The sequence below is a fragment of the Nomascus leucogenys genome, chromosome 14, assembly GCF_006542625.1.
Source record: "Nomascus leucogenys isolate Asia chromosome 14, Asia_NLE_v1, whole genome shotgun sequence".
Classification (NCBI taxonomy): Eukaryota; Metazoa; Chordata; class Mammalia; order Primates; family Hylobatidae; genus Nomascus; species Nomascus leucogenys.
This window is the reverse complement of record NC_044394.1, coordinates 58,294,140-58,438,318: the sequence shown is the minus strand read 5'-3', so window position 1 is coordinate 58,438,318 and position 144,179 is coordinate 58,294,140. Positions and strand designations below refer to the sequence as shown.

The window sequence follows — 144,179 nt, the reverse complement described above, 5'->3', positions numbered from 1 at the left end:
TAATCCATATGACAACCTTGTGAGGTAGGTACTATCATCAAACCCATTTTATGGATAAGAAAACAGATTAAATAACTTGCCCAAGATCGCTCGGCTAGTAACTTGTGGACTTTCAGAGGAGCCCAGCAGCCATCCTCTTGTATTCTGTCTGGGTAAATGGCACCAGCAAGTCACTGTGTCATTTACTCTTCGCCAGCAATCTATGAGAGGGTCAATTCATAAAGCCCTCTCGTTTAGGTGACTGGGTGAATGAATGCTGGTGCCATTCACTGTGACAAAATGCAGAAGGAAGGATGCCTGGGGATGGAGACATTCGTGTGAAAGTGAGTGTGCAACTGAGGGGGTGAGGCCTGGGCTTGAGATTTGGGCCCCATCAGTGAGCAGACAGCAAGGCCTCAGGTGTGGAGGAGCTCATCGGGGTGGATATGGAGAGTGAGCGGAAAAGGCTGCCAGAAAAGAGCCCCAGGGAATACCAGCCCATGAGGGACAGGAGCTGAGAAGGGGCCACCAGAGAGGTTGGAGGGAACCCTGCCAGGCTAGAGAGCTGCCTGTCATATCTTCCCGGCCTCTGGAACCTTACACTTCGGCAGTTCTGTTGCTCATTCCTTCTGCCTGGGGAAAACCCTTCCCACCCCACCCCTTCTCAGCTACCCCTTGTACCTGCCAAATTCCCACTCATCCTGCAAGTCATAAGTGCCAGTTCCATGAAACCTTCTCCAGCTGCTCAGATGATTCCAGAGCCCCACCCACTCTCCCTCCACAGAAGTTTGACTCTCCCTGCCTAGGAACAGTTATCTCATCGGCGCTGGGCACTGGACTGGTTTGCATGTTTCCTTCCCAGTTACTACAAACTCCTGGAAGGCTAGCACGCAGTCTTTCACCTCATAACCCTAGACCTAGCAACCAACCACTGTGTTGAATGAAGAGATGAGGTGAGTAGAACGTGATGAATGACAGACTCCAGTAACACTGAAGACCCATAGGCTTCTTTCTTGCTTGCTTTACGACTTGCACAAACTGGTCAGGGGCGCCCAAGATAAAACCGCCTAAACTCCTCAGGTCCTGCCTTCTGGTTCTCCAGCCTCCTGGGCTGCTGCGGCTATTCCCATTCACACTGCGCTCAGGGCAGGAGAGCAGCGGGGGTGGGCGTAGGATGGGGCGAGCCCCTCCTGGGGCTGCGTTAGCCTAGACGCAGTGGTTCCGCCAACAGAGCCCCGGCACCAGCAGCATCACCATCTCCTGGGAACTGGCTAGAAATGCAAGCTCTTGGCCCTATCCTAACCCCACTGAATCAGAAACTCTGGGGGCGGGCCCAGCAATCTGTTTTAATTAGCCCGTCAGTTGATGTCAAGTTAGAGCAGCACTGGACTACAGCAAGCTGGGGAAAAGCAAGTTCAGCACCCAGGCAGAGACCGCGATTAGGCCCCCGAGGCGCTTAGAGTAGACAGAGGGAGAGAGGCTCCTTTTAGGAGCGGGTTTGGCGGGCGCCACCCCAAGCGGCCAAGGGCGGAGCCTCTTTTAGGCGACTGCTCCCGCGAGGTCAGAGCCGGGCTGCGCTGCTGCCCCCGGGACTAGAAAGGGAAATCTCCTTGCTAGAAGAGGAAGCCCTAAGGACTCAAGGGACGATAGGGATGTCAGGGGCATTTCCCTGGATGCCTGGAGCATGGAGGGTGCGAGATAAGGAGGCTTTCCTACCCCATTGATCAGCTGAAGTTGATTCCGCACGGGGAAGGAAAGGGACAGGAAGCATAATTGGATGTGCAAGACTGTGGTTCTTCAGGAAGTTAACACGTGGAACTAACACTGTTGGATGCTGCTGAACTCTCAGATGATTGATGTGACTAACCCTCTGAGGTACTTGACCTCTCTCCTCTTCAGCTAATAAGTAATTTGTCCTTATTTAAGAATGAGATTTGTGTATGGGGACCTTTTGCAGAAATGTAAATACATCCCGATATCCATACCTGGGCTTGGTTTTAAAGACTGAAGGTATTGGGAGGTTTATTTGATTTTGGGTGTGTTACTTCTTTGGTCATATATTGGCTAAAAATATTATCAACTAATATTTGCATAGATCTTTCCCTTTACAAAGCACTTCCACACACATTATCCTTCTGTCTGCACAGAGTGGCAAATACAACAAATGTGCAAATGTTAACGACATAGTTTTTATTATCATCACCATTTTACAGATAAGAGAACTGGCGCTCAGTGAGGTAATTTGTCCAAGGTCATTCACCACTACATGGCAGAATCCAGGACCTACAATCCAGGACCTCTGAAATTAGCCCACGAATGCTAGAGCCGATACCGGGCAGAAGCTGGCATTTTGCCCTCAGGGAAAGGGAGGTTCATTAGTGGGTTGCTTGTGGACCTGCATTGGTGAGTGTGACACGTGTAGGATATCTATGCTATGCGTTTTTGGGTTTTTTTGTTTTCTTTTGTTTTTTGGGTTTTTTTTTTCTTTGAGATGGAGTCTCACTCTTGTCACCCAGGCTGAAGTGCAGTGGCGCGATCTGTGCTCACTCTAACCTCTGCCGCCCAGGTTCAAATGATTCTCCTGCCTCAGCCTCTCGAGTAGCTGGGATTACAGGCACCTGCCACCGCACCCAGCTAATTTTTGTAGTTTTAGTAGAGATGGGGTTTCACCATCTTGGCCAGGCTGGTCTTGAACTCCTGACCTCATGATCCACCCACCTCGACCTCCCAAACTGCTGGGATTACATGCGTGAGCCACCGCGCCCGGCTACTATGTTTTTAAATAGTCCTGTAAATGTCCTCATGTTTTATAACTAGTTTTGTGACTGCATTTTGAATTTAAGTTGAATCAAATAGGCTTCATTACTTGCAAGGAGAATGCAAGGGTACCCATCATAATGGAAGGAATACCCAACAGGGATAAAGGCCTTGGTGCCCCTGAGCCTTGGTTGACAGGGTGTATCAGTCAGGATCAGTTAGACTGTGCTGGACTAATAGACAATCCCCAAATCACAGTGGCTTTACATAACAAAAGTGTATTTCTCAATCACAAAACGTGTCCATTATGAGTCATTAGGAGCTCTGTTTCCCGTAGTCACTCGGGCATCCAGGCTGCTGCAACTGGACATGCATCTCCTCAACCCTGAAGGCAGGAAACAAGAATGGGGCAAATCTAGCACTGGCTCTTATTTATTTATTTTTTATTTTTTTTTTATTTTTATTTTATTTTATTTTTTTTTTTGAGACGGAGTCTCGCTCTGTCGCCCAGGCTGGAGTGCAGTGGCGCAATCTCGGCTCACTACAAGCTCCGCCTCCCGGGTTCACGCCATTCTCCTGCCTCAGCCTCTCCGAGTAGCTGGGACTACAGGCGCCCGCCACCACGCCCGGCTAATTTTTTTTTTTTTGTATTTTTTAGTAGAGACGGGGTTTCACCGTGGTCTCGATCTCCTGACCTCGTGATCCGCCCGCCTCGGCCTCCCAAAGTGCTGGGATTACAAGCGTGAGCCACCGCGCCCGGCCCTAGCACTGGCTCTTAAAGCTTTTACCTGGAAGTGACACACATCACTCCTGCTGTCATCTCACTGGCCAAAGAAAGTTACAAGGGGGCAGGGAAGTGCGATAAATACAATCCTGCTATGTGCAGGAAGGATAAGCGGAAGTATTTGGTTAACAGCACTAACACACAGGGAGTGTGTGTGAGTGTGTGTTGAATGTATATGTGTGTATTTGAGGTATGTGCAATTACACATACTGCCCATTTCCAGAGCATTCCTCCCTCCTGGCAACACATATTAGAGATTCCTACTGTAAAGGACTGTCATTCCTTGCACCAGAGCAGGTTCAGAGATTTAAACTAAAGTAAAAAAAAATAGGAATTGAAGGAAACATAGTAGAAGAGGTGAGTGGCTGTGGGACAAACTCAGTAGAAATTCGTTTGTAGAGAAAGAAATCCAGTAAAGGAAGGTACTCAGGGTGTATGACACAAGGAGCCTGCCTACTAAAGGAAACTTCTAAAACAGCATAGCTTTAGCAGAGGCGTTTCCTGCTGCCTTGCCATTAACTCCCACTCATCCTTCCTGGTTAAACTCAGGTGACACTTCAGGAAGCCTTTGATGATCTCTTGAGATTGGGTAAGGGGCCCACCAATCAGATCACAGGCATTCCTGGGTCTGTCCCATCACCTCAGCTGTGGACAAGGACCACATCTTACTGCCAGCTGCTATATAGAGAATGCATTAGAGGAGGGTGTCAGAATAGAGGCAGAGAGAGCAGCTAGAAGGCTGTTGCAGAAACCTAAGTGAGAAAACAAAAATGATGGTCTCCATTAGGGTAGTGGTGGTGGGGAGGGAGAGAGGCATCAAGAAAGATTTACGAAGTCAAACCCATAGGATGAGGGCATAGGAAGGGAGGTTTCTGGAAGAACAACAGGGTAGATGGTAGTGCCAGGGGGCCCAGAGAAGGTGGAAGTTGATGAATGAGGTCAGCAAGAACACATCCCATTTGAGGTCCATTTTGACAGTGCCCACAGAGAGACCCAGGAGCAGCCCCTGTCACAGCCTGAGATTCCGGTGGGGAAAACCAGGTCCTATGAACCGCCTCTTGGTTAAACTCTAACATCAAATCAAGGTTAGTATTTTCTTGTTTAAAAAAGTATCAAGCCGGGCCTGGTGGCTCACGCCTATAATCCCAGCACTTTGAGAGGCCAAGGCAGTCGAATCACTTGAGCTCAGGAGTTCAAAACCAGCTTGGACAACATAGTGAGACCTCAACTTTCCAAAAAAATTAGCCGGGTGCAGTGGTGCACACTCTGAGGTGAGAGGATCACTTGAGCCCGGGAGGTTGAGGCTTCAGTGAGCCAAAATTGTGCCATTGCACTCCAGCCTGGGCAATGGAGTGAGATCCTGTCTCAAAATAAATAAATAAATAAATAAATAAATAAATAAAAAGTATGTGTGTTAGGGGAGGGGGAAACACAGAAAATACATACAGTATAAAAATGGTGAAATTCCTGAACTACACGTCATAGGAATCCATTCAGAACAGTGCTTTATAGAAAGAGCTGAGCATCCCTGAAAGATTGGTTCAACTTCAATTGGCTTGTCCCCTGATCTTGTTTTCATGTGTTGTTTCTGTCCCATCTCCTGCTAAGTAGGAGCCTGCTTGTCCCATTTGAGACTTGAAGATGATATCAACCCCTTTCATCTTCGAGGCTTCCCTTCCTCATAGCCTTTTGTGGGTGAGGATTGAGTCCCATTTGTAGGTACTTGACAGTGCTGGGGCACCCATCCTGAGAGACCCTGTTCTTCCCACTTGGATGTTGTACTCCCCTATCCCCCACGATATTTTCCCCCTTCCCCATGCACTGAGATGCTCCCACTGGTTCCTTGAGTTCCATTTGCAGCTCCTCCGTGTACCAGTTTTTGACTGCAGGCGAGGTAATTCCCCTCTCCTGGCCTCCTTCCAATCTCTAAAGATGGGACTTAGGATACCTCCTAAGCAGACTCCTTTGCAGAGGACCGAATGAAGCCAACCTATGGCAAAGTCCCGCCTCAGACCTTGGTGGACGGTAGGCACTCAAACTGTCCTTTACTTTCATTTCCATTGAGTCCCCTGATTCTTCCTCTCACTTATCAGAGAAATGGTCTTACCCTAGTCTAGCCATATGTAACCATGACACCTAGAATTAAACTATATACAATAATCAATGCAGACATTATGTATTACAGAGGGTCATCAGATATAATGGCATTCAGGTGCCCAGGATGAGGTTTGATATTAAGTAGGAGCCCCTATCCAGCCTCCCCAGGTGGAGACAGTTTGCCAAGTGCCTCCCTTATTCTCTCTCTCCCTCCATATTCAATCAACACTAGGTCCCACTGGCTCCAGACTAAACTGTCCTGAACTGGTGCTCTTTCTCAGGCTTCCTGCCCTCCCCTTTTCAGCCTGCCTCCCTTCCCCTCACTCTGTAGTCTCCCCTCTCACAGACACGGATTTCGTTGCCGTTGATTCAGACCTCCTGGGCGTGGGCAGGCAGGGTCCTGGAATTGAGATGACGAGGTGTCTGGGCCATCCTGTAGCCAGTCAGGAATATAAGTTTCAAACTCCTGCTACTCGAAGTGTGGTTGGTCTGTGGGTTTGCAGCAGCGGTACCACGGAGAGTTTCTAGAAGTGCACTATCTCAACAGGCATCAGAGCTACTCTTTTTGTTTGTTTTTGTTTTTTTCCCTCAAGAGACAGGGTCTTACTCTGTTGCCCGGGCTGGAGTGCAGTGGCCTGATCATAGTTCACTGCAGGCTTCAACTCCTGGGCTCAATTGATCCTCCTGCCTCAGCCTCCTCAGTAGCTGGGACTACAAGTGTGTGCTACCCACCCTGGACTAATTTTTAATTTTTTTGTAGAGACAGGGTCTCACTATGTTGCCCACACCAGTCTCAAACTCCTGGCCGCAAACCATCCTCCCACATCAGCATCCCCAACTGTTGGGATTATAGGCATGAGCCACTGCACCTGGCCAAAATCTGCATTTTGACAAGACTTTCAGGTGATTCCTAGGCACCATAATAATTAAGAAGCTCTGCTTTAAAATCCCTCAGAAGGTAGGGTTAGTTAGGGTAGAGATAAAAAGGACACAGGCATCCCTTGTAGAGCTGGGAGAGGCCTTCTTGGAAATGCCTGCACTAACGGATCGAGTCATATGGTGTTACACCAGCATCATTCTGGGGAGATACACTGTATTCTCAACATTGTACTATTTATCTGCTAAACCAGGGAGGGATGTGATTAGCAGATGTCTCAGTCTTCTTGCCATTCTTTAGGACATCCACATGACACTCAGCCATCTCAAAGCATGTTAAAATTGAATTTTAACATCCAGCCTCTAGGAAACAATCTATTTATAGTGAACTAAAAATCTGTAAGATAGGCCAGGTGCAGTGGCTCACGCCTGTAATCCCAGCACTTTGGGAAGCCGAGGCGGGCAGATCGCTTGAGGTCAGGTCGAGACCATCCTGGCCAACATGGTGAAACTCCGTCTCTACTAAAAATGCCAAAAATTAGCTGGGCGTGGTGGTACGTGCCTGTAGTCCCAGCTACTCGGGAGACTGAGGCACGAGAATCGCTTGAACCCGGGAGGCAGAAGTTGCAATGAGCCCAGATCGCACCAGTGCACTCTAGCCTGGGCGACTGAACGAGACTGTCTCAAAGAAACCCAAACAAAACAACAATAACAATAACAAAAAAACCTGTAAGATAGAAAATAGGGTATTAAAAGCCGAAAGAGGCCAAAGGGGAACTGACAGATTGGCCACTCGAACAGGAGCATGCAGTGGACCAAAGGCATGTGAGCGATGTGATGGTGGCCACTCAGATCCATAGACCTGTGAGCAGCTTCATGGCTGCTAGAAAAAAAGAGGAAGAAGGACAATGAAGTGCAGGAAGCCTGGAAGCAACCCATGAAGTCTGGGTGAAGAACTTAGGTTTATAAGCACATGGCTGATCTGTGTAGAAAAGGTAAATGCAGTGTTTTTTTGTTGTTGTTGTTTTGTTTTTGTTTTTCAATGTCTCGGGGGCACAAGGGAGAGGCTGCCCCTTGGCCATGAGAACCCTCTTTGAAGGTAAACAGGTAAATTCCTTTATGCAGCATGATGCCAGGTCTGCTGCTTCCTGTGGGCACTCCTGGGGCAAGGGCACCAACATTAAGACTGAGAGAAAAACCACAGGATTAGGATTGTCAGATTTAGCAAATAGAAACACAGGACTTCCAGTTGAATTTGAGTGTCAGATAAACAACAGATAATTTTTTAGTATACATATGTCCCAAATATTACATGCCAGAGTAACCCTACTCAAGAGCAGAGCCTGTCCCCAAAGCATTTGACCAGGAGAAACTTGAGCTAAAGGAAAGTTTCTCCCTAGGGCTGATAGAGCCCAGTGGTACTATCCTAAGACCCACCCTATTTTTCAAAACAGGATGGAAATGGGCTTTGTTAGTTTTGGGGTGGGGCAGTCTTTTGTGAGAGGCTATGCCATATTGTTTGCTTTGTAAATGTTTTGCCCTGCAAAATGTTTTTTACGTTATCCCGTATTGGGCAAGGTAGTTCAAGGAACATATACCATAAAAGTAGTGTAGTTTTGATAATTCCAAGTCAGATTCCTGTAGGAGATGGACAGTTTCTTTTTCTTTTTCTTTTTCTTTTTTTTGAGATGGAGTCTTGCTCTGTTGCCCAGGCTAGAGGGCAGTGGCGCAATCTCGGCTCACTACAAGCTCTGCCTTCTGGGTTCACACCATTCTCCTGCCTCAGCCTACCAAGTAGTTGGGACTACAGGCGCCTGCCACCATACCCGGCTAATTTTTTTGTATTTTTAGCAGAGACGGGGTTTCACCATGTTAGCCAGGATGGTCAGCCTCAATCTCCTGACCTCATGATCCGCCCTCCTCGGCCTTCCAAAGTGCTGATTACAGGCGTGAGCCACTGCGCCCAGCCAGGAGATGGACAGTTTCTTAGTCCAGAACAATAAAATCCCATGTAGCCAGATAAACTGCTTCTATATAACCAGGCATTTATTTATTGAGACTTGTAGAAGAAAATGTTGGTAACAATTTACCTCATCAAGGAACATTTCTAAGCATAAAATCAATAAATCCTGTTGTATGTCAACAAACCAAATTAAATGATAAACTGAGGAAAAATATTTACAAAACAAATGAACAGGAAAGGTGTTATATACTTAGTAGGTAAGAAAAGATGGACACTCAAAAGGGAACAAAAAGGCAAAGGATGTGAACATTCACAAAAGAAGGAATGCAAATGGCCAATAAAGACATAAAATGTCCAGGCCTGGCATGGTGGCTCACGCCTGTAATCCCAGCACTTTGGGAGGCCTGTAATCCTAGCACTTTGGGAGGCCGACGTGGGCAGATCACCTGAGGTCAGGAATTCGAGACCAGCCTGGCCAACATGGTGAAACCCTGTATCTACTAAAGAAAAATACAAAAATTAGCCAGGCATGGTGGTGCTCCCCTGTAATTCCAGCTACTCGGGAGGCTGAGGCTGGAGAACTGCCTGAGCCTGGGAGGTGGAGGTTGCAGTGAGCCAAGATTGCACCACTGCACTCCAGCCTGGGCCGCAGAGCAAGATTCCATCTGAAAAATAAAATAAAATAAAATAAAATAAAAACTTTATTAATTAATAACTATAGCAAACTGGCAGATCACAAAATAAAAATACTCAGTTTTGCAAAGACTGTAAGGATCTAAGTACAAGGATCTTCTTGGAGGACTTATTTATGACAGCAAAAAAAAAATTAAATTAAATTAAAATAAACTTAAATGTTCAACATTAAAGAATGATTAAGGCCAGGTCCATGGCTCACACCTGTAATCGCCACAGTTTGGGAGGTCAAGGAGTGAGGATCACTTAAGCCCAGGAGTTTGAGACCAATCTGGGCGACATAGGGAGACCCCATCTCTACAGAAAAAAAAAGAAAGAAAAAAAATTAGCTGGACATGGTGAGTGTGCCTGTGGTCCCAGCTGCTCTGGAGGCTGAGGCGAGAGGATTGCTTGAGCTCAGGAAATTGAGGCTACAGTGAGCCATGATTGTGCCATTGCCCTCCAGCCTGGGTGACAGAGCAAAATACTGTCTCAAAAAAATTACATAAAATATACACGAAGATTGGAAGCAAATATATCAAAATATAAACATTGGGTCTCTGAATTATTTTTGTTTTCTTCTTAATATCTTTTTTCTCTAAAATTTCTACAACAAAGAAGTAGTAGCATTCCTATCACTGAAAAATAGAAAATTATGTTTGAAAAAGAAGACAAGTGGACCATCAATGCCTTTAAGTAGGTCTTTGAGAGAGAAGGAAGCAAATTCTGATAATTCTCTAATAGAATGACCAAGACTTTTCATAGTGGAATCACCTGGAGAACTTGAGGAATACCAATGCCAAGGCCCCACTTCCAGAGATTCTGGTTGTATGGACCTGGTGCCCACCCCATGGGGTCTTTGGCAATGTCAGGTCATGCCCCGAGGTGTGGGGACTCCAATGTGAAGCCAGGCTGGGAACAACTGCTTGCAGGAGTGATCAGGAGTTTTGGAGTTTAGGTCCCTGTGGCCTGTTGGAGGAGCTACTGCAGGAGGAACGGCAAGACCTGGTTTCAAGCCCAGTAAGTGGTCCTTTAGGCACATAATTTAAGTGAATCTTTGTGTGTCTATCTGTAAAATGAAAATGTTTAATGTCTACCACAAGAGTTGTGGCTTCAAGGAGAAGATAAATGAGGAAGTACTGTGTGAAATAGCATATACAAATGTACTCTTGTTAGAACCTGGAAATTCAGACTATAGCAATGACCTTTGATCAATGGAATATCCTTGACAACACTGGGACAGATGCAAATAGGCAGTTTTATTTCAAAACTGTCCATCTTATAATTTGATTTGATTTGCAGATCTTTTAGGCAGGTGCTGTCAAACGTGGATGCCTGGGGCAGTCCTAGCCAGAGGGCTCATGAGCAGGGGACAGCAGCCAATAGATCTGGGTTGGTTCAGATCATTTGGTCTTTCCTACTTTGAAAAGTGGCTGGTCTCCACGAGTCAAAACCTTGTCCTCCTGACAATGTGCCTGTGCACGTTTAACAAACACACCAGAATGTCTACTTCCAAATAAATGTTCTTACCTAAATTGTTTCCTTGTGAGGTTGTATTACCATAGCCTAAAATGTCTTGGGAATTCCTCGTTTGAGATTGCCTTTGTCTAAGCTACATCTCTTTTTTCTGAGTATTTTCAATCAGTGAATTTATTCTCTATCCTCTGAAGAAGAGCTTAATTTTAGGAAGCAGCCAAAAATATCTTTCAGAACCAAACCTGGTGATTAAGATGGTAGTCTAACCTAGGTAAGATGTTTTATTTTTTAAGTAGAAAGGTCACTTGTAAGGTACGTGTGTATCTATCTTGCTACTCACTGTAATCAGTGCCTGACATACAGACACTCAGTGTGTTCTTGTTGAATGATGAACAGAGCCTGGCTCTAGTGGGACCCATAAACTGGCTCCAAAGGCAACTCCAAAGAGGTTTTTGAGCAACGCCAGCCTATTTGGCAATAATAATTTTTAGCCCGTATGTTGATTAGAAGTCAGTCTCTTTCCTTTATAAGTATTCTACATCTATACCTTATGCATTTGATCAAGGAGAAACTGTGGTAGTTCCTTCTACCTTACTGAGGCTAATGCTGGACTTAGTCTTCTAAAGCAACCACTAATCAGTGATGTTGGACAAATCTAGGCATTTTTAAAATTATTTTGCACGCCAACCCAAACCACAGAACATCTAAGCATGTGGTGGGTTAATAAGGACAATGCCTGAAACCCAAGTCACTTTTTTACACAATGATTTCAAGATGCTGACATTTGAGGTGTACAGAGTTAAGCAGCTCATAGGCAGGGCAGCAAGCACTGGCTTGAGTGTCAGGACACCCAGGCTATTCCAGCTCTGCTGCTAACTAGCTGTGTCTGCTTGGGAAAAATGTGTCTCACACACTCCCTTCTGTACAAACACACCCTTAGTCTTTATTTACGTACCTATACAATGATCTAGCACCATTAAAATCATCATTCTAAACTGAGAAAAGGCAGACAACAGTAGACACCCCACCGGCAAGGTCTGCCCAAGTACTGGGGAGATTTTTGGAGCTGCAAAAACCAGTTTGAGGCCGGGCTTCGTGGCTCACGCCTGTAATCCCAGCACTTTGGGAGGCTGAGGTGGGTGGATCGCTTAAGGTCAGGAGTGTGAGACCAGCCTGACCGACGTGGTGAAACCCCGTCTCTACTAAAACTACAAAATTAGCCAGGTGTTGTGGCACACACCTGTAATCCCAGCTACTCTGGAGGCTGAGGTGGGAGAATCACTTGAACCTGGGAGGAGGAGATTGCAGTGAGCTGAGATCGCACCACTGCACTCCAGCCTGGGTGAGAAAGCAAGACTCCATCTCAAAAAAAAAAAAGAAAAAAAGCCAACAACAACCACCACCACCACAAAAAAAAAAATAAAAAAAACCCAATTTGAGCAGAGAGAAAGTCTATGCTCTGAAGGAGAAAAAAAGCCAAAGATGAAGCTCACTGCTCCTGGCACTGGAACTGAAGGGAACACGCAGGTCATCTGAGGTCAAGTTCAGGGCATGCAGCCAGCCACCAGGCGGGAAGGAAGCAGAGTGAATGTCTGCCTGCTCTCCCAGCCGTCCACCTTCTGAGCAAAAGTCCCACACCGGTCCCCTTTGCTGGGTCTCCCAAGGGACCTCAGAGACTCCTTCCAGACCCGGGCATTTGGGCTCTGGCCTCAAAGACACAGCCTACGGTAGAAATGCTGAAAGAAACAGGTAAGAGAACAGTGTGAGCAACGGAGGCTTTGCTGGCTTGGCTTGGCTTTGCCAAGCACTCTATTTAAAACATTTGAGCATTTCTTGCCTGCTATTGCCCTCTACTCTAGCCTTGCGGTCTCCCTGCCCAACCCCACCCCCTCACAGGCTCTTTTCTTAGCTCCCTGCCTTTGCTTATGGTGTTTACTCCAAATCACCCTCAACCCAGTCTTGCTCTAAAAATCCTACTTCACTTAATGCCCAGCTCGAATGCCATGTAATCCAGGAATCTCCTTAGCTGGAAGCAGCACTCATTTTGGTCCACAGTGGTATCACGCTTAGGGGCATGAGGTCTGATCCCATCAGGACCTCGACACACCCCACCCTTCACCATCACATCCTGTGTGTCCCTTCCTTTGCCCATGCTGCTCCCCTGCTTGGACCATCCTTCCCGCCCTACCTGCCCAAATGGTCCTCACCTCACCCTTCAAGGCTCAGCTCAGCTGTACTCTGTGAAGCACTCTCCAGCTCTTTCTTTCTCTCCACTCACATGCACCTACCAGTTCCATTTACTGAGTGGCTACTCTGCCCAGACGTTTGTCTACAATATTTCTAATTCTTGGTACCACTTGAAAAATAATTGTAAAATTAGTTTCATTTTCAGATTTAAGGAAAACAGAAGCTCAGAGAGGCGAAGGAACTTGTCCAAGTTGCACTGCTGGTGAGTGGCCCAGCCAGGATTTGAACCCAGATTTGTGTGATGTCTAAACCCAAGTCCTCCATGTACTCCATGCTACTTATTCATTCGTAAGGTGGATATTTTAAGCAGAAGACTGTCAGGACCTTAAAGATTGTCTTCCTTGCTTTCAAAGCAAGGAATCTAAAATATAGAGATGTTCAGTGACTTGCCCAGGGTGATACAGTTTCTCCCAACCCCCTTCTCTGATTCCTCCCATGTGCCAGCGCTGGTGGCCAGCGAACTACCTATCACTGCAGAGGCTGTCCAGTACCAGGTAACGTTTGTCCGGGGTCCCCAGTCGTAAGCCGTGGGGCACATACCTGCACCACAAGCAGGGCCCCAAATTAGGCAAGAGAGAACGTTGCAACAAGCTCAGAGCCACAGGATGTATTAGCACAATTGTATGCAATGATAAAATCCTCAACAGTGGCTTCAAAGTTTATAGCTTTCTGGCCAGGCATGGTGGTGGCACATGCCTGTAATCCCAGCTACTCGGAAGGCTGAGGCAGTAGAATTGCTTGAACCCAGGAGGCGTAGGTTGCAGTGAGCCGAGATTGCACCACTGCACTCCAGCCTCGGTGACAGAGCAAGGTTCTGTCTCAAAAAAACAAAACAAAAAAGTAGTTTACAGCTTTCTCATGTAGAAGTCTGAGGAGGGAGTCCAGGGCTAAAGTTGCAGTTCTACAAAGTCAGGGCCTGAGGCCACTTCTGTCTTTTGCAATTCCCTCTTTATGAGGCACTTCATGATCCAAAGTGGCCCCCAGGATCATGGGGGAGGGGGTGGCTCTGAGGGCAGAATCAAAGGGCTTATCATCATCTTCTATTTCTACCATCCGTTCTAAGGATCTTACAGTCACATAATCTAGTCCAGAGTCAGAGAGGCTGCTCAGAGCCCACCTGCAGCTGGCCTGGGTCTTAGCAAGCATGTAACTAAGTATGTTAGCAAGTATGTTGCTAGCAGCATGGAGGGGTAACGGTGTGGGAGGTGTTTCATTGCTTAGTGCAAGGGGTCTTTCTCAGGCTCAGCCTGTGTCCCTTTTTCTTCTTTCTTCCTGCTTTCCATTTCTCCAGTATCTATTGAATTACTCACTCCCATGTGCCAGGCACTGGAGATACAAAGTGGGATAAGACATAAGCCATGCTCTAATAAAGAGACAAAGAGATGATTTTAGGCCGGGTGTGGTGGCTCACACCTGTAATCCTAGCACTTTGGGAGGCTGAGGCGAGTGGATCACCTGAGGTCAGGAGTTTGAGACCAGCCTGGCCAACATGGTGAAACCCCATCTCTACTAAAAATACAAAAATTAGCCGGGCATGGTGGCGGGCACCTGTAATCCCAGCTAGTCTGGAGGCTAAGGCAGGAGAATCACTTGAACCCAGGAGATGGAGGTTGCAGTGAGCCGAGATCACACCGCTTCACCACTCCAGCCTGGGCAACGAGTGAGATGCCGTCTCAAAAAAAAAAAAAAAAAAAAAAAGAGAGAGAGAGAGAGATGATTTTAATACTATGTGTAAGAGCAACAGTAAGATAAATGCAAAAGGCATTTGACAGGAGCTCAAAGGGAGGCACCTGACACAGCCAGGGTAGAGTCAGCAGAAGCTTCCTGAAGATGGCAATTGTGGATGCCGAGGGGCTTAGAGGTGAAGGGCACTCCAGGGAGAGCTCACAGCATGAGCAAAAGCAGTGAGAGTGTGGGGGTGTGGGGCAACCATGAGTTTAATGTAAACACAGAGGAGGGTTTGGAAGGATATGTGCTTGCTCAGGGCCCCTGGGGGGCCAAAGGCACATTCTGGAGGCACCTGGTGGCATTCGAGGCCCTCTGGCTCCTCTGTGGAGTAGGGATTTGGGAAAGCCATAGCAAGAGGTGGAGAGCCTGGGTGAGAGGGCTGGGTTAGGAGTGGAGGTGGGAGAGCAGGCAGATCTGAGAAATGTTAGTGGGACATTGGTAGCACCAGACATTTGCCTGGCTGTTGGAGATGAGTGACAGGGAGGAGTCAGAGGATCCCAGTTTTCTAGTTGGGTGGCTGGAAGGATGATGGGGCCACTGCTGATATAGAGAATACAGGATCTACTGTCATACCACCCTGAATGCGCCTGATCTCATCTGATCTTGGAAGCTAAGCAGGGTTGGGCCTGGTTAGTATTGGATAGGAGAATAATACAGGGTCTTCTCCCAGAAACCTTTCTTGCTTCAGAATACTCCCAGCTTCACAGTAGGATATAACCTTTCCTATGTTTCCTTTTGCATAGCTGATCTTAAAGACATGCACATGGGCTCTTTTCTTTCCTTCCTTCCTTCCTTCTTTTTTTTTTTTTTTTTTTTTTGACAGAGTTTTGCTCTTGTTGCCTAGCCTGGAGTGCAATAGCACGATCTCAGCTCACTGCAACCTCCACCTCCCAGGTTCAAGCGATTCTTCTGCCTCAGCCTCCCAAGTAGCTGGGATTACAGGTGCTTGCCACCACGCCCAGCTAATTGTTTTTGTATTTTTAGCAGAGACAGGGTTTCACCATGTTGGTCAGGCTGGTCTCAAACTCCTGACCTCAAATGATCCACCTGCCTTGGCCTCCTAAAGTGCCAAGAGATTACAGGCGTGAGCCACCATGCACGGCCGGGCTCTTTTCATTTGAAAGATTTTAATTCAAGTATCCTCAGGAGATGAAGTTCCCTTCACTCTGGTGTAGTGAATGAAATATAGGAACACAGTTTGTACCATGGAGTCTCCAGGCCAAACCAAGCTGGAGTTTCAGCTTAGGTAACAAATGTTACCTAAGCCCAGTGGTTCCTAATGGAAGCTTTGGTTCTAGAAAACCCACCTGTAGTAAACATCTGCCATTCTTTATGGAGAACTAGTAAATCATTCCCCTTCCTGTGTCTGAGGACTTATTCACCTTGGTTGGGGATAGACCCTACCTCTCACAATGAAGATGTGATGTCAGATACTGTATTTCTCAGACTCCCTTGCAGCTACTTGGCATGTCAAGGGCATGTGGTCTAGGCTCTGCAAGTCAGATGTACCTACCAGAGTCTTGGGTCCATGAGCATTCTGTGACAGCAGCATTAATGACAGGGAAATCACATTCTCATAACAGCCATGGTGGACCCTCCTGGGGACTTGCAAGTGATGCACCCTAAAACCTAAGCTTCCTTATGTTCACAGTAACTTCCTGCTATTTGTGATTAAGGACTGTGACTAGTTCTTTGGTGGCATATCAATCCAACAGGGTACGTGGCTAAGGCAAAAGCGGAGTCTAGGAGAGCACAGACATTGTTAAGTAAATGAAACCATTTAGCAAGAACAGGGGATTCTTTCACAGGGGTGGGGAAAGATAAGGTTGGAGGGCTCCAAAAGCCTGCTTAAGGAGCCTGGTCATCATCTTCTAAGAGGTATCAACATTGTTTTAATGATTTTTATTTTGGAATAATTTTAGATTTACAGAAAAATTGCAAAGACAACACAGAGTTTCCGTGTATCCCTCATCCAGATTCCCCTAATGCTAACATCTCACATGACATGGTACAGTTGTGAGAACTGACAAGTTACATCAATTAAACTCCAGACTTGATTTGGATTTCACTAGTATTTTCCACTAACGAACTTGATCTGTTCCAGGATCCAGTTCAGGATAGCACTGTGCATTTGGATACCAACATTTTTTTTTTTTTTTTTGAGATGGAGTTTCGCTTTTGTTGCCCAGGCTGGAGTGCAATGGCGCCATCTTTGCTCACCACAACCTCCGCCTCCTGAGTTCAAATGCTTCTCCTGCCTCAGTCTGCCAAGCAGCTGGGATTACAGGCATGTGCCACCACACCCAGCTAATTTTGTATTTTTAGTAGAGACGGGGTTTCTCCATGCAGGCTGGTCTGGAACTCCAGATCTCGTGATCTGCCCACCTCAGCCCCCCAGAGTGCTGGGATTACAGGTGTGAGCCACAATGCCCGGCCACCAACATTTTTAAAGAAGAATATTAACATGATTAAAGGTTTTTAGGCTGGGTGTGGTGGCTCACACCTGCAGTGCCAGCACTTCGGGAGGCTGAAGTGCATGGATCACTTGAGGTCAGGAGTTTGAGACCAGCCTAGCCAACATGGTGTTGTCTACTAAAAATACAAAAAAAAAAAAAAATTAGCCAGGCATGGTAGTGTGCACCTGCAGTCCCAGCTACGTGGGAAGCTGAGGCAGGAGAATCGCTTGAGCCCAGGAGGCGGAGGTTGCAGTGAGCCGAGATCATGCCACTGCACTCTGGCCTGGGCGACAGAGCAATGCTGTCTCAAAAAATAAAAATAAAAATAAATTTTTAAAAAAATAAAAATAAATTTTTAAGAAAATCATCTGACAGCAACATAAAAGGTGAGCTGGGAAGTGGAGTAGAAGGCATCTGTAAAGACATTTGAGAACCTTCATCAAGCTTCCACATACATTCTAATGGCTAGTGCCTGAAGGGCACTTTATGAAGGTGCAGTTGCTGAGAAGAGAAAATCTAGCCCCCCGGAAACATCTCTCTGCCTGTTCAGGGACCCAGGGGCCAAAGGCACAGTTAGGATGCACCTGGTGGCCTCCACCTAGCAGTGCTGGCAAACTAGGTTTTCCTGCCCAGGCTACAAAATTTGGCTGATAAATCCAGACAGGCAGCCAAGGAAATGCATGTTTGCCTTCTTTCCCGAAAATCTAGTCTTATCTCCCTTAGGTAATGGTTTGGTGTTATTCAGAGAAAAGGTCTGGAGTCAGGATGGACCTAGGTGTGAGTCCCAGCGCTGTCAGTTACTGTGGGACTCTAGTTGAGTTACTGAACTCTGAGCTTCAGTTTCCTCACTGGTAAAAACTGGCATCTTAAACCTCCTTCACGGGATTATTGAGAGGGTTAAATAACATTTAGAAAGTGTTCAGTAGGGTAGCTGGCACACAATAGGCATCTGATAATCATCAACTCCTTTGACAATTTAAGAGTAGAGTCCGGGCCCCAAATTTCTTGCATATTCAGTGCTTAGTACACGGAAGGAACTTCCTCAATTGATGATCATAATATACAGCTCACAAATAACCCAGGAAGCTGAGAAAGGGCGGAGCGTGTCTCCAGTCAATAATTTCTTTATTTAAAAGTCTATGTTAGGCACTCATGAAACAGCAATAAATAAATGCCAGGCATTGTACTAAATGACCAAGACATGGTCTGTGTCAAGAAGGTCAAGGCCAAGGACATCAAAGAGATGTCTCCAGACAACTTTCATTCAGGTATGACACATTTGACAGAAGTTTAATCAACAGGGTGCTCAAGGGCACAAAGACTGGCCATGGTGTAGGGTGAGGGAAGGGCTCCACAGAGAGAGGAATGGTGGGCTTGGGTCTGGCAGGGTGAGTAGTTCTTCCAGTGTAAAAGCTTGGGGTGGGGGGTGGGAGAGAGAGAGAGAGAGAGAGAGAGAGAAACATTTTGTCACGTGGGAAAACACGTCTGAAGCTATGAGTGGTCTCGTGGGGTTTATGGTAAGAGTGATGGGAGATAGGGTTATAAAAACATGGCAGCTCTCATACCTCCACACAGGAGGGGCTGAAGGGCAGCTCTCTGGTGGCAGGGGTGGGGCAGGTGACCTGACTTAGCAGCCACTGTTCTTTTTTATACATCATTTAGTTGATGTGGCTTGGGGAAGAAATGATTACTGGTAGTAGTAATTGGGGGGCAGGGGAGGGGCCATTCCTGCCATTCCTAGGCATGGCCACTGCTACAGTGGGGACCATATGACTGCTACGGAAGAGGAGGAGAGGTGGGATGAATGCTGGGGTGTCAACCACAATTTCCACTACACTTTCAACTAGAGAGACAGAAATGGGTGCAGAGAAGATTTGAAAGATTTCAGAGATGAATAGGCAGAATTTGTTGAGAATGAGTGTAAGTGGGGGGTCAAAGATAACACCAAGGTTTTTAATGTGGCCAATGGAGTGAATGGAGAAGCAGGGGAAATGGCTTTGCTGGCTGGGGTGGGGTAGGGTTGGTGGTAGGTATGCAGGTGGGGAGAACTGTTTTGTACCCATTGAGCATAAGGGATCCGGGTTGTGAAATCCATAATTTGATATAGCTCTAGCTTTAAAAGACATCCTCCTGTTTGGGATTTGCTTCAGAATAATGAGAGTGGGGATAGTCTGTAGGTGAAACCAGATTGGTTCTGAGTAGATAACTGAAGTGGGTGAGAAAGTCAAAATTGGCTCATGCTAAGAAGGTAAAAAGCTGCCCTGCGACTCAACAGGCTGGGAGGACATTACACAGCTAAAGCCAGTCACAAAAGTTACCATGAAACAGTATTTCTCCCACGAGCACGTTGTAGCTGTGAAGTGCCATAATGACCCCTTTCCTTGTGTGACTACTGCTTTTTGACTCATAGAGAAACCTTGTTCTTTAAAATCATGAACTATCAGAAACTTTGCTGTGTGAAATGTTAAATGTTATCAGTAAAAATGAAACATTCCTTTTTTTTTTTTTCTTTTTGGCCAGAAGATTCTAAGTGACTTTGACACAGAGAAGTTGTCTTGGTTTCCAAGCCAGGTTCAGAGTTTCACGTAAGGAGCTTCTGAACACAAATTCCATGTTTGTCTTAACTTTGTACTTTCTAGGGAAACAAACCTGAGTTCACTGAACAGTTCAGAATAGACTCCTTTATACACAGTGGACTCCTTTATGCAGAGTCCTGCTTTGCTTTGCACCTATCCAAACAATGCTTCATTCAATTTTACCTAAACTCTAGTTTTCCTTAAAATCCTGTAACGGTATATTTTCCTGTTTGGTGAGATGCCCCACAGTTCCTCTGGTATGTGGTCTTCCTTGTTGCAATTTGACCTTCTCAAACTCAAGGTTTGTTTCTGGTGATCTTAGGCTGATTGGGCTAGAATGTGAGTATGGGGGTACAGGGGTGCTTGATACCATTCCCTCTTGCATATGATTCACATTTTCCATAAAATTTCCAAGTTCATAAGAAGTCTTCACCCCATGAGAATAGTAGGAGCCATGATAGTGTTTGAGATCTGTGGAAAGCAGAATAATAGCTTCCCTCCCACCCCGCAGCTTAGATTTCCCAGAGGGGGCCAGTGTAATCACATGGGTCCTTGAAAGCAGAGAAGGGTTCCTGGCTGTGGTTAGAGATGCAATACGACTGGCTTTGAAGATGAAGGGGCCACAAGCCAAGGAATGTAGGCAGCTTCTAGAAGACAGAAAAGGTAAAGAAACGGAGTCTCCTCTAGAACTTCCAGAAAGAAAAGCAGCCCTGTTGATAACTTGATTTTGTCCCAGTGAGACCCATGTCAGAGTTCTGACCTCCAGAGCTGTAAGATAATAAATGTGTGCTGCTTTAAGCCATTACCTTTGTGGTAATTTGATAAAGGCAGTGATAGAAAACAAATCCAAGATCACGCAGAGGGAGTGGACAAAGACAGAAATGAGCCAAGGGTGCCTTGGGGACACCAACACTTCCAAGGAAAAGAGAAAAAGATGGCAGCCCAGGAGGCAGAAGGGGAGGCATCAAATGTAGGGGAGCCAGGAGAGACCCACGAAGGAGAAAGTGGTTCGGAAAATGTAAACTGCTATTTAAGCGAGGGCTGAAGAAGGTTAAATAGTATTAAAATTTTAAAGTGCATGTCATTTCGTTGCATCACTTCCTCTGTGATTCTGGTATTTGCATATAACAAACAGTCCCTTTTACTTGAAATTATCACCTTCTGAGAGTTTGAGAACTTTCACAACCTTGATCCTTGTTATAAACCCATCGAGGTAATATTCAGGTTCCAGAACAGAAGGTTTTACCACATCGTAAGCCAGAAAGAAATGCAGCTATTTTTTATGTGTTAATCCAAATTTTTTGACGCTGGGAGTTGGCCTAAACCAAGAATTACAGCCATCCAGACTGGCCTGACAGTGTAGAGTAGGGACCATTTTAGTGTGACCTCCACTCTCTAGCGTCTGCTTTAAAAACCCACGGTGCCCAAGGTTTCAGCCTGCCTTCCTGCGGTCCTAATCTGCACACTTACAGGCTCCACCCAGACCTACTTGTCCCCCCCAACAATTTAAGGTTCAAAATTACTGCTGCTCATTAATATGTTTACTCTCTACAGATGATCCCAGCTACAAATTTGGAAAATGACAAATTATATCACCTAGGTTACACTGTTGATGGCCCGCACTATCTTAGAGGATATTTATTTTTTTTTGAGACAGAGTCTCGCTCTGTCACCCAGGCTAGGGGGCAGTGGTGCAATCTCGGCTCACTGCAGCTTTTACCTCCCGGTTCAAGTGATTCTCGTGCCTCAGCCTCCCGAGTAGCTGGGACTATAGGCCTGCACTACCGTGCTCAGCTAATTTCTGATTTTTAGTAGAGATGGGGTTTCACCTTATTGGCCAGGCTGGTCTCGAACTCCTAGCTTCAAGTTATCCGCCCGCCTCGGCCTCCCTAAGTGCTGGGATTACAGGCTTAAGCCACTGTGCCCAGCCAACGTTTAACTTTCTAAAAGGCAATGTTTACCAATAGAGATGCTGAATTTGTACTTTCAGGCTTTAAAACTAGGTGAAGAGTGTGGTGGCTTACGCCTGTAATCCTAGTGCTTTGGAAGGCCAAGGCAGGAGAATCACTTGACACCAGAAGTTGGAGACCAGCCTGGGCAACACAGTGAGACAGTCTCTACTAAAAATAAAATAATTAGTGGGCGTGGTGGTGTGCACCTATAGTCTCAACTACTCAGGAGGCTGAAGTAGGAGGATGGCTTGAGCCCAGGAGTTCGAGGCCGCAGTGAGCTGTGACTGCACCACTGCACTCCAGCCTGGGCAACACAGTGAGACTGTTGAGGGGGAAAGAGGAACGAAGTACTGATACATGCTACCACTTGGATGAACCTTGAAAACATTATGCTCAGTTAAAAAAAAAAAGTTACAGGAGACAACATATTACGATTCTATTCATATGATATTGCAGAATAGGCAAATCTACAGAGACAGAAGTAGACTGGTTGTTGCCTAGGGCTGGGAGTTGGCGGCAGGGGAACTTGGGGGAGATGGGGTATGGGCTTTCTTTTTGGGGTGATGAAAATGTTCTGGAATTGTGATATTGGTTATACAACGCTATGACTACTATACTAAAAACCACTGAATTGTATACTTTATTTTTAATTTTTATTTATTTATTTATTTATTTAGATAGACTTTTGCACTTGTTGCCCAGGCTGGAGTGCAGTGGTGTGATCTCGGCTCACTGCAACCTCTGCCTCCTGGTTCAAGCGATCCTCCTGCTCTGCCTCCTGAGTAGCTGGGATTACAGGCATGCGCCACCACAGCCCACTAATTTTTTGTATTTTTAGTAGAGACGGGGTTTCACCGTGTTGGCCAGGCTGGTCTCAAACTCCTGACCTCAGTTGATCCACCTGCCTCAGCCTCCCAAAATGCTGGGATTACAGGCGTGAGCCACCACGCCTGGCCTGTACACTTTATTTTTAAGAGATAGAGTCTCACTCTGTCACCTACAAGTGCAGTGTGGCAGGATCATAGCTCACTGCAGCCTCCAACTCCTGGGTTCAAGCGATCCTCCCACCTCAGCCTCCCAAGTAGCTAGGACTACAGACTCACTCCACCACACCTGGCTTATTTTTTTAATTTTTACTTTTTTGGAGAGCTGGCCTCTCGTTACGTTACCCAGGCTGGTCTCAAACTCCTGGCCTCAAGCAATTCTCTTACTTTGGCCTCTCAAATCTCTGGGATTACAGGTGTGAGCCAGTGTGTGTGGCCTGAATCGTACAGTTTAAATGAGTGAATTGTATGGTATGTGAAGTATATATCAATAAAGCTATTAAAATGTTTTAAATAAGTAGGATAAGGAAATTGCCATACTTTTATATTAAAACATTACTTTTTTTTTTTTTTTTTGAGACAGAGTTTTGTTCTTGTCGCCCAGGCTGGAGTGCAGTGGTGTGATCTCGGCCCACTGCAACCTCCACCTCCTGGGTTCAAGTGATTCTCCTGCCTCAGCCTCTCAAGTAGCTAGGATTACAGGCATACACCACCACGCCTGGATAAATTTTGTATTTTTGGTAGAGATGGGGTTTCACCACGTTGGCCAGGCTGGTCTTGAACTCCTGACCTCAGGTGATCCACCTGCCTTGGTCTCCCAAAGTGCTGGGATTAGAGGTGTGAGCCACCTTGCCTGGACTATGTATTTGTTAGAAACCAATCTCACATTCATTTCCCCAAAGCATAAAGGACAGAAACACAGATTTCTGTTTTCTGGGACACTCTTACATCCCCAGATCATTCATCTTCCTGTGTACCTGCAGAACTGTCAAGGGCTCAGTGCAGATCTGCTCCTGTGAATCATGGACCTGCAGGCTTCAGGCAATGGAGCACTTCAATCCTATAGAGCCATGTATTTTTCTTCCCTTAACAATAAATTCTATTTGAAGGTTAAAGAGCACAACAGAAGATTCTTTTTTTTTTTTTTTCCTGCAGAGAGAGATCCACTCCATTAACATTATCTGAAAGTCATTGGGTAGGGTATTTAGACAAAGCTAGAGTGCCGGGCTGACCAATCTTAAATGTCAGATGCTTAACTTTTGGGTTCTTGCTGTTTTCTCCTTTTTTGGCCAGGTTCTTTAGCTCTAGGACAAGGGATTAAGTTCCCCACACCTGTCCCCTATATCAAGAGTGGCAGATGGGAAGAGATAAAGAAGCTTCCTGGAGTTCACGCTCCATTTCCTGCTCTGGGGGCTCACATTTAAGATCCCACCCACTCTTGAGTCACTTTATTTCCCTTCTTCATGCATGGCAGGTAGGGCTTGGGTTAGAGTTCTGGGAGCAATTTGAAAATTGCTAGTTGATATGGTTAAGCTTTGTGTCCCCAACCAAATCTCATCTTGAATTGTAATCCCCAGGTGTCAAGGGAGAGACCTGCTGGGAGGTGACTGTATCACCGGGACAGTTTCCCCCATGCTGTTCTCATGGCAGTGAGCTCTCACGAGATCTAATGGTTTTATAAGGCAGTTTTCCCTGCTCTTTCTTGCACTCCCTCATTCACCTGCCACCATGTAAGATGTGCCTGTTTCCCCTCTGCCATGATTGTAAGTTTCCTGAGGCCTCCCCAACCATGCGAAAACTGTGAATCAATTAAACCTCTTTCCTTTAGAAATTACCCAGCCTCGGGTAGTATCTTTATACAGTGTGAAAACGGACTAATACACGTCTAGAGGTGAATTTAGAGCAAGCACCAAGAGATACATGCTGAAATAAATGAGCAACTGAATTAGAAAAACAAGCAAAACTTAAGTAAACTTTTATTTTCAAAATGCTTCAGATCCAACAGAAAAAAATGGCAAAGTCTAACAATAATTAACAAACCAGCCCCTGAGCGGCAGAGTGCTCCAGGGATGAGAGGGGCTGGGTATGGAAAGGTGGTTGGGAGACACAACATTTTTCTAGCTTCAGAAAGTCAGCGAGCCCAGATCACAGCCTGAACATCATGGCATTGGTTACAGATTCTTTACAAAGGTGTTTACCTGTGGGAAGGAGAAAATCAGAAGTTTAATTTCACATTTTTAACAGAATTTTCAATAGTCCACCCCCAATGCATATGCAGCCAAGCCCATGAGGTTTTTGTGAGGAAAGGAAAATAGGCATGGAGAAGAAATGTGGGCAGGCCAGGGTTATATAGCATCAAGTGGTAGAACTGGGAATAGAATCCAGTAGTCTCATTTCCCTAGTTTTAGAACGCCTTAGAGAAGAAAGTCAGCTGGCAAGCACATGTTACAAGTCAATTATTTAACAATTATTAGTCCAGCATACTTTAGAGAATAGGGATTATATTTGTAATTTGCACAAGATTCAATAGGCCTTGGAGTGTGAAATGCAACGTGAGATGCAAAGCACAAGACCCATGATATTGAACTTTGAAGCAAAGGCCAGAAAGATAAAAGTACAACAAAGGAAACCACTGGAAAGCAGGAGTTAAAGTCCTTCCCACCTCTCTCATGAGGTCTTCTTGTTTGGTTACTTCCTCAGAAAAATCATCATTGACATCCAACACCAGCACTGGAATGTTCATCAGAGCCTCAAAGTGGAGCCTATAAGAAGCGTGAATGTTTGGGGGACAGAAAAAAAGAAAAGTAACTTGAGTCAAGTTTCACATACTCGCCAAGTCTTTCTTACTCAGAAAACAGATCTAAATTCAACATGACTTTTCAAAGAAACTGCATGTAAACTGCATTTAGAAAAATAAATTCAATAAAGTTGGCTGGAAACAGGTTGAGGTTTCTCTTCATTCTTGAGAGTGATACTAACGGTCAGAGCACCAAACATTTTAAGTGGACAACAAACCAAGCTTAAAGGGAGGACAGGCAGAAACTAGGAATGCCAACTTAGTAATATTGACAATTTCTCTAACATTTTCAGCCCTTCATGCTGAGCCAACTACCACCATTGATCACAATGTTCAGTCTAGGGAAATGTTAAGAAACAAAGAAAAAGCTGGAGAAATAGAATCTACTAAAAAGGCCCTTGGAATGTAAAGATTATATTCAATATTAAACTTCTTCTGGGCATCTCACTCTTTCGCCCAGGCTGGAGTACAAGTGGTGCGATCTCGGCTCACTGCAACCTTTGCCTCCCAGGTTCAAGTGATTCTCCTGCCTCAGCCTCCCGAGTAGCTGGGATTACAGGCACCTGACACCACACCTGGCTAATTTTTGTATTTTTAGTAGAGACAGGGTTTCACCATGTTGGCCAGGCTGGTCTTGAACTCCTGACCTCAGGTGACTGCCTCAGCCTCCCAAAGTGCTGGGATTACAGGTGTGAGCCACTGCATCCAGCAATATTAAACTTCTAAGTTGGAAAATGCTTGACATTTCCAACCATTTCCAGTATATTCTGAACCTTCCTACAGGGGGCTGCATGCTGAACTTGGTTTTAACTGGCTGTTGGGAGCCAGGTCTCTGTCTGATACATTCTTTTCTCCACTTACTTCGTTGTCTTGTGAATAAGCCAGGCTTCGTGTTGGCCATGCAGCTGCTCTAGATAGGCCAGCTCAATTCCTTTCTCCTCCTCCCTGGCCCTCTGGTACAGTCTCTTCAAACAAACCTAAAAGACAGTCCCCAAGCCCTGATGAGCTCTTTGCTGTTTTGGCTGCTACAATGCAGTCTTCGGGGGCTCTGAGGCTCACCCATAATGTCTATCTTGGGCATTACAAGCCATGCCTTTGCTTCTGCTGTCTTGTTTTCTTATGCAATCAGGGGATCTACACCATTCTTTTCCCATCCCCACCTTAAACCTGCTCTTCCTCTGAAGTATCCTAAGTTGGTTAATGGTGAACATCATCCATCCAGTCATCCAAGCCATGGACCTGGAATTTTCCTTCTCCCTACTATATCTGGGAAGTCACTCAATTCTCTTTCATCTCTCTAGATGGTTCTCTCCTTGCCTCTCCTCTCACCTCTGCCCTTGTCGGGTCCTCTTTACCTCTTACCTGGATTATGGCAAGAGCCTTCTGATTCTGCCTCCTGGAGGCAGGGAAGTATATGGACAGAGTACAGGCCTTAACGTCAGAAAGTCCAGGAGTAAATTCCTGCCTTCATCAGGTACTAGCAGTGCAATCCTTGTGGACTCCTATTTCCTCATTGTCTACCCATCCACAGCTCACTGAGTTAAGTCGTATTGAGCTCCTGGCAAAAGCTGTTCCCTCCTTCCAGTTTGTCCCCTTCACTCCACCCTTCTGTAGTACGGCAATATAATGACATGACTTTCCTTGCTGAAAATACTTCACAGGCTCTTTACCGCCTACAGCCATAGCCCCAGGGTTCAAAGCAGTATGTATGAATAGCATTGCATTTATAAAATGTTAGGTAATTTGAAATATCTCTTTCATGTCATACCAAACATTCACTCAGGAATAGAATGTAAAATTTGCACAGGTCAAAGATAAAACAAAGAAGTGGAAAAACAAGTGAGGCTTGAGACTAACTCTCCTCTCCCACTGCTTTGCAGAGTGTACATAATTCTATTCTGCATTCATCTGGTAGTGAAGTTTGATGCACACTGGCTCAGAAAATGACATCTTCTTTACCTGTCACACAAAGCTACCCCTCCTACTTCTCAACTGCCTTAGCTCTTCCCCTGGACTCACTGCTTTAGCTAGATTTGACCTCTTTCCTGGGGAACAGGCCAGGCTCTTTCACACCTCAAAATTTTTGCTGCAAATGTTTGTTTTGACTGAATTATCCTTAGTCCTCTCTCTGCTCGACAAGTATTTCATTATTCAATATCATCTGTCGTGGAAGAATAGATGGATTAACCCACTGATTTAGGACTTACCTTTTTTCTTGAGACAGAGTCTCGCTCTGTTGCCAGGCTGGAGTGCAGTGGCGTGATCTCAGCTCACTGCAACCTCTGCCTCCCAGGTTCAAGCCATTCTCTTGCCTCAGCCTCTCAAGTAGCTGGGACTACAGGCAGGAGCCACCACGCCCAACTAATTTTTTTGTATTTTTAGTAGAGATGGGGTTTCACCATGTCGGCCAGGATGGTCTCGATCTCTTGACATCGTGATCTGCCCACCTGGGCCTCTCGAAGTACTGGGATTACAGGTGTGAGCCACAGCGCCTGGCCAGGACTTCCCTCTTTCAGTAACTTAAGAAATGAAAACTTAATTTCCAAATGTAGTACACAATAATCCCAAAGACTTGGGAGTCTTTGCTGTTTCCCTCTTACCTTACCTTTTCTCTAAGGAAATAAAATTATAGAAACAAATTTCATTAATGGTCAAAAGGTATATGCACTTGCAATTATATACTGCCAGACTGCCTCCTTAGAGGTTAACCAATTTATATTCCCACCGGAAAGGTAGCTTTAGGGTTTCTAAGCATAGCAAAGCTATCTAATTTTTCTTTCCTAGAAAAAAAATGTCTGATTCGTGAAAATAAATTTTTTTAAAATGTGGCTTTATGTTTCCAAGTAGACACACAAAGGCAGAACAATTCTTTTTAGGAAAGTTATTTCTAATTATTCATTCACTGCTTGCAGACAAACATTGACACTAACATTGATCTATTAAAATAAGCTAACATATTTCTATTTACTATTAATTTCTTTAACAGAGCAAATGGATTTCCTGAGAAGTCTAACTCTTAACTGGTGGCAGTATTGAGGGGGGAAAAAAAAAGAAGTTGAAGTAAACTCCTACTATGAGCATTTGGCATAACTCTTGCTTTACTGATATGGTTATAACAAATTCTATTTAAAAAAATCCCGTGCAAACAGTGCTTTAGTCTGGCCCCTCTTCATCTCAGTCCTCATGAGGAAGACACACCTGAATGTGAACAGGAAAGATAGTGTAGCTACAAGTGGCAGGGGAGAGACCCTTTACTGGTCTTCTTAACCTGTCCCACCCAGGAAGAAGAACTGCTGCTCTGATTGCTTGGAGTCAGAGACAGAAAATGGAAAGTGACTGCTAGTGGGTCTTTTCAATATGCCTCTCAAGCCCAAACCCAGGTAGCATTTGTCCCATGCACCTCCTGCATGCTGTCCCCATGCTGTGCCAGTCCCAGGTAGGGCCTAGCTTTTTGATGTACACTGATCAGCTGCACTCTCTTCTTGATTCCATGGGGCTGGGTAGGAACACTGAGGCCTAGCCATTTCTCTTTTGAGTTTTAAAATTGTCAGCTTGCTTGTTTTTTTAAAAAAATTTTTAGAGATGGGGTCTCCCTATGTTGACCATGCTGGTCTTGAGCTCCTGGCCTCAAGCAATCCTCCCATCTCAGCCTCCCAAAGTGCTGGGATTACAGGCGTGAGTGAGTCACCGTGCCCGGCCTGACTTGCTTGCTTTAAAAAAAAAAAAAAAATCTATTTATTCATTTATTTGAGACAGGGTCTTGCTTTGTGGCCTAGGCTGAAATGCAGTGGTGTAATCCTGACTCACTGCAGCCTCAATCTCCCAGGCTCAAGTGATATCCCACCTCAGCCTGCTGAGTAGCTGGGAATACAGACACACCACCATGTTTGGCTAATTTTTAAATTTTTTGTAGAGGGCAGGGGGCTGTCACTATGTTGCCCAGATGGGTCTTAAACTCCTGGGCTCAAGCAGTCCTCCCACCTTGGTCTCCCAAAGTGCTGGCATTGTAGGCGTGAGCCACTGCACCTGCCTGGTCCAGTCTGGTCCGGCTTGCTTGCTTTTAGGAAGTTAGGGGGCCGGGTGCGGTGGCTCACGCCTGTAATCCCACCACTTTGGGAGGCTGAGGTGGGCGGATTACGTCAGGAGATCGAGACCATCCTGGCTAACATGGTGAAACCCCATCTCTACTAAAAATACAAAAAAAAATTAGCTGGGCGTGGTGGCAGGCGCCTGTAGTCCCAGCTACTCGGGAGGCTGAGGCAGGAGAATGGCGTGAACCCGGGAGGCGGAGCTTGCAGTGAGCAGAGATTGCGCCACTCTAGCCTGGGCAACAGAGCAAAACTCCGTCTCAAAAAAAAAAAAAAAAAGAAAAAAGAAAAAAAAAGAAGTTAGGGAAGAATAGGTAGAAAGGAGCAGAAGGACCTACGAAGTCCATTTGACATGCCTGAAACTCAGTATTTACGAGGGCTCTGAACTGGAAGATTGGGCACTTGCACAGCTTTTTACATAGTGACATGTCAACTTCTACTCTGCTCTTCCCTTGGGCACAGTTACCTCTGAATTTTTCTTTTCTGCCATTAAGTTGCAATAATCCTTCAACTCTTCTCATTCTACTCCAGCTGAAATATTTCAATTAGCCTCTCCAAAAGGGTGGATCTGCCCCCAAGTGATGACGATGATGATGATGATGATAATCATCATCATTATTATCATCACCATTTGCTACGGTTTGAGTGTATCCCCCAGAATTCATGTGTTGGAAATTTGGTCCTTAGTGTGGTAGTGCTGAGAGGTGGGGCCTTTAAGAGGTGATTAGGTTGTTAAGACAGATTAATGCCACTCTCTTGGGACTGAGTTAATTCTCGCTGGAGTGAGTTCTCACTCTCGTGGGATTGGACCACTTGCCATGACAGCAGGATGTTATAAAGCAAGGCTGCTCCTCCTGTCTTGCCTCTTTTGCACATGCCTGCTCCCTTCCACCTCATCATATGATGAGGCAGCAGGAGGTCCTCAATGGAAGTTAAGGCTGCCCAATTTGGACTTCCCAGTCTCCATAACTGTGAGCCAAAATAAGCCTCTTTATAAATTAACCAGTTTCAGGCATTCTGTTACAAGGTCATTCAGAGTGCACAAAGAAGAAAAGCAATTAAGACTTTCTTGTTCTCCTTGCTGGGTCCAACTTCTACTCCCCAGAAACAAGAGCCTCTTCAGCTGGCCCAAGTAGCCCCATTTTACTCCCAGGAATGAGTCAGCCCACTTCCTGTCTCACTCCTCCCCAATGCTGGCTTCATGGCACTGAGCTGAATGTGCTGAAGTTCCGTTCTCTTGGAAAAGGTTAAGTCAGCATTCTCACTTCTCCTAATGCTTAGCTCCTCCTGAGAACCTCCTGCTTCTTTCAGTCCAGCCATCCCAAAACTCCCATAGGAAACCTGTCACCTCTTCAAATTCTAACCAGCATCTTTACTCAATCCAACCTCACAGCACTCTCACTCCTCTCTGGCCCAGGCCACAAGCCTTCCTGGGGCTCAGGACTTCTCTCCCAACTTGAACCCTACACTTTGACACTTCAAACTGTCCTCTTTGAGAGGGGACTCCTCTCTCCACAATCGCTGACACTAATCTCTACCCCTAAAGTATAATCCCCTTCTTCTATTCCGGCTCTCAGGCAATGAAGACTATTGAAAGAAGTCACATAAACATGACCCACCTGGTCAACTTGCAATCAATGCATCTAACTTTAGTGTGGTTCTTTCCATGGAAGATTATTAGCCCTCTGGCCTCACTGAATCTTTAGTTCAGTTTTATTTTATTTTAGAAACAAGTTCTCACTCTGTCACCTGGGCTGGAGTATAGTGGCATGATCACAGCTCACTGTAGCCTCGAGCTCCTGGACTTAGGTGACCCTCCTGTCTCACCTCCCCAATAGCTAAAACCACAGGCACACATAACCACACTCGGCTAATTTTTAAACTTTTTTGTAGAGATGGAGTCACACTATATTGCCCAGGCTGGTCTTGAACTCCTGGCCTCAAGTGATCCTCCCACGCCAGCCTCCCAAAGTGCTGGGATTGTAGGCATAAGCCACCGCACTGGCCCAGTTTCATTTTCAACTTTAACCCTTATTTATTTCTGTAGAATCTCTTATTCCCTCCTACAATCTAGCTTTTGCCTCAAAATGTCCAGAAACTCTCAACACAAAGATCCCCAATATCTGGTCCCAGTCTCATTCAAGGGCCTTTTTTCCTGGTTGCCACCTTCTTAAGGCAAGACCCTTCTTTCCAGTCCTCTCCTCGTTGGCTGGTGTGAGGCTCTGTGATGGGAGCTCTCCCACTCATCCTCTGGTTCTGCTCAGTCTGTTCTCGGCTCCTTTCTGCCCACAAGTCTCAGTTCCATCTCTAAAAAGCATAGCCTCTAGCTTGGAGACAGCTTTCCTTCCTTCTAACAGTATGTGGTATATCTGGCATTTGACTATATATTGGATGTATGTCTCAAAAGCTGAGAGCGGTACATCTCTAAAAAAAAAAAACTCACCTTGACTCAGAATCCCACTCCAGAAGAGCCCTTAGAGATCATCTAGATTGAGCCAGTGGATTTTACAGGCAAGGATCTCTCCAGTGGAAAGGTCTCCAGGGGCTGCCCAAGGTCACTACCAGTCAGCAGAAGCCACAGCTCACTTCTGTCTCCAGAGACTCTGGTGCTCCTGCCATGACATCATCCTACTGCATGTAGGATGGCACCAGCCAGAGAGTCACAGAATGGAACTACTATAGTCCATCCTGCCTTCCCAATGGCATCACGGTTCAAAAAAGGGCTATAAATTAGGGCAGTATTATGATGAGGTGAGAAAATTCTCCTTCTCTTCCTCCTCACATCTTATTAAGGAAACCATTGAGACTACACACTCTGATGACCCAGTCAGAGTGAAGGAGCTGAAGCAAGTGGCTACAGGTCAGAGCGTCCCACCTGCAAACCCTAAGCGTCATCATAAAGATGACATTCGATTTGCTCTGTTGTTGCTACATCAACAGCGATCCTTTTATGCATAGTCAATGGCTTTAGCACTCTGCTACACGAAGCCAGTGGGGAACAGGGTGCTCAACGCTGGGACAGGAGGGTGTCCCCCACTGCTCTCTGTGCTGCAGGTAATGTCTACGCTCTAATCTCTCCAACCAGAAAATCAGGGGCTTGGAGAATGTCACTTCTTAGGTTTCATATGGCCCTAAAGTCTAAGGCTTTAGGTTCAGTGTTACCTGGGGAGAAGCCTGGAGGTAGATGAAGCCATGTAATGTGATCCGGTTGGCAAACTCCCACAGGAGAAAAGAATGCCAGTCCTGATAGATATGCCACTCGATGTCACTGAGGGAACCATTTTCAAAAAGATTCTTTGCAAAGATATACCTGGTTGGAAGTGGGATGGGAATGGGGAGGGCAGGAGAATGGGAAATGGAATGAAAGGTACGAGAGAGAGAGAGAAGCAGAAAAATCAATAACCAACTTGTTCCATGTCTGTTCAAACCACATAACCTTTCTAGCTCCTCATCAATCCTTAAGAAATCTGAATTCTTAACCCATATATCCCTCCCTGCTCAATACTAAGATGGGAAATAGGATCTAGACTTTGGAGGCTGAAATCACAGCTTTCCAGATGGATTGATTCACTGGAAGAAAAGAGACAGAAGATAGTATCATTGGTCCCTAACAATTTTCTCTGCTAGAAACCAGTCAGAACATACAGCAAATATATGTAAACTTGAACTTTTGAGATTTCCTTATTATTATTATAGCAAGGCCCAAAACAAATAAACAAGTGAATCCAGTATAAATCCACCCACTAAATTTCATACAAGGACTGAGAGCTTCTAAGTCTCTCGGCTACTGAGCCATCCTTTTGTTTAGTTGAGACATGCAGAAGAAATAGTATTTATGTGGTGTCCTCTATGGAGCAGAAAATGCATTTCCTACTAATTTCAGTATTACTAAGAAAGCAGACTCTCCTGCAAAATGCATTATGAGCTCCTGCTTGCTTGCTTCCTCTGCTGCTGAGTTTCTAGTTCAGATAAAAGAAAGCTAAAGCTAAAAATCAAACCAGCTTTGCCCCCTGCTTATTTCTACAACCAAAAGAGCATCTGGTAAACAGGAAATCAGAGCTAAACATAAACCATGGCTTCAGACAAACCAGGGGTCAATTCTGCTTTCAAACCTCAGGCATTTTAATACAAAACACAATTTGCATCCTAAACAAGGGACTCCAGTTTTCAAGGCAATGCTCAGCAACTGGCCACTTCGGAGAAAATAAAATTCAGAACCCTTGTGTATGATGGCTCAGGAAAGTACAGACTGCAAGGCTGTGAGTGTCACCATTAAGAGAATACCTTCCAGAATAACATTCCAGGGTCTGATACTGGCTGAAACATTCACTAGCTATGTAACCTCAGGCAAGTCACCTAAATCCTCTCAGCCCGTTATGATGATGTCTTGTAATAATCCTCACAAAGTGCTTAGAAGAGTGACTGGCACATAGTATTCTAGATATCTTAGTTATTATTATAACTGCTTTTTGTTAGGCTATGAAGAAGCTAACTTAGAAACTCCAAAAGTAAACTTTCCCAGTCTGGAATGGTTTAGCCAGTCTAGTTGATGAGAACAAATAAAAGGGTAACATTTTAAACTCAAAATGTTTTTGAGTTCTTCACAGATAACTAGAAGATGAAATTAAGATCCTATAAAGTGGCCACGCACTGTGGCTCACACCTGTAATCCCAGCACTTTTGGAGGCTGAGGCGGGCGGATCACCTGAGGCCGGGAGTTGAGACCAGCCTGGCCAACATGGTGAAACCCTGTCTCTACTAAAAACACAAAAATTAGCCAGGCATTATGGCGTGTCCCTGTAATCCCAGCTACTCAGGAGACTGAGGCACAAGAATTGCTTGAACCCAGGAGGCAGAGGTTGCACTGAGCCGAGATTATACCACTGCACTCCAGCCCGGGCGACAGAGTGAGACTCTGTCTTAAAACAAAAAGGATCTTATATAGAGAAATTAAAGATTTGCTAATAAGCCCTATGAAAGGGGTTCTTGGCTTTCTTGAGAAAGAGCACTTCCTTTATTTCTTCAAAGCTTGTGGTGGTGATGGGGTGAGGGGTAGAAGGGTGTGGTGCTGAGTGGGAGGAAAGTACTGCAGACTGAATGCAGGGGCTGCAGGACAGAACAGGGCATAAGGATCTAGGAGTCAGGGCCTCTGCTCTAAAACCATATGCTAATGTTTCCTTTAACTCAAACAGAAAAGACTAAGATTTCTTCCTCCCTATAATCAACTCTCCCAGATAACCCGTGTTCCTCCTTTGGAACACGTATCACACATGTGAGCATGTGTTCAGTCCCTGTTAGGCAGGGACTGGGTCTGCCTTATTCACTGCTACAGCCCCAGGGCCAGCCTTGGTGCTTCAACACAGGAGGCATCCAATAAATCTGTGCGAGTGAACAAAGTCTAAATTACCCTCGGGATTAGAACTTGTGATTAGTTTTCCTTTCTGTCTCAAAAATGCCCTCACTGAAGATAGCACCTGGAATGTTGTATGCCCATAGTGTAATCAATTCTTACCTCTTCCTTTACAAGCAAAGGTTAAGATCCATGCAGCTTCTTAATGCATTTCTAATTAACAAAGTGTTTCTACTTCTCTATTTTCCTCTGAGGGTCTTACACACCTACTTCATGAAGGGGCTAGAAATAAAGACTGTCTATGTTCCCAAGCAACCCATGTGGTTAATGTAATTCAACTTCTGAGTCCAAGAGGCATGGCTTGGGAGAGAACAGAGGAAAACAGGCAGGTGGCATACCCAACAGCTGAAAAAGAAGTAAAACCTATAGCCCAGCCATTTGTAATTCACATATTTAGCTTTTATAAAAAGTAGGCTCTCTCGGGGTACGTAAACAAGGAACGGATAGCCTATAGGGTTTGTTTTACATATCTTCCATGCTTTTAGGGTAAAGTCAGAAAAATCACTTGTCATTCACAAATGTATCCTTATTTTTTTTCTTCTAGGAGGCTTTCTGGAAGTACTAAGAAATAGAACTAGTTTGTCTAATTTGGAATTAAAAGAGTAACCAACTGAGTGTCTTCAGCAGTGACGATGAAAATGTACCACTTCCCATTTTGATAATTCAAAGAGCCTTAAGAAAGATCGTTTTGCTTGAAAGCACCATTTCATACTGACACTGGTCATTCATAGGCTTCAGATAAGAAAAACTCCAGCAGGGTCCAGATCAAGCCATCCTGACTTTGTCTCTAGGCGGCTTAACCTTAAGTCACAGCCTGGTCTCTGCAGCAGAGCCAGGCATTCCGGAGCCTGCATGGCCTAGCTCTTCTGGAGCAGATGGGCTCACTTCCCAGGGTGCTGCTAGCTTGCATTCAAAGTGACTTCACATCTCACTCCCTCAGGTGGTCAGGTGGTCAGGATGATGCCCATCCCTGATCTGACACAGGCACTGATGTCCACTAGACTCTGGCCAGCAAGAAGCCCTCTCACAGAAGAAGGGGTCAAAAAGGGCTAAATCTGAGACAGAAGCCAGTTTCTCAGATGTGCTATTTCTGCCTAAGTATCCTTTCTTGAAGAATAAAAAAAAAAAAGGCTGAAAATATCTCTTACATCATTTTTAGGAACACAAATTTTAATTTAGTCTGCTTTTTTCTTAAAGGGGATAACCAACCACTGAATCATTTGATTTCTTAGAATATACACTGCTACTTAAGTGTCTATTCTGTGCCTTTTAGCATGTGATGGTTACATTAGGTGGCTACCAGCTTGCTCCATGCCAGAGAATAAGGAAACATAAGGTAATCAGTAGCAATGTAAGAAATTCAAAGCATTCAGTTGATGAAAAACCCAATTTGCTTTTTTGACATAGATGACAATCTGGTAGAAGTACAACTCTGGACAAATGTGTATAGTGTTGTCTTTAAAAAAGAAGACAATTTTTCGAAGTATAATTATCAGTGACCATAGCAGTGCAGGATCTGTGCAAGATCAAACAGGCAGCGCTGGGCATGGGGCTTGTGACTGGTGGAGGGCTTGGCATTTTACCTGTCACTGTACACAGACCTCTCAAAGATCTGTACTGGCTTCCTGGCCTGTAAGAGTTTCTCAGGGAAGGGCTCCAGCTGTACTTTCAGGCGGCTCAAAAAGGAAAATGTCTGGAATGTGTAGGACCATCGTGCTGGCTCCCGGTACATCATATCCAGCAAGTTTCCAAGACTTTGGGCAGTGCAGGCCTAGAGGGAGATGAAAAAAAGAAGAAAATTTCCTAGAAAGCATATTTAATCCATGGGGTACACCCCTTCACACACACCCCTACCTCCCCAAACAGGTTTAATAATAATGAAAGAAGGAATTACAAAAGTTTCCTTCCACCAAAAAGGTAGAATCAGATCCCCAGCTTAGTCAAAATTTCATAATCAGGGATGAGATTTTCCTACCTGTTAAACAAGACTCTCTAAAGGGAGATGACATGCCACTTCAATATAACAAAAGCAGAGGAAGAACCATATATAGAATTAACACGATCACTGATTGAGGGATTTGTGAAGTCTGTCTGGGGAGCAGTTAACGTCAACAACCATCTAAAATTTAACTCTGAATCAAATCTTTCCACTATAACACTATGTTGCCTCTCTTTTGAGCTTCCATCTGTAGTTATTTGTCTATAAAATGTCAAGGCAAACCAGAAAGCAACTGCTTATTTGAAAATCCAACCAATCAACCACGAAATAGAATTTTATCTTTCATATAAGGAGTACAATTTGTTTGTTAAAACAAAACCCTACTTAATTCTAGAGACTTTATGAAACATAATTAAAATGTTTCACTTACTCGGCATGTGCAAGTGGGCACAAGTGTGGGATGTTCAGCAGCCCCGGATTCTTTTTTTTTTTTTTTTTTTTTTTTGAGACAGAGTCTCACTCTGCCACGCAGGCTGGAGTGCAGTGGCGCGATCTCAGCTCATTGCAACCTCCCGGCTCACTGCAACCTCCGCCCTCTTCCCCACCCCAGCCGAGTTCAAGTGATTCTCCTGCCTCAGCCTCCTGAGTGGCTGGGATCACAGGCGCCCGTCACCACGACAAGCTAATTTTTGTATTTTTAGTAGAGATGGGGTTTCACCATGTTGGCCAGGCTGGTCTCGAACTCCTGCCCTCCCAAAGTGCTGGAATTACAGGTGTGAGCCACCATGCCCAGCCCCAGATTCTTTTCTGGATCTGCCATTGACTCAACAATGCAAAAGTGAGTTTTGTGTACAGAAGCACTTTGGATCTGTATTTTTCATTCAATCGCCATTAACTGAAGGCCTGTGTGGATGAGGCGCTACATGGACAGGGTACCGTAAGGGTACAGAAAAAGGAATTAACATTTATTTCAACCTTTACTGTGGTATGTTACCTCATTTAATCTTCAAAACAGCTTCATGAGGTAGGTACTGTTGTAATGCCCATTTTCCAGAGGGGAAAATCCACTCAGAGGTTAAGTAACTTACTTGTGCAAGGTTTCATGGCAAGTAAATGTTGAAGGGACTCAAACCTGGCTTCTTCTAACCTCATCATTCCAACACCCTCCATCTAAAGGTGAACAAGACAGTTCCTGAACTCAAAGAGCTCACAATGCAAAAAGGAAGAGGGTGACAAGGATATACGAAGCTGGAATGTAAGGCAGAACGTGATGAAGGGACAATTACTGATGGTGGAAGGAATCTCAGGGAGTTTCTGAAAGAAAGTGGCATTAAGCTGGGAAGTAATTGATGAGTAGAATTCTCACAGATGGAAATGGAGATTAAGAAGACTGTACTTCAGGTAGAGACAACAGTACAGAAGGAGAAAAAAGATTAAACAACAGTAAGAAGTCCAATTTGGCTAAACAGCACTATTAGATTCCAAAGAAGGGTCTTAGCCCTTTGAAAGGCTTCAGCAGGAACAACACATATAGAGCAGAGTGGACCAAAAAAACATTTAACTCGGAGGTGTTTTCGGGATTTCCCTCCTTCTGACCCCCCAAGCCCACACATACCAGCATCACACATGGCCCCTGACTAAGAGCTGGAGGTAGAAGTAGGAGGACAAATTTGAGTCTCCTATAGTCTCTGTGGTGTCACTAGAGATGGCAGGGAGCAGCCCTGGGCCTGTAGCACAATTCACACACTGTATGTGGAGCGGAGTGCTGTGCTGGCAGATGCAGTAGTTTGACTGGTGGGTTCTATTGCACCCAGTGGGCTTTGGGCTATCAAAGAGAGACTCTTCTGGAGCGAAAAATGTAAAAGAAGCCAACACAATTTTTGAAAGAACCCATCTCAGCTACAGAACAAATGCAAACATCCTTCCAAAAATATAAGCAAACAGAAGAACAATAACTGGACACAAACATACTTAGCAATTCAAAAGGAGAGGACTAGTCTCTGTGCTCAGACAGGGCTGTTGTCAGAAACAAGAGAAAACAAAAGATACTGCCTTGCTGATAAAACAAGAATAGGCTATCATAAAAAGGAGCAATAAGAAAATAACTTTCTTAGAGGTGAAAAATGCAATTGCCAAAGTAAAACACCCAATGAAGATAATGAAGACGGTAACTAGCAGGCTGTATAATGCAGTAAACCTAATAGTGAATTAGAAGATCCTTACAGAGTATCAGTTTAAGGGCTAGGTATGGGGGCTCGCACCTATAACCCAAGCACTTTGGGAGGCCAAGGCAGGAGGACTGCTTGAGGCCAAGAGTTCAAGACCAACTTGGGCAACACAGCGACACTCTGTCTCTACAAAAAAATTTAAAAGTTACCTGGGCATAGTGGTGCATGCCTGTAGTCCCAGCTACTCTGGAGGCTGAGATGGGAAGATCTGCTTGAACCCAGGAGTTCAGTGCTACAGTGAGCTATACACTTGATCTTAGCCAAAAGGCTGAGAAGCAATGCTGCAGTGAGCTATAATAGGGCCACTGCATTCCAGCCTGGGTGACAGAGTGAGACTCTCTAAAAAAAAAGAAAAGAGTATCAGCTTAAGAAATTCTCCCTAGGGGCTGGACATGGTGGCTCATGCCTGTAATCCCAGCACTTTGGGAGGCCAAGGCGGGTGAATCGCCTGAGGTCAAGAGTTCGAGACCAGTCTGGCCAACATGGTGAAAGCCTGTCTATAAAAATACAAAATTAGCCGGGCATGGTGGCATGCCTGTAATCCCAGTTACTTGGGAGGCTGAGGCAGGAGAATTGCTTGAACCTGGGAGGCGGAGGTTACAGTGAGCTGAGATCATACCATTGCACTCCAGCCTGGGCAACAGGAGCGAAACTCCATCTTTAAAAAAAAAAAAAAACCTGAATAACTGAGGCAGAAAACAGTTGTCCAATAATGATTCCCCTCAAACAGCACTGAATCCATATAATCTTAAAGATGATTTCTATCATACCTTCAAGGAATAGATCATTTCTATGCTAGAAAAGATGCAAAATTTTTCATTTTCATAACATTGACGGTAAAACGTGTCACAAACTACACATGGGCCAGGCATCACAGCTCACACCTGTGATCCCAACACCTTGGGAGTCTGAGGTGGAAGGGTCGCTTGAGCCCAGAAGTTCGAGACCAGCCTGGGGAGCAAAGTGAGACCCTACCTCTACAAAAAAAAAAAAAATTTTTTTTTAAGTAGATGGGGACAGTGGTATGCACCTATAGTCCCAACTCACCAAGAGACTGAGGTGGGAAGATACCTGAGTCCAGGACTTCAAGGCTGCAGTGAGCTATGATCATGCCACTGCACTCCAGCCTGGGTGACAGAGGAAGACCCTGCCTAAAAAGAACCCAAAAGTCAAAACAAACAAAAATCACCATACACATAAATAATAATACCAACCAACTGTATAAATAAATATACATGCAAAATTCCAAACAACACATTACCAAATTAATGGAATAGTACATCATGACCAAAAAAAAGTTCATTCTAGAAATGTGAGGATGGTACCATTATTAAATCTATGACTAATACTAAGAGATTAAAAAAGAAAAACCCCTTGTTTATCTCACTAGATGCTAAAGTGGTTTTTGATGGAAATTCAACATTTGATCGTGATAAAAACAGTTACTATTCTAGTAACAAAAGGGTACATCTACCACATGGTCTATTGAAATGAATAACAAACACTAAACTTAACTGATATATTAGAGGCAGTTTCATTAATGACAGAACAAGATAAGGAAACTACCCTCACTGCTATTAGTTTATATGGCTTTGGAAGTTCTACCCAATGAAAGAAAACAAGAAAATAGAAATGTTTTCTAATATCTGATATTAGAAAACTCTTCCAAATGATTACTATTTAGAGACAACTATTATTTTCCAAAACTCCAAGCAAATAAAAAAATAATATGAGAAATTAAGTCATATAAGATAAATATAACAATCAACTGTTTTCCATTAAAACAGCAATAACTAGTTTCAGAAGACGATGTGGAAAAAAGATCCCAGTCACAATAAAAACAAAATATATATTCTGCTCAGGAATAAACAAGAATACTACTGGATAAGTAGATAACCATTTGTGAAAAAATTAAAGTCCTATAACTTGTAAAGCCACATAAAACATAAAACCACAAAAGCAACACAAAGAAATAGATTATTTTTATACTCTTGGGCTACAATTTTAACATCAAAGGTGCTAACTATGAGGAAAAAGAAGGACAGGTTAGACTACATAAAAACTGAAATGTATTATATTGTAAAAATATATTATATACCAAGATAAAAGAAAAATGACATGGCCGGGCGCAGTGGCTCACGCCTCTTATCTCAGCACTTTGGGAGGCCAATTCAGGCAGATTACCTGAGGTCAGGAGCTCCAGACCAGCCTGGCCAACATGGTGAAACCCCATCTCTACTAAATATACAATAATTAGCTGGGTGTGGTGGCAGGCACCTGTAATCCCAGCTACTCAGGAGGCTGAGGGAGGGAGAACTGCTTGAACTCGGGAGGCAGAGGTTGTGCTGAGCCAAGATCACACCACTGGACTACAGCCTGGGCGACAGGGCGAGACTCTGTCTCAAAAAAAAAAAAAAAAAAAAAGAAAAGAAAAATGACAAACAAATATATGACAGAGTTAATATACTTAACATACAATGAGATTTTATGAAGCCATTACACAAAGATGAAGATCTCAATAGAAAAAAACAAGGCAAGGGGTTTGGACAGGCAATTCACTAAAAAATAAAAAGATACACAAAGCATGGCTTTATATTAAAAAACAAACAGTATAGCTACAATGATATTCATCATTGCAACACTGCTTATAATAGGAAGAAATTAGAAAACTAAATATTCAAAATAGAGGACTGGATAACTAAATGATAATATTCATATTATGCAGTACACTACAACCATTAAAATGACATTACTGTGAAAGGGAGATCTTGTCTATTAAGTGACATACAGGTGGCAATCAAAATTTTTGTTTCAAAAAGCAAATGTATATATGTTTTATACATTTATGTAAGTATATGTAAATCTATACATTTTTTCTGTAGAAAAATGTCCATTTTACTTCTGAATAATGGGATTACAGGATGATTAGTTATCTATTGCTGCCTAACAAATTATGCCAAAATTCAGTGGCTTAAACAAAAACATTCCTTATCTCAGTTTCTATGGGGCAGGAATTTGGGAAGGAGCTTAGCAGGGTGGCTGGGCTTCAGGGTTTCTCATGAAGTTTCAGTCAAGATGTTGGCTGAGGCTACAGTTGTATGAAGGCTTGACTGTGGCTGAAAGATCCAATTTCAAAAAGACATGTACCTGTTCACAAGAGGCCTCAGTTCCTTCCGTGTGGCCCCCTTGAAAAGGCTGCTTCCTGACATGGCAGCTGGCTTCCCCCAGAACAAGATGGAAGCTACAGTGTCTCTTATGACCTACCCTAGAAAGGTATTTCTTATTTTTGCTACTTTCTATTTACTAGAAACAAATCACAAAGTCCAGCTGCATTCAAGGCAAGAATTACGCTCTACTTCTAGAAGGGAGGAACATCAAACAATTGTGAACATGCAATCATGTGCCACTTAACAACAGGAATATGTTCTGAGAAATTGTTGTTAGACAATTTTGTCACTGTGTGACCATCAGAGAATGTACTCACACACACCTAGATGGGATAGCCTGCTACACACCTAGGCTATATGATACACCCTATTGCTCCTAGGCTACAAAGCTGTATCACATGCTACTGTATTGAATACTGTAGGCAATTGTAACACAATGGTAAGTATTTGTGTATCTAAACATAGAAAAGGTACAGTAAAAATGTTGTTATAATCTTATGGGGCCACCACTGTATACAAGGTCTATCATTGACAGAAACATCATTATGCAGCCCATGACTGTATTTTGAAATACACACAGGTGACCTGTGGCATACTCAGAAAAAGATACATAATTTATTCCTGCATAGGAAAGTTAATTTCACAAATACACACACAGGCACACATACAGACATATAAACAGACAACTTAAGAAGCAAAAATCCTCAATAGGCATGATATGCCAGCCACAAAAGGTAACACAATTCTGGGTTGGAATAAAAAAAAATGGCACCTAGAACAAGTTCCATGATACTCTGTCCCACTTAGGTTACATCCAGAATGTCCTGTTCACCTCCAAGTAGCACTCTTAGTAAATCCAAAGTGGAAAGTGAACAAACTAGGACTCATCACTTAGGTAAAGTTACTTCAGAGTAAAGAATAGCCTGGAGGAAAACTGGAGGTGTTTGGCTTGAAAGAGAGAAGACTTGACCAGGCGTGGTGGCTCATGCCTATAATCCCAGCACTTTGGAGGCCAAGGTGGGTGGATCGATTGAGCCCAGGAGTTTGAGACTAGCCTGGCCAACGTGGCGAAACCCTGTCTCTACTAAAGATACAAAAAGTATCCCAGCATGGTGGCATGCACCCATAGTCCCAGCTACTCAGGAGGCTGAGGCATGAGAATTGCTTGAACCCAGGAGGTGGAGGTTACAGTGGGCCGAGATCACACCACTGCACCCCAGCCTGGGTGACAGAATGAGACTGTCAAAAAAAAAAAAAAAAAGAAAAGAAAAGAAAAAAGGAGAGAGACTTGAGGGAGAGAAAGAACAGGAAAATCATTACCTTCAACTATATATAGGGCTGTTACGGGGAAAAGTTAAAAGACTTAGGAGGTAGAACTTGAACCAATGAGTCAGAGTCACAGGGGTGCAACATGGCTCACTAAAAGGCAGAATTGTTTAGTAATTAGAGTTAAGAACCAGAATGTGCCACTCAGTGAATATTCCAGGTGGCGGCAGGAGCAGTTCATGGTGCCTGAGGAGGCACGGTGCTTCTGCTCCCTCTGAGGGTCATGTCCAAACAGGTCCTTCCTTACTCAGACTGATGTGGCTGGAAACCAACCCTATGGCCTCTGCCAAAGCCATGGTCTTGACACCAGGGCCTAAGCCATGAGGGATAAGTGAAATGTACTGTGCTTGGCACACAGTACACGCTCATAAATGTTAGCTGCTACCTCTCCCATTGACTCAAAAGTGTGACTGGAACCTCTCTAATATCCCTTCCAATTTCTAAGACTTTATTTAAAAAGTTAAAATCACTATAATTAGCTATTAATCCTAGTGGTTAGCTTAAGTAATAATATAAATACTTAAGTGTAAGAATGACAAAATTCATCTTCAAAGCCATCCATGATGGTTGGACATGCTTTGGGAAACCACAAACAACAGAGGCAGTCACTTAGATAGACATATAAAAACCACAAAAATCAAAACTACACATATTCAAACAAGTCATATCCTCTCTGATCTATGTGGCCTGCTTTCTGGAATGAAGCTATTTTAAAAAGGACACTCAAACTGGGCTACTTTACTCACCGAGAGTAAATTAAATTATGACAATTAGATTATTCACCCATGCCTGCCAACTACCCACCACAACTAAAAACTTACTTTTTGGGTGCCAGCAGCCTGGATATCCTGCCATGTTGCTACAGGTTCTGTAGCTGTGTGCCATTCTGGGTAAGTTTTCGTGAGTAACTTCACAAACGTGGACTTTCCCACAGCTGCAATGCAAACAGCATGTATTGGGATGTTTCCCAAATCAGGGTGGAAGGAGAAGGCTGCTACTAAACTCTGCCACAAATGCCCAAACTCAAGGGAACAAGTATTAGTTTTCTGAATTTCAAACTCAGCAGCCATACCATTGTCAGAGTGATAACAGATCAATCCATGCTAACCAGAGCCACCGTAATGAATACAGCCAATAGTGAGGAAAAATTCCTTTAAGATTTAATTTGCAATTTCCATGTCTCAACCTTCCAGAGGCAGAGCATTTAATAACAGTTGAAAATGTAAAAGTAGATGAAATCAGCTCCGTAAATTCTATCACTTGAGTCACCATTCTATTTGTACTGTGACGGTGTAAAATTTCTAAGTTTTTCAAGATAAAAAATAAAAATGATTATAATCTCATTCATTCAACAAATCTAAAAAATATTCATGGAGTGCTGACTATGTGCTCAGGACTGTCAGGCACTGTGGGTACAATGGTAAACAAAACACAGAATGGATTTTGCCCTCACAGAGCTTGTATGGGTGATAGATAGTAGACAAACACACAATTAACTACTAACAAATTGTGTTAGGTGCTAGGAAAAAATGCAGGATGGCACTAACATAGCCCAGGAGGTCAGAGAAGACTCCCTTGAAAAAATGACATCTGAGGTAAGACCTAAAAGATGACAATTCATGCAAAGGGAGTAGCATACACAAAGACCTGAAAGAAAGAACTTGACACACAATAATACAGAAGTTTGAGGCCCTAGAAGAAGCCATACAATATGGCTACAGCATGAGCAAGTGATGGAGAAGTGGCTCAACATGGGTGTGGCCAAACAGACAGGGAGTCCAGGGTCAGGTCACACAGGGCTTTGTAGTCATGGTAAGAAGACTGAATTCTATTCTAAGGGCAATGGGAAGTTAGTGAAGATTGGTTTTAAGTAGGAAAATTATAAGACTCCTTCTCATTTTTAGAAGATCACTCCACTAGCTGTGTAAGAATGGGCTGCAGCAGAAGCAGGCAGACTAGTTAAAAGATACAGCAGCTTGCCCCGAGGTGATGGCAGAGGAGTGAAAAGTAGCGGTTGTTTCGAGAAATATTTTGGAGATGAAATCAACCTAGTACCACAACATTCAAGTTATCTTTTCCCATTTATACCAATGTTTGGCCCATACCTCCATGAGCTCCAGAGACTATTCAAGAACTCTCCTGACATCTCCACTTGGGACATCCCACAAACACCTCAAAGTCAACATATTTCCTAAATGAACTAATCATCTTTCCCACCGAACTGAGCTTCCTCCTGTATCTCAGACCTCAGGGTATGAACACACCATCCACTCACTGACAGAAGTCCCTCCTCTGCCAAACCTCAGTGGCCACCAAATCCTTCTGCATTTGCTTCTAAATTTTACATATTTGTACTTTTCTCTCCATTCCCACCTCCATGCTCAAGATCAGCTTCTTATCATCTCCTGCCTTTCTGATGCTGACCTTGCTCTCTTCAATCCATGCTCCATACTGTGGCCAGACTGAACATGAAATAACACTGTTTACAATCTTTTGACAGCTCTCTATTGGCTAATTGGCTACGGCAAGGGCAAGCAATGGAGGAGTGGCTCAAGATGGGTGTGGCCACATGGGCAGTCCACGGCCAGGTCACATAGGGCCTTGTGGCCATGGTAAGAGGTCTGAATTCTATTCTAAGGGCAATGGGAAGTTAGTGACATCTGAGCTAAGACCTGAACAAGCTTCATGACAGACTCCAAATTTTAACATGGTCTGCAAGACACAACAAGATCTGATCCCTGTGTATGCCTCTCTGGCCTCAGCTTTCCTTTAGGTAGCCTACCCTCCTGAAGGACCAAACTCCAATCATGCCATGTTCTCTTGTAAATATGACTTTGCATATGCTGTCCCATTTCCTGAAGCGCCTCCTCTCCACACCTGACCAACTCTTACTCAATCCTCCAGGTTCTGTTTAGATGAACCTCCACACTGTGAAGTCTTTCCAGATCCTGACACCTTTAAGCTGGATTAGCTAGTCTGCCTTTCTGCTTGGTTGGTATTCTGGTATCCATCACTGCAATTGTCATTGTGTTTCTCCAGCTAGAGGATGGGGCTCCTCCAGGGCAGAAAATGAATTACAACTTAATGACCTGGCCGAATGAATAAAATACACAATACATTACTAATTTCAGTTCCCTCTGAAACCTACATTTGTGAAAAATAAAAAATAAATCTTAAGACTGTATCTGGACCTCAGTCTCCTCTATCAGAAGTAATCTTTCTCAAGAGAAAGAAGGGGGGCATCCTTCCACTTAGAGTTACTGATTGGGGTGCTGATGTCTCAGCACAAGAACCCACACATTTAATAGATGACATTTACTACATGCCACCCCAACTCCTCTCTGAATAGGCAGGATAAGAACAAACAGCATGAATCTATGGATTTGTAGTCACGCTCATCTCTCAGTCCCCACCTCCACCTAACTTGTGTGTGCTTCTTCACATCTGTTCGATCCCTGCTCTTCCCACACTCCAATGAATAAATGCCCTCCCCTGCTCTTCCAGGCCTGTGTCTAAATCCTTTCCTCCAGCAAGCCTAAGGTGCCACTTCTTCAGGACTTCTCTAGCTCTGAATTCCTACCACACTGGTCAGGTGTGAAGTGGTTGAATATGTATATTACCAGATAACTGTCTGCCCTGAGTAAGCCCTCGCTTAAAATATTTGGCCCAGATGGTCAATATTTAGATTGTAGGTTAACAAGTCTAAAATATGGTCCCTGCTATTTAATAGCTAAAAAGATATTTTAACTAATATGAAAAGATAAATGTAGCTGGCTTGTTAGATGGCTGGGATTGAATAATTGTTAGAATTACTTATATTTCTTAAAAGTTAAAAACAATTACCTTAAAAAACTGTTGCAGATGGAAAGGAAGGGCTCTGAGGTCAGACACTATTAGTTCATCTAAGAGCAGTCAGGACTCCAAGAAATTGACTCATGCAATTTAAACATATTAATTCTAGAATGCCAACAAATTAGATCTAACAGGAAATATACAGTTCCAATGACTGGAACAATAACATCTAATACCCAGGGTACTCTGTAACCCATGCCCCATTCCAAGGCTTCTGGAAAGCCAGTTTAGTAATCACAAGGCAGCTTCAGCATACAATGACAGTAAATGGTGGTGAAAGGTCCTGAGAGCTGTGCCACCCATGTTTCTGGGGCTTGGAGAGCCTGGGTAATTCACTACAGGGCAGTATTTCTTAAACTAATTCCACTGGAACTGAGCTGTGCCAGGTACCACCTACAGATGTGGAATAATTACTTTAAAAAATAATTCAAAGTTATATGTTTTTATTAAGGCCAGACACAGTATAACTTTCTCAGTGCTGTGATACCTGATCATCATAGATTTTTTTTTTCCTTCTTGCTGGGGTGTTGTTTGTTTTGACAAATGTTTCAAGGTGTTCACAGGGGGTTCCTAAGAGTGGTGGTGTTTGGCTCTCCACTGCTTCAGAGGCCTCCTCCTAGTGACCAGAACACCCCTGTCTACAGAAAGCCATACTTCTTCAGCCAATCTCTTAGGATATCACTATCTCAGACTTACCGCAATTTAGTTAGATCCCAGCTTAGCTGCTATCTTTCCTTTTGAGATGGGGGTCTCTCTCTGTCACCCAGGCTGGAGTGCAGTGGTGCAATCTTGGCTCACAGCAATCTCTGCCTCCTGGGCTCAGGTGATCTTCTCACCTCAGCCTCCTGAGTAGCTGTCCAGTATGTTTGACCTGTCCAATATATTGTTTGTTTATTTATTTATTTTTGAGACGGAGTGTAGCTGTTGCCCAGGCTGGAGTGCAGTGGCACAATCTCGGCTCACTGCAACCTCTGTTTCCTGTGTTCAAGCGATTCTCCTGCCTCAGCCTCTTGAGTAGCTGGGACTACAGGTGTGTGCCACCACGCCCGTCTAATTTTTGTATTTTTGACAGATACAGGGTTTCACCATGTTGCCCAGGTTGGTCTCAAACTCCTGAGTTCAAGCGATCCGCCTCTCTTGGCCTCCCAAAGTGTTGGGATTACAGGCGTGAGCCACTGATGTTATCTTTCCTTTTTTTTTTTTTTTTTTTTTTTTTGAGACAGAGTCTTGCTCTGTTGCCCAGGCTGGAGTGCAGTGGGGTGATCTCGGCTCACTGCAACCTCCAACTCCTGGGTTCAAATGATTCTCCAGCCTCTCAGCCTCCCGAGTAACTGGGACTACAGGCACGTGCCACCACACCTGACTAATTTTTGTATTTTTAGTAGAGACAGGGTTTCAACATGTTGGCCAGGCTGGTCTTGAACTCCTGACCTCAGGTGATCTGCCCGCCTCAGCCTCCCAAAGTGCTGGGATGACAGGCGTCAGCCACATCGCCCAGCCTGTCTTTCAACATACTCTTGGTATTATGAATTTTGGAAGGTACCGGAACTTAGAAGCAGCATCAAACCTTCCCTTAGGACCCTGGCCACCAGTGTTCTCTGTTGTTATATTGCCACAACTTTAAAAAAAGGTGGAAGGTACTTTAAGAGTATATTACTTCAACATGTTGATTTTCATTAGCTCCACTATTCTCATTCCACAAGCTGGAACAGAGAGTTCTGTTGTTACCACTCATCTTTTCCTAAGGCATGGTTTTTAGTTCCCACAAAATTTTCTATAAACTGACAATGCCTACCGTAGCTACGTAATGCTAAAATCTAGTAGCAAGACAGCATATGATGTAATACCCAAAATAACAGATCCCATTATTTTACGTCTAATACAGTTGTATTTCATAGGAGCCTATATTTATCACCTCTAGGCATTTTCAACTCCTGAACAAGATGAAAAACATGAGAAAAAAAATCCAATTCTGAAATCTTTTACCAAAATCCAACCAAGTCAGAACATATAAACTGTCTAATGTCTTTTTTAAAAAGTTCTTCCAAAAAAAATTGAAGTCTTTATTTCAGATAGTGTATTTGATGCTGCATTCATTCACTCATTCATTCAATCAACAAATGTTTATGGAGCAGCTACTAAGAGGTAAGTACTATAACTGAAATGATCTAGGCTGAGAGCTTGCCCTCAAGTTACATTCCAACCCCAAGACTGAGTACCCAGGATCACACAGGCTCCAAGCTTAAAAGCATTCTAGGCAAAGTTAATAAAAATCAGTCAGCAGGCTTAAAAAAAACTTCATACATTTTACTTTGATGCCTTTTTTCATGAAAAACAGTTTATGAAGAAAAAAAGGCAAAAAGCTTTCTCACACCTTCCTATGATCCAAACTCATCTGTTCAGCACAAAAGACCCTCACTGATCTGACATCCCCTCCTCCCGGCCTTGCCTACCAGGTGATTCAGCTTTCCCCTGCCACCTTCTCTTGTGAAGCCTCCTTGAACTGTCTCCAGCTCCACTTCATCTCTAGGCAGAGTTAATTACTGCCTGCTCTGGTTTACCAAAGGATTACACTGTAATTATTTGTTCACTCATCACTCCCTCCAGCTAGACTGGGAGCTCACTTTTGAAGACAGAGACTGAACCTTTGCATCCTGAGTATAAGAACAGTGATGGAGGGAAGGAGGTGAGTCACAGGCATAGAGAATCCACTATACAGTATTTGAAATAAATAGGCTATTTTTTCCCAAGGATTCTTTGCCCAATCATTTATACTTAAAATAAGTAAGACACGTATTAGTGATGTGAAGTCACTAATTTTGAATGCTGGCGGAAACATGTTATTAGGGAAGCCCTCTACTGCTTTATGTTTAAGTTTCTTGATTGAAAAGTGCAAAAGAGTTTCCTCTTTTCTGGTTGGGTCTTTAAAAATAAGGTAAAAATGCTGAGATGACTCACTGACAGTGAGATTTCATACAGCAATCTTTTCATCAATTTAGGCTTGTAATCGTAAGATAATCACAAGAAGATGATAATACACTGTAGGAATGAACAGTCTTAAAAGACAGGCTAGGTGTTTGATTTTTCAGATTTTCAGGGGTTCTAGGTACCAAGCTTTTGATTTTCAATCACACATATGGCTTCGTAAGTCATGCTAGATGCCATTAGTTGCTACTTCACTGATCAATTTTCCTTACACGCTGCTGTCTGCACCTTCAAGATCAGAATAACAGGACTTAGAGCAGAAGGAATACAAGAAAAGCCCCTCTAAACATACCTAATTTTGGTCAGGACAGGGGTTCACCTTCCCTGTTCAGGTTTCCTGAATGGGTGCTCTCATTCTGATTTGCTTGAGGATGTTACCTGTGATTAGAGAAGATGATCACTCTTGATTTAAAAAGCAGTTTAATATATTCCCTGTGTGGGTACCAATGCCTAACTTCCACATGGATATCATAGCACAGGATTCAAGAATCTGGTCAGTACTGAGTACACTGGGTCAAGGTGGGGGTTAGGTGTCAGCAATACAAAGATGAACAGCACACTGAGTGGTCAGAGCCCAAGGAAGGTGGTGAATGTGCAAACAAGCTCAGCAGAACTCAAGTGCTGCAGCAGTTGTGGGTACAAAATGTTATGTCAGCCCACAGAGGAGGCAGTGACTAATTCTGTCTAGGGAGAGTCATCAGGGTGTGTGGGGTGATGAAGAGTAGTGGGAGATGAAAGTAAAAAGAGTCAGATTAGATCCTCCCATTTCACTTCACATCACCCTTTTCTTGGGCAATTGCATTTACTTCCAAGGCTTCACCAACTAACCCTCTACCCACCAGTCAACAACTTCCACATCTGAAATCTCAGCACCCATCTCCGGACTCTCTTGACTTCAGGCACATATTCCAATCTGTCTCAGAACACCTCTCTCTATGTCTCACAGGCACCTCATACAAAACATATCACTCTAACCTCCCCAGACCACCTCTTCGTTTATTCCCATCCTCATGAACCTCAGTGTCACCCTCCTCTACTCCTCCTTATACCTCGCCTCCAAGTGGCCACCACATCCTGTCAATCCCACTTCCAAAATCTCTCTCAAACCATCACTTCTCTGTCTCTCCAGTTCTTCTGTTCAGGCCTGCATCTTTCCTCCCTCCAATTACTCCAATAGCCATAAAACTAGTGCACAGACTCAACTCTGTTCCAATTCATCTATTCATTCATCCAACAAACTGGATGCAAGGCACTATGGGTACTGCAGCAAACAAAATATACAAAGAAAGTGCCTGTTTTATGGAGCTTTCTTTCTCATCCTACACAGTTTCCTTTTTTAAATTAATCTGGTCATGGCACACACTGGCTTCAAGTGTTCAACAGCCTCCCACTGCCAACAGGATAAACTAGCATGGTCCACAAGGCTCTTCGACATATGGCAAATCCCACCCTTCCAACCCCTTGTTCTGCCACCCTTTCACAGGTCCCTTCAACTCCAGGCACATCCAACTACTTCTCTTTCATTAAAACTGCATGTGTTAGCCAGGCGTGGTGGCACATGCCTGTAGTCTCAGCTACTTGGGAGGCTGAGGCAGGAGAATCACTTGAACCTGGGAAGCGGAGATTGCAGTGAGATGAGATCACACCACTCCACTCCAGCCTAGGTGACAGAATGAGACTCCATCTCGAAAACAAAAACAAAAACAAAAACAAAAAACTGCATGTGTTTCTTCAGGCTTCACCACCTTGGCACATGTTGCTTTCTATGCCTGAAACACTTTTTCCTCTTCTTCCTTTTGGGAATTCCTACCCCAGAGATTCTGGCTTTCCACGCCCAATCACGGATCTCACCACACAGTATGAAAATTATGTCGAGTCAGCCAGGCGCAGTGGCTCACGCCACTTTGGGAGGCCGAGGCTGGCGCATCACGAGGTCAGGAGATCAAGACCATCCTGGCTAACATGGTGAAATCCTGTCTCTACTAAAAAATACAAGAAATTAGCCGGGCATGGTGGTGGGTGCCTGTAGTCCCAGCTACTCGGGAGCCTGAGGCAGGAGAATGGCGTGAACCTGGAAGGCGGAGGTCGAAGTGAGCCAAGATTGCGCCACTGCACTCCAGCCTGGGTGACAGAGCAAGACTCTGTCTCAAAAAAAAAAAAAAAAAAAAAAAAAAAAAAAAAGAAAATTGTGTCGAGTCTGTTTCTCCTACTTAGTTGTGAGCTCCTTGAAGGACAGAAGCTGTATCCCATTCACTGCTGTGCTCAGCACAAGAGTGGACTCTTAGTCCTCACTCAGTAAGCCTCTGTTGCATGAGAAAGCAAGGAAGAAGCAGAAAAATTTGACAAGGTTAAGAAGCAAAGGTCAGGAAAATAGAGGGAGTTCAAACTTTATCCGATGACCTGTCCAAAGTACTTACTTTGTGATATACCCTGTTCTCTCTCTGGGATTTGAGGACAGAGCTTCCTTTAGGGGTGTGTTTCTCAAAGTACAGTACAAAACATATTTAAGCAAATAGCAGGACTCTCTCTTCCCATTCCTTTCAATGTTTCGGATTTGGCTGGAGAAAAACACACAGCCATGGTGACTGGTCTCATTTTAAATTCATGACTGCTAACTCCAAGTGGGTCCTAAATGGTACCCAGTAATTCAACATTTCTCTTGCTTATTCACTAGAGTATTTCATGTCTTCTGTCTCCACATTCACTCTTAGCTGATGACCTTTCTTCCTATTTCACTCTGAAAACAGACACAACCAAAAGACCTTCCCAAGTTCCCACCACACCCACTGAAGTTGGTGCTCATATATTTTGCCATCACGCCTGTTACTAGGGATGAATTGTGCTCCTAGCTAAGGCTAAATTATTTCCCACTGAGCAATAGATTCCATTCTTTCTTGCTTAAAAATCACTCCAGCAATTCTATCCTCTGTCCCGATTTACCAATTTTCCTTTCTACTAGACCACTTCTGTCAACTTAAAAACATGCTCTAATTCTTTTCACGAAAAGAAAATTAAAAATGTTAAACACTCACACCCTCTTCTAATTTCAGCTACCACCCCATGACTTCCCTTTCTAAAAACTTCCAGTTATCTTAACCCACTCTCCTCACCTCCCATTCTCCTTGAACCTATACCAATTAGGCTTTCACTCCTAACACTCCTAAAACTGTTCTTTTCAAGTTCACCAAAGACCTTCATTTACTTAAACAGTATAACACAGCTGATCATTCCCTCCCACTGAATACCTTCTTCACTTGGCTTCCAGGATATCATTCTGTTTTTTTCTCCTATCTCAGTGGGCATTCCTTCTCAGTCTCTGCTTATTCCTTCCCATCTCCCCAGTCTCATAATATTTGCACGCCCAGGGCTCAGTCCTTTCCATCAACACATAGTCTCTGGCATTAAATACCACCTACATTTACAGCTCCAGTCCAGGGAGACCCTAATTCTGAACATACATATCCAATTACCTATTCAATACCTCTACTTGGATATTAATAGCCATGTAAAAACCTAACATGCTTAAAACCAAGGCTCACTTCTGTAATCCCAGCACTTTGGGAGGCCAAGGCAGGAGGATCAATTGAGCCCAGGAGTTCAAGACCAGCCTGGAAAACATAGTGAGACCCCGTCTCTACAAAAAATATAAAAAATTAGCCAGGCATAGTAGCAAACACCTGTGGATCCAGCTACTCAAGAGGCTAAGGTGGGAGGATGGTTTGAGCCTGGGAGGCAGGCTGCAGTGAGATGCAATCGCATCACTGTATTCTAGCCTGGGCAACAGGGCAAGACCCCACCAAAGGAGCGGAAGCATGGGGAGGGAAGGAAGAAGGAAAGGAGGAAATAAAGAAAAGAAAATCAGGAGTCTATCTTTCAAGTACTCAAGTCAAAATAATTGGAGTCATCACTGGCCCCTCTACCTTACACTCTGCATTCAATCTGTCACCAAATCCAATTGGCCCTACCTTAAAATACAACTAGAACCCAATCATTTCTCACCACTTCCACTGTTAAATTTTACTTAAAATGTAACTCAATTTTTGTTAACGTATAACTAGAATCCAATCACGTCTCACCACTTTCACTTTTCACAATACTATAATTATTGCAATACCACTTAACACCCTCTACTTTCAACTTATCAGCCACAGTGATCTTTTTATAATCTAAGTAAAACTGTCACTTGACTCCTCAAACCTTCCAATGGCTACCCAACTCGGTAAGATTAAAAACCCATAAGGCCTATAAAATCTGGCCACCCCTTGGGCTTCCGCCCTGATTTCCCTCCTGTCCTTGCTCACTCGACTTCAGTCACAATGATTTCCCTCCTATTCCCCGAACACACTTTCCACCTCAAGGCCTTTCCAATTGCTCTTCACTCTGCTTAGAAGATTCTTCTCCCAGGTATCCACATGATTTGCTCCCTCATCTTCTTCAGTTTTTTGCTCAGATGTCACCTTCTCAGTGAGGCTTTGCTTATTTTATTTAAAATGACAACTTTGGCCAGGTGCGGTGGCTCACACCTATAATCCCAACACTTTGGGAGGCTGAGGCAGGCGGATCACCTGAGGTCAGGAGTTCGAGACCAGCCTGACCAACATGGTGAAACCCTGTCTCTACTAATAAAACAAAAATTAACTGGGTGTGGTGGCGGGTGCCTCTAATCCCAGCTACTCGGGAGGCTGAGGCAGAAGAATGGCTTGAACCAGGGAGGCAGAGGTTGCAGTGAGTCGAGATCGCGTCATTGCACTCCAGCCTGGGCAACAAGAGCAAAACTCCATCTCAAATAAAATAAAATAAAAACTTCCCTCAAGTCTTCATCCCTGATTTTTCTCCACCATACTCATTACTCTCTAACATATTGTTCACCTTGCTTAGTTTATGTTGTTTATTGTCCATCTCTCCCTACTTGAGTTCCATGAGAGCAGAGATAAATTTTATTTGTTCTATTCACAGCTGTATTCTCCAGGCCAAGAACAGTGCTGGCATATGAAGTTGTTCAAAAGGTGATTTGTTGAATGAATAAAAAAAGAAATTCTCAGTTTGCTGCTACAATGTCTTCAGTACTCAACACTTGCTAAGCCCCTTTTGGGCTCAGTGACTTGGTAGGTAAAAGTATCAAGTCAGAATTTATTAGTATTAAATAGAAATGCTTTGTCTTCATTTTGCTTTTTGACTACTTTTTATTCAAGATACTGGATCTCACTCTTTTAACAAAATTATTTTTAATTTAACACGTTTTTAAGCTTAAAAAGTGAGGTTCTTCTAAGAAAAGCCTTAAGAAGTTATTATGCAACTAGCACAGACACAGGGCAAAAATTGTGAATGTGGTATTTGAACGGCTGAAGTTTAGGAACTCTCTTCGAATAGGGTTGCCAGATAAAATACAGGACACAGTTAAATTTGAACTTTCAATGAGTGATTTCGTTGTTGTTTTGGTGTAAGGATGTCCCAAATATTGCATCGGACACACATTAAAAATTACTCGTTATCTTAAATGCTATTTTAACTGGATATTATTTTTAATTTTTGCTAAATATGGCAACCCTATCTAGGAGAATAAATAAACTGCACCCGCCTGTCGCTTCAATTTCGATCTATTACAAACAGCTAATATAATTCTTGTCCTATCCACTAACTGCGTGGCTTTTATGCCCCAACAAATGTGTCCCTGTGGGCGGGTACTGAGGCCCGATATCCTAAAAACAAGGAGGCAAAGATACACAGTGCACTTTGCGAGGGGAAAGGCTCTCCTCGCAGCCCAGAAAGAGAGGCCGGCCGCATCAAACGCAGGCCATTCCGGGCCCAGCTCCTTTCCCAGCCTCTGTCGCCTGCGTGGCGGAGGCCAAGGCTTGGCAGCCGCTTTCCGGCCCTTACCAATGTTGCCTTCGATGGAGAGCCTTCGGGGCCCGCGCCCCGCGTGCAGGCCCCTGGAGGAGGGAACGCCCTCGAGTGGGCTCTTGGCCATGGAACTGAAGGGTGCTCGAAGCCGACTTAGAAAGAGGCGGCCCGCGGCCATCCCACCCACGATTCGCACAGCGATCACTTCCGCCGAGAGCACTTCCGCCCTAGGTACCGCTGCTCACTCACCCCAGCGCACAGCTGACGTAAGGAGATCGTCAGACAGGAAGTGGGTGGGGTTGAACATGCGACGTGGTGAGCCCAAGAGACCGCTCCGCTATCGCGATGTTTGTAAAGAAGCGTTGCGGGAAGGAAGAGTTTTGCAAGGGTGCAGAATTTGATGGTAACAGGAGTTGCGGTGCGAGTGGTTTTTGTTCATTGGACAAATAACATTTTAAAAGACGTAATTCTACAATCCAACCACTTCATTTTTGTATAACTTTAAAATAAATTGTATAACTGAAGACAAATAAAATTAAAAATAAAAATTGTAATTTTAAGAGGGGCTTTTTTCCCCCCAGGTGCTTGTTGTCTGGTTTTTATTTTAATATCGGAAGAAAATGGAAGTTTTAAAGTAGGAAAATGACTCAATCTGATGATTTACACAAATTTAACTTTTTCCTATTCCCTGTAATTCCCTGCACAATGCTGGCATATTATTGACTAAATTAACAAATTAGATAATAAGTTACACCCCATTGCTTAGTGGGTGTCTTGAATAAGTAAATAAATGTTTGGTCAATCGATTTGCATTATAGCCAAAAATCCCTTCAGGATAAGGTGGTGGTGGCTCAGGTATGTGACTGGAAATCGTTTAAACCTGGTAGGTTGGGTTCTTGGACGTAAGCAATGGCGAGTAGAGACTTGCCAGTGTATAAAACCTGAGTCCTGCTGTGGGTGAAGTGTGCTCTGCAGGAGGGCAGAGACCTAAGCTGCTGCCACAGGTGAAGCCGGACTGCCACACCCCGTCATCATAACAACCTCAGAAGTAATGATTTACGGAATATTGTCAAATGGTGCCTCCCGTTCCAATCGCTTAAATCACCAGAGTCAAATGGTGCTTCCCGTTCCAATCGCTTAAATCACCAGCGTCAAAACCAGGAGTCAACAGGCCAAACCGGCCTTCAGGCAGCACTCTTAGGTGTGGCAGGTTTTAGAAGACAAGGATCTGATTGCAAGGGGGCTGGGGAGGGGCCAGGGGCCAGGGGCTGGGATACCTGTCTTGAAGCTGTTCCCGTAAAAAGCACGGGACCTTTTTCTTATGTTGATGTACATGTAGGATGGCTGAGGTCATGTTTATATATTAAGAACATTTTTTTAATCGAATTTTTTAAGGATAACCAGGGTGGGGCGTTAATGGCTACTGGAGCGGCTAAAGTCCTACCCATTCCCATCTCCACTCCAGCAGCCACTTCTGTAAAAAAAAAAAAAAAAACCTGCTTACATTTCTTTACCTATGTAAACTCAGACTTGGAAAATATTCATCCAAAAAAGCTTGAGAGGCTTTCTGCCTCGCCAGGATCTTGCTGCCTCAGGGGTGTTGTGAAAGTTAAATGAGAAAGTTGTCTGCAGGCAGGCATTAATCTGAAAGCAACGAGGCAGGAAAATAGGGTCTGGAGACAGGGAACCTAAGGCCGATTCAGGCTGACTTCCTAGAACTAAATCAAAAGGAAAACCCCAACTTTCTAACTCAAGTAACAAAAGGACCAGAAGCTAATCCCTTTGCAACCCCCACTTTTCTGGGTGGCAGATGAAAAACTGAAAGTACCTCTGACTGGCCCCCTCGGGCAATCAGTCAGGCTGGTGGCAGGCCAAGTCTTTAGTTGCATGGGGTATAACTTCGTAACTTCACTTCAGCCTCTGATTGGTCCCCTCCTGCAACCAATCAGACTGATCGCTGGCCACTACTTCATTTACATAGGGTGTACACCAGGTAACCAATGGGAAACCTTTAGAAGGTATTTAAACCCCAGAAAATTCTATAATTGCTGCTTGCTTGGGCCCCTTCTACCCCAAGGAGTGTTCTTTGGTGTACAATAAATTTGTGCTTTTGTTGCTTCATTGTTTCATTGCTTTGTGCGCTTTGTCCAATTCTTTGTTCAAAATGCCAAGAACCTGGGCACCCTCCACCAGTAACAGAGCTCCTAAAAATTGTTTTTAAAAATTTTATGATGAAGTGGCGGTGGTCACGCCTGTAATCCCAGCACTTTGGGAGGCCGACGCTGGTGGATCACGAGGTCAGGAGATCAAGACCATCCTGGCTAACACTGTGAAACCCCATCTCTACTAAAAAAAAAAAAAAAAAAATAGCCGAGCATAGTGGCAGCTCCTGTAGTCCCAGCTACTCAGGAGGCTGAGGCAGAAGAATGGCGTGAACCGGGAAGGCGGAGCTTGCAGTGAGCCGAGATCGCGCCACTGCACTCCAGCCTGGGCGACAGAGCGAGACTCTATCTCAAAAAAAAAAAAAAAAAAAAAATTTAGGGTGAAGCATAGTATGTAGTGAGGAAAAGATGATGTGTTGTAAGTGTACAGTTCAATGAAGTTTTCACAAACGGAACAGTTCCATGTTCCTGGATTCAGATCAAGAAACAGCATTATCCGCATCTCCAGAATCCCCCATATTGGTTGCCAGTTACTATCCCTCAAAGATAACCATTAGCCTGACTTCGACAGTAGAGATTAGTTTTGCCTTTTCTTTATATAAATGGAATTATATAGTAAATACTTGTTTTATTTAACATATCTGTGAGATTCATCCAGGTTGAATTTATTAGTTGTAGTTCACTCATTCTCGTTGCTATATAGTATTCCACAATGTCACTATACCACAATGTACTCGGAAGTTTCTAGATTTGAGCCATAATGAATAGTATTGGGGTAAATATTCTTGTACATGTCTTTTGGTAAAAAGAAGTATGCATTTCTCTTGGGTGTATAAGTAAGACTGGAATTGCTGTGTGATAAGTTACATATATATGCTCTGCTTTGATAGAGATTACCAAATAGTAGATAGTTCCACAGCGTTCTAGTTGACATCACCATCATCAGTGAGAGAGAGTTCTGGTTTTCCCACATTCTTACCAACAGTTGATATTGTCAGCTTTTTTCATTTTATCCATTTTGCTGTGTGTAATTATAACTTATTGTGGTTTTAATTTGCATTTTCCTGCTGATTTTTTTTTTTTTTTTTGAGACGGAGTCTCGCTCTGTCGCCCAGCCTGGAGTGCAGTGGCGCAATCTCGGCTCACTGCAAGCTCTGCCTCCCGGGTTCACGCCATTCTCCTGCCTCAGCCTCTCCGAGTAGCTGGGACTACAGGCGCCCGCCACCACACCCGGCTAATTTTTTTGTATTTTTAGTAGAGACGGGGTTTCACCGTGGTCTCAATCTCCTGACCTCGTGATCCGCCCGCCTCGGCCTCCCAAAGTGCTGGGATTACAAGCGTGAGCCACCGCGCCCGGCCTTTCCTGCTGATTAATGAAGTCAAACATCTTTTCATATGTTTATTGGTTATTTCAGTATCCTCTGTTGAAGTCTTATGTCCATTTTTCTATTGGTTGTCTTTTGCTTGTCTTATTCTTCAAATATTCTGGATGAGTCCTTTGTGAATATTTTCTCTCCGTGGTTTGCTTCTTTTTTTTTCTCTTTTTCTTTTGTTGAGACAGAGTCTTGCCCAGGCTGGAGTGCAGTGGGGCGATCTTGGCTCACTGCAACCTCCATCTCCTAGATTCAAGCGATTCTCATGCTTCAGCCTCCCAAGTGGCTGGTATTACAGGCATGTGCTATGCCCGACTAATTTTTTGTATTTTTAGTAGAGACAGGGTTTTGCTATGTTAGCCAGGCTGCTCTTGAACTCCTGGCCTCAAGTTATCCACCCACCTTGGCCTCCCAAAGTGCTGGGATTACAGGTGTGAGCCACTGTACCCAGCCTCTAAAAACACTCAAAATTTTTTTGATGTAGAGTGTAATGTAAGAAACTAAAATATCTTTTGCCTAAATTGCCTGTCAGTTATCTTAATTCATTAGTAATAATCTTTCTACCCCCCTTTACTTATTTATGCTTGTTTTGTTAAATGTTATTTATTTATTTATTTAGGTCCCAATTCCAAATTCCCAGAAGGGAGAATCTGATTGGCTCAGCTGTGTTCAGGTATCTAATCATGGTTCAATCAGCTGTGGCCAAGGAAGAGGGTTGGGGCCCCACTTTTGCGCATGAGGAAGTACAATTAAGGGGATCTTCATGAGCAAAGAAGACACCCCAAAGAGGTGGTGATCAGTTCCTCTTGGAAGCAGTAAACAGGGAGTTTTCATCCCATTTGGGTGCTAGCCAGAAGACTGAAAGTAGTGGCATATTGGTGAGTAGAATTACCTCCCCCTTACCTGGGAGAATGAGGCCACTTCCTGCCCCTGGGGGATTTTGCCCTGGGTAAAATGTTGCCCTGCAGGAACTCTAGTCATTCAGCATCCATTCATTCATCCAATATTTGCTGAGCATCTACTGCATGCCAGACATTCTGCTTAGTCCTTGAAGTGCAGCTCTGAAGGATTTACTATTTTTCCAGTGTTTGTAAATGCTACTGTATACATAAAATACTGACCAATATTATATAAAATGTCATGCAGCCATTAAAAAAGGGAGATAAACATACAAAAATGTGGCCCAAACTTTATTCTGCAGCCTGGACTTTTAGTCAGTTATATCTCACCTACATTGAAGATTTTCTAATGTGCTGGATTGTGCTAAATCGATTTGGTTAAACTGGAAAGTACACTTCCAGAATGCCCTACAAACAAGGCTCTGAGTTAGAGTTGGCCAAAAGAGGACCTGGGGTGAGATTTGGAAGGCAGAGTGGGAGCGTCAGCCATTCCTCTGTGGAAATCTTTTAGTCAGATGCTATGACAGACAGAGGTGCCCAGCATATAGGTTTCACCTGGTCCTCCACCCATTTGTGACTCCTCTTGGAGTATCCCACAGTTCCTTGCAGACTTTCACTTTCCCAGCTCCTTCAGGCTTTGGGTAAAGTCCCATTCCTGTAATAAAGCCCTTATTCCCATAATACCCATAATGGCTCTGCTCCCCTGAATGAACTGTATTGATACACCTACTCATAAAGGGAGATGTATCAAAAGGTGGTTAAGAGTGTGGGCTCTGGATTCCAGTGACCTGGGGGTGAGGATTAAGAGAGAGAATCCACTTGCTCACACCTGCCACACAGTTACCACCCAATAGACATTATATAACACATAATAAGTAATGGCTGCCTTCGTGGGCCCTCAGTGCCTGGGACATTGTTTCTCTCTCTCTCTCTCTCTCTCTGATAGGGTCTTGCCTGTCAGAGGCTGGTTTGAATTAGGCTCAAAGGATCCTCCCACCCCAGCCTCCCATGTAGCTGGGATTACTGGCGTGAACCATCACACCTGACTTTTGTCGATCTTTAATAGACTTACAGTTGGATTTCCACTTTCCTCAAGCCACTGTCCCTCTCTCTATCAGTGGATAACTCCACATCCATTGAAGAATCTAGGACAGCATTTTTTAAACTTGAAATAGAGTAAGACTGGAGTAGGGGTGGAAGGATGGGGAAGGGAGGTTGGATGGCTGTGGAGGGTTGGTGGGAACGGTCTGGGCAGCCTGCCCTTCTCCATGTGGAGGTCTGGATGCCCCTCCATAGCGCAGTGTCAGTGCCCTACATCTCAGAATGCTCCTGCCTCCTCCTGTGCTTTCTCTTCCAGCAGCCAGAGCCTGCAGCTCTTCTTTGGAGGAGGCCTTTACCAATACAGGTGGAAAGCCTAGGACTTCAGTCCTCCCAGGGAGCGCCCTCACCAACCACTGGCAGGTGGGACTGTGAAAGCCTGGCTCCCTGGCCTCCACCAGGCTAGCCTTAGACTCCAGAGCTCCCAGTGGGTGGGGCCAGGTTGAAGCTGCCCTCTCCAGGACTTTACCTGCAATTGCCCCCTTGCCCCCTTGCCAGATTTCCTCCCCTTTCCTCTTCTGCGCCCCCTCCCCCGCACTCTGCTTACCAGCTGTCCTCAGAGCACTTCTTTAATAAGTCATTTGCAGGGAATCCTCATTTCAGGGTCTGCTTCTGGTCCTCACACAGAAATCCCCTAAGGGCTTATGAAAGCCGCTCCTCCATCCCACCCCACCCCCAGAGATCGAGTGCTGGGAGGGTGAAAGTAATGTCTGACATTGAGGTCTCTGCGCTTAACCACTGGACTCCACTGTCTCCAAATGGGTATGTCTGGGAAGCTTCATGGACCAGGTGGGATCTGATGGGGGCACGAAGGCTGGGACTTTGCTAGGTGGGGAGGTGAAAGGTGCACCAGCCCAATGTGAGGATCTAGTTCTAAGCTGAACTAGCTGGGTGAAACCAGTAAACTAGCTATAAAATGGGAAATGATACTAGTACCTGCCTCATAGGGTTGTAGTGAGGATTAATTGAGGAAATCCATGCAAAACTCTTAACCTGGCCTATTGAAAGTACTGAATAAATGTTAGCTATTATTATCATCCCTTATTTTCTCATAGTACTTTTAGGCACTTTTGTTTCACTTTGTGTCACTGTCTTGTATGCATGTGTTTATCTCTGCCTGTAAGCAGTGAGACCCTCATGGGCAGGAATCATCTTTGTTGGAAACATAAATCCCTTGTGGCCTTACCCGGCAATTCCAGATGCCAAAAATTCAGTAAATACTTGTAAAATTAAACAAAATTGACCTAGAGCAGTGGGTAGGGAGGAAATTAATAAAGAGGGGAGGAAGAGGAGAAGGAGGAACAGGAGAGAGAAGGAGAGAAAATGTCCCTCCTAAGGATGCTACTCCTGTCTTAATTTGGGGGCAAAATACAACCTGGCCAGGCACGGTGGCTCACACCTGTAATCCTAGCACTTTAGGAGGCCACGGTGGGCAGATCACCTGGGGTCAGGAGTTCAAGACCAGACTGGCCGACATGGTGAAACCCCATCTCTACTAAAAATACAAAAATTAGCCAGGCGTGGTGGCACATGCCTGTGATCCCAGCTACTCAGGAGGCTGAGGCAGGAGAATCACTTGAACCCAGGAGGCAGAGGTTGCAGTGAGCCAAGATCGCACCACTGCACCACAGCCTGGGCAACAGAGACTCTGTCTCAAAAAAAAAAAAAAAAAAAAAAAAAGACAGCCTAATCCTCAATGACAACCTTGTAGAGATCTTAGGCCCACGGTGACCCTCCTTCACGCGAGTGACAGTAACATTGTATGTGAACTCATGTCACATCCCATAAGCCTATGTCATGACTCTGTGTTCATGTTCCCTAGTGAACTGCCCTAGAGCACAAGCACTTACATCACTGAAAGCCTGTGTTTCTACCCCCATCCCAAGAGTCATCTAGCCTCATTCTTACTTATATTCAAGGAAAAGAAAACAAGATGACATAGTAGAAGGAGCACTAGCTTTGCAGTCAGATACTTGAATTTTAATCTTGAATCTGTGTGATCTTCGCAAGTCCTTGACTTCTCTGAGCCTCAATTTCCTCATCTGTAATATGGGGATAACGATAGCACCTACCTTACAGCATTATTGCATGGATTAAAAGTAATGTGTGAAAAGTCCTTAGCACTGTGTATGAGACATAGCCCAGGAAAAAAGAGCCCCACACAGAGAAGTAAGGCTTGTAGGTTTTAATGTTTCATGACTGGTAACAGAGTAGTCTCGAGGGGATTCTTGGAGAAACTGTTCTGACTTTAGAAGCACTTCCTGTGGACAATGGAGGGCCCTGCCTCATCATACTCGGGCTTGCTGATCCACATCTGCTGGAAGGTGGAGAGAGAGGCCAGGATAGAGCCCCCGATCCAGACTGAGTACTTCCGCTCTGGGGGAGCAATAATCTGCAAAGAACAAATGTGGTGAATCATGATCAGTCCCCAACAGAATAAGCAAGGTGATCCAAAAATCTACTTATCCCAGAAAAGGTGAGCCCCATGGTCAGAAAAGAACAGGAGAAACATTGTGATAGATTAGATTATTGCTCAAAACCTTCACTTCCCCATTCTTCCCTCATTCCCTCCATGGAAAGAGTGCGCTGTTCCCTGTGAGGCTGGGCATTGTATTTGCTTTGACCAATGGGATATTAGCAGACATAACACAAACAGGGTCTTGAAATGTGCTTGTGTACTTGGGCATATTCTCTTGCTCTGCCATGTTCATGAGAAGAACTGCCCCTGGGGAGCAGCTAGCCCTTCAGCCTGGGCCTGTTAATGAGAAATATGGACTTGACCTGAGTTGGCTGGACCCGCAGTTAATTCAGAGCCACTTACTTAGCCAAGCCTGACCTTGATCAGCTAACTTCCAGCTGACGCGCAGATGCATGAGTAATAAATGCTCATTGTTAGGTGCCCCTGAGATTCCATAGTTGTTTGTTACTTGGCAATAGCTGACCGATACAAATATCTATAAGGGGAATCTTGTTCTGTTCTTGCCTGGAGTTTGGATGCATAGGCAGGTTGGGCTGGGCTTCCTCCATTCCTGAGTATAAACCAGTCTACCCAAACCCTGTTTTGAGCTAGCTGTCATCAGCCAATTATATCTCAGAAGTCCTCAAATTTATATCTACATTGTTCATGCTTTCTACTAGGAATCCTGGGCTTAGCTTTTAGAAATTGATTGTCAGGTCAAACAACTTTGAACTCTACCTCAAAGGGGATCCAGAAGGACTACGATTCTTCAACTAATTTTCCAGTTTTGGAAGGGTCTAAGAATTCAGTGCTAGAGCGAACCAGATAATAAACTGTTTTTTTTTGTTGCCGTAGAATCTCTTTACATATTTCCTAAATCACAGAGATCATGGAATTGTAGAATAAGAAGGATCTTTAGAAGTTATTACCCAGGCAGACAAAAGTCACACAAATGCTCCTTGAACAGATTATTTCAAGGACTGGGAATGCACAGCCACTAGCAAAGTAACAAATTTTATTGTTGGACACTTCTCATGAGAAAACTCTGGCTTCTCTTAGGTTGGTGGTCCTAAATATAAGCCCCACCCCCACCCCAAATCTGTTCTTCCGTGTCCTTGAGACTTGCCTCATCTCCCCCAGTTCCTCTATACAAATCCTGCTGCCCAATTTGGATAGGTGCTCATATAAGCACACACCTGCCCGGACACATTTGCTCCTTCTACTTCCTCTGCTTAGAGTGTCCTTTCCCTTCTGCTTTTCTTATTTAGGTTGTCCTGGTATTAATCATGTTTACTAATTAGATCCTAAACTCCATGAAGGCTAGCACATACTGTTAAAGTCAGAGCTGTGGCTCATGAATTGGGAAATGCATCAGATCACTGGTGGTTGTTTATCAGTGTAGGTGATGGGGGGCAATTCAGACTTGTTGGACCAGAATCTGGGAGTGAGGCTAGGCGTGGTATCCTGACACACAGTCCTGGTAAAAGGCCCTGCCCCAGGCCTGGCACGATGCTCCCCATAGGACAGGCCTCAGTAATGCACTATTCCTGTGGCTCTGGGTGAGAAGAGCCCACAAGTTCTCACTAGTTTCCTGCTGGTTTGCTCCATTTCTCTGTGATGAACACCATCTGTTAGGCAGGGGGAAGGCCTGGGGCAGCCTTCCTTCATGAAGGTTCTTAGAATATTGACTGAGAACACATTTCCTCACATCAGGCCTACTCCCCAGAGACCAGCTTTATTGTAAGACTTTGTAACTTTCAACCAATGTGTTATTTCTATTCCCAACTCTTTCTCTAAAGCTGTTAGCAGCAAAGTTCCTAGAAGGAGCAAAAAATGTCTGTGTGACTGCTTGGAGACCAGAGGCAGAGGAGAAGCTCCCATCCTGCAGATGCCCAGGAGGCGAGAGGCCCTGTTGGGAGGCAGTATGGGGAAGGGCATGGCCAAGATGGGACAGTAGATCAGAGATGTTCAGGAATCAAGGAATGTCCCTGTTGAGTTTGAAGCAGAGCTGGCCCTATGACCAAACATCCACTCTTTGGAACTTTCACCCTCCTCTGGAGCAATAAAGTTTAAAGATACCATAGTGTGACCTCCTTCTTTTCTTTCCTTCTGTTTCCCATCTCCTGATTTCCTTCTTAACCCTCTCAATATTCTGTTTATTTTATTTATTTATTTATTTATTTTTAGAGACAGGATCTATCTGAATTTATATTTAGAGACAGGCTGGAGTGCAGTGGCAGAGTTAGAGCTCATCGTAGCCTTCAACTCCTGGGCTCAAGTGATCCTCCCATCTTGGCTTTCCAAAATGCTGGGATTACAGGTATGAGCCATTACACCTGGATAATATTCTTATCATCCCAAATTCTTTCAGCCTCTTCTCATGTGACATTCCTGGGATTATGTTTGAGATCCATACTAAGTGGGTCTTCAGCCCATCAATGCCCGAGGAACATAATTCCCTAGGATAAAATTGGCTCCAGTCCAGGGTGATATTGAACCCAGGAGACCAGCAAGTTATCAGGTCTGGCAGCCTGCCTCTGAGGAACTCCCAGGTAGGCAAGACTTTATACAAAGAACAGAATGGAGAGAACTGAGGCAAGACCCACCTTGATCTTCATGGTGCTGGGGGCCAGGGCTGTGATCTCCTTCTGCATCCTGTCAGCAATGCCAGGGTACATGGTGGTGCCCCCAGAGAGGACATTGTTGGCATATAAGTCCTTACGGATGTCAATGTCACACTTCATGATGGAATTGTAGGTTGTCTCATGAATTCCAGCGGACTCCATGCCTAGTGGAGATCACAGTGTCTGGTCAACAGGCATCACTTCATAAATATGCATACCTCCAGCTCCTCAAATGACCCTTCTTCGATTGTCGAAACTACCCTAGTTCAGAACCTTAATATCTCCCAAAAGGATTATAAGATCAGACCCCCTTCCTTGTCATGGCCTTTCCTTTATTGTCCCCAGTTCTGACTGATCTTTTTTTTTTTTTTTTTTTTTTTTTCTGAGATGGAGTCTCGCACTGTCGCCAGGCTGGAGTGCAGTGGCGCGATCTCAGCTCACTGCAACCTCCGATCCCTGGTTCAAGTGATTCTCCTGTCTCAGCCTCCCGAGTAGCTGGGATTACAGGCACGTGCCACCACACCCAGCTAAATTTTGTATTTTTAGTAGAGATGGGGTTTCACCGTGTTGACCAGGATGGTCTCCATCTCCTGACCTTGTGATCCACTCATCTTGGCCTCCCAAAGTGCTGGGGTTACAGGCATGAGGCATTACACCCGGGCTTATCTTTTACACGGTTGCCTGAAGCATATTTCTAAAGGAACACTTTTGTTATATCATCTTTCTTTTTTCATAACTTTTTGAGATATAATTCAGTCATTTTCAGTATATCCACAGAAGCAAACATCACCAAAATCTAATTTTAGAACATTTTTAATACCTTCAAAAGAGACCCCCATACCTAATAGCAGTCACTCCCCATTTTCCCCTCCATCCCTGCCCCAGCCCTAGGTAACAGCGAATCCACTTTCTGTCTTTAGAGGTTTGCCTATTCTGGATGTTTCTTGTCAATGGAGTCATACACCATGTGGTCTTCTGTGTGTGGCTCCTTTCACTTAGTATAATGTTTTCAAGGTCACAGCATGGATCAATACTTCATTCCCTTTTATTGCCAAATAAGATTCCATTGTATGGATATACTTGTCATGTCATCTGACAGTCCCCCATTGCCTGCAGGTTGACATCCAGCTACTGTAGCCTGGCATCACAGTCCTCTGCAGCAAAAGGTCCTGCATGCCAAACTAGCTCTTGCCATCTGCCTGGTCTCCTTACCTCTACTCTTTTTTTTTTTTTTTTTGAGGCAGATCTCACCTGTTGCAGGTGCTGGAGAGATGTGGAAATAGGAACACTTTTACACTGTTGGTGGACTGTAAACTAGTTCAACCATTGTGGAAGTCATTGGCGATCCTCAGGATCTCGAACTAGAAATACCATTTGACCCAGCCATCCATTACTGGTATATACCAAAGATATAATCATGCTGCTATAAAGACACATGCAACGTATGTTTATTGCGGCACTATTACAATAGCAAAGAGTTGAACCAACCCAAATGTCAACACGATAGACTGGATTAAAAATGTGCACATATACACCATGGAATACTATGCAGCCATAAAAATGATGAGTTCGTGTCCTTTGTAGGACATGGATGAAACTGAAACATCATTCTCAGTAAACTATCGCAAGGACAAAAAACAAACACCGCATGTTCTCACTCATAGTGGAATTGAACAATGAAACTCATGGACACAGAAGGTGAACATCACACTCGGGATGTGGGGGGGGGAGGGGGAGGACAGCATTAGGAGATACACTAATGCTAAATGACGAGTTAATGGGTGCAGGAAATCAACATGGCACATGGATACATATGCAACAAACTGCACATTGTGCACATGTACCTAAAACCTAAAGTATAATAAAAAAAAAAAAAAAAAAAAAAGAATCTCACCCTGTTGCCCAGGCTGGAGTGCAGTGACACAATCACGGCTCACTGCAGCCTTGATCTCTGGGGCTCAAGCGATTCTCCCACCTCAGCTTCCTGAGTAGCTGGGACCACAGGCATGCACCACTATGCCCTGCTAAATTTTGTATTTTTCATAGAGATGGGGTTTCGCTATGTTGCCCAGGCTGGTCTCAAACTCACAGGCTCAAGTGATCTGCCTGCCTCTGCCTCCCAAAGTGCTGGGATAACAGGTGTGAGTCACTGCGCCCAGCTGCCTCCAGTCTTTTTTTTTTGTGAGACGGAGTCTCACTCTGTCACCCAGGCTGGAGTGCAGTGGTGCTATCTCGGCTCACTGCAACCTCTGCCCCCCACCCCATGGTTCAAGCGATTCTCCTGCCCCAGCCTCTCGAGTAGCTGGGATTACAGGCGCCTGGCTAATTTTTGTATTTTTAGTAGAGATGGGGCTTCACTATTTTGGCTAGGCTGGTCTTGAACTCCTGACCTTGTGATCCATCCACCTTGGCCTCCCAAAGTGTTGGGATCACAGGCATGAGCCACCGCATCTGGCCAAGCCTCTGGTCTTTTATCCATGCAATATGATTCCACACTGTAGATAGAAGAATCTTGCTAAACTACAACCTGACCTTGCTACATTGCTGCCTACAAACTTTCTGTGTTTTAACCTCATTCTTAGTTTCATGTTATATTTCCTATTCTGCTTTTCCTGTATCTTGATTTCCTTTCCCTTTTATTTAAAATGAGATTTTCCCTATTTTTTTTTTTAAATACATTTTTGGCCCTTCCTAGGAAAATGTAAGGTATGTGTATGTAATTAACAAAGTGGCCATGACTCCTGGTGTTTTTCTCTCCATACCTCACCCACCCCTTCACCCTCCCCTCCTGAGATTGGCAGGGACTGTGGGCAGCACCTCACCAATAAAGGAAGGCTGGAAGAGGGTCTCAGGGCAGCGGAAGCGCTCATTGCCAATGGTAATAACCTGCCCATCTGGCAGCTCATAGCTCTTCTCCAGGGAGGAAGAGGAAGCTGCTGTGGCCATCTCATTCTCAAAATCCAGGGCCACATAGCACAGCTTCTCCTTGATGTCTCGCACAATTTCTCTCTCAGCTGGAAGGAGCAGAAATGACAAAAGGTGAATACTGAGCTCTGTTAGTTTGGTTGTCCCATTTTGATCTCCATGAAAACCTCCTTCTCACATCTACTTTATTCTTTTTTTTTTGAGACAGAGTCTCACTCTGTCACACAGACTGAAGTGCAGTGGTGCTATCTTGGCTCACTGCAACCCCTACCTCCTGAGTTCAAGCAATTCTCCTGCCTCAGCCTGCCAAGTAGCTGGGATTACAGGCGTGCGCCACTAAGCTCGGCTAATTTTTGTGTTTTCAGTAGAGACAGGATTTCACCATGTTGGCCAGGCTGGTCTAGAACTCCTGACCTCAAATGATCTGCCTGCCTTGGCCTCCCAAAGTACTGGGATTACAGCTGTGAGCCACCATGCCTGGCCTCACATCTACTTTAGGTTCAGGCATAGGATGATGATAGACTTGCCACAAAGATGGTCAAGGGTCACTCCATTCAATCTTAATTCTTCTACTCCTCTTTCTAAAGAGGGAGTCTCAAGTCTTGATTCCCAAGCAGGACTTTGCATGAGATTTCTGACAAAGCCTTAGGCCTTCCTGGGGGTTTTGCAGGACATATTTCTGGTCTAGACTCACTTAGATGTTTGATCTTACAGAATCTAGAGAGGCTCCCACCTAAAAATGCCGATTGCCCAGGTGGGCCACATGACACCTTCCCCTTAGAAATTCGAGCCTCACTTACTCAATTTGTCCTCAAACCAAAGGTATCCCTAGGTAATGAAATGCATCAGCAGATCTTCACTACCATTCAGCCCTGTGGAAACTAGCCCTAGTCCTGGTGTGGACATGGACAGAGGCAGTTGGTCTCTGGGGAAGGAGGGACTGCTTCCATGACTATCTGGTCTTATCCAGAGGCCCAGCCCCAGCTTAAGGCCCCCCAGTCTATCTCAGGAGAGTTTAAAGACACAGAGTCACAGAATTCTCATTGGTCCTGAGAACTTCTGGTCCTAAACCAGATTGGTTCTGAGCTCCAGTCAGAATCAGGAAAGGGGCTGGATACCTGTGGTCACAAAGGAATAGCCTCTCTCTGTTAGGATCTTCATGAGGTAGTCCGTGAGGTCACGGCCAGCCAGGTCCAGGCGCATGATGGCATGGGGCAGGGCATAGCCTTCATAGATGGGGACATTGTGGGTGACACCATCACCTGAATCCAGGACGATGCCTGTGGACAGAGAGGATCAGGCTTATAAAAATCTTATTCTTGTCTTTCATCAGTCTCTTTCTAGGACTGTTACCAATGAGCTCTGACTACCATATTTTCCTTTACCAGTTAAGAATATTCACCCATCACAAGAGTCATCAATCATATTTTTTATTTTTTATGTATGTCACTTTTTCCCCCCCAATGAGACTGTAGGCCTCTAGAAGGCGAGTAAAATGTGTCCTTTTTTTGTATTCCTTGAAACACATAACTGTCAATTTGCATTAAGTCTACATTGCATATTCTTTTTTTTTTTCTGAGGCAGAGTTTTGCTCTTGTTGCCCAGGCTGGAGTGCAGTGGCACAATCTTGGCTCACTAGAACCTCTGTCTCCCATGTTCAAGTGATTCTCCTGCCTCAGCCTCCTGAGTAGCTGGGATTACAGGTGGCTGCCACCACGCCCAGCTAATTTTTTGTATTTTTAGTAGATGTGGGGTTTCACTATGTTGGCCAGGCTGGTCTTGAACTCCTGACCTCAGGTAATCCACCTGCCTCAGCCTCCCAAAGTGCTGGGATTACAGGCATGAGCCACCGCGTCCAGCCTCATATTTCTTAATCTAACAGCCACATCATAACTGATGAGAAAACATTACAATATCACCACTATTATTTAATATTGTACAGGATGTTCTAGCCAATTGCAGTGAAACAGAAAATAGAAATAAGAGGTATGACTATCAAAGGGAAACAAAAGTGTCATTATTTGCAGATAATGTGGTTCTATATAGAAGACCCAACACAATCAATTAAGAAACCATTAGACCTAGTTTGCTGGTTCAGCAAGGGCCAGATGCAAAATAAATGTCCAGAAACCAGTAACTTATTCTTGTGTAAGGATCTGAATCATGGCATATTTTATAATAAAAATAAGAGGTAACCTAAAGCTCCAGCAATAGAGAAATGGTAAAATAAATAAATAATGACACCATAATACAGTGACTACCATGTGGCCATTAAACATGATGTTTGCAACGAAGTGCAAGGTCGGGCACGGTGGGTCATGCCTGTAATCCCAGCACTTTGGGAGGCCGAGATGGGCAGATCACTTGAGGTCAGGAGTTCAAGACCAGCCTGGCCAACATGGTGAAACCCCGTCGCTACTAAAAATACAAAAATTAGCCGGGTGCAGAGGCAGGTGCATGTAATCCCAGCTATTTGGGAGGCTGAGGCAGAAGAATCACTTGAACCCGGGAGGTGGAGGTTGTGGTGCGCTGAGATCACATCATTGCACTCCAGTCTTGGCAACAGAGCGAAACACCGTCTCAAAACGAAAACAAAAACAAAAACCAAAGTGCAAAGCGCAGGATATGAAACTGTATATGCCATGCATTTCTCCATCATTGTCCTTATCACATGCAGTGAAATTATCTTTTACTTTTGTCTATCTCCCACTAAACTGTTAGCTCCATAATGACGAAGTCTGTCTTATTTGTCAGTGTGTGCCCATGGCCTGGTACCATGTTTGGCACATTGTAGGGAGTAATGGAAAATATAATGGATGAATGAATGGATAAATCAGTGAATAAATGATGAATGAATGTTTAAACAAATGTTTATGGAAGCTGTCAAGTCCCTGTTAAAGACCATTTTATTTTGAGATTTCCTCTGTTACCCTGAGCACACTTCTACACCAAGGCCACATATAGTCATGTCCACATAATGACATTTTGGTCAACTTCGGACCACATACACAATGGTGATGCCATAATATTATAAGGAAGCTGAAAAATTCTTATTGCCTGGTGACATCATAGCTGACATCACATCATAGGGCAACATTTTATTCACGTGTTTGTGGTGATGCTGGTGTAAACAAACCTACTGCACTGCCAGCTGTATAAAAGTACAGCACATACATTATAAACAACATACTTGAAAATGATAATAAACGACTATGGTACTAGTACTGGCTTATGTATTTCTTATACTGTCTTTTTTTTTTTTTTTTTTTTTTTTGAGACAGGGTCTCACTCTGTCGCCCAGGCTGGAGTGCAGTGGTGAGATCTCAGCTCACTGTAGCCTCTGCTTCCTGGGCTCATGCAATTCTCCAGCTTCCGTCTCCCGAGTAGCTGGGACTGCAGGTGTGAGCTACCAATGCCCGGCTAACTTTTTGTATTTTTTGTAGAGATACGGTCTAGCCATGTTGCCCAGGCTGGTCTTCAACTCCCGAGCTCAAAGAGATCCACCCGCCTCGGCCTCCCCAAGTGCTGGGATTACAGGCATAAGCCACTGCACCCAGCCTCTTATACTATGTTTTTAATCATTATTTTAAAGTTTACTCCTTCTACTTATTAAAAAAAAAAAGTTGATTGTAAAACAGCCTTAGGCAGGTCCTTCCGGAGATATTCCAGAAGGAGGCATTGTTAACATAGGAGATGACAACTCCATGCATGTTATTAACCCTGAAGACCTTCCAGTGGGGCAAGATGTGGAAATGAAATACAGTGGTATTGATAATCCTGAACCCGTATAGGCCAAGGCTAATGTGTATATTTTAGTTTTTATCAAAAAAGCTCTAAAAGTAAAAAAAAAAAAAAAAAAAAAAAATTTAATAGAAAAAAGCTTGTAGAATAAAGGATATAAATAAAGAAAACATTTTTGGCTGGGGGCGATGCCTCATGCCTGTAATCCCAGTACTTTGGGAGGCTGAGGTGGGCAGATCACTTGAGGTCAGGAGTTCGAGACCAGCCTGGCCAACATGGGATGGATCTGGAGAGGAGAATGGTCAGCCCTGGAAATTTCTAATTGACATTTAAAGGGTATACTCCTTTTTTTTTCTTTACTAAATAAAGAAAAGACAGAAATAAGCCAGGCGGCCGGGCGCGGTGGCTCACGCTTGTAATCCCAGCACTTTGGGAGGCCGAGGCGGGCGGATCACGAGGTCAGGAGATCGAGACCACGGTGAAACCCCGTCTCTACTAAAAAATACAAAAAAATTAGCCGGGCGTGGTGGCGGGCGCCTGTAGTCCCAGCTACTCGGAGAGGCTGAGGCAGGAGAATGGCGTGAACCCGGGAGGCGGAGCTTGCAGTGAGCCGAGATTGCGCCACTGCACTCCAGCCTGGGCGACAGAGCGAGACTCCGTCTCAAAAAAAAAAAAAAAAAAAAAAAAGAAATAAGCCAGGCATGGTGGCATGCTCCTGTAGTCCCAGCTACTTGGGAGTTTGAGGCAAGAGAATCACTTGAACCTAGGAGGTGGAGGTTGCAGTGAGCTGAGATTGCACCACTGCACTCCAGCCTGGGTGACAGGGTGAGACTTTATCTCAAAAAAAATTAAAAAAAATCATGGGAGGCTGAGGCAGGAGAATCGTTTGAACCTGGGAGACAGAGGTTGCAATGAGCCGAGATCGGCTACTGCACTCCAGCCTGGTGACAGAGCAAGACTCCGTCTCAAAAAAAAAAAAACAAAGTCAAAGAAAAAAGATATTTTTCTATTACTATCACTACAAAAAAAGTAAAAATGGCTTTAAAAATTAAAAAGTTTATAAGATAAAAAACATTACAGTAAGCTAAGGTTAATTTATTATTGAAGAAAGAATAATTTTTTTTTTTTTTTGAGACAGAGTGTCGCTCTGTCACACAGGCTGGAGGGCAGTGGCGTGATCTTGGCTCACTGCAACCTCTGCCTCCCAGGCTCAAGTGACTCTTCTGCCTCAGCCTCCCAAGTAGCTGGGATTACAGGCGCCTGCCACCATGTCCAACTAATTTTTGTATTTTTAGTAGAGACGGGGTTTCACCATGTTGGCCAGGCTAGTCTGGAACTCCTGATCTCAGGTGGTCCGCCCACCTCAGCCTTACAAAGTGCTGGGATTTCAGGTGTGAGCCACCGTGCCTGGCCAAGAATAATATTTTTATAAATGTAGTACAGCCGATGTGTACAGTGTTTATAGTCTACAGTAGTGCACAGTAACGTTTTAGGTCTTCACATTTTCTCACTACTCACTAACCCACCCAGAGCAACTTCTAGTCTTGCAAGCTCCATTCATGGTAAGTGCCCTACACAGGTGTACCATTTTTTATCTTTGATACCATATTTCCACTGTAACTTTTCTATGTTTCAATATGTTTAGCTATACAAATACCTAACCGTTCTGTTACAGTTCCCTGCAGTATTAATTATAGTTAAATGCTATACTGTCTGTAGCCTGGAAGCAATAGGCCATGCCATACAGCCTGGGCATGTAGTAGGCTATAGCATCTAGGTTTGTGCAAGTACACTGTCTGATGTTCCCACAGTGACAAAGTCACCTAATGACACACATTTCTCAGAACGTATCCCTGTCATTAAGCAATGTGTAACTGCACTCACATTTCCATCACCACAGGTTCTACTCTTTCTGCTTCATGAAGCAGAAACATTCCAGTATTGTTGGAATGTGTGTATGTGTAGAAGCTCCTGGAATTATTACTGTAAGGGAAACAGTTCTTGCTGGATGTTTTTTCCAACTATACCAGGTAGGCTCACATCTGGCATTCCACATGGGCATTCTCACCTATTGTCCCTAAGCAAGACTTTGCCTGGACTTCAGCTGTCCGTTTGATTCTTCTGAGCAGGAGCCTCTGCAAGACCCCAGCTTTTCCCTACCTCCCCTGAAGTCAGAAAAGGAATGGATTACAGGATTACTTACCTGTCGTGCGGCCGGAGGCATAGAGGGAGAGCACAGCTTGAATGGCGACGTACATGGCAGGGACATTGAAGGTTTCAAACATGATCTTAAAGGACAATGAAGAATAAAAGATTATCTGGCAAAAATCACAGCACTTCTTGGCCTGTAGAATGGTTTGTAATCTCATTAAGGGCAGGAACTATGCCAGTTTGGTAGTTCATTATTCCACACCCACTCCCCCAGGGCCTGGCATGGACTACGGACATAGCAGGTCCTCAGAGAGTTCTGTTGCACTGATGTTTGAAGGCAAGAAAGCATCTGGCCAAGCATCCATGTTGCATTCTTGTGCCAGTGTTCAAATCTTCCTGGCTTCTTACCTGGGTCATCTTCTCCCTGTTGGCCTTGGGATTTAGGGGAGCCTCTGTGAGCAGGGTGGGGTGCTCTTCAGGTGCTACACGCAGCTCATTGTAGAAGGAGTGGTGCCAGATCTAGTGGAGACAAAAGCCATATGAGCCTGACAGACTCCCAGTGGCTGGAAAATTCTGACTGACATTCCCATGCTGGGAGAGTGTGGCACCACGTTACACAGGATGGGATGGATCTGAAGAGGAGAATGGTCAGCGCTGGAAATTTCTGATTGACATTTAAAGGGTATACTCCTTCTCAACAGGGCCCTAGGTAGGACTCAGACCTGGAACCACTATTTTCTATGTGTTCATTATTTCCATTTGACCTTCCCTCTTCTTCACTCTACTACAGTCTCTCCCCTGCCTTTGTGCATTGAGTGATGCAAGGCACATTGTATCACTCAAGTGTTCATTGCTTTCTGGCTTCTAGCTATATTTGGCTGATAGAAGATTCCTGCAAGAGGCTGGCAAGTAGGAGGGCAAAAGAAGTCAGGGTCTCTCTCCTGACAATGGCGTGGCCCTCCATGAGCATAGTTCCTGTTGGGCAGCCCCTCTTTCAGAGCTCAAGCTCTCACTAAGCTCCAATGACACTGCCCTCATCACCTGACCCCTTCATGTTTAGGAGTGTGAGAGCTCCCTCTGTTGCTGGTTCTTGGGTGCCTCGACACCCCTTTGTAGTTGCCTTAACCCTATGCACATTTCTGCAGGACATTCATTTAACCAGTTGTAAAACCCCAGCTGAGTATACACTGTCAAACAATTTCAAAACCCCAGCTGAGTGTACACTATCTCCTGCTGAGAATCTGACAGAGGCACTTGGGCTCAATTTTCACTGTCTATTATTGGCCAGGCTGGTGCTTTAAAGCAGGGTTTCTCAATCGCAGCTCTATGACATTTTAGGTTGGATAGTTCTTTGTTGTGGAGGGCCAACCAGTATCCCTGGTCTCCACCCACTGCATGCTAGCAGCAGTTTTCCAGTTGTGACAATAAAAAATATCTGCAGACATTGCCAAATGTCCTTTGGGAAGCAAAAAGATTCTGGTTAAGAACCACTGCTTAGCCTGGGCAACATACTGTGGGCCTGTCTCTACAAAAAGATAAAAAATTAGCCAGTTATGGTAGCGCCTGCCTGTAGTCTCAGCTACTCAGGAGGCTGAGGCAGGAGGATTGCTTGAGCCCAGGAGGTCAAGGCTGCAGAGAGCTGTGAACATGGAACTGCACTCCAGCCTGGGCGACAGAGTGAAACCCTGTCTCAAAAATAAAAAAGAACCACTGTTTTAGAGGAAGTTAATTTCTTCCTGTGTCCAGTTCCTTCTTCAGTGATCAAGTACGACCAAAAAGGAGTCTTTCAGAGGGATTGGGCAAAGTGTAGCAGGGACATGGGGCTTTGGTTTCCTTAGAGGTGAGGCACAGGGTGATGCCATTGGACTCATGTATTTATGGGCCGCCAGGTTTGTGCTAAGACGGTGGTAAGTGTGATGAGGGCAGATATGAATCAGACATGGCACCCAATTCTCGGTTGCAAAGTCCAGAGGGGAGAGAGACGTTTAAAAAAGACCAAAACAAACAAAAAGAAAGACACAAGTCACATTTTAAGTGAAGGAAGAGGTAGGAGTAATTCATTATCTGAGGGATTTAAATGGGCCTTGAGGGCAAAAGGTCTCCAGAGGCTGCTGCAAAAGGCATCCGAGGCAGAGGGAATGGCACAGGCAGAGGCCCTGGACTGTAAGCGTTGCACAGGAGCCTGAAGGACAGCAACTGGTCTTAAGGAGGGGACCCCATGCTACTTAAAATGTGCTTCCTCGAGGCCCTCTTTCAGAGTCACCTAGGATCGTCTGACCCACTGAACCAGAATCCTTGGGTGTTGGGCTCAAGCATCTGCACTTGATTTTAGTTTATTTTTTGGAGTTTTTATACCTTAAAAGTTAAAGATGTTGATAATTTTTAAAGTTAGAAAAATATTTTTAAGGTTGAGTATGGTGACTCATGCCTGTAATCCCAGCACTTTGGGGAGCTGAGGCAGGCAGATTGCTTGAGCCCAGGGGTTGGAGACCAGCCTGGGTAACAAAGTAAGACCCTGTCTCTTCAAAAAATTAAAAAATCAACTGGATGTGGTGTGCACCTGTGTTCCCAGCTACACCGGAGACAGAGGCAAAAGGATTCCTTGAGCCCAAGAGGCCAAGACCGCAGTGAGTTATGACTGCACCACTGCACTCCAGCCTGGGCGACAGAGGAAGATCCTATCTCAAAATTTTTATTTATTTATTTATTTATTTATTTATTTATTATTATTATTTTTTATTTTGAGATGGAGTCTCACTCTGTCGCCCAGGCTGGAGTGCAGTGGCGCAATCTCGGCTCACTGCAAGCTCCGCCTCCCAGGTTCACGCCATTCTCCTGCCTCAGCCTCCCGAGTAGCTGGGACTACAGGTGCCCGCCACCACACCCAGCTAATTTTTTGTATTTTTAGTAGAGACAGGGTTTCACCGTGTTAGCTAGGATGGTCTCAATCTCCTGACCTCGTGATCCACTCGCCTTGGCCTCCCAAAGTGCTGGGATTACAGGCGTGAGCCACCACGCCCGGCCAAAAATTTTTTTAATGGAATAAAAATCTCCCCTGTGTCCATCACCTAACAACCAACAGTTAACATTTTCGCTTTTTTCTTTTTCCTAATCTTTTGTCTTTATGTATTTTTAAATTTATTACTATCATTATTTATTTCATATCTTTTTTTTTTTTTTTGAGACGGAGTCTCGCTCTGTCACCCAGGCTGGAGTGCGGTGGCGCAATCTCGGCTCACTGCAAGCTCCGCCTCCCGGGTTCACGCCATTCTCCTGGCTCAGCCTCTCCGAGTAGCTGGGACTACAGGCACCCGCCACCACGCCCGGCTAATTTTTTTTGTATTTTTAGTAGAGACGGGGTTTCACCGTGGTCTCGATCTCCTGACCTCGTGATCCGCCCGCCTCGGCTTCCCAAAGTGCTGGGATTACAAGCGTGAGCCACCGCACCCAGCCTTCATATCCTTTTATTATTATACTATGTTCAAATTTGTTTTATAACATAAATTATTTCACTTTTCATAATATTTTTAATAAACTAAACAAACTTTTGAAAATGCTTATATAACATTTTATCATATACTATCATATATTTAATCACATTACTATTCATGGTGTCTTTGATTTTTGGTTATAAATAATCCTATGATAGTTATCTTTGTGCATATTGCAATTTATGTTTTGTATTTAGGATGTTTTCCGAAGAAGAAGATTCTAAAAGTGGAATTACTGGGCTAAAGAACATGGCAATTGGAAGACTTTCTGATTTCTGTTATTAACAAATAGGCTAAACCACTCTTTACTTCAGAATAAAAAAGTGGCTGTTTTACCCCATTCTTACCTGAATTCAGTGCTCTCACTCTTAAAATATGAAATAATTTGATAGGTAAAAATCATACCTATTTTACTTTGATTTTTTTGTTTCAAATGAGTTTAAATTTTTTCACATTTGCAACTTTTCATAATTTCTGTTCAGCTAATTAACTGTTTTTTATTTGTCTGGGGGACACTTCATATTTTTAATTGTCAATTTGAATTAACTGTTCATATTAATCCCTCATTGCACTTTTGTTTTGCAATTTGTTATTTGGCTTTTAAATTTGGTTATTTTTGAGATATTAAAAGTTACGACTTTTTAAGAAGTCAAATTTGTCATTCTTTTTCTCTATGACCACTCTTACTAGAAATTTGATTAAATGCTCACATTAACTGTATTATATTTTTGGTAATTTAAATGTTCACATTTAACTTTTATATTTAATTGACATGTGTTTGGTGAAATGGTATGAGCTTAGGGCTATAAACCAAGATTCTCCAGCTCCGAAAATAACTAATCAGTTGTCCCAGAAATAATTTGTTGACTAGTCCTTTCCTCCTTTCCGATGCTAGAAGCTTCATTTATTATATATTTCCTCTTTACCTTTTTGCTGGTACCAAATTGTTTTAACTTTATAATTTATATTGTATTTTATTACGTTATGTCTTCCTTCATAATTTAAAAAATTCATTTTGTTCTCATAACTGTTGCTAATTTATTTCTGCAAACATACTTTAGAATTATGTCACATAATTTTTATTGGAATGCAATGAGCCTATAAATTAATTTGAGGACATTTGACACTTTTACCCAATTTGGTTTTTCTTTTAAGGCACACAAGATATATATATATATATAATGATTTATAGATATATAATGAAATGATTTTATATTTATACATATATACTTTTTTAAAAAAAATATATAGAGCCTCACTCTGTCGCCCAGGCTGGAGTGCAGTGATGCGATCTTGGCTCACTGAAACCTCTACCTCCCAAGTTCAAGTGATCCTCCTGCCTCAGCCTCTGGAGTAGCTGGGATGACAGGCACCCACCATCATGTCCAGCTAATCATTGTGTTTAGTAGAGACAGGATTTCACCATGTTGGTTAGCCAGGCTGGCCTCGAACTCCTGGCCTCAAGTGATCCGCCTGCCTCAGCCTCCCAAATTGCTGGGATTACAGGTGTGAGCTACTGTGCCTGGCCTTAAGGCACATAATTTATTTTTAAGGGTTTCTTTAAAGAGTTCACACATTGTCACTACTGTGAATAAAATAGTTGGTCTATTATTTGTCTATTATGTTTTCTTCCTTCCTTCCTTCCTTTCTTTTTTTTTTTTTTTTTTGAGACAGGGTCTCACTCTATCACCCAGGCTATAGTGCAGTGGCGTGAACACAGCTCACTGCAGCCTCCACCACCTGGGCTCAAGTGATTCTCATGTCTCAGCCTCTTGAACAGCTGAGACCATAGTCATGTGTTACCATGCCCAGTGAATTTTTACATTTTTATTTCAGAGATAGGGTCTCACCATGTTGCCCAGGCTGGCCTCAAGCTATCCTCATGCCTTGGCTTCCCAAAGTGTTGGGATTACAGGCATGAGCCACTGGCCTCTATTATGTGGGGTTTTTATTTTTTTTTGAGACGGAGCCTCACTCTGTTGCCCACAGTGGAGTGCAATGGCACAATCTCGGCTCACTGCAACCTGTGCCTCCCGGGTTCAAGTGATTCTCCTGCCTCAGCCTCCTGAGTAGCTGGGATTACAGGCACCTGCCACCACGTCTGGCTAATTTTTGTATTTTTAGTGGAGACAGGGTTTCACCATGTTGGCCAGGTTGGTCTCAAACTCCTGACTTTGTGATCCACCCGCCTCGGTCTCCCAAAGTGCTGGGATTACAGGTGTAAGCCACTGTACCCAGCCTATTATGTTTTTAAATTAGATACTGTTACACATACATGAATCATATGTGTCACTTATTGAGCACATAAGTATGTTCCATGCCTTGGGATTATACTAAGCATTTACCTAATTCAATCTCCAAAGCAACCTAATGCACAAAGTGTTTTTTATCTTCACTTTACAAATGGGAAAACTAAGACTTATAGGGTGGGTTTGCACCTGGATTTCCTGCCATTGCCTCTAATGTCTGTGCTCTTACCCACTCCACTGTATAACGTGAAATCTATTGCATTTTATGTGCAGTACTTATCTCACATTGAGTGACTCAATCTAGGATTTAGAGAAAAGTATAAGTGAATTACAGACTTCAAGTCAACATGCCTCATTTCCAGTTGCAGTCTGCTCAGTAATCCCCCTATCACATTTCCAAAGACAGGCGTTGCAGAAACAAGAACACTCAGCCAACTGTCAGCAGAGTTCATCACAAGAATATTAGAAAGGCTCTATTAACATTTTTCACACATAATTTTGTTTACCATGAGCTCCACAATTTAAAAATCCCGCCCACCCACAATATTTTCTTAAACAAAAAGGCTTCTAGAAACCCTGAGAGAGTTCTACTTAAAAACTTTCATTGGAGACAATCATCATAGTCTAGCATCAGTCCATCTATGTGAAGTCTTGACAGGGAAGGTAAGAATGAGAGATGGCTGTTTGCCTCTCTTGAGCCAGCACCAGCATTTTAAAGAAGGAGTGAGCACTGGCCTGAGTAAATATTGCAGGAAAAGATGATCATGGGGATCAGGCAGGGACAGGTCCTCTGATGCCAAGACGGGGAGTTAGGAACCCTCTGTTGGTTAATGAAGAGCTACTGAAGATTTCTGAGGAGGTGAGTGACATGAGCTGACCTGTGTTTAGAAAAATCAGCTTTGCAGCAGTGTAGAGAATTAATTCGGTGAATGAGGGCAAGAGACCAAGAAATCAGCCAGGAAGCCATTGCAATAGTCCAGGGAGAGATGTTGGCAGCCTAGGTTGGAGAAATGGTCGTGGGGCTGAAAAGAAAGGAAAGACAGAAGTGAGAAGCATTTTAGAGAGAGAGTTGACAGAGCACAGTGGCCTATGGATATGAGGGTCACGATGATGGGTGATCATTAAAGCAGGCTCGTTAAGGGGAAGTCTACAGATACCTTCTCCATGTCATCCCAGTTGGTGATGATGCCATGTTCAATGGGGTATTTGAGAGTTAGGATCCCTCGCTTGCTCTGAGCCTCATCCCCCACATAGCTGTCTTTCTGGCCCATTCCCACCATCACACCCTGCAATACAAAGAGAAGAGAAATGAATTGGCTGAGGGCTCCACACAGAGGGATTCAGGCACTGGAAGGTCTCTGAAGAAGGATGAGGATGGGAAAAACCGCCTTTCTTCCCCTGGAAACGGGATAGCAGGAGACAGGATGGAGCAGATACCAGTGAGTATGAAGGTGTCAGGAAGCGAAGGTGGAGGATTTCTTGTGTGGTGGCCTTTCTTCTTTCTCTTCAGACAATGTTGTTTTCTGAGATGAAACAAGCCCACCCATACACTTCTTCCCCTCATCCTGCTACAGACACAACACACACACACACACACACACACACACACACACACGACTTGTATGTGCCCTCCTCAAGTCCCCTGTGCCTGCTTAGATCTCCAAATCTTTGCTATTCTACCTGCTGAAATCCTTCTTATTATCAGGTATTCCTTTTTCTGTGACACCTTTCCCTTCCTGTGAAATATTTTACCTCTATTACAGCCCATGATCTCTGGTTAGTTATGTGTATTTCTTCACAAAGTGTAAATTTCTGAAAGGCAAGAGGCTTGTTCAATCCCATATAATTTAATTTTTCCAAACCTGGCAACCCCCCAAATGTAAGTCAGACATAATAGTGTCATTGTGTGCCTGATGTATATTGGTTTTGGCCTTGAATATTTCTATTTAAAGGGTCCTGCTCTATCAGTTAATCAGAAAAGAACTCCCTATACCTGGCGTGCATGCACGCATGCACACACACACACACACACACACACACACACACACACACACTTCCTTCCCTTAACCCCCAGCTCAGCAAGGTCTCCACAGTGCAGCGCTTACTCCTAGTGGCTCAACGCCTGGTATCCAGATGAGCACACACCTGGTGACGAGGGCGGCCCACGATGGAGGGGAAGACGGCCCGGGGGGCATCATCTCCTGCGAAGCCTGCCTTGCACAGGCCAGAGCCGTTGTCACACACAAGCGCGGTGGTCTCCTCTTCACACATGGTGTGTGTGGCCGAGTGAGCTGGGGACTGGAGCACCTTGGGATTTGGGGGAGAAGAGAACTAGTCAGCCACTTGTCAAATCAGTTTGGAGACAGTTTCTTGGCTTTGGGGCCTGACCCTACCTGCCACCAGGGCACACTTCCAGGAGGGACAGGCATGGGCTTGGCCTCCCACTCTCTGGCAGTTGAGCCTCCTCCCTCTGCCCTGAATTGTGAATTGTGTCCCCCCAAAAATTCATGTTGAAGTTCTAACCCCCAGTACACAGAAGGTGACTGTATTTGGAGATAGGGTCTTTAAAGAGGTAATTAAGTTAAAATGAGATTAATGCAATATGGCTGTCATCCAATGTGACTACTCCAGTAGGATGAGTGTCTTTAGAAGAAGAGGAAATTAGGATTCAGATGCATGTAGAGGGTAGGCCACGGGAGGATGCAGTGAGAAGGTGGCCATATACAAGCCAAAGAAAGAGGCTAAAAGTTCTGGAAGGACACCTAGCAAACTGATTATCATGATTACCTCTGGGAGTGTGGAGAGGAACTGGGAGAGGAAGTGCTGGGTGATATCTATAATATTTCAATTTTTTTTACAAGGAGGCTGCATTTGCATATAGTTTATATAATTAAAAATCAATAGCATAACATATCACTAAGGAAAAAATAGGCAGTGGTTATAGGTGAAATGTACACTCCTAAGGGTAGAAGCACCTTGATGAGGAAGGGGCACTCTGGGAGGAGAGAGGAAAAGAAGGGACTCCATGATGGGACTCACTGCTTGTTGCCTCAACAGATGGGGACAACAGAGGATTCCCTCCCCCATGCTGAGATCCGAATTAGGGTGGATGCAAACTAATGAAGAAATTAACTTTCTCAACATCTGCTGCACGCATTCTTTCTTTCTATTTTTCTGCCTTCCTTCCTTCCTGTATCTTTCTCTTTCTTTCTTTTGAGTTACAAACAGCATCTGACAAATTCCTGGCATTTGGTGGTGAAGGAGAAGCAACAGAGCCTCGGAAGATGGTCAGAGATTGCCTCCTACCCTGTGAGGACCCAGTGGGGTGGGGCAGAAGTGGGGAAGGCCCCAGCTGAGGGGCCGGGGAGGCAGACTTCCAAAAGTCCAGAGAAAAGAGAGGCACCAGGCACAGAAAGAGAAGGCCGGCTGAAGTTTTACCCGGGATGTGCAACCGCAGGTGCCTATGGCATGGAGCGGGGAGAGGGGAACTTCTAAAACCTGTGACCCTTGGCCCCAGATGGCCTCGTGCAGAAGCTGGACAGAGAAGACCATACTGAAGCAGAGAGGAGACAGCACCACAGGCCTGAGAACGCGAGGTCTGAAAGCTAGGTAGACGCTGAGCAGAGGCTTGTAAACATTTTCAAGACTGAAAGGAAGCCCTTCCCAGATATGTTCAAAGCAAGGCAACACAAGGGGAGAGGCCCGCTGTGACTTCTTAAATCCAGCTTTGCCTCTGTCTCTGCTGATCCTTATGTCTCCCATAGCACCAATGATGAGTCCTCACTCTCTAAACCAGCCCACAAGGTCCAGAATAGGATATCCCTCTTGAAAAAGCCATGTACTAAGCAATAATACAATTTGGTATATTTGTAGCTGCCTCAGTCAATGTCAATGAGGAGGCAGCAATATGTCTCAGGGCTCTACTCTTGACCCTTTCTCATGTGACATTTTTATAAATGAATTGAATGAAAATATAAAGCACAGGTTGATCAAGTTTTCAGATAAAACAGCTGGGAGAAAGTAATATTAAATACACTGGGTGAAAGAATAAAAATCCAAGAAAATCTCAAAAGGCACAGAAAATGAGCTGAATCAAAAGAGATTTTTTTTTTTTTTGAGATGGGGTCTTGCTCTGTCACCCAAGCTGCAGGGCAGTGGCAAGAACACAGCTCACTGCAGACTCAACCTCCCGGGCCCAAGTGATCCTCCCACCTCAGCATCCCAAGTAGCTGGGATCACAGGCATGCCCTACTATGGCTGGCTGATTTAAAAAATTTTTTCTGTAGAGACAGAGTCTCCCTCTGTTGCCCAGGCTGGTCTGAACTCCTGGGCTCAAGTGATTCTCCTGCCTCAGCCTCCCAAAGTGCTGAGATTACAAGTGACCCACCACACACAGCCAAGGTTAAATTTAATGAAATGAATATGAATTCCTATATTGCGGGTTTCAATCACCAAACTGTGAAAGGTCTTGTGGCCGGGCGCGTTGGCTCACACCTGTAATCCCAGCACTTTTGGAGGCTGAGGCGGGCGGATCACAACGTCAGGAGATCGAGACCATCCTGGCTAACATGGTGAAACCCCGTCTCTACTAAAAATACAAAAAAAAAAAAAAAAAAAATTAGCCGGGTGTGGTGGCGGGCACCTGTAGTCCCAGCTACTTGGGAGGCTGAGGCAGAAGAATGGCGTGAACCCAGGAGGTGGAGCTTACAGTGAGCCAAGATGGAGCCACTGCACTTCAGCCTGGGCGACAGAGCGAGACTCTGTCTCAAAAAAAAAAAAAAAAAAAAAAGAAAAAAGAAAAAAAGAAAGCTCTGTTTAGCATCTGTGAGCAGGACTTGGTGTCTTGTTGACTGTCAGTAGTGTGCTACGGCCAGGATAAAAGCTACCTCTGCCCTTAGCTGGGGTACTGTGTGTGGTTCTTGGGGCCACCCTTGCTGGCAAAGGTATGGAGAATTGGCTTCACATTCGCTGCTTGTGAGTGTCAAATTGTACTACTTTTCTGAAAGGGAATTTGAAAATACTTATTAAAAGCCTTAAAGATGTACACACCTTCTGACTCCCCAAAAGCACTTCTACGAATCTATCGTTGTGAAACAGTCATGGGTGAATGAAAAGATTTGGCCTGTTTTCACACCTTTGTTTAAAATGATCAAAATTAGGAACAATCTCAATATCAAAAAAAGTTACTGAATAATAAATAAGTTGGCTTGTAAACTAATTGCTGGAAGCCTCCATACAATGGAAAAACTAAAATATTTAATACAATAGAAAAGGTGCAAGTTGCTTTGGTAGGTGAAACAGCAGTATGTTCAGTGTTCCCATTTTTGGTAAAAATGGATTTTCAATTTTAAAAAACATGGAGTCTTCCGAGGAGCGTCTCTGCCCAGCTGCCCCGTCTGGGAAGAAGTGAGGGGCACCTCTGCCCGGACGCCCCGTCTGGGTAGAAGTGAGGGGCGCCTCTGCCCGGTCGCCCCATCTGGGTAGAAGTGAGGGGCGCCTCTGCCCGGCCGCCCCGTCTGGGAAGAAGTGAGGAGCGTCTCTGCCCGGCCGCCCCGTCTGGGAGTTGAGGAGCGTCTCTGCCCGGCCGCCCGTCTGGGAAGTGAGAAGCGCCTCTGCCCGGCCGCCCCATCTGGGAAGAAGTGAGGAGCGTCTCTGCCCGGCCGCCCCGTCTGGGAAGTGAGGAGTGCCTCTGCCCGGCTGCCTCCCCGTCTAGGAAGTGAGGAGCGTCTCTGCCCGGCCGCCCCATCTGGGAAGTGAGGAGTGCCTCTGCCCGGCCACCCCATCTGGGATGTGGGGAGTGCCTCTGCCTGGCCGCCCCGTCTGGGAGGTCTACCACAGAGGCCAGACGCAATGTGGGGGCTGGACGTGGTGGCTCACGCCTGTGGTCCCAGCACTCTGGGAGGCCGAGGCGGGTTGATCACTTGAGGCTAGGCGTTCGACACCAGCCTGGCCAACATGGCGAAACATATGAAAAATACAACAGACAAACCAACCAACCAACCCAGTGACAACAAAACAGGTCTACCCTGGAGTCATACTCTAATTTTTTCTATTTTCCTCCCTTTCTGATCCTTTATCCCACTTTCTTTTTCTTCCTCTTCCTTCTCCTTCTTCTTTGTCAAATAGAGGATTGAGTTATTATCATTGATCCATACAAAGTCCCTCTCTCATTTATTTTCTTTAATTCCCACCCCTCATTTCTATACCCCGTCTTCCCATGTGCAACCTTCCTAATATGTTTGATATGCATCTTTTTGTTTGTATGTATTTTTAGAAAATGTTTATTGTTTTGTGTGCAAAAAAAAAATTAATAAAAAAAAGAAAAAAAAAACATGAAGTCTTCCACATATATTATCTACTTAATCCTCAAAACAGTCGTGAGAGAAGATATCTTCATTCCATCTCATAGATTTGGAAGCCAAATCTCAGAGAAGGTAAAGAACTTAGCCAGAGATCTCTTCACCGAGAAGAGGCTGGGAGATGCAGGCCTGGCACCCATCGAGGACACTTCCCAAGCCTGAGTTGTGCCTTCCTCACTACTTTGGGGAACCATCATAACTTCTCCATGTTTGGTGTTTTTGCATCAGCCTGTCTCTCCAGAGCTGTTGGCAGCAAGCACCCTAAAACAAAAGGGTCTGTGTTCTTTTCTCTCTATGAAATGGAGTCCCTCCTGTGCTAGGGCCAAGCCTAGATTTACTTTTTACAGCCCCAGCACCTAAGCAGGTGTTTAACACATAGGCGGTGCTATGGTTTGAATGTTTGTCCCCTTCAAAACTCATGTTGAAATTTAATTACCAATTTTAACTGCAGGGTTCTGCCCTCTTGAATGGACTAATGTCCTTCTCAGGAATGGGTTTTTTATAAAAGGGCGGATTTGGTCCCTTCTCGCTCTCTCTTGCCCTTCTGCCACGTGAGGGCACAGCAACAATGCGCCATCTCGGAAGCAGACTCTGGGCTCTCACCAGACAGACACTGAATCTGCTGGTGCCTTGATCTTGGATGTCCCAGCCTCCAGAACTTTGAGAAATAAATTTCCATTGTTTATAAATAACCCAGTCTCACATATTCTGTGGTAGCAACAAACACGGATTAAGACAGTAGGTGTTCAATAAATGTTGAATGACAATGTTGCCATCTGAGTGACCCCCTCCCAGACCTGGTGTGCTCTGCCTCTGGGATACCCGAGTCCCCACAGTCCAGCCTCATGATGGTTCGGTCACAAGGGCCTGAATTAGAATCACATGGGCAGTCTTCTCTCCAAGCTGGCCACTGAACAGCAGTGCTGCCCTGTTCTAGCAGGTGGTCCACCTCGAGGGGAAAGCAACCTCCAAAGGGAGGAAACAGCCAAAGAGGCAAAGCTGTGCTCCGAGACTGTCTCCCTCTAGGGTCCCCTCAGCGTCCCTCTCTCCTGTGTGACTTACGGTTCAAGCCTGTCTGGGTTTTCAATGAGCCCTTTTGTCTCCCTCCCCAAACTCTCTCCGGTGTTTTCCACACACAGAAACATGGAGAGCCTGGAATTTTGTTTCTAAAGCACAGCAGCAGCTGAGACAAGCCACAAGGCGACTTGAAGCTGTCAAAAATGCTGTTCTGCAGCACTTCAGGTGGCTTGGAGTCTGCTATTTTGAAGGCAAAACCCAATGCGAAGAGAGGGCGGGAAAGGCAGGGGGAAGGCAGCGGCAGGGCTGGTGGAGTCGAGCCTCCGAAGGGTCCCGTGCTGCTCTGGGAAGAAGGGGTTCACCCTGGAGCCAGACTCCTGGACCGCCTCTGCCCCCAGGAGAAATTCTAGACTTTCCTCAGCTGCTTTCTGGTAATTTGTGGCTAGACTTGAGCATGTCAGCTGAACCAGAGCCAAAGTCACTGTGGTTTCCTGGGGTCACAACCGCTTCGTGCTTGGCAGGGAGCAGAGAGTTGTTCTGGTTCTTTCAGCACGAACGACATCTGGGCTTCATTGAAGCTCTCACTGACTCAGGAATGAAGCTTTTATTCCCCTTGCCCCGAAGGTGGCCAGAAACCAAAGACATAATGAATGCAAGTCATTTGCTCACTCACCCGTCTCCCTGGCTACCTCAAACCCAATGTGAGGGCAGAGCTGTTAAAATCCACCCTCCCCAGCACCTCAAAGGAGACAAGTTTGGCTCTAGAAATCCTCCCACTGCTCCTCCTTCCTTTACCCTCTTCTCCCTCCTGGTTCCCCTTTCCCACAGCCCAGTTCCTTTGTCCTTGCCTGGGCCTTAGTTTCCTCCGCTAGAACATGGAAATGATAGTATCTATCTCACAAGATGACGGAATGGAAATGAAGGTCCAGTAGACATTATAAATCAGGGTAGGCAAATTCCGGCCTGTTTCTGTATGCGCTATATCTCAGAATGGTTTTTCCTTTTTTTTTTTTGAGATACTGGGCCTCACTCTGTCACTTAGGCATTGAGTCCAGTGGCACCATCAAGCTCACTGCAGGCTTGAACTCCTGAGCTCAAGGATCCTTTCTCCTCATCCTAGGAGCTGGGATGGCAGGCATGTGGCTGGCATGGCCACTACATTCTGCTAATTTCAAAAAAAATTTTTTTTTTGTAGAAACAGTGTCTTGCTATGTTGCCCAGGCTGATCTCAAACTCCTGGCCTCAAGTTGTCCTACTGCCTTGGCATCCCAAAGCTTTGGGATTACAGGTGCAAGCACTGCACCCGGCCCTACATTTTCAAATGGTTGAGAAAAAAGCAAAAGAAGAAAAATATTTCATGACCCGTGGAAATTATATGACATTCAAATCTCAGAGTCTAATAAATAAAGTCTTACTGAAACACAGCCACATCCATTCACTTACATATTATCTATGGCTGCTTTTGTTACAGTGGTAGAATTGAGTACTTGTGACAGAGAACTTCAGGCTCCGAAAGCCTAAAATATTTACTATCTGGGCTTCGTCAATCCCTGTTGTCAAGGGCTGTAAAGAATAATAATTCTTGTTAATCTCTCTTACTCTTCTCCATCAAAACTCATGCCCAGGATGAAGCCTGTCATATTGAAAGGAACTGAATGATCCATTTCACACATCAATGACTATTGAAAGTAGAATTTATGTCAGTTCTCAAAAACATTTTCATTTTGACAGAAAGTGTTAGGCCTAAAAGGAGGGCCTCTGCAATGATGAGATTTCAAACAATAGTTGGGGACGGGTTTTTGGGTGAGGGCTTCAAGTGACATGTAAGCAGCTGCATCTCTGCCTTTTATTATTTGCCTACATGTATATACAAACCATCAGAAACCCTCGCAGAGAGAAATTGTCTATGAAAAACACTGCCATGGTGGAAAATTCTAACAGCACCTCTAATTAACTTCAGGATATCTTCACTAGGTTCATATATATACATGAGTTCAATTAAAAACAACTCTACTGAGTAATATTTTGGATCCTCCACAATCTGTCGTGGGTGCCTTATCTTCTGGCTCTTACCCGGCCTTCCATTCACTCCCCTGGCTCTGCTCCTGTCCAGACCCCTCTCTTGAGCTCTAGGCCTGCAGAGCCTGCTGTGCATCTCCCCCACCAAACCCCCCCGGCACCCCAACTTCACACCTCCAAGACTGCTCTCCTCATCAACAGCCACTGCCTGGAGCTGCCCTCACAGACTCACACCACCCACCCTGAGCCCACATCCAATGCCGTGGTGCTGCCCTCTTCCCTCCCAACCTATCACCAGCCCTTCTTACTTCTACCTGCATGACACCCATGCCACCAGCTCAGGACCACTGCATACTGCAGTAGCGCTCTTGCCCTGTTCCAGTCCACTGTCCTCACAGCTGCCAAAGCAGCCCCTTCAACAGATAACCTCCAGATTAAAACCCTTCCCTGGCTCCCCATAGCCTGATCCTTTAGAGTCTAAAGCCCTTGTAATCCAGCCCTGCTGACCCCTCTGAATTTAGTTTTACCTGATTCCTGCCTTGCCATCTAAATGCAGTGGAGTTGAGCCACTTGAGTCCCAAAGACCACGCTTCCTCTTTACCAGGACTACCTTACTTCAGGACCAAGCTCAGGCACCTCTTCCTCCAGGAAGTCTTCCCTGATAACTCCTGGGCTGAGTGATGGGCTCCTCCTGGCCTTTACCCCTTTCATGTACTTATTTGCTCCGTGGTTCTCATCTGTTTATCTGTCTCTTCCAGTAACTGCAGAAGCCTCTCCACTGTCCCTAAGGAGCAGGGACAGTGCCTCGCCCATAATAAGTGCTCAATAAATGTTGGCAGAATGAACAAGGGGAAACAGGAAAGATATCTCGCCCCAAGGTCATGATGTCACACGGCCCATCCCCTTTTCTTCGGCCTGGCATGCAGGATCTTACTGTTCATTGCAGTTTCTCCAGCACCCATCCATCTCTGTCACAGGAAGCTCTTCCTCTTTTCAGCCCAAGGGTTAGTATCAGAGTCCAAACCCACATTCGAGTAATCAAAGTGAGCACTGAGAGCCTCCCTGTACAAAGTGTAGTCCCAGACCAGCAGCTTCAGCGTTGCCTGGGAGCTTGTTAGGAATTCCAAGTATCAGGCCATATCTCGGCCTGCTGGAATCAGAATCTGGGGTGGGGCATAGGGCAATTTGTGTTTTAACAAGCACTCCAGGTGATTCTTAAAGTTTGATAACTCAGGGCTGGGCCCTGACAGCCTTGAGCTGAGTGCTGTATATATGCATTCTCTCATTTAATCCTCACACCATTGCCAAGTAGATATTATTATTTTTGCCCCAATTTTACAGGTGAGGAAGCTGAGGTCGCTCAGTAACTTTGTTAGCCTGGCAGTCTGCCTTCAAGGCCTGCACCACCACACCCAGCCTGCCTCACCTGTGAAGAGACGCTAGTGAATTCTGATGCCAAACATGGAAGTGGCCCATTCGTCTCATCTTCCTCTTAATTCTTTGTGCATGTGTGTCTGTGTGTGTTGGGTGGGTTGGGGGGAGTAATGACATCTGCAAATGGGTCACAGTTGGGTGTGAGTCTTTTGGATGAGTAGCTGAACGTCTCTAGGCCTCAATGTCCTCATCAGAGGAGAATGAACTAGCTGGGTCCCAAGTTCCTTCTACCCTGAAACCTCATGATGCCACAGGGCAAGTGGAATTTTCCCCATCCCCCAATGATCCTAGAGCCTTCAAGGACTGCAAAACCCTCCATTCTCCTCAGCCAAGCACAGATCAGAGGACAGAGAGAGACTCACACGGGACCTGAAGAAAATACCCTCCTATTCCCAGCACAGACATTTCATGGACTGAACAGCTCACAGATACCAGGACCACTGTTACCTTTGACTCAAGTATTCTGAAAAGCTGCTCTTCTGCAAAGTGTATGATCCCCTAAAACAGCCTCCCAGACATTCTAACCCAAGACAAAGGACATCAGGGTGTGGATCTGCACTGGCCCTGGGGAGCAGGGCTAGTAGAGACCGCAGGCATTATATCCCACCAGTCCCCAGTCTGAGGCAGGGAGCACGGTTCCAAGCTGCCCCTGCCCCAGGATGTCCCATGGCCAGAGATGCCTTTTCCCAGCAGGCTGCAGGTGCCACTGCCGACCAAGGGCCCTGGCGTGTGATCTGGGCCAGCGTCACAGAAGCCAGGCCAATCTGGAGGCACCTCCCGCACCCAGGAGGCCAGGCAGCCCCGGAAAGGAAGAGGTGGCAAAAGCTGTACAGTACTCACCGAGGGTATGAGAGGTTCTTCTCCCAGTGACTGAGGGCTGGTGTGTCTTTGGCACGAATACCAGAGCAATATAAAACCCCAGAGGCGGATCTTCTTTAAACAAAGTCCCTAAAAAGGCCAGCTGACGGTGTGTTAGCAATATTACCATATAAGGTGGTTTTTTCAATAAATCGCCTTGGGGGTAGGGAAGGGGGGTGGGTAGAGTGAATTATCATTTGAAAAATGTATGCAAAAGGACTCAGTGGCAACAGCCCCGGTGCTGGTAGATTTGTTCCTTTTATGCTGCACTTGCATAAACAAAACTCACACCAGGCCTTATAAGCTGCCCAGAGTGAGACCAGATGCAGCTGTGCTCCTGGAGTGAGAACCATACCAAGAATGGCAGTGGGCCTCCTCCGTCCACACCTCCCTCCTCAGGCCCTGCTGCATGCGGCCCCTGGGTCTGCCTGGGACACCCAGGCAGTCCCCAAAATGGGTGCAATTATGCCTTGTCTGGCACGAGCCTGACCAATGAAAGCTGAAGAGAAATACCATCTGTACCCAGGAAAGAAATCCTGTGTGCCCTACTCACCTGCTGCACCTTGGCACGAGCTCCTAACCCTTTGGCTGAGTTCTCTGAGGGTCTCAGGACACCTTAGGCTTCATTCTCTCTTGGCTCCTTCCTGGGTTTCCTTTAAATATCTCTAAATATCTGCAGACTGAGGGACCTGCTTCAGGGTTGAGGCACACCTAACAGGACTGCTGGCCTGTAGGATTTTCTAGTCCTGTGACTCTTGAGCTTCTTCTTTTTCTTTTTTTATTTTCTTTTTTGAGATAGAGTCTCGCCCTATCTCCCAGGCTGGAGTGCATTGGTGCAATCTCGGCTCACTGCAACCTCCGCCTCCCGGGTTCAAACGATTCTCGTGCCTCAGCCTCCTGAGTAGCTGAGATTACAGGCACCTGCCCACCACTCCCAGCTAATTTTTGTATTTTTAGTAGAGACAGGGTTTCACCATGTTGGCCAGGCTGGTCTCGAGCTCCTGACCTCGTGATCTGCCTGCCTTGGCCTACAGGTGTGAGCCACTTCGCCTGGACTTCTTTTTTGTTTGTTTGTTTTTTTAATTAGACAGAGTCTCGCTCTTAAACTCCTGGATTCAAGCAATCCCTCCACCTTGGTCTCCCAAAGTGCTGAGATTACAGGTGTGAGCCACCATGGCTGGCTGATTATTGCTCTTCTTTGTGTAATTCATGTACTATCCCTAGGTAGCTGGTTCATTTCCCACATTATCAGCTACCAGCTCTGCGGTATTACTTTCAACACCACATTCTCCTGGTCCCCCTCCCTCACCCTGATCCAGACTAAAATGATCAATTACCTATTGGACATCGCAATTCAGATGACTCTCCAGCTCTTCAAACTCATCCTGTCTAAAACTGAACCGTTCTTCCCTACCCTCAAAGCTGCTGTGCCTTCTGGGTTGCCAACTTCCAAGTGCATCCCCTCAGCCCTTCAAGCTAGAAGCCAGTCAGTCTAGAACACTGTGTCTCCCTCATGCTCCCACCTGGGCACCACAGCCTGGTGCTCCCCCAACCAGGAATGCCCCTCAGCAATGTGTCCTCCCTCCATCCCTGCTGGCCTGCGCTGCCTCAGGCTCCAGTCCTATCTGGCCTGGAGTGGGGCACAGCTTCCTGACTGGCCTTCCTGACTCTGCTTCATCTTCAACACAGAGGTTCCCAAAGCATGGAGACCACCAGAGTGCAGCGGCAGCATGACATGGGAATGTGCTCACAATGCAGATTCTCAGGCGTCACCTAGCCCTATTGAAACAGAAATTCAGGGAATAGGCCTCAGCCATCTGTGTTTCTTAAACTTTCCCCACCCACTTTTAAAAAATTGTAATTGTGGAAAACATATAAAATTTTACAATATTAACCATTTAAAAATGTATGGTTCTGTACGGTTGTTTTTTTTTTTTTTTTTTTTTTTTTTGAGATGGTTTGTCACTCCTGCTGCCCAGGCCGGAATGCAATGATGCAATCTTGGCTCACTGCAACCTCTGCCTCCTGGGTTCAAGCGATTCTCCTGCCTCAGCATCCTGACTAGCTGGGATTACAGGCACCCACCACCATGCCCAGCTAATTTTTGTATTTTTAGTAGAGACGGGGTTTCACCATGCTGGCCAGGCTGATCTCAAACTCCTGATCCATCTGCCTTGGCCTCCCAAAGTGCTGGGATTATAGGTATGAGCCACCGTGCCCCGCGGTTCTGTACTATTAAGTATATTCACATTGTTATACAACCAGTCTCCAGAATTTTTTTATCTTGCAAAACTGAAACAGTATCCATTAAACAACTCCTCACTTTGCCCTCCCCCAGCCCCTGGCAACCGCTCTTCTACTTTCTGTCTCTGAATCTGACAACTCTGAGTACCTTATAAGAGTGGAGTCTGTATACAGTGTTTGCCCTCAAGGTTCTCCATGCTGTAGTATAAGTCAAAATTTCCTTGCTTTGTATTTATGTAATTTTATTTTTCAGAGACAGGGTCTTACTTTGTCACCCAGGCTGGTGTGCAGTGGTGTGATCATAGCTCACTGCAGCCTCAAACTCCTGGGCTCGAGCAATGCTCCTGCCTCAACCTCCCAAACAGCTAGGACTATAGGCATGCTCCACCACACCCAGCTAATTTTTAAAAAATTTTAATTTTTGTAGAGGAGGTGGGAGGCGGGTCTCAATATGTTGCCTAGGCTGGTCTTGAACTCCTGGCTTCAAGTGATCTTCCCGCCTGCATCTCCCAAAGTGCAGGGATTACAGTCATGACCCAATGTGTGGCCTCCTTCCTTTTGAAAGCTGAATAATATTTCCTTGTATCTATATAACATTCTGTTTATCCATTCATTTATTGAGTGACACTTGGAGTCCTTTCACTTCTTGGCTATTGTGAATAATGCCACTATGAACGTGGATGTACAAATAGCTCTTTGAGACCCCGCTTTTACTTTTTTTGGGTATACACCCAGATACAGAATTGCTAGACCATCTGGTAATTTTCTTTTTACTTTTTTGATGAAGTGCCAAATGGTTTTCCATAGGGACCACATCATTTTCCATTTCCACCAACAGTGGTGCACAATGATTCCAGTTTCTCCACATCCTTGCCAACACTTTGTTATTTTCAGGGTTGTATTTTATTTTTTTAAGTAGCCATCCTAATGGGTGGCTACTTTTTAAAAATTGTATATTAGCGTGTTTTAATTAAACAGACTTTTTTTTTTTTTTGAGATAGAGTCTTGCTCTGTCACCAGGCTGGAGTGCAATGGTGTGATCTCAGCTCACTGCAACCTCCACCTCCCGGGTTCAAGTGATTCTCCTGCCTCAGCCTCCTCAGTAGCTGGGACTACAAGCGTGCACCACCACACCCAGCTAATCTTTGTATTTTTAGTAGAGATGGGGTTTCACCATGTTGGCCAGGATGATCTTGATCTCTTGACCTCATGATCCACCAGCATTGGCCTCCCAAAACACTGGGATTACGGGGGTGAGCCACCGCGCCCAGCCTAGACTATTTTTTTAGAGTAGTTTTAGGTTCACAGAAACATTGAACAGAAAGTATAGAGAGTTTCCATTATGCCCAACGCCCACACACTCTCAGCTTCCTCCACTATCAAAGTCCTACACCAATGTGGTTCATTTGTTACAACCAATGAACCTACATTGACACATCATTATCACCCGAAGTTCATAGTTTGCATTAGGGTTTGCTCTTGGTGCTGTACATTCAATGGGTTTTGACAAATGTATAATGCCATGTATCCACCCTTATACTGTAGTGTCATACGGAGTAATTTCACTGACCATCTATTCATCCTTTCCCCTCCACAACCCCTGGCAACCGTTGATCTTTTTACTGTCTCCATAGTTTTGCCTTTTTCAGAATGCCATATAATTGAAATCGTACAGTATGGGGCCTTTTTAATTGACTTCTTTTACTTAGCAATAGGGATTTAAGTTTTCTCCATGTCTTTTTATGGTTTGATACCTTATTTCTTTTTAGTGCTGAGTGATGTTTCGTTGTTTGGATGTACTACAGTTTACATATCCACTCACCTACTGAAGGGCATCTTAGTTGCCTCCAAATTTTGGCAGTTACGCGTAAAGCTGCTCTAAACATCCTTTTGGGCTGGGCGCAGTGGCTCACACCTGTAATTCCAGCACTTTGGGAGGCTGAGGCAGGCAGATCACCTGAGATCAGGAGTTCGAGACCACCCTGGCCAACATGGCGAAACCCCATCTCTACTAAAAATACAAAATTAGCTGGGCACGGTGGCACATGCCTGTAGTCCTAGCTACTCGGGAGGCTGAGGCAGAAGAATTGCTTGAGCCTGGGAGGCAGAGGTTGCCATGAGCCCAGATCGCACCACTGCACTCCAGCCTGGGTGACAAAGACAGACTGTCTCAAAAAAAATCCTTTTGCAAGTTTCTGTGTGAGCATAAGTTCTCACCTCATTTGGGTAAATACCAAGGAGTGCAATTGCAAGATCTTCTGGTAAGAATATATTTAGTTTTGTAAGAAACTTCCAAATTGTCTTTCAAAGTAGCTGTACCATTTGGCATTCCCACCGGCAATGAATGAGAGATCCTGTTGCCCCTCACCCTCATGGTTTTGATTTTCGTTTGAGCATTTCAACATAACAACATTTTTTCCCACTTGACAGTCATTGATTTTTAATTTCTTCAAGGGAAGAAAATAGCAAATATTTATTCAGAAACTTTTAAAAATAAACGTTTGTCATTTTATTTTTGTCAAAGTAAAAATTATTTTCATATGATTTAAAAAGAACACTCATTCAAAAACTTCAGGAATAAGACAAACAAAGTAGAAAAAATTCCCACCATCCTGATAACCACTATGAACTTAAATCTTTCCAGACATTTTCAAGATATAAACACATTTAGAAAAATGGTATCAGGGCCAGGTGTCATGGCTCATGCCTGTATCACAGCACTTTGGGAGACTGAAGTGGGAGGAATGCTTGCGGCCAGGAGTTCAAGACCAGCCTGGGCAAAATAGTGAGACCCTGTCTCTAAAAATATTTAAAAATTAGTTGGGTGTAGTGGTGTGGATTTGTAGTCCCAGTTACTTGGGAGGCTGAGGTAGGAGGAGCCTTTGAGCCCAGGAGTTCAAGGCTGCAGTGAGCTATGATTGTGCCACTGCACTCCAGCCTGGGCCACAGAGTGAGACTCTGTCTCTAAAAAAAAAGTAAATAAATAAAAGGAAAAAGAAAACTGGTAGCATCCTGCATATGCTATTTTATATACTATATGATTTATTTTGCTTTTTATTATCTTTCATTTGTCACTAGAATGTCAGCTCGAGGAAGGCAGCAATTCCTTTTATTTTTTGCTCACTGCTGTATCCCCAGCACCTAGAAGAGGGTCTGACACATGTAGGCACTCAATAAATATTCATTAAATAATGCAATAAACAAATCCTACTTTTACAACATAACAAAATGTTTTGGAATTTCTTTTTTCTGTGTCCATAGTATAATTTTCATCATCATCTATTTTATTGGCTGTGTATATTTCAAGGTATTTATTGAGCTTTACTGACTGGCCATGTAAGTGGTTTCTGATTGGTCACTATTACAAACAATAGTGTGGTGAATATGCTTATATTTGTGTACCTGTGGGATTATCTCTTTAGAGCAATTTAAAAAGAGAAGTTCCTTTGTCAAATAGAATGCATATTTTAATTATAAACCATTTTTGCTAAACCAGACCTCCAGAAAATGATTGCAATTTATTCTCCCACTCAGGCACAAGAGTGCTTATTTTCATTTTCTGCAACCTAGCTAGACAGCATAAAACTTGTTAATTTTTGCTGTCTAATAGGTAAAAAATAGTGTTGCACTGGGTTTTGAGTTTGGTTATTAGTGAGCTGCAAATCTTTTCTTTTTTACTGTTCCTTTATATATCTTTTCAAAATTGCCTATTTGTGTTTTTGCATTGTTATTAAATTGCTTGATCTTTTTTATTGATTTACAATAGCTGTTAAATAAAAGATAATTAATCTTTTCTATGTCATGACTGTTGCAAATATTCCTAGTTTGTCATTTCTTTTAAAATTACATTCATGGTAGGCAACTTGCTTGGGTCCCCTTCCATGCTGTGGAAGCTTTGTTCTTTCGCTCTTCACAATAAATCTTGCTACAAAAAAATAAAAAAGAAAGAAAGAAAAATACATTCATGGTAGCTTTTGCCAGACAGAAGTTTCACTAATTTTTTTTATTTGAGGGATAACATACAGACAGTAAAGTAAACCACCAATTTTAAGTGCTCAGTGTCTTCTTGTTTAGAAATGTGCATATTTGAGGTGTAAACAACATGATGTTATGGGGTACATATAGACAGGAAAGTGGTTGCAATCGTGAAGCAAATTAATGTATCTCTCATTTCACATAGTTACACTGTGACAAGAGCAGCTAAAATCTACTTATTTAACAAGAATCCCTTATGCAATACAGTTTTATGACCTATAGTCCTCAGGGTGTACATTAGATCTCTAGACTCGTTCATCCTACGTACCTGTCTTCTACTTTGTATCCTTTGACTTACATCCCAATTCCTTCACCACTTCACCCCTCCCCACTCCAGCCCCACCACTATTTTAACCACTGTCTCCATCAGGTTTCCAGGTAAGCTCTCCCAGTCAATAATCCTCCCAAGTTAATCCTCTGATAATGTTTTAACTTGATGTAATAAAATCTGAGGCCAGGCGCGGTGGCTCACCATCATGAGCACCTCAGTTCAGAGTAAGCAGAAAGCAAATCTTGGTCTCGAGGCTGGAATGCAGGACCCATGTGTCTCCTGCCAGCGTGCTTGCTGAGACTCAGCAATAAAGTATTTTAAAATTAACGTATGTACATCTTTTTAGATATAGTGCTATTGCACAGTTAATAGAGTACAGTGTAAACGTAATTTTTATATGCACTAGGAAACAAAAAAAAAATGTGTGCAACTTGCTTTACTGTGGTGGTCTGGAACCAAATATTCCATATCTCTGAATGTTCAGTTTGTCTGAACACCGCTCTCTGCTTTCCATGTGTTCTGAGCCTTGAGTGGCTTGGGAGGTACCCCAAGATCCGGGCTCCAGTAACCCCACTTCTCTTATTATCAGGCAGTCTCTCACTCCCACTCCTACACTTCCTAGCAAGCACTTGGGTGTGTGTTTCCCAGCCTCCCTCCTATCCTCATCTTGGGAGACAGGAGAAGCTGGGGATGGTAGTGATGGGGAAAAAGGGGGCTGGAAGCCTCCCCACAGGATGGTTCTTTTAAAAGTCAAGCTCTACCCAACACTCAGGCCTGCCTACCCAGAAGGGTAGCTTTTATTTTTTTATTTTGGAGACAGAGTCTTGCTCTGTCACCCAGGTTGGAGGACAGTGGCCCAATCACGGCTCACTGCAGCCTCGACCTCCTTGGCTCAAGCGATCCTCCCACCTCCGCTTCCCGAGTAGTTGGCACTATAGGTGCAAACCACCATGCCTGGCTGTTTTTTGTATTTTTTGTAGAGACTGGGTCTCACCACGTTGCCCAGGCTGGTCTCAAAGTCCTGGACTCAAGTGATCCTCCTGCCACAACCTCCTAAAGTGCTAGGATTACAGGTGTGAGCCACCATGCCTGGCCAAGGGTGTCTTTTAAATGAAAGTAGGGGCTGGGCGCGGTGGCAACTACTGGACTTAGGCCTTATTACTATTATTGTTATATTATCCATAGTTGCCATGTATTGAGTCGTGTCTGTGTGCTGCAAATTGTACTGAGCCATGTGTATGCATTATCTTATTTAATCTTTTTTTTTTTTTTTTTTTTTTTGAGACAGTCTCACTCTGTCACCCAGGATGGAGTGCAGTGGCGCAATCTCGACTCACTGCTACCTCTGCCTCCCAGGCTCAAGTGATTCTCCTCTCTCATCCTTCCGGGTAGCTGGCATTACAGGTGCCAGCCGCCAAGCCCAGCTAATTTATGTATGTTTTCAGTAGAGACAGGGTTTCACCATATTGGTCAGGCTGGTCTGGAACTCCTGACCTCAAGTGATCTGCCCGCCTCAGCCTCCCAAAGTGCTGGGATTACAGGCGTGAGCCACCACACCTGGCCTAATCCTGGTATTATTTACATTTTAAAACGTTGAAGACTCTGAGACCAGGGAGGTCAGTTCACTTTTTGAAGTCACGCAACCAGTAAGTGAGGAAGCCAGGAATATCCCCGGTCAGTCTCGCCCCTGCACCTGCCCTCATAAGCTTGGCATTATGCCTCCCCTAGTACTGAGGGAAAAAGCTCTACTTGCACCTTGGTGTTAGCTGAGAACTATTAAAATAATCACTTGCAGTGTTCTGAAGGTGAAGTTCTCATGTAACAACATAACGCAAATAACTAAGAATCAGTTTTAGTTTCAAAATGTTACTGCAAATGTGGGTCCTCCTTTCCATACATTTGGTTTAAGAAGGATTTTTGGATAACCAAAAATGACCTTTAACAAGTCAAATGAAGAAGCTGTGAAGAACCAAGATAGGAAGAGGCCATTCAGGACTTCATCAAAGTTACAGTTTATCCTACATTTTTCATGGTCTTTATTTAGTTGTTTTTGAGATGGAGTCTCCCTGTGTCGCCAGACTGGAGTGCAGTGGTGCAATCTTGGCTCACTGCAACCTCCGCCTCCCGGGTTCAAGTGGTTCTCCTGCCTCAGCCTCCCGAGGAGCTGGGATTACAGGCACGCGCCACCACGCCCGGTTAATTTTTGTATTTTTAGTAGAGACGGGGTTTCACCATGTTGGCCAGGCTGGTCTCGATCACCTGACCTTGTGATCCACCCGCCTCAGCCTCCCAAAGTGTTGGGATTACAGGCGTGAGCCACTGGGCCCGGCCTTTCACTGTCTTAAAAATACTTTACTTCAATACACTATGGTAAGAATTGAATCTGGCTGATAGACTCTGGCAACAAGGGCAGACTGTAAGTTTTCTGAGTTATTCTGGAAAGTGGGTTTGTGTGGGGCCCAATGCTGAGTAACACCTAGGAAGTTCACTTCCTCCAGCTCTTACAAAACGGGGTCAACTGCCCCAAGTTTTATAAATATGAGGCGAGTCTCTGACTAGAACTCAGTTATGGTCCTTCACTGCCCAGGCAATTTTAAAACTTGACCCTAATCTAAAGCACACACATAGAACTTTCTGCCTCTGGAGTTGTCAATGCTTCTGAATCGTGAGCTCCAATCCTCGGTTTTATTGATTGCTTTATTTATTTATTGTGTTCATTTTTATTTTCTTACTCTATGGACGTGGCTTTGTTTGGCTAGACACAGAGTCCAGTTTAACTTGCCTTCAATAAGGACATCCTGTATCTCCTCTAACTCAAATGAAAAGTCTATTTGTTTATTGGCCATTGTACCCAATTCCATGCCAGCTTTTTAACAAATTGTATAAATTGGGATTCTCAGATCAGCATTTGACATAAGGAACAGATGAGCTTTAAATAATAATTCCACAATCGGCTGCTACTGCCATAATTTTTGCTTTATGGTAGCAAGAATAATATCAAATCATTTGCAACTTTTATTGACCTATCCTCAGCTATGGGCCCTGGCTGAATTGATCGGGCACTGCTCTTCTGCTTCATGGGTCAGAGCAGTGGGAACAACTTTCCTGAGGGCTGATCCAGGCTGGGCTCTGACACCATGTACTTTTCCACTCATTTAAAAAAAAAAAAAATCTGATGCCATCTTTGGATGAGCTGGTTGCATAGCCTCCCTTGCTATTAGGAAAAAAAAAAAAAAAAAAGGAGGCTGGGCATAATCGTTCATGCCTATAATCCAAGCACTTTGGGGAGGCCAAGTCAGGAGGATTGTTTGAGGCCAGGAGTTTGAGACCAGCTTGGGTAACATAGCAAGACCCTGTCTCTACAAAAAACTTAGAAGATTAGCCAGGCATGGTGGAGAACATCTCTAGTCCCAGCTACTCGGGAGGCTGAGGTGGGAGGATCATTTGAGCCCAGGAGGTTGAGGCTACAGTGAGCTATAATAGGGCCACTGCACTCCAGCCTGGGTGACAGAGCAAGTCCCCCCTCAAAAACAAACAACCCTCCCCCCCAAAAAAAAACCAGAAAAACAAAAACCACACTCACACAAAAGAAAAAGGAATATTCTTTCTTACTCTGATGATATAGTTTAATTTTCTTGGACAGGGAATGGTTTGTATTTGCACAGCAGAGGCTATTAGCTAATTATGGACAGAAAGAAAGGCTACAGATCAAAAACCTCTGATGTTAGTTGTTACCTAGGCAGGTATTCCCAAGTTCATAAGTAAGGAGACAACCATACTGTCTGAAATTCAATTCCCTAAATTTGCTTATACAGAAACTTCTGTGGTTACTGCAAGCTCCTTCTCCACTGTCAAGTGGGAATCCATGTAGTAAGTGGGCCATGGGCTCTGTTCCTCCATCTTGGTGAGCTGTGTTAAAACAAAACAAAAATGAGTTAAAAGTTGAGAGCCTCATATCTTACTCAGCCATCAATAAAGAATGGCAGCTGCACCCCAGGCACTTGCCAAAGATTACAATTCCGAGCTCACTATCACTAAATATTTATTAAAATGTCAGTGCAGAGAACAACCCAGAGTTGTTTAAAATGCATGCAGTCCACCTGAGCTCCCAGATATGACGAAATCCATCCCCGGGCTAGGTCCGGTTAGCAGGCAACCCGGTGTCTCAGCTGGACTATGTTGCCTTCCCCACACCCACCACAGTTCCAGTAGAATTACATTTACCATATCTTGTGCTTTAGTAAGATTCCATCATTTCTATGGGAAAACAGAGCCCCTCTACCTGATGTTGGGTTTGTTATGTGAATTATTTATTACATCATACATCCTACGGCCCATACATGGTGGGAATGTAAGTAATCACGGTTTACGTGTTTTGCTTTATTGCTGAATTCACTTTGTTGCATACTTGATTTCTAGATCCTTCCCCCACTTTCGATTTATTTTCTCTTTCTAATATTTTACACATCCTAGGAATCTGTCTGAAATCCTTTCTACAAGGTTTCTAGAGTCCTGTGGGACTTGGCATTTAGTAGGCATACAGTAAATATCTGTTGAATAAAAGTGGAAGATACAGAAATTAAAATGAGAACATTCATTTCTCCCTCACTTGGGTTCCCTCAACACTTCGGGATAAAGTTGGTGCTCATGATTCTGCGTACACTCATTGATCATGAATTGCTCTTGCACTGCGAGAGTAGGGCTCCTTTATCTTACTTCATTATCTGCTCCTTGAGGACAGAGAGCATAACATCTACTTCTTGTGTACTTTGAACAGTGCTCTGCACACAGCAGGTACTCAATATATGCAAATTAAATGAATGACCCACAGCCTGGATGTGCAACCCACCTTTTTGGGAGTGAGAAGGTCACTACCCCATCTTCCAGCTGCTATTATCTAAAGCTAACAGCACTTGGTGTTCCCATTTATATTAGCTCACTCACTTTGGGTCATACTGCCCACAGTAGAGATGGGAGGCTCTAGTTTTTTCTCCTAGGCATGCGTGGTGGACATCTGTTGCCTCTGCCTGCCCAGCATCTACTTCCCCTTCTGCTATTAACGCCACCACCATTCTTCTTTGGAAATGAATGCTGCCCCACTCTTAGTGCATGTGGCTTAGATGGGTTATGGGTACATGATCCAGGCCTGGCTAATTACAGCATTCCATCCTCCTGGCCAGAGTGACTGGTTCCAGGATGAAGTCATGACCAAAGCCATGACCCAATAACTCAATTCCAAATATTGTGTTGAAATTGTTGAACTAAGAAGTTCTTTTTCTTGGCCAGATGAGGTGGCTCACGTCTGTAATCCCAGCACTTTGGGAGGTCTAGGTGGGTTGATCCCTTGAGGTCAGGAGTTCGAGACCAGCTTGGCCAACATGGTGAAACCCCGTCTATACTAAAAAAAAAAAATACAAAAATTAGCCAGGCATGGTGGTGTGCGCCTGTCTGAGGCAGAAGAATCACTTGAACCCAGGAGGCAGAGGTTGCGGTGAGCTGAGATCACGCCACTGCACTCCAGCCTGGGTGACACAGCAACACTCTGTTTCACAAAAAAAAGTTTTTTTCTTGCCGAGTTTACGAAGGCAATAGGCTATAACCTTCTAGCTGTCAAAGCCACCTAATTGAAAAACCCAATTAAATAAACAAACATTAATCATAGAAGAGCCTAGAGATGAATAAAAAATTAGCCTTGATGACAATGGATACTGGATCCAGCTGTACCTGAACACCAGTTTCAATTGAGTTTTCTGTCAGTGCAATTAAAAGAATTTTTTTTTTCTTGAGACGGAGTCTCACTCTGTTGCCCAGGCTGGAGTGTAGTGATGCGATCTCGGCTCACTGCAACCTCTGCCTCCTGGGTTCAAGTGATTCTCCTATCTCAGCCTCCTGAGTAGCTGGGATTACAGGCACCCACCACCATGCCTGGCTAATATTTTTTGGTATTTTTAGTAGAGACGGGGTTTCACTATGTTGGACAGGCCGGTCTCGAACTCCTGATCTCTGGTGATCCACCCACCTCGGCCTCCCAAAGTGCTGGGATTACAAGCATGAGCCACCGCGCCCGGCCTCAATTAAAAGAATTTTAACTAACAGGGTTCTATTTTCATTATGTGGTTTCCTCATAGGCCAGCTGAAGTCTCAAAGGCCATAATCATAGGCCCTGTGCTTACAGAACAACACTGTGGCTGAGAACCAAAATATTTGTGTAAACTTATCCTGCATTTACTATGGTTCAATTAAAAATAATTTTAAACTCTTGGCCAGGCACAGTGGTTCACACCTGTAATCCCAGCGCTTTGGAAGGCTGGGGTGGGAGAATTGCTTGAGGCCAGGAGCTTAAGGCCAGCCTGGACAACAAAGTGAGACCCCCGTCTCTACTAAAAATAACATAAAAAAAAATTTAAACCCTCCTACAACATGGGAAAGGTGTATACTAGGCTGTGTGAGAAAAGTTCTAGACACAGGTGTCTAAGTGCGGTGAGCAGGGTGTTAAGAGCTGTTCAGTGTGGCACAGGGCCTGGTGCTGTAGGTGTGGCATGGAAATATTTTGATGGAATTGTGCTTTGATATGATGCCATTCACTTTTTTGAAGGCAAAATGGGGTGAAGAGAGGAGGCTGCTGGGGATAGGGAAGCTAACCATAGGGAATTATGGAGGGATATCTAAGAATAGTGTTACTTCCTTTAGTCTAGGTTATGTTTTCGCTTTTGTCACCCACCAATAACCCATTATGATTTGTCCAACACAAGGAACATCCTACATTCTAATGCAAGTCCAGAAAAAAAGACAGAAATAACCCTGGGCCACTGTGGGAGTTCTTTTTTGAAGGAGGCTGAGGTTGGGAAAAGTAATCCTTCTCTAGGAATAGATCATAAAGGAGACCTGCTAAGCCCAGATGGGTACCCAGGACTTCTTTAGGCTGTAAGACCAGCACTTCTCTCTTCTAAAGAAGAGGTCAGTTCTTTCTCAGCTCTCCACTCACCCTGTTTTGTCCAAAGAGCTCTGCTAGTTCTTGCAGCAAGGTTTATGTTGAACGGGTTCCAGTGGTGAGGTCACCCTCATGGAAGGTTTCCATATATGACATGCCTCTGCTGCTACGCCCAAGAGCTTTCCCAAGCCCCTGTCACTGATGCTGTCCAAGAATAAGGTCTGGCTGGATTCCCACATTGAAGGGGCAATGAAGTTTTGGTTTCTGAAAATAGAAGGTATTGTCCTTTCTGTCCAATTATAAAAGCCATCCATGTTCTTTGTAGTACATTTGAAAAAATTCGAAAAAGGATATGGGGGAGAAATGAACAGTCGTCCCATAATTCTGTCACCTACAGATAACTAATATTAATATTTTAATGTACTTCTTATTCATAGTTTTTCTGAATACATGTATTTATGTGTATTTTAGGAAGGCAGCATTGCAGTGTGGTTGAGTGTGGGTTTGAAAGTCTGACACTATTCATTTGGAGTTCTGTGGCCTTGGGCAACTTAAACTCTTTTAAGTCTTACTTCCTTCAACAATAAAGTTTGCTGATTCTTAATCTAGTCCTCGGTCAGTATCAAATTATTTTAACTTATAGGTTTATAATAAGCGTTATCTGGTAATAAAATTTCCCCCAACATCTTTTTTCTTTCAATTTTTAAATGTTATTTCACATATCCCAGATTAATTTTAGAATAATCTTTCAAGTTAAAAAATGATACTTTTTAGTAGACTTGCATTTAAATTTTTAGATTAAAGAAGACAGAGCATCTTTAAAACATTGTCTTCCTCTCATAGAATACCGATAGTGTGTCTGTCTTTCCATTTATTTTCTTCATGTTCCTCTGAAAAGCTTAGTGGTTTTCTTCATACAAGGCTTGCACATTTCCTGTTAACTTTGTTCCAAAGTATTTTGTATTTTTAGTTGCTAGGTGCTGAATTAGATTGTTTTATTTTCCCCAATCACAAGTGGCTATTACCTGTACTGGAAAGCTATTTTCAAAGTTTTAAAATGTATCTTTTAGTGAACAACGTTGTGCCTTTCTCTTAACAGGTCTGACCATTTTTCAGAATTTATTATCTTCAGATTTCTAGGTAGATACTTAGCTTGTAGCCCAAACCTGTCTGCTTTCCAGTAGTATACTCTTTATCGTGCTTCATTGCATTGGTTAGATTACCCTTTCAGGACACTGTTCAATAATAGTAGTTAGAATGGATCTATGTTGTCCCTGACATCAGTGTTTGCTTATTAAGTATGATGCTGGGTGTTGTATATCAGAAGATTTATTTTATCATGTGAACGAAGCTTCTTTTTTTTTTTTTTTTTTTTGAGTCAAGGCCTCTCTCACCCTCATCCAGGCTGGAGTGCAGTGGCGCTACCACAGCTCACTATAGCCTTGACCTCCCTGGGCTCAGGTGATCCTCCCACCTCAGCTTACTGGGTAGCTAGGACCACAGGCATGCACCAATGCCTGGCTAATTTTTTGTAGAGACAGGGTTTCACTATGTTGCCCAGGCTGGTCTCAAATCCCTAGTCTTAAGTGATCTGCCCACGTCAGCCTCCCAAAGTGCTGGGATCACAGATGCATGCCACTGTGCCTGGCCCTTTCTTTCCTTATTAGGGGAGTTTAAAAAATAAAAAATAAATGTTGATTTTCATCTTAAAAAAAATTTTATTATGAGACTCTTGTTTCTGTTTGTTTCCTTTGACCTACTCATGTGATATATCACTGGATTTCTTTTAATGAGGCCACCATTACATTCTAGGGACAAAAATCACCAAACGCCTCAGGGCTCTCAGAGTCAGGTAGACCTGGGCTGCCCTCTGACTCATCACTTTCTAGCAGGGGAATCATGGGCAAGTCCTACATGAGGATGCATAATACATGCTGGCAGTTAGGATACTTTATTCCTTTACTAGATAGATGATTTTTTTAGTGTTCTATTTAGAATTTTTGCATCTACATTATTGATTTTGGTGTGAAGTGTGTGTGTGTGTACACAATTTATGAGACTGCTCACAAAAATGACCCATGTCATTTACTTAATTTCTGCTTTTTTTTTTTTTTGAGACGGAGTTTTGCTCTTGTTGCCCAGGCTGGAGCACAATGGCGCAATCTCGGCTCACCACAACCTCCGCCTCCTGGGCTCAAACAATTCTCCTGCCTCAGCCTCCCAAGTAGCTGGGATTACAGGCATGTGCCACCACAGCCGGCTAATTTTGTATTTTTAGTAAAGATGGGGTTTCTCCATGTTTGTCAGGCTGGTCTTGAACTCCTGACCTCAGGTGATCCACCCGCCTCGGCCTCCTAAAGTGCTGGGATTACAGGCGTAAGTCACCGCACCCGGCCAATTTCTGCTTTAGTACTTATTTCTTTCCCCCTGGTTTCCTAGTATATTTTATTATTCTTTTTCTAATTTGAGTCCAATGCTTAATTCATATCTTTTGATTCTTTCTTCTTAAATAATGAAAGCATTTAGAGTTCTAAATTTCCTTCTCTGTATAATTTGTAGAAATTACAGAAATTTTAATTTGTGATATTGTATTATCGTTCATCTCTAAATAAAAGATGAATGATTATATATGTAGTTTTTCTCATTTGCCTTCCTTCTAGAGGTAACCTTCTATGATTGTTATTTATTTATTTTTTTTAGACGGAGTTTCGCTCTTGTTGCCCAGGCTAGAGTGCAATGGCGTGATCTTGGCTCACCACAACCTCCGCTTCCCAGGTTCAAGCAATTCTCATGCCTTAGCCTCCCGAGTAGCTGGGATTACAGGCATGCGCCACCACGTCTGGCTAATTTTGTATTTTTAGTAGAGACAGGGTTTCTCCATGTTGATCCGGCTGGTCTCAAACTCCCGATCTCAGGTGATCCACCTGCCTTGGCCTCCCAAAGTGCTGGGATTATAGGCGTGAGCCACCACGCCCAGCTGATTGTTAATTTTTAATTTGTACAATCTTTAAACATCAATATTTAAAATGTACTCACATTTGCTGCACTTCTCCCAAAAAAGCAAAGCCTTACCATTTATTAATTGGATGATTTTGGACAAGTCTGTGTGTTTATTCATATCTTATTCCATGTCAGGGGACTCATTACAAAGGTGAAAAAGACAAAGTCGCTGTTCTCAAGGAGTATACTTTAGACACATAAGCTAGCAATAAACAAACAGGATGATTTTAGCTCATGACAGGGCTACACAGACAGTAACAGTGATGAGATAGAGTGATGGGTAAGAGGTGCTTAAAATGGGGTTGTCAGGAAAGGCCTCCGCTAACCACCAGATCTCATGGGCTCATCTTGAGATTTAACCCAGCAAACCTCTTCTGAGCCAGTTGGCACCACTGATCTCCCTCCCCTCCTTTAAACTGTTGCCTTCCTTGATTTCTGTGACAAGATACTGGTGTCACTATCTCCTTGTCTCCTCCTACTTTCCAGCTGCCTCTTTCAGCCTTCTATGCAGGCACATCTTCTTTTGACCACCCATTAAATTAGCTGTTGGCCAGGACAATCATCCCTCCTGGTGGCTGGAAAGAAAGCTCAAGTGCAGCACAGGCCCAGCATATGATGCTGAGTCAAGTTCAGATGGCTTCCTACAAGGTGACATAGAGCTTCTCCAGGCTAGGACACAGGTCCACCTGGCTTCCTAACACATTATTCAACACCAAGGGAACAGCTAAGCAATAAGGTTAAGTGCCTATCCTGACTGCAAGGTATGTTACACAGTGCATAAAGCAAACATGATTCTTACCATAATGAAATTTATACGATAGTTCAGAAACATGACTTACATAAAAGACAACATGAAAACACCGCAAAACAACAAAAAACACACACAACAAATTGTGGGAAACAGACTATAGTTGCCACTGGAGTTCAAGGAAGGAAGACCTCAGAGTGAACCTACCAGTGAGGGAAGGCACTAAAGGAACTGGAAGGACAGAGCCCATGGTTATGTAGTGTCACAGTGCTGGATTCTGGATCTAACAGGCTGATTGAATGATGCTGGACACACCCTGTAAGTTAAGGCCCAACTTCTAACCTCAAACAGGCTAAGGTGAACTAAAAATTGAACCCTGGATTAAGGAGTGAAGACTTCGGTGAAGAGGGCCAATGTTCTGCCCTTCCTTCATCTCAAGAAGTAGTTGGAACAACAAAAGTGGGAGGTTCAAACAAGAGTGGGCTGGAACCAAGGGAAAATAGAGATGATGTAATTTCTTTAGGTCCTGGGTCTGCTCTGGGTCTTAGGGAGAATGAGTAGAAATTTGGACTGGTTCTTGAGGTCCTCAGTTTTCCTGCTCAGAACATCAAGGTAGACCAGATAGCTTTGGAGTCAAAGCCTAGCTCGTGCTAAAGAATGTGGATCTGCCCAAAGATTCCTCTAGCTGTATGCTGAATGGGGCAGAGGTCCAGAAGATAGAAGCAACCGCACCCCAACTGTAACATTTCAAGAAAGACAAGTAACAAATCCCTTATATCTTTGCAGCGTCTTTCAACTAACATAGGCCTCATATGCATATAGATCTCATTCTGTCATCATTTGAGGTAGGCATATTAGACTGATCCCATTTTATAGATTTTAAAGAAATTTAGGAAGTTAAGTGATTTGCTGGTGAATGTGTAGCTGGGCCTAGAAGCAAAGTCTTAAATGTTCAACCTGGCACTTCCTCTGGAGAGGATAATATTCCAATAGTCCTGATCTAAACAGGATTTCCAGTGCCCCAAGCAAAGCTCCTCAGAAAAAGACATGATCCTTGACTCAGAAGTTCTACTCTGGGCTCACATGCTTGAAAGATCCTTGGACAAACTGGTCTCCAAACTCAGGTGGGGTTAAAACACTGAGATATGAGGGATGGGAGGCACAATATCAATAGCTGACTCTATTTTCTAGGGAATAACATCTACTCTGGTCCTAAAACTGTGTTCTCAAAATCCACTGGAAACATATCAAAATTGCAGGATTCACCAGACTTTCACTATTAAAGCTTTGCTCCTAGTAGCCTCCATTCTTCTCAACCCCAATATGAAAAATTTCTCTTTCAACTGGGGTAACTAAAATCCCAAAGAAGCCGTCAACAGTGAAAGGGGATAGGCACTTACAATTTTAAATTCTGTGGTACCAAAATGAAAGCTGAAATCCTTGCCTCTCAAGCAAGAAAATCCACGATGACACTGGCCCAAGGGAATGTTTCTCTCATGCTGCCTTTTATAGTATCTGGTACTCAAGACAATATTACAAAAGCTTAAGGGTTTCTTCTTCTTCCCCTTTGGTTCCATTTAACAAGCAGTGTGTGAAAGTGATCATCTGAAAAAACCCAGCTCTTCTCTGACCCCCAGCAAAGCAGCTCCTCTGATTCTCTCTGCACCTGGCCTATGGCACTTTTGTGGGTTTGTGCCTCCCAGGGCAACTGGGACATTGTTTGGCAACCTGACAATGCTTTTGTCTCCCCTCTTAGCCCAGAACACTAGGTATGGTACTTGTGCAGCTTGCAAGAGTGGAAAAGTCTCCTGGTCTTTGAGCCTCAGGAACCCAGGAGTCAGTCCCTTTAGCCAAATAGTCATTACCCTTTCAATACAATGTCTGTCCTCAGGTTTTGTGGTCTTAGTTCCTTTTATCCACAGTATTCCTTTCCTCTTTTCCCGACCGCTCTGGCTCCTCCTCTTTCTCTCCAGCCTATCCAGTCTCAGGGCTTCCTTGTGGGCTGGCTTGATTCCATGTCTCCTCCACAGAGGTAAGATGAAGACAGAGACACTTAGACCATCCTATGCAGAGTGCCTCTGCAGTGGCTAGGCTGCAGCAGATATGATGAGGGATCTACAGACTGATTTCCTGCACCCATCTAGCCACTAAGATATCTTGTGCATAGAGGAAGAGAAAAGAAAATATAGCAGTTTGGCGATCAGTCTGTGATCAATGTGGTTGCAATGTATGATATGTCGTTGACCTGGCTGAATGTCTTTGGTGGGCAGAGATTGATAAGAGAGCTCACAATTCTTAGGTATCAAGGACCAAAGCAGTGGTTGTCAACCCTGGTTGTACTTGAGAATTCTAGCAGCTTGAAAGACAAATGCAGAAACAACATCTGGGGCTCCACCCCAGAGATTCAGCTTTAATTGGTGGGGGGTAGAACACAGGCATCAGTATTTTTTAAATTGCTCCCTAGGTATTTGAATGTATAGCCAGGGGTAAGAACTTTAAGTGGAAAGTTCTGAACAAAAGCTAAATTTCGATTTTCGGCAATGGGAAGCTATTGCAGGTTTTTGAGCAAGAGAGAAAACATGAACACGGCTGTAATGTGAGAAGCTTCTCCTGATCAAAGTGTGCAGAACAGACTGAAATGAAGAAATGCTAAAAACAAAGAGACTTGGTAAAAGCCAATGGCTACAGTCGAAATAAAAGGTAAGAAAGCCCTAAGCTAAGTGGTAGACAAAGAATGGGAAGAAGGGGATGGATTTCCCAAAAGCACAGGACTGGGCAATTTCAGGACTGTTTAGAGCAAGGTGGAACAGCCAGGCTGCTCTGGGCCGCAGCAGGAAATGGCTTGCCCAAGCTCAACTGGCCCCCAGACCCACCCATACCAAAACAGCAGAGAAGGAATTTCCACTATATGGGGAGTTAAGAACCCAAGAGAAGAAAAAGAATATAGAGAACTGGGCTCTTTCAGGGGACAAGTTCAAGGACCACTAACCTAAGCAATAAAGACTGAGACAAAACTTAAAAATGAAGGAAACTTCATGCATTCACAGATTCTCCCTCCCCCCACCTAGAATTCTGATAAAGAATAAATCACTCTTCTCCTAGCCAAAGTATTTACTCTCCTGCCCTCACTCGAGGTGTCACAAATGACACCATTAATTCTAGGCCACCTAGAACACCAGGCTCAGCTCACAGAAAAATGCAGTATCAATTGCCACTTCAAGCGTCTTCCTAGGTACTGCCTTAGTCAGAAAAGAACAGCCAACACAATGAAATTGGTAGGGTGGGGTGGCTGGGAAATGTAATCATTTATTGGAGTGCAACCTGGTACTCCAAACAAAGGCTTCATTATCCTCAGCCAAAAGCATGGAGGGCATAAGGAGGACGTGAATTGTTGACCCATTTGAGACAGCACCAAAAGAACAGAGATGACTTCACAACACCTCTGGAAGACAGCAACAGGCAGATAAAAACCAAGGAATAATTAAAAGTGAACTGGGACACACCTTCAGTGTCAGTATATCTCAAATTCCATTTTCCCTTCACCTTTCCAAAACAACCATACCTTTTTTTAACCTGTTTATACAATGCCTGATCAAATGGATCACTCTGAAGCACAAAAACATAAGTTAATTGTTACTTTATTGTAGAGGAAAAATATCCTGAAATATTTGTTAAATAACAATAATTCCTGACAAAATCATTCTTCGGGATGTGTTAGCCAAACCATCTGGTCAAATGGAGTGAGCTGTCCCTCACCCCAGTAATAAGCTCCATTCATATTGTCATAAACCACAGGAAAATCCAAAAGACTTTCTAAATGGCTTCCAAATTTCTGCATAGATGCCCTTATTGAGCCCAGAGGTAAATATAAACAAATTGAAATTAGAGAGAAATTAGAAGGATAGCTGAGAGGAAAATAATGTTAACAATTGGTGAATCCAGAAGGAAAGGTATATGGGGGTTCATTATACCATTCTTTCTTAATTTCTGAGTTACTTAATTTCTGAGTAACTTAATTTCTGAGTTACAGTTGCTTTTGGGTGACCATGTTCTCTTTCTGACTTGCCTAAAAAATATGTTCAGTTATTTCTTTTCAAACCTGAAACACAAAATCAGCTCTTTCTCAGGTGATGCCCCCCTTTCTACTCTGTCTACAAAAACTTCCAAAGCTTTCTAGAAAGCGTAAATTAAGGGGCTACAGTACACTGATATGGTTTTGCTGTTCTTGGAAGGTGTTGGACTCAAACGCTCATCGAAGGTCTGTGATGGTCACTGCTCTGTCCGCAACAGTCACGTGGCTGCAGCTCTGCAATAGGAAAAAAGAAAGAAAGGTGGAGTCCTAGAAAATTCTGAAAAGTCTTTTTTTTTTCTCTTCATATAGGGTCTTGCTCTGTTGCCCAGGGCTGAAGTGCAGTGGCACGATCTCGGCTCACTGCAACCTCTGCCTCCCGGGTTCAAGCGATTCTCCTGCTTTAGCTTTCTCAGTAGCTGGGATTACAGGCACGAGCCACCATGCCTGGCTAATTTTGTGTTTTTAGTAGAGGTGGGGTTTCGCCATGTTGGTCAGGCTGGACTTGAACTCCTGACCTCAAGTCATCTGCCTGCCTCAGCCTCCCAAAGTATTGGGATTATAGGCGTGAGCCACCGTGCCCGGCCTGAAAAGTCATTTTAAAAAAACGCTTTTTGGCTGGGTGCGGTGGCTCACGCTTGTAATCCCAGCACTTTGGGAGGCCAAGGTGGGCAGATCATGAGGTTAGGAGATCAAGACCATCCTGGCCAACATGGTGAAACCCTGTCTCTACTAAAAAAAAGAAAAAAAAAAAAATTAACCCGGCATGGCGGCGCGCACCTGTAGTCCCAGCTACTTGGGAGGCTGAGGCAGGAGAATTGTTTGAACCTGGGGGGCAGAGGCTGCAGTGAGCTGAGATTGTACCACTGCACTCCAGCCTAGCAAAAGAGTGAGACTGTGTTTCAAACAAAAACAAAAACAAAAACCACCCTTATTTAAAACGTTCATTCTAGGCTAGTGGTTCTCAGTCTGGAAGCCAGACTGCTATTTAAGTGGTAGTTATGGTAAGAGTCTAGGACTCGTTACTACCACCAGTCCCACCTGAAGATGGAATCAGTGTTTGCCCATTTACCTTTATTTTTAAAATGTATATACATTCTAGACTCATTCTTTGATGCCTAAACTTGGCAACAAATAGTGTCATCCCTAAAATATACATTAATTTAAAAGAATTACTGAATTCATAACAGTTTTTTTGGCTATGATGTCACCCAAATAATAAGGTATACCTACTGTCACGTGGTGAGAGAAGAAATGCTCCCTTTTGGCATGCAACAGGGGTCTTTATAACTGAAAACGTGGGCACTGGTGCCCCAGACCTTTTTTTCTGATTGTGTAGTCTTTGTTTCAACATCCTAGTACTTAGACATTCCAAGGCAGACTGATCTATTTTTGAACAGATTTGTCAGAAAGTTCTTCCTCACGCTCAGCAGAAAACCGTCATTCCATGAAGTCTTTGTTTTAGTGCTAGGAGTGACATGAAATATACCCAATCCCTTTTTTTATACATCAACTCTTCTAACACTTGAAGTCAGCTCTCAGATCCTTCCTGGGGTTTCTCTTCTAAATATCTCCAGTTCCTTTTAAGTGTCAAGGTTCTTAGTCCTCCATATTGCTCACTTTTCTCTGAACCCAAAAGAAATAATACTCCATGGCCAGCATGGAGTAATGCAACACCATCAAATCAGATCGCAGGGGCAAATGGAAACATACTGATCTCATCATCAACTAAACTTTTTATTCACAGACCACAACATAGGGAAAAAAGAACTTCGTAGGAAGGTCGTAAAGCCCGTATGATTTAAGCAAAATTCTACAAATATACTTAATTTACCTATCTTAAGTGGCTTCTCTTTTCCTTTGCCTTCAAATCTCTTATTGAAGTACAGGCTTAGAAGGTGACATTGATGAAAGGAAAAAGTAACATTTAATAAGCCAGCAACTGCATTAGGTACTTCCTGCACATTACTTCATTTAATCATCTCAAGAACTCTATAAAGTAGGTGTTATTATTATGCCTATTTTATAGATGGGAAAACTGAGGCTCAGGAAGGGTAAGTAGCCCAATCAAAGGCACACAGTGGCAGAGCTAAGATTCAAATCTATTCCTGTCCCACACTGCTTCTCATGTACATCCTTACTATGGAGATCTGGCAAGGTAAGTGACAAGGCTGGTCTTCTGTGTGGATCAGAAAGGATGATGCATTTCATCAGCTCTGACTGTCCTCCCCGCTTGAAGCACAGCCCCATTTTCTTCTACATAGATACATACACAGAACAGAGGTGGATCCTTGCTGTGTGGATGAAATCCTTTCTGGCGACAGGAAGAAATCTCCTCTAGTCCATGGTCAGTTAGTTTAAAGAATCCAGTTCTGAAATTAAAAAAAGGCAGGCTAAGGGTCAGGCAAAGGTGTCCCTCCATCCCAAACAATATGCATGCACACACACACCAGCATGTACACTCACACAGCAGGGCAGAGGTCATTGTGAGACAGCTTCTGCAGGATGCTGCCTCACAGGTCTCTTCTCTGGTGAGTGAATCACAGTTAGAGAATGATTCATTACTGCTATCACACTAGTTTTGCTGGAGAATTCATAGTAAATAATCAAAGTGGGAGTAGAGACAGGATTTGGAATTAAAAAGAAGTGCATTCTGAGATAATGTGTTTGATTTTGAAACTTTCTAATCCAACATAAAACTCTTGACATTCCTATCGCTTCAAGTCAAACACTTCAAATTTCTTGTAGACTTTTCTCAGAAAAGCAACTAAGTTGTTACTTGGATATCTTTTTGAACAAGCATGATAGATTAATCATGATATGGGGCTTAAAAGGAAGCCCTTTAGAATAACCAACTTACAATACAATCTATATATTTTACAAAGAACAAGTCCACAAGAATAGAGACCTTTCCCCCTGAGGCTTTCTTCCCTCCTACCCCCTTGAAACACCCAGAACCATGCCCTCTATACTCACTCCTGGAACTTGGGGGAGCAAACAATGGCTATTGACTCTGGCAACATCATCTGGTAAGAGCAGTGAGTGTGTAGGTCCACACTGGAGAGAAACGCAGTCTGTGTGGGGTGAGTCTGAGGAGAGAAAAAGAGTCAGAGGACTCTTAGCGAGGATATATGGTAGTCCCTCCTTATTTGTGATTCCCTTTCTGAGGTTTCAAGCTATCCATATCAACTGCAATCTGAAAATATTACATACGATAAGATACTTTGAGAAAGAGAGATCATCTTCACATAACTTTTATTACACTGTATTTTTATAACTGTTCTGTTTTATTATAGTTGTTGTTAATCTCTTCCTGTGCCTAATTTATAAATTAAACTTTATCACAAGTATGCATGTACAGGAAAAAAACATAGCATATATAGGGTTTGGTAGTACTATCTGTGATTTCAGGCATCCATTGAGGGTCTGGGCTCATATGCCCTGAGGATAAGGAGGGGACTACTCTGACGTACAACCAAGCCTGGTCTCTGAAGGAAGTAAAGCTAAACAGTTCTCAACAGCTGGGCACAATCTCCTTTGTAAGTAAGAAGCCATCTGCAACCATGAGAGGTCCACCTGAAGTTCCTAATAAGTAAGGAAGCTCCTTTCCAGCACTGTAAACAAATATTGCTTAACACCAGTATGTGAAGTGACTCATAATTTATTTCTTTTTTTAAGTTCAAGAGACTTACTATACAACATGGTGACTACTGTTCATCACAATGTATTACACACTTGAAAACTGCTTAAGAGAGTAGATTTTAAGTGTTCTCACCACAAAAAAGTATGTGACATAATGCATATGCTAATTAGCTTGATTTTCCCATTCCACAATATATGTATACATATTTCAAAACATATAGACTATTGTTATTTGTCAATTAAAAAAAGAAAAAACAAAACCAGGCTGGGCATGGAGGCTTATGTCAGTAACCCCCAGCACTTTGGGAGGCCGAGGGGGGCAGATCATTTGAGGTCAGGAGTTTGAGACCAGCCTGGCTAACATGGTGAAACCACATCTCTCTTAAAAATACAAAAGTTGGCCGGGCGTGGTGGCAGGCACTTGTAATCCCAGCTATTCAGGAGGCTGAGGCAAGAGAATCGCTTGAACCTGGGAGATGGAACTTGTAGTGAGCCGAGATAGCACCACTGCACTCCAGCCTGGGTGACAGAGCAAGACCCTGTCTTAAAAAAAAAAAAAAAAGAAGATGTATGTTCCCATTATAAAGTCCTAGGTAACAAGGAATAAAATGAATAAAAGAGCTCATAGAAATAAGGAGCATAGGCCCGGTGCGGTGGCTCATGCCTGTAATCCCAGCACTTTGGGAGGCTGAGGCAGGCAGATCATGAGGTCAGGAGATCGAGACCATCCTGGCTAACATAGTGAAACCCTGTCTCTACTAAAAAAAAAAAAAAATTAGCCAGGCGTGGTGGCACGCGCCTGTAATCCCAGCTACTCGGGAGGCTGAGGCAGGAGAAGGGCATGAACCTGGGAGGTGGAGCTTGCAGTGAGCCGAGATCGTGCCACTGCACTCCAGCCTGGGTGACACGGCGAGACTCCACCTCAAAAAAAAAAAAAAAAAAAAAAAAAAAAGAAAAGAAATAAGGAGCATAAACAATTATTGGAAACTGGAAGAGCTGTCTGTGGTGAAGGATACAATGAGAGACGGGAAGGGATGAAAATAACTAAGGAAATGAAATAACTTAGATTGCATTGTCCCCAGCAGAATGACAACTAAACAGATGGGGATTTGCCTGAAGAGCAATCGTGGGGAGATGCCACAAGTGGGGTGGGGGAGATCCCACTTCAGTTCCTGGGTAGGTGGATGTATGCCCTCACTTACATTGTGCAGAACCATAATTCTGAGATTCTGTAGAGTGTCCGATGAATGATAAGGTGACCTTTTTCTAATGGAAAGCAACAGCATTAAGCCCAGGCAAGTGCATGCCATCCTAGCTCATGGTTATAGATGACATACCAAATAACCCACCCACCACATTTCATCTAATTCACTCAGACAACCTTCTCAGGGAGAGAGCTCCCAGAGGTCACTGAGGCTGTACTGGACAAAAGTAAACTGAGGACGAAGAGGCTTGGAACTTTCTGGCTTCCCTTGTTTGAAGGCAGTGGAAGATGTTAGGCAGCTTGAGCACTCAAGGGGAAGGGGGAACTGGAGTAGGCAGACAAAAAAGGGAGGTAAACACAAAGGGGGAACTTTCTTCTCTGTACTACTCAAAACGGGGACTCTGATCCCACTGGTTCAGAAGATCTAAGGTACCTGATGGGTTCTGGAATTCCTGGTTGGATGAAAGACTGTAGGCTGCAGAGCCTTGATGTGAGAAGGCATCAAGATATCAGGCCATTAAACTAGTAGGGTATGGAGAGGACCCAGGGACAGAGCTCAAACCTTCCATCTGGGGCATCATTGGGGAAAGATACTGTTCCACAGTGTTAAAACTCAAAGACCACTGCAAAGTGGGAGAAAAACAGAATTCTGAGGCTGGAATAGACAAGGCAGAAGAATTCAATGCTGTGCCACATTCTAGTTAAACAAATTCTGACCTCTCAAAAGGAAATCAAGATCTAGGTTCCAAGTGTGAAGAAAAGGCTTCTCTGAGGTTGGTGTGTGCTAGCTAGGAGATCAGTATGGTGGGTCTTGTAGGGTGTGAGAACTGGCAAGGGGAACCCCATCTCAGATGACAGCACACATAAACTGGCTTGAAGACCTCCTTCAGGCACATATCTGCTGCACAAAGATCACCAGACAGTAGGAGTGGAGACAGGAAAAGACATTTGCGTCTCAGGGTTGGAGACAGAAGTGGGGGTTGTTTGTCGATATTTCCTGCTCTGGCTCTCCTGCTCTTGAACCAAATTGGAAGAACTCAAGGACTATGATGTTGGATTCACCCAGGGATCCATGGAATCAAAGGTGTTAATAGGTGTTAATGGGGTTGTCATGATGGGCATCCATGGACAAGGTAGGTGGGTGTCCTCAACAATTGTGAATGGCACGCAGTGGCCCTTGGAACTTTTGCTAGGGAATTTCTTCTATCTCCTCTAAGAAGTGTTTCTCTCTGGATGATTCAGGCTTTGGTTTTTCAAGAGACTCATAATTTCTAATTGACCATCAAGACTTATTTGGTTCCTTACAAGGTCTCTTCATACCATCGAGTCACCCATTCTGGAACAGATGGTACACACCCAATATTTCAACATGGTGGAAATCAAGGACTTAGTAAACCACAATTAGATGAATGATTCTTCTTTCCCACAGAGGTGTTAAAAGGTCAAACATGAATCAGGTTCTATAGGCAAAGGCTGTCCTGTAGCTAAAGCATCATCCAAGGAAGATACGGGAGGTAGGGGACTACTTGAATTTCAGTGGCTAGTTAAACCATACAAAGGAGACCAGTCTGTTTGGAAGGAGAACACAATGCTAAAATTTGAGGTTAATCAGTTAAAGCATCACCTAAATGTGCATCCCGATTATTTGTTTCCATTGTTTGTTTTATTAAGCACATATTTTATATACAAAACAGACAACTATATAATGACTTATGTTCATCTTAGAGGAAGTGTGATCTTAGGTAACAAAAATGGAAAAAGATCTAGCATGATTCAAAAAGACAACCAACCTTTACTGACAGAAAAGCACAGACAATAAAGACATGCAATTGACTAGCGTTTTCAAACCTGCTGTCCAAAAAAACAAATCTCCTGAGGTGCTTGACAAAAGCCCAGACTCCTGCACCCCACCCCTGGAAAGAACCATCATGAGGGAACATTTTTCTTGAAAGCTCACTAAGTGATTCTTATGTGCAGCCTCATCTGAGAAGCACCATTCTCAGGTGCTGTGATGAGCTCACTGTGGAAGAAGCCTTCAGGACAGGAATGTGTTAGCTGAGTGCAGGCAGCAAATCCACACACAAGTCTTCACGGGGCATGTAAGGACTTCAGTGACCACAAAGTTTCTACCTGATGAGAATATAATCCTTTAGGCTGCTAAAGAGCAGTGGCCTGTGCCAACACCACCTTCCATCCCACGGTTAGAGTCCAGGATTCTAATTGCGAGCAAATGTGGGTAGCCAGAAAGATAATAAAGAGACATAAGCAGGGGCTCAGTAAACGACTATTAAACAGAATCAAAAAACCTTGCCGTGATCCCCTGCTCCTCTCTAACTACTGTACATTCTCTCCCTCCTTCCTTTCATAGTCAAGTTTCTTGAATGAATAGTTCATTATGTTCACTGTGCCCATGCTGCTGGGGATAGAGGAAGGTACTTTCCAAAGAGAAAACAATATACCGAAGGAGCAGAAATGAGCAAGGAGGGTGAGTGCTGAAGGCAGCCTGGGTACCTGGGTGGGAAATTTTCCCTAGGGGGAAATGGCTCAGATAGGGCTGAAACATGATGAGGAGTGCCTTGAGTTCTGGGCTGGAGGTTTGACAACAGTTGGTGATCAATCCATAACCATACCAAGCTTTTGACCTGGGAAGCTGATTCATAGTTGACAAGGTTAAGAAGGAAGAACTGATCTTTTGCATTTTCCTCTGGCCTATTTTAAGATCTGAATAAATCTTATGGTCTGCTTTTTGTTTGTTTTTGAGACAGGGTTTTCGCTCTGTTGCCCAGGCTGGAGTGCAGTGGTGTGATCACGGCTCACTGCAGCTTTGACCTCCCAGTCTCAAGCGATCTTCCTGCCTCAGCCTCCCAAGTAGCTGGGACCACAGGTGTGTGCCACCACAAATGCATAATTTTTTTTAATTTATAGAGATGAGATCTTGCTATTTTGCCCAGGCTGGTCTTGAACTCCTGGGCTCAAGTGATCCTCCCACCTTGGCCTCCCAAATTTCTGGGATTACAGGTGTGAGCCACCATACTCAGCCTGTTTGTTTTTAATCCCGAATTAGGAAGGAATGGTGCAGAAATATGGAGGAAAAAAAGCTGAACTAGCTGGGCATGGTGGTGTGTGCTTGTAGTCTTAGCTACTCAGGAGGCTGAGGCAGGAGGACCACTTGGGCCCAGGAGCTCAAGGCTGTAATGCAGTATGATTGTGCCTGTGAATAGCCACTGTATTCCAACATAAACTACATAGTGAGACCTCATCTCAAAAAATAAAAATAAAAAAGCTGAACTACTATCAATTTAGGCTTTAAATCTGTTCCCAGCTGGACCCTCACTGATACTTAAAACTCTTTTATTCATTTGTAGCTAAGTTCTACCTGAAGTCTGTACAGTAATGATTCTAAACTTTCCCCCATCTCCTCCAGTTTCTAATTCCTCCTTGGTCTCCCTCTTGCTCAACAGCAGACCTAGACTTCAACCTTATTGAGGTCAAGATTGTCTAAAACGCGTTTCCTCAACTCCTCCAGACATCATTTCAAAAATCTCTCTGTATCTTCATTTCCATTCATTCAATCTTGTCTTGGAGGAATGGATGTTTTTCCCCCTGTGAAGATGAATCCCTCTTTGTACTTCTGATTCGATCCTTCCTTATCACTCCATTACCTTGTCTCTCCTGCCCTTTTACATCTCCATTGTTGGCTCACTGGGCATAAGAACATGTTCAGAAAACTACACACAAGAATGTGAATAAACCTTCAAAATGTTGAGCAAAAGAAGACACAAATATACATATGGTATAACTCCATTTACAAAAAGGTAAAAGCCAGGCAAAAGTAAACTATAGTGTTTAGAGACACACATTGAAGTGGTGAAATTATTAAATGAACCAAGGGAGGGAGGACTTCCCTCCCGTAGGGCATGCATGCTCCTGACAGTATTCTGTTTCCTGACCTAGGTAGTGTATGTACATAGATATTTGCTTAATGATTTGTTAAAGTGTACATTTAGTTTCTTTTTTTCCCAAGACCAAGTCTCGCTCTGTTGCCCAGGCTGGAGTGCAATAGTGTAATCTTGGCTCACCACAACCTCTGCCTCCGGGGTTCAAGCAATTCTCCTGCCTCAGCCTCTCGAGTAGCTGAGACTACAGGCGTGCGCCACCATGTCCAGCTAATTTTTGTGTTTTTAGTAGAGACAGGGTTTCACTATGTTGGCCAGGCTGGTCTTGCACTCCTGACCTCGTGATCTGCCTGCCTTGGCCTCCCAAACTGCTGGGATTACAGGCATGAGCTACCGCACTGGCCTAAAGTATATATTTAGTTTCTGTGTGCTTTCTTATATATGTGTTATATTTCATCAAAACAAAACACGTTCAAGCCTTTCACTTTGAACAATCAACCAAACATTCTCTCAACCCAACTTCTCCTTAAACCACCATCACATCTTTCTCCTTTCCTCTAGAGCTAAGTTGCTCAAAATGGTAGTGTATACTTCATTATCTCCACAAGCTTAATCCCTATGACTTCTTAAACTCTTACAGTCTACTCCCATTAATGCCTAAAACGCACTAAATCGAGATCCTCAATAATTTCATCAAATCCAGGCCGATCTGAGTCTTCACTGTTCTGGAGCTCTCCATAGGATGTGACATGGTTAACATCCGGAAATTTTTTCTTAAAGCCTTCCTTGGCCAGGCACAGTGGCTCATGCCTGTAATCACGAGGATCACAAGGTCAGGATTTCGAGACCAGCCTGGCCAACATAGTGAAACCCAGTCTCTACTAAAAATACACATACACACACACACACACACACACAATTAGCCAGGCATGGTGGTGGGTGCCTGTAATCACAGCTACTCAGGAGGCTGAGGCAGGAGAATCACTTGAACCTGGGAGGCGGAGGTTGCAGAGCCAAGATTGCGCCATTGCACCCCAACCTAGGCAACAGTGTGAGACTCTGTCTCAAAAACAAAACAAAACAAAAACAAAACAGCCTTCCTCCTCCTATGGCTTCTGTGCCTTAACACTACCCTCACCTTTTTCATACATCTCTTTGCTTCATTGCTAACTACATTCTATGTTACCTTAGGTAGCCTGTCCCCCAAGTTGCCAGTGAACCTTTTCTTGCTCTAGACTCTTCTCCTACTTCCAGGGCTTCCAAGATCAGCACTACATAGTGGATTCCCAGAGCCCTCTCTCCTGCTTTGACTTTGCTCCCAAGTTCTAGCCCTACATTGCCAACTGGCTGATAACTACCTCCAGTGATTTAATATCTCATCAATACCTGAAATTCAACATGCTCAGAACTGAACCCCACTTTCAAACCAAATCCTTCTCCTGGATCCCCTACTTTTGCTTATGAGGTATCACTGCAAGACCCCAAATCTCTGAGTCACCATTGACTCTGAGTCATCATCCTCTATTACTCATTTCCCAAATCCTCTGAAATCCTACATTCATCTCCTCCTTCCCAAACACACTGGCATCACCCTAGCTCTTATCATTATTAGGCTTTATCAGCACACTAACCTCTTAAATCATCTCCTTGCCACAACCTACCTTAAAACTGTATTTATGTTAAATTTTCTAAAGTATGGCTTTAATCATATCATTGCTCTGCTCAAAAACCTTTAGGAATTCTCCACTTACTAAAAAGCGGAACAATTCTGCCTGTCGACCCCAGACCCTCCAGAACCCGGCTCCAATGTGCTACATTAAAACATATCTAGCCGGGCGTGGCGGCTCATGCCTGTAATCCCAGCACTTTGGGAGGCTGAGGCGGGTGGATCACCTGAGATCAGTAGTTCGAGATCAGTCTGGCCAACATGGTGAAATCCCATCTCTACCAAAAATACAAAAATTAGCTGGGCATGGTGGCGGGTGCTTGTAGTCCCAGCTACTTGGGAGGCTGAGGTAGGAGAATCGCTTGAATCTGGGAGGCGGAGGTTGCAGTGAGCCAAGATCTTGCCATTGCGCTCCAGTCTGGGTGACAAGAGTGAAACTCTGTCTCAAAAAAAAAAAAAAAAAAAAAAAAAAAAAAAATGTCTACCACTGTTTTCCTGATATGAACCATAAATCTCAGAGAACTAGTCCCCCCAGTGCTCCAAGAACAGAGTCTGCCTCTTCTCCACCTGTCCGCTCCTTAAGGAACTTGCCCTTGGCCCAGCTTGCCAACATTCTACTAAACCCTATCAAGCATGGTCCCTCCTTCCTCTGAATTCCACAGTGCCTTGCTGGCACCTCTTGAGGCCTTTAGCACATTCTGCCCCAGGTGAAGTTATTAATTGTCTATTTATTTAATCTCCTTCATGAGGCTAAAATCATACCTTACTCAAATTTGTATGCCCTGGCAGATAAGGAACAAGTTTTCTTTCCCCCATCTACTACAATGGGGGTGGGGTGGGGATACACAATAATAGGCAAATCATCAACATGAATGTAACTGAACAGAAGAAAGGACGGAAGGCACGTGGGACTGCCTCACAGGTCAGTCTTTCCCAAATTCTGGCATACAAGTATGTGTAATCCAAGAATAAACCAATTTATTTGTAACTCTGTCATACAGCATAAAATGCAGCTTGGGCTATGGGAGTGAGGGGTTGAAAAGGAATAGAAAGAAAAATTTAAAAATAATCTTTAGGGAAGGCATTATATTTTACCTGAACATTACCAGAAGGCTGCACAAGATATGCAGACACTTGAAAATAATGTGTATTTATAGCCCTTCTTGTTTATATAAAGGTGCTTTAAGAAAGACCAAATGCAAGCATCTGAATTAACCTACTTGGCTCATTTAAAATATTTTGAGTTATACAACTTTAAGGAACATCATCTGTATACAGTAGGCATAGTCTCTAAGGTCAATGTCCACATATATTCTAGGCCAGCATCCCATCACCAGTCACACTCAAAGGGAAACTGGAACTTTAGGGAAAACAGTTTATTTTTACTAAAAAATAAATAAAAAGTTAAAAAAATTTAAAAGCCCTAAGTGTTCCCAGAAAACAATACCAAAGTGCAATAGTCAAGTATGCTAAGGACTGCAACCAAAAGAAAGAAAAACAATAAATAATCTGGATATAATTGACTTTGTTCAAAGAAACACTCAGTGTATTTATACCACCACAGGAGAAGCAGAGACTAACTCTCAGACAGCTCAGAATTGCTTACATGAATCCAGCCCAGTGTGATGAGGCCCTGCTGATCTTGTATGAGGAAAAGTTCTTCTTCATTCTCTGTGTTGCAGTAATCAGACCCAGCACTTTGCTTGGGGATGAGAACATGGGTAATGGTAAATTCATTCCTCATCTGCCAAAGGAGAGAACAGCTGGTCACCATTCCCTGGTGCTCATGCAACCCTGCTCCACTTCATCCCGACAGTGGAAAGGTAAGCATCTATACAAGTGAAAGCCCTTCCCACACAGCAGGAGTCCTGCCACTCAGTGGTTCACAACCTTGGCTGCTGATGCACATTGCCTGGGGTACTCTGTACAGCGACAGATGCAGAGACCAACCCCAGAACTCTGCAGCCTGGGCAAACACCACAGCCCTGAGGGAATTTCCTGCTGTGCCGAACTGCTCTGCTGAGAAGCTCTGGGTAGAGTACCATTTCTCTTCCCTTGCTCAGGTCTAAAGTTGTTTTCCTGTCACTGTTTCCTTAAGTCCTTCTCATCCCGTAAGCCTCAGCTTACATTTACTCTACTTCATTTATTTATTCATTCAGCAGTAATGGGTTCTTTAAGTGCCTCCATTCAGTGACCTTTCCTTCCTCAAAATTCCCAATACTTACACTGTACATATTTTTCAGCATGCTGGTTAGACTTTAGTGCATGTCTGCCCTCTCTCCAAAGTGACTGGGCACTTTTCGTGGACACATACTATGTGCTTTACATATTTTATATTCCCAGGTCCTACCATAAAGTAGGTACTAAAAAAATTGATATGTAGATAATGACTGGATCTTCCTACCAAGTTTAAAATTAGGTATTTCTTACTACTAGCATTAAAATAATCACTTCAATTTAATCAATCAATACAGGGTCACCAAATTCAAAGTGACACGAAATAATGCAGTCCACGGTTCCTTGGTACAAAGAGTAACTGACCCTGGATATTTTCTCTGACAGTCACAGGATGCCAAGAGGGGAAGAAATAGTTTCGGTTCAGAGAAGAGTTTTGTTTTTTGTTTTTTTTTTTTTACCAGTTTTCCACAGAGAATTCCACATGTCTCCACTCCCCGGGCAGTGTTGGCACTGGCTAACTGGAGAAACTGTGGGCACAGCCGCCCAGGCACCACCACATGGCGCAATCCATCGATTGTGGGAACTGTAATGGAGAAAGGAGAAAAGTCGGAGACCACTGAGCCCTGCCTCCTCAAGCAGACCTCACAGCCGGCAGCCATGGGAGAGCAACATTAAGCCACTGGGATTCCCCCAACTTCAGGCAGTGAGTAAGGATCTCATTCTAATGGCACCAAAAAAAGGGTTGTAAAGTGTCTTCTCCAATCTTGGGCCACAGCTGTAAGGAGCACATTACTTCAAGAACAGAAAATAGTAGGCTTTAATTATTCAAGTTAAGAAAAGGGCAAACTACTACCTTAAGAAAAGTTTTCTTAAAAATAACCTTAAGAATGTAATTGGATTGTTTGTAACTCAAAGGATAAATAATTGAGGGGATGGATACCCCATTCTCCATGATGTGCTTATTTCATATTGCATGCCTGTATCAAAACATCTCATGTACCCCATAAATATATACACCTACTATGTACCCACAAAAACTTAAAAAATTAAAGTAAAAAATAAAATTTAGGGGGGGGAAAGACACAAGTTCTTGAAACATTTGGGAATTTTCTGTCAGAATCTAATACAAAGAATTAAAAAAATAACCTCCTTGCTGTGTCTCCCAAAGTTCATGTTTTGGAAACTTAATTCCTAATGCAAAATTATTGAGAGGTAGGATCTTTAAGAGGTGATGAGGCTATGGGGGATCTTTGTTTGCCCTTCCACCCTTCTGTCGTGGGATGACGCAGCAAGAAGGCCTTTGCCAGGCCCCTGGATCTTGGACTTCCCACCCTCCAGAACTATGAACCAAATAAATTTATGTTCATTATAAATTACCCAGCCTCAGGTATTCTGTTATAGCAGCACAAAATGGACTAAGACACTGCCCATTCATCTGAACTTTTAATTTTAAATCTCTCTTTTATCTCAGATAAGAATATCAGAGAGTATGACTTTTAAAAGAAATACACTAGTGTATATTCTTGAGAATGGAAAAAAATCTGGGCAGTTATTTACTTCTGAACTTAGTCTTTTGGAAGAAGTTAAAATGCCAAACCACAACAAAATAAAAAATACAGTGTAGTCCCCCAAAAAAGGCATGAACAAAGCAGCTCATAAAAAACGCCAAGAATGGACCCAGTTTCTGAACACCATAGAGAAACTCTGTGAAACAGCCAGCAAGCTAAAGTTAGGAAGTGCCTCTCACAGCTATATTTTCATATTTAAAAAAAAAAGTGGGAGGGGAAAGATGTTCTGCTTTTGTGTATTCAACAGCAAGATCTGAATTGCTAGAGAGGTAACAAAGTCAGAGCAGGGGACACAGAGTCACACAGCGTCTGATGATGTTATCTGAGGATTATGAATTCGGTTTGGCGCATTCTTTTCCTTTCACTAAAAAGTTGACAGTCTGACTTTCAAGAATAATATTAGCTCTTCAGAAAATCGACCACACTAGGTTTCAGCAAAGGCCACTTTTATAACATAGCCAGTGTATTAGGACACAGTACAGCAATACTTATCAGATGGGTTTCTGTGACCAAAGCTTAATGAGTGGGATCAGGGAGGTAATCTTAGGTTGACCCCGTCAGAATGATACTGTTTGGCTGCAACTGAAAAGGAAGAGGACATCAGCAAATGCACTTACTACTTTCTGAGTTGCTCAGTGCTCCAGGTTTCAAGGACCTGTCCACCACAGGTGGCTTAGCTGGCCTTACAGTTGTGTGACAGTCTGAAGGCTGTATGGATGAGACTGGTGAGGTGGGGAACACATCTAAGGAGGGCTTCTCCAAGTCAGGCACTAGCGGGCCACCTAGGCCAGGGTCCACCTTCCCAAACTCCTGTACAATTTTCAGTCGCTCTTTTTCTAGCTCCTGGTTCCGGATCATCTCCTCGAAGGCATGGAACTGTTCCTGTTCCAATTGCTGCTGCTTCTGTTGTGCTACCCTCTGTTTTTCCTTTTCCAGCTCTTGCTGGATGGCCATGTTCCGGGCCAATTCCTCTGCTTCCTTCTTCTACAAAGAGAGAAAATTTAGGCTAACACTTCACACCTCAGTGACTTCGCACTTCAGGAGAACAAGGCTTTTTAGCATGGAGATTTCCAAAATGTACTTCCGCTCTGGCCTGATTACCTAACACAGAATTCATGCTTTCCTCAGTATCTTCATACCCACGGAGTGTAGTCACCATCCCTTTCTATCTGGCCACAGTATACCTGTCTCCAAGGACAATTAAAATCCCAATCCTCTCAACACCCTCCCAACAATGACTCTACCTAATGCACTTTCCTCTTCACTGAAATCTTTTTTTTTTTTTTTTTTTTGAGACAGGGTCTCATTCTGTTTCCCAGGCTGAAGTGCAATGGCATGATCACAGCTCACTGTAGCCTTGATCTCCCAGACTCAAGCAATCCTCCCACCTTAGCCTCCTGAGTAGGTGGGACCACAGGTGTGTACCACCACACCTGGCTAATTTTTGTATTTTTTGTAGAGACAGGGTTTCGCCATGCTGCCCAGGCTAGTCTTGAACTCCTGGGCTCAAACAATCTGCCCACCTCGGCCTCCCGAAGTGCTGGGATTCCAGGCGTGAGCCACAACATCTGGCCTGAAATCTTGATGCAACTTATTGTCTGTGTTCTCCTAACCTGTATCACAGAGAGTTTTATTCTTCTGTGTCATGTATATATTCTATATTTCAAGTAAGGCTATAAAATAGAACCAGATCCAAACTTACACCTGCTATCTTGGGGGTCTCTACTGAATTTTTTGTTTTTTTCTTAGAGAGTCTTACTCTGTCACCCAGGCTGGACTGTAGTGGCCAATCATGGTTCACTGCAGCCTCAATCTCCCTGGGCTCAGGTGATCCACCCATCTCAGCCTCCCAAGTAGCTGAAACCAGAAGTGGGTGCCACCACACTAATTTTTGTATTTTTTTGTAGAGACCCAGCTAATTTTTGTATTTTTTGTAGAGATGGGGTTTCACCATGTTGCCCAGGCTGGTCTCAAACTCCTGGGCTCAAGCGACCACCCACCTCAGCCTCCCAAAGTGCTAGGATTACAGGCATGAGCCACTAGGTCTGGCCTTCTGAATTTTAACCCAAAATGAAGCCTCTGAAATTTTTATGGTTTTTATGTATTTGTTCAACACAGAGTGACATTTTAAGCTAATAAGAAATACTTGAGTGGCATTTGGATTGAAAAAAAAAAAAGAAAGAAATGCTAAGTAATAACCTCCTCCTTAAAGCTTACACTCACTTGGTGTTTTAGAAGTATATACCTCATAGCTGTTCATCCCTCTGCTGATTTTCAACATCAGAGTCCAGAATAGAGACCAGCAGACAGCTACACAACAGCCTGTGAGTGGCTGCAGTATGTATTCACAGCTGGCCACTGACAGCGCCCTGGGAGTTTCTCCACATGTTTTAACTGACTATTCCTAAAAAGAATCATTTGAAAATAGCTTGAAATGGCTGGGTGCAGCGGCTCACGCCTGTAATCCCAGCACTTTGGAAGGCCGAGGCAGGCAGATCACTTGAGTCAGGAGTTTCAGACCAGCTTGGCCAACATGGTGAAACCCCATCTATACAAAAAATACAAAAATTAGCCGGGTATGGTGGCGGATGCCTGTAGTCCCAGTCACCTGGGAGACTGAGGTAGGAGAATCACTTGAGTTGGGGAGGCAGAGGTTGCAGTGAGCTGAGATCGTGCCACTGCATTCCAGCCTAGGCGACAGAGTGAGACTGTATAAAAAAAAAAAAAAAAAAAATAGCTTGAAAAGTCAACTCTTATAAATAGCTTCAGGTATAACCAAATGTGAATCAAACCCTCAAATTCTCTGATCTAAAAACCTATGTTTTGGAGAGAATGTTCATTGTTCTTAAAATTCTCACTCTAGACATAGCAGGTAGGCAACAGATTTTCTGTCCCTCAAGTCACTCTCTTTGACAAATAGGCTATATCTGTGTTACAACCCTGAGCCTAACCACTGGTGTTCTACTTTTTTGAGTTTCTGGTCTTTGCCCAAAAAAGGTGAAACAGCACATTAAAAGCACAGGATATATTGAAATGTCATATTACAAATCCCAGGGCACAGCCTAAAAAAGCAAAATAATTTTCTTCTTGGCTGTTATATACTGACCTTTTCTTCATTATATTCTGTATATTCTTTGGTATATCGTTTTAACAGCTCTGCCTTCAGCTCTTCTGCTTTGGGAAATGCAATCTCCTTTAATTTCTGAGACACAAAACAGAAAACAGAATTAGAACAATGCCAGAAAATTAGAGAATCCAAAAGAAGACTTAAGTCAAGGTGGTGACTGCAACATTTCCCAAAATGATTTAAAATACCCCCTACTGTACCATACCTGCTACTTCAGAACTGTTCTGGTGAAATGGCCTTATCTCCTATTGCAGGATCTGGTACTTAGATGCAGAGACTACTACTTTTATCTTGAAGTCAGTCTGTGCTGCTCTGAAGCTTTTAGATGGGCAACAATGAAAGTGAAGACCCACCTTTACTGTATCTTTCTTTTCAGGAATGACAGCAGATTTGTAATCTCGATGCTTTGGTAGTTTCTCAATAAAGAGCCTAAGGAAACAGTTCAAAATGATTATGAAGCAAATGGTCCAAATGTCCGCAAGACCCTAAAGCTATGCAACTCCCTTATCCGGAAGCCCTTACATGAAAGGTTCCAGAAGTGCAGCGGAGGGAGAGCTAGTACACCTAGCTGGGCCATGCTCCTTTCCCATCTCTATCCCCCTAAAGAGCCAGAGTCTTTTCCTCTACTCCCAAACTAGGCAGCAAGCACCAGACTCCTACAATGAAAAGGATGGCCAAAAAAATTTTAAAAAGCCTTTCTTGTGCCCAAAAATGTACCTCCAAAGAAAGAGATCTTTTTCTTGTTGTGACACGACAGGCTTTCAAAGGAAAGGTCTTCTGTCACAAAGCCATGGGCAGAAGTAAGAGAAAACCATGTTTCCTTACTACTTCTAGCTTTTACGTAACCTTTAACTTTGGCTTTTTTTCCTTTGGGATTCGTGTTCCTTCAAAGAAGAATATTAGTTTGCATCATACAAAAATGCATGGAAATACTTAGTGCATGTGTTCTATGCATGTAGTATGTGCATATTACATGTTAGTATGCATTGCCTTTGATGAAAAGTGCTTAGATAAATATAAGATGCTAGATTTCATCTTTTGGTTCTCATCCATGGCTCTAAAGCTCAGTGGGGAGAATAAACTGAATCAATTCACAAATCTCTAACATTTAAGACATCTACTTAGGGGCAGTGAAAATAAATAAAATCCCAGTAACTTGTCACAGAAAGAAATTGGCAGATTCAGAATTTCAATATGAGCAGGCTGGCTCCAGAGCCTATTCTTTTAACTACTACACCATACTTCTTCCATATGGTTTCTGGAATGTCTAGAACTACTGGAGGGATTCTGAACAAAGATGTCTTTTAACAGAATTAAGTTGTAATAGACAGAAACTGAGATTAAAAAAAAATTGAAGGTAGCTTGCTGACAGCTCTAAAATATTATATTGTAGTTGGGATAAACTCTTTTCTACTTACTGCCCATGGGGCAGAAGTAATTGGAAGAAGAATCCTCAATAAAGAAAAAAGATGATCCCCACCAAAACAAACTTTCTAAAGATAAGTCCTCATCCTTCAGTTCTATATTAGGCAACAAGTTTCATTTTGATCCAACTTGATAAGGCTCCTCAAGGCAGGGATGGACTCTAAAATAAAAATGGTTCTTTAAAAAGCTTTCTTTTGGGTTCATGAAGAAGATATAAAAGAGGCTGGGTGTGGTGGCTCATGCCTGTAATCCCAGCACTTTGGGAGACTGAGGCAGGAAGATTGCTTGAGCCCAAGAGTTCAAGACCAGCCTGGGTAACAGGGTGAGACCTTGTCTCTATTTATATTTTTTAATTTATATATATATACATATATATAAATATATATAACAAAACATAAAAAAACACAAAAATTAGCTGGGTGTGGTGGTATGCACCTGTAGTCCCAGCTGCTTGGGAGGCTGAGGCAGGAGGATCTCTCGATCCCAGAAGTCTGAGGTTACAGTGAGCTTTGATCACACCACTGCACTCCAGCCTGGGTGACAGAGGGAGATCCTGTCTCTATTTGAAAAAAAAAAAAAAAAAAAAAAGAAAGATATAAAACAGTTTCCTTGAAGTCTATATTTAAAAGACATACAGATTCATTTGTTCAAACCATAAAGTCCTGAAGAATCTATTAAGATAAATAAGATATATTTCTTATATTTTAGAGACTGATAGATAATTCAGTAGAACTCTCACCTTAGCCCCAAAAGCCAAGATACATATTAATATTTACTACCTTTAGCAGGCTGAATGTGCTTTGTATTGAGGCCTGAATCAGCTAAGAAAGTACTATGTCATATAAACACCATGTTTTATTTTCACTTATGCTCTTATTATAGAACTAGACTGTGAGCTTCCTGAGGCCAGAGATTTCTGTGTTTCATGCTTCTTTGTATAATCCTTGGAAGCCAGCACAGTGCCTTGTATAAAGAGGCACTCAATAAATATTTGATGAATAAACATTACATATATGTACAAGTATGTACGTATACACAGTAAGTCCTTAATGTTGATAGGTTCTTGGAAACTGTGACTTTAAGCACAATGACATATAACAAAACCAACTTTACCGTGCACTAATTGACATAAACAAGAGTTAAGTTCCTTTGACCTATCCTGGTCACAAAAACACCAGATTTCTAAATACAGACCAAAACACTTCTAATATTAAACACTGAAATAAATATGAGCTATACATACATTTAAGAAAGACTTATAAAAACAAGTAAGTAAATGATTTACCTGCTTATTCAGTCCCAGGTGGCCAGAGTCCATCCCAGCAGCTCAAGGCCAAGGCGGGAACCAACCCTGGAGAGGATGCCATCCCATCGCAGGGCACACTCACACATACACTTGCACTCACTCAGACTGGGGACAATTCAGACATGCCAGTTCACCTAATGTGCAGACCTTTGGGGTGTGGGAAGAAACTTGAATACCCGGAGAAAACCCACACAGACACGGGGAGAATGTGCAGACTCCACACAGACAGTGGCCCCAGGCAGGAATGGATTTTTCTTTTCTCATCAACATTGAAACAAAACGACATTGGACAAAACGACATTATTTGACAACCTGCTGTATTTAACCTGCCGTATTTATTTACTTTGCTTTGTAAGTATACAAAGCAACATGAAGTATACACAGAAATGAGGGCGGGTAACAGAATAGATAAGAATAGGCGTGAAACTTTTCACCAAATACCTCTTTATATACTTTGACTTTGAACCATGTAATGGAATCTAGTTTATAAGTAAAAAAAACAAACAAACAAACAAACAAACAAAAAAAAAAAACCTCCCAGACCTGTACATGAGTAGCTTTCCCTTGCTTCAACAACTGTAGCCAGTTTTCTGAATGGGGATAGATGGGCAAAAAGGTCTCCTGAAACAGACAATGGGCAACATACCCCATTACTCATACTGGAGGTAAAAGAACTTAGTGGTTATTACGGCTGGCTCTGGAGCCACTATGCCTGGGCTCAAATCCTGGTTTTGCCATTTACTAGCTGTGTGACCTTGGACAAGTCACTTAATCTCACCACCCCTCAGTTTTTTGCAGGGGTGTCCAACCTTTTAGCTTCCCTGGGCCACACTGGAAGAAGAACTGTCTTAGGCCATACATAAAATACACTAATACTAACTAGCTAATGAGCTTTAAAAAAGGTGATATCTGCCATCATAGATAAGCAAAAAAGTCCTTGCATTCAAAGGGTTGGACATGGCTGATATCCTGTCTATAAAATTGTATAGATGGAGACAAATTAGTACTCCCTGACAGGCTTACTGTGACACTTAAAGAGACAATAAAATGCTAAACACAGTATCTAGCACATAGTCAATATTTGCTATGGGTTTCTATGATTTTTTTTAACTAATAAACAAAAAATGTGAGCAAGAATAAGAGATGAAGATGCTAACACCAGCATCATGTACAGGTCTGGGAGTTTTTTCTTTACTTATAAACTAGATTCCATTACATGGTTCAAAGTTCTATCCCTAGAAACTTTCTAGGGATAGAAAGCGGTGGCCCAGATGTATACTGTTCTCTGGGGTTATATCTGGTTGAAGTCTGGAGAGAGGAAAAGTACCAAAGCCAACAAAGATATGATTGCAAAAACACAAGCAAAATGACCTAATACACAATGAAAAAAGAAGACATAAGCAGAAAAGTAAATACAAAAGGTGGATATATGAAATAATGCTGAATCCACTTATAATTAAAGAAATACAAATTAGGATGAGATACCATTTTCATCCATCGGATTGGCAAAGGCATAAAGGTTAATTGTACCTGGTATAGAGAAATGGGGCTTAAAGGTTGATCATACCTGGTATAGAGAAACGGGATCCCCATACAGTGTTAGCAAGATTGTAAATTAATATAACCTTTTATCTTAAGGGAGGGAAAATGGAAGCTAATTATTCAAAATTTAAAACGTGTATATCCTTTATTTTTAATTTGTACTATTTTATTTATTTTTTGATTTTTTTTTTTTTTTTTTTGAGACAGAGTCTTGCTCTGCTGCCCTGGTTGGAGTGCAGTGGGGCAATCTCAGCTCACTGCAACCTCTACCTCCCAGGTTCAAATGATTCTCCTGCCTCAGCCTCCCGAGTAGCTGGGATTAGAGGCACCTGATACCACGCCCAGCTAATTTGTGTATTTTTAGTAGAGATGGGGTTTCGCCATGTTGACCAGGCTGGTCTGCAACTCCTGACCTCAGGTGATCTGCCCGCATCAGCCTCCCGAAATGCTGGGATTACAGGCGTGAGCCACCGCAACCAACTTAAAATGTGTATATCCTTTAAACTCACAATTCTATCTCTAGGAATTTATCCTAGAGATCATTATAAAACAGTACAAAGATATATGTATAAAAATATTCAATACAGCATTGTTTAAAAAAGTAGAAAAAACTGAAAAAAAAAAAAAAAAACCTAAATGTCCATCAATAGGGGATTGTTTAAAAAATAATGTGCATCCAAATGTGAAGACAATGTAATCATTCACCCATTCATTCAGTGAAGATTTACTGAGCATCTACTATGGGGTCCAGAATTATTCTAAAGGTTGGGGATATGGCAGTGAACAACACAGTCAAATATTCCTCCCCACCATAGAGTGTACATTACAGTGGGGGAACAGACAATAAACAGAAGTATGCTAGGAAAGTCATTAATAGGGAAGGGGGATAGAAAGTGATAGGGGAATGGTTGAAATTTTAGATACAGCAGCTAAGGAAGTCATCATTAAGAAGGAGGCATTTGAGTAAGGACTAGACAAGAGTGAGCCATGAATCTGGGACTGTTCCAGATTCGTGTTCCAGGCAGATGAAATAGCCCTGAGGCAGAATGAGATGGCTCAGTATGTCCTGATATGGAAAGACACTACTGTGAAGAAAGCAAGTCGCAGAACAGAATACATGGTATGATCCCATTGATGCTTTAAGGAAAAGGACACGTGGGGGCCCCTGTGAGCTTAATCACATCTCATCCATGCCAGAAATACAATAGTGGCCACCTCTGATAGATGAGACTTCTCTTTTCACTTTAATATCTCCCTTGTAGTGTTTGAAAAATTTTTAAAATCATGAATAACTGTTAATTTTGTATGAAAACAACTAATTCAAAAAGTCAAGCAAAGGTTCTTTAACATGGGTGCATTAAGGATCCTCATCTCGATTCTTCCAGTCTTAAAGTTACTCAGCACGGTAAGCATGATCACAAATGGAACCTTCTTCAGTCTATAAACCCCAATCCCAGCAAACATTTTCAACACAGGTGACAGTTCATTTTCAGAAAGAGGGTTGGTGTTCCAGGAGGCTCACATAGCAGACAGGAATTGCCTGAATACTCTCACTCCCTTCTGGGCAGCCTAGTTGATGACCATAAAAAGCTGTGAAAGAATCCACTGCCTGGTTTATTGTCTGCGCTCATCATGAAAATATGTACTGATTTAATATGCTGAACTCTTTCTTCTATACTGGGGTCTGCAAAAGGCAAAGCATTCCTACATTAGGGAAGCTACTGGGGGGGAAATATGCCTGAGATCATTAAGATGCCTGAACTGCTCCAGGAAAAGGAACAAACGTGCCTTTTAAAATCCTGAAGTAAAGAAAGTATCCACAAAAGGTCTAGAACAATAATTCTCAGTAGTAGGGGAGGCAGAGGAGTGGTGAGGCAGATGTATACTCCGCTCTCTTTTCTCCTCGGTTGTAGTAACTGCCAAACCTGAGCCACTGTTATTGACAGGAATGTACTAAGTAAAATACAACAGAAAACAGACTGAGAATCACTGAGCTAGAATTTCTTTGCAATTGCTGTGATTTTCTGTTCACAGAATCAGAATCAGGATTTTAAAGGTATCTCCAAGAAAAGTGAAGGTAGCTACATTACTTCAGGTAAAGCCAATACAACAAAATTCCAAATTAAACTCTAAATCCCACAAATCAAGTAAATGAGCTGCTAAATCTCATCCGCACCAACTCTCCTAGTAGTTCATCATTTTAAATGGTCCTATAAGTGACAGGGACAAACTCCCCATATCAGTCTTGCTGTTAACACTAATATGTCACTCAAAATAACACTAAGTGACATAAAAAACAATTCCTTAGGCATCCATGTACTCTTAATCCTATCCCCTCTTGCCTTCTGAGGAGTTTATTAGTACAGCTAAGCTCTCTTCTGGACCATTAGCCTCTCCTCCTCCAGAGGATCCTTTTCGATCAGCAAAAACATGCTCTAAAATCTCCCAACTTAAAATACATACACATGTTCACATGCTCCTTGTCCCCCTTCAACTACTTCCCCATTTTTCTACTTCCCTTCCCATCTAAACTTCTCCAAAGAGTTGCCTATACCGGGGTTGGCAAACTACAGCTGTTGTGCCAAATCCAGCTGGCCATCTGTTCTTGTAAATAAAGTGTCATTGGAACCAGTCACATCCATTCATTTATATGTTGTCTATGGCTACTTTCACACTATAAAGCAGATGTAGTCACAGAGAGAGCAAACAAAACCAAAAATTTTTACTCTCTGGTCCCTTATAGAAAAAAATTTGCCACCTTCAGGTCTATACCCTTTGCCTCCACTTTCTTACTGTCCATTCACCTTTCTACCCATTCTAATTAGGGTCTCTGTAATCCTTCTAGCGAAATAGCTTACCAAGATAACCCACGACATCATCTTACCAAACCCAAAGGCCAATCTTCTGTCTTCACCCATCTGACATAGATGGCTACTCTCCTTTTTCAAACACTAACTTCTTTTGGCTCCCATGACACCACACCAATCTCTCTTGGATTTCCTCCTGCCTCTTGAACCTTCCTTCAAAGAAAGTCTCCCCTGTTGACTCTCCCTCCATTAACTAACCTCAGGGCTCAGTCCTATGCTCCTTCTCTTTTCATTCCCTAGTCTTATTAACAAAGATACTTGATCTTTTATGTTCCATGGATCCTTCTGGCATCTGGTGAAGCCTATGGACCCTTCTCAGAATAATTTTTTTAAGGTATAACTTAAAGTACAAAGGATCACCAAAAATACCCCAATTTTATTGAAAAAGTTTTCAAAAATTTAAAAAATTGTGATATATTCTTCTGTATTAATGTGTTCTTTTTCTTTTTTTTGAGATGGAGTCTCGCTTTGTCGCCCAGGCTGGAGTGCAGTGGTGCGATCTCAGCTCACTGCAAGCTCCGCCTCCCGGGTTCACACCATTCTCCTACCTCAGCCTCCCAAGTAGCTGGGACTACAGGCATCTGCCACCATGCCAGGCTAATTTTTTGTATTTTTAGTAGAGATGGGGTTTCACCATGTTAGCCAGGATGGTCTCGATCTCCTGACCTCGTGATCTGCCAGCCTTGGCCTCCCAAAGTGCTGGGATTACAGGCGTGAGCCACTGTGCCCGGCCTAATGTGTTCTTTATCAATGCATTTGATAATGGGATCTAGCTGTAGGTCTAATAATTCTGTACTGTAATTCTGAAGTAGTGATGTTTAGATGCTAATTTGAGATGTCAGCAACAACTGTAATGCAATATGAAAATATCTTGATTTCTACTGGTGACAAAATTACAATATTATTACTACTACTGTACTTTGAGGCCTACATTCAAAATGGAAGGAAATGCTAAATTTCAGTCACTGGTTAGAAAAAACAAGAAAAGTTTTTCCTGTTCCGGTTCACAGATCCCCTGAATTCTATCAGTGAATCTCTGTGAGGTTCCTGGACCCCGGATTAAGAGCCCCTTCACTAGAAAATCTCAGGCATTCTCAGGCCCTTCTCTGCATGCCTCAGGAATCCTGAGCCCCGGGGACCTAGTCCTACAGAGCAGCGGGCCAGGCCTAAGCCTCCATTTCTTCCCCAGCCCCTGGCCCAAGGGTCGAAGTGGAGATGGCAACCCCTCCCCAGCGTGCATGCACCTCTGCTGGCAGGAGGCCAAGCCTCTGGCCACAGGGCCTAAGAGCCAGGCTTATTCAAGCTCAGTTGAGGCCACCCTCTGAGCCCCAGGGAGGAAGAAGGCCCTGTTCCCCAGCCGGCAGCCACTGCTCTCCCTCCCAGCCTCTAGTCTCTGACCCTTAGCAGTGCTGGGCCAAGAGGAGTGTTCTCACCAGTCATCTGCAGGCTTTAGCCATCCAGCCCTTTCCCCTGCCCAGGGCTGGGGCTGGACGGGGTCTACTCCTCCCACAGCTCCCTCCTCCACCCCTCACATACACAACTTCTTGGCCCAGCCAAGCAAGTCCAGGTCACAGAATGGCACCAGAGGGGTCTGTGGTCAGCCACCCCACCCTGAGGGCAGCATGGGCACCACGGGGCGGAGGGGAGGGAGAGGCTGCCAGGAGCCTCCAGATGCTGCCTGCTGGCCTGCAGGAGAGCCCTGCAACAGCTGCTGCTCCTGCCTCGGCAGTCGCCTCACCTCCTCCACCCAAGCCCCTATTCGGAGGCTCCGTGGCCGGGCCAGCCCTCGGCTGCTCACAACTGATTCAGTCTCCCTTCTTCACATGGGGAAAGCACAGCAGGGATGTGTGGAAAGAATGTACCTGTAGATGGGTACATACCACAGTGCTGTAATTTTGTACGTTGCAATCATGTAAATACATGTATGGATTTTATTATATACATATATAAAAATCTATAAAGGCATATTTTTAGAAAAACAGTGCACCACTACTTCTCTGAAAATAGTCTGAATAAGAATAAAATTAATTTCTACAGGAGAAAAAAAAAGAAAAAGAAAATCTCAGCCATTCTCATGACTTCAGAACCATCTGTATGCTGAAGACTCCCTTGTCTGTATTTCCAGCCCAGACCTCAGTCTTCCGAGTTCAGATTGGTACATTCAACCTCCCACTTGACATCTCTACTTGGATATCTCACAGGCATCTCAAATTTTAACATGTCAAAAAAACCCCAAACGTGAACGGTTAAATCCCCCCGCTACCCAGCCCTCTTTAGATACCACTTTTCCGATCTCAATACATGGACTACCCCATCGTTTAAGTTGTTCAAGGCAGAAACACGACATCAACCTCCGCGGTATCTTTTTTCCTAAGCGATTAGTAAGTCCTATGGACCTGACCTCCAGAATACCAAATCCATCTGTCTCTTTCCATGTTGCCACACTACTTCAAGCCACCAGCCTGCAAGAATTTCCTAACTAGTCTCCCTGCCTTCTCTTAACACTTGCTCCACCATTTACCACACGACTGCCAAAATTTATACTTTAAAATATTGATTGGACATGGAGGCTCACAACCGTAATCCCAGCACTTTGGGAGGCTGAGATGCGAGGATCGCTTGCGTCCAGGAGTTCGAGACCAGCCTGGGCAACATTAGTGACATCTCTTTTTTTTTTTTTTTTTTTTTTTGAGACCGAGTCTCACTCTATCACCCAGGCCAGAGTGCACTGCCGCGATCTCGGCTCACTGAAACCTCTGCCTCCCGGGTTCATGCAAGTCTCCTGCCTCAGCCTCTCGGGTAGCTGGGATTATAGACGTGGACCACCATGCCTGGCTAAGTTTTGTATTTTTAGTAGAGATGGGGTTTCACCACGTTGGCCAGGCTGGCCTCGAACTCCTGGGTGGCCTCCCAAAGTGCTGAGATCATAGGCGTGAGCCACTGTGCCCGGCCGAGACCTCATCTCTTTTAAAAAACAGTAAGTAAATTTAGGTCTGAATCCCACTTAAAACTTTTCAATGGCTTGCTGTTACTCTCAAGATAAAAAACAGACTCCTTACCATGGCCCATGAAGTCCTGCATGATCCAGCCCCATGTGCCTCTCCAGCCTCACCTGGAGTCATGCTGCTTTTCTCTGGCTATACTCCAAACACAATGATCTTTCAATCCCCAGAACATGCTAAGGTCTTTCCCACCTAAGCACTTCTAAACACGGAGTTTCCTGTGTTTTAATGCTCTGCTCTATGCTCTTGGAATGACCAACTTTATTGCATCCCTCAAGTCTCAGCTTAAATATTATCTTCTCAGACAGACCTTACCCTGACTACTCTAGTCATAAACCCCTGCTTATTCTCTATCACAGTACTCTTAAGTATTTTCCTTATTTCAACTACAGCTGACTTTTGGACAACATGGGTTTCAATGGTGTCGGTCCATTTATACACGGATTTACTTCTGCCACTGCCACCCCTGAGACAGTAAGACCAACCCCTCCTCTTCCTCAGCCTATTCAACATGAAGATGACGAGGATGAAGACCTTCATAATGATCCACTTCCACTTAACAAATAGTATCTATATTTTCTATTCTTTATGATTTTCTTAATAACATTTTCTTTTCTCAAGCTTACTTTTCTGTAAGAATATAGTACATAACACATACAATATATAAAGTATGTGATAACTGGCCGGGCGCGGTGGCTCACGCTTGTAATCCCAGCACTTTGGGAGGCCGAGGCGGGCGGATCACGAGGTCAGGAGATCGAGACCACGGTGAAACCCCGTCTCTACTAAAAAATACAAAAAATTAGCCGGGCGTGGTGGCGGGCGCCTGTAGTCCCAGCTACTCGGAGAGGCTGAGGCAGGAGAATGGCGTGAACCCAGGAGGCGGAGCTTGCAGTGAGCCGAGATCGCGCCCACTGCACTCCAGCCTGGGCGACAGAGAGAGACTCCATCTCAAAAAAAAAATAATAATAAAAAATAAAGTATGTGATAACTGACTATGTTATCAATAAGGCTTCCAGTCAACAGTAGGCTATTAGTAGTTAAGTTTCTGGGGAGTCAAAAATTTTATATATATATATATATATATATATATATATAATATATATATTTTTTTTTTTTTTTTTAGACATGATCTTGCTCTGTTCCCAGGCTGGAGTGCAGTGGCGTGATCTCGGCTCACTGCAACCTTCACTTCCTGAGTTCAAGCAATTCTCCTGCCTCAGTCTCCCAAGTAGCTGGGGTTACAGGCACCTGCCACCATACCAGGCTAATTTTTGTATTTTTAGTAGAGATGGGGTTTCACCATGTTGACGGGGCTTGTCTTGAACTCCTGACCCCAAGTGATCCATCCACTTCGGCCTCCCAAAGTGCTGAGACTACAGGTGTGAGCCACTGCGCCCAACCATATGTATATTTTTGATTGCATGGGGGATTGGTGCTAACCTCTGTGTTGTTCAAGGGTCAGCTGTATTTATTTGCTTATCTGTTTATTGTCTTCTCCCATACCTATAAAGGAACACCAATAAGGACAAGGGCCATTTTACTCACTGCTGTCCAGGACCTAGTATAGTGCCATGTAGAGAGCAGGTATACTCAATACATATGTGTTGAACGAATATGGTTTTGCCCTGAAAGCCCTTTCTATTGTGGGGCAATAGGATTCTGAAGGCCCTTCAGAAAATACCTGGTGCAGTGATTCCACGATTCTACTGAACTTTCTGAATTAGTGTTTCTCCAAAGGAATTGTGCCCCTGGGTTTCATTCTGAGAGAACAATCTACAAGCTTATAGGAAATACATAAGAATATTCTTTCTACCAGCAGTAGAGTATATAAAGAAGACAGAGTCAAAAAAACTGCAGGAAAATAAATAGTATGCCTAGGAATGAAAAACTCATAACAGCAAAGAGAAGTAGTAATATAATTATAATTCTATGAAACCTTAACAATACTGAGGCCACATGACATGGCATATGGCATTAAAGAACTACAGATCTTTAAGGAAACAGGTGTTAAGTTAAAGCTGCCTCCAAAGATAGTGAACTGTAACCTAATTTAATGTATAAACAAACTGTAACTTAACATAAGAGTGAGGTTACAAGCATAATAAATAGCTGAGTCTCAGCCAATCATAGCAGCTGAAACCTCCAGCCAATTGGAGGCTAAAGCCTGCCAAAACATGACCAAATAAGGCAAACACATAACTGTAGCCAATCAGGCTATTTCTGTATCTCATTTCCTTTTCTCTGACTATAAATATAGCCTGCACAACCTCCACTATGGAGTGGAACATTCTGTACCAGTTTTGGTCCTGAGTGTTCCCTGAACCTTTTTCTACTGGATTAAACTCTGTTAAATTTGACTTGTCTAAGATTTTCTCCTCTTAACACAGGCAACACTTCTAAATAAAAAGGACAATAGCAGTCCCATTTCTCCACTCTGCAATTACAATACGAATTCTAGACAGTCCACTCTTCCACATACTTTTCTTTGGAGCACTGGTTCTCAGAGGTGATTCTGCCCCTGGGAGAACATCAGATAATGTTTGGTGACATTTTTGATTGTCACACTGTGGGGAGGGC

At 43.8% G+C, this 144,179-nt stretch overlaps 3 protein-coding genes across 8 annotated transcripts in view; all 3 read right to left on the bottom strand.

Moving 5' to 3' along the window:
* Positions 1-24,332: 24,332 nt before the first annotated feature.
* On the bottom strand, positions 24,333-56,285 carry DGUOK (deoxyguanosine kinase). Of its 4 annotated transcripts, none has more exons than XM_003268677.2 (7): positions 56,057-56,280; positions 44,164-44,276; positions 36,266-36,453; positions 32,435-32,582; positions 26,046-26,161; positions 25,050-25,149; positions 24,333-24,585 (listed from the first exon to the last, which is right to left on the bottom strand). In XM_003268677.2, the coding sequence occupies exons 1-7, from the start codon at positions 56,196-56,198 to the stop codon at positions 24,559-24,561; spliced, it is 834 nt and encodes a 277-aa protein (XP_003268725.1). In that variant the 5' UTR covers positions 56,199-56,280; the 3' UTR covers positions 24,333-24,558. The 4 variants fall into 4 exon arrangements, with proteins under 4 accessions (XP_003268725.1, XP_030683576.1, XP_030683577.1 ...); XM_030827716.1 differs by lacking the exon at positions 44,164-44,276 and adding an exon at positions 50,472-50,557 and having other exon boundaries at positions 56,057-56,229; XM_030827717.1 differs by lacking the exon at positions 44,164-44,276 and having other exon boundaries at positions 56,270-56,285.
* A 7,437-nt stretch (positions 56,286-63,722) lies between these two features.
* Positions 63,723-92,940, bottom strand: ACTG2 (actin gamma 2, smooth muscle). 3 transcript variants are annotated; one of them, XM_003268675.4, is made up of 10 exons: positions 92,861-92,904; positions 88,613-89,179; positions 83,337-83,498; positions 82,349-82,477; positions 75,860-75,970; positions 75,504-75,588; positions 70,678-70,839; positions 69,457-69,648; positions 66,617-66,798; positions 63,723-63,944 (listed from the first exon to the last, which is right to left on the bottom strand). In XM_003268675.4, exons 3-10 carry the CDS (start codon positions 83,460-83,462, stop codon positions 63,801-63,803), a joined length of 1,131 nt encoding a protein of 376 aa, XP_003268723.1. In that variant the 5' UTR covers positions 83,463-83,498; positions 88,613-89,179; positions 92,861-92,904; the 3' UTR covers positions 63,723-63,800. The 3 variants fall into 3 exon arrangements, with proteins under 3 accessions (XP_003268723.1, XP_003268722.1, XP_030683574.1); XM_003268674.3 differs by lacking the exon at positions 88,613-89,179 and having other exon boundaries at positions 92,861-92,940; XM_030827714.1 differs by lacking the exon at positions 88,613-89,179 and having other exon boundaries at positions 83,297-83,498; positions 92,861-92,900.
* A 16,501-nt stretch (positions 92,941-109,441) lies between these two features.
* STAMBP (STAM binding protein) overlaps positions 109,442-144,179 on the bottom strand; it is a 38,444-nt gene continuing 3,706 nt past the window's right edge. Inside the window, 8 exon segments of the mRNA XM_003268672.4 lie at positions 109,442-114,413; positions 116,449-116,548; positions 117,153-117,265; positions 126,191-126,328; positions 127,221-127,345; positions 128,948-129,314; positions 131,437-131,532; positions 131,811-131,886. Of these exon segments, the coding sequence (XP_003268720.1) occupies positions 114,357-114,413; positions 116,449-116,548; positions 117,153-117,265; positions 126,191-126,328; positions 127,221-127,345; positions 128,948-129,314; positions 131,437-131,532; positions 131,811-131,886 (1,072 nt within the window). The 3' untranslated portion in view covers positions 109,442-114,356.

What these genes read in the sequence shown, in the direction of transcription:
- ACTG2 (XM_003268674.3), bottom strand. Translation starts at nt 83,462, where the DNA reads ATGTGTGAAGAGGAGACCACCGCGCTTGTGTGTGACAACGGCTCTGGC. An exon ending in ACAGGGAGAAGATGACCCAG is followed by an intron (nt 75,589 to 75,859) that starts GTAAGAAGCCAG and finishes TTGTCCTTTAAG; the next exon opens with ATCATGTTTGAAACCTTCAA. An exon ending in CTATTCCTTTGTGACCACAG is followed by an intron (nt 69,649 to 70,677) that starts GTATCCAGCCCC and finishes TGCTCCTTCCAG; the next exon opens with CTGAGAGAGAAATTGTGCGA.
- DGUOK (XM_003268677.2), bottom strand. Translation starts at nt 56,198, where the DNA reads ATGGCCGCGGGCCGCCTCTTTCTAAGTCGGCTTCGAGCACCCTTCAGT. An exon ending in CTCCATCGAAGGCAACATTG is followed by an intron (nt 44,277 to 56,056) that starts GTAAGGGCCGGA and finishes TTTGCATTGCAG; the next exon opens with CTGTGGGAAAGTCCACGTTT. An exon ending in ACCTCCAGGCTTCTCCCCAG is followed by an intron (nt 26,162 to 32,434) that starts GTAACACTGAAC and finishes ACTGTCTTTTAG; the next exon opens with GTTTGTTTGAAGAGACTGTA.